General features: G+C 41.4%; 4 protein-coding genes across 6 annotated transcripts in view; 2 read left to right on the top strand and 2 right to left on the bottom strand.

Annotated features, from left to right (window-relative positions):
• The window catches only part of atxn1b (ataxin 1b), a 5,857-nt gene extending 4,976 nt beyond the window's left edge, over positions 1–881 (top strand). The window contains exon 2 of the mRNA XM_085365717.1: positions 1–881. This exon is cut by the window's left edge and continues 260 nt beyond it. Coding sequence (XP_085221843.1) covers positions 1–436 — 436 coding nt within the window. The 3' untranslated portion in view covers positions 437–881.
• Positions 882–6,712: 5,831 nt separating this feature from the next.
• On the bottom strand, positions 6,713–47,707 carry itga8 (integrin, alpha 8). Its single transcript, XM_085365716.1, has 30 exons — positions 47,514–47,707; positions 47,108–47,238; positions 44,274–44,374; positions 43,440–43,563; positions 41,643–41,704; positions 41,143–41,188; positions 39,178–39,303; positions 37,827–37,871; positions 36,451–36,494; positions 35,027–35,083; positions 34,833–34,885; positions 34,542–34,747; positions 31,026–31,223; positions 26,726–26,771; positions 26,530–26,637; positions 21,260–21,315; positions 20,479–20,636; positions 20,227–20,358; positions 19,197–19,264; positions 18,527–18,674; positions 17,771–17,863; positions 13,980–14,059; positions 13,420–13,500; positions 11,143–11,248; positions 9,854–10,012; positions 8,206–8,322; positions 7,981–8,094; positions 7,763–7,864; positions 7,554–7,676; positions 6,713–7,466 (listed from the first exon to the last, which is right to left on the bottom strand). The coding sequence occupies exons 1-30, from the start codon at positions 47,705–47,707 to the stop codon at positions 7,377–7,379; spliced, it is 3,168 nt and encodes a 1,055-aa protein (XP_085221842.1). The 3' UTR covers positions 6,713–7,376.
• Positions 47,708–50,060: 2,353 nt separating this feature from the next.
• mindy3 (MINDY lysine 48 deubiquitinase 3) lies at positions 50,061–81,281 on the bottom strand. The gene is made up of 15 exons (XM_085365715.1): positions 81,079–81,281; positions 80,689–80,768; positions 77,691–77,751; positions 77,384–77,590; positions 77,134–77,185; positions 76,341–76,455; positions 76,120–76,193; positions 75,961–76,040; positions 75,639–75,709; positions 73,296–73,376; positions 58,138–58,210; positions 54,615–54,687; positions 52,671–52,758; positions 51,707–51,778; positions 50,061–50,811 (listed from the first exon to the last, which is right to left on the bottom strand). Exons 1-15 carry the CDS (start codon positions 81,167–81,169, stop codon positions 50,662–50,664), a joined length of 1,368 nt encoding a protein of 455 aa, XP_085221841.1. The 5' UTR covers positions 81,170–81,281; the 3' UTR covers positions 50,061–50,661.
• A 1,098-nt stretch (positions 81,282–82,379) lies between these two features.
• On the top strand, positions 82,380–109,650 carry LOC146623138 (uncharacterized). 3 transcript variants are annotated; one of them, XM_085365711.1, is made up of 11 exons: positions 82,380–82,569; positions 82,714–82,826; positions 82,947–83,093; positions 83,207–83,359; positions 84,431–84,540; positions 84,639–84,762; positions 85,839–85,931; positions 86,607–86,675; positions 92,964–93,017; positions 99,599–99,751; positions 108,577–109,650. In XM_085365711.1, exons 1-11 carry the CDS (start codon positions 82,380–82,382, stop codon positions 108,751–108,753), a joined length of 1,383 nt encoding a protein of 460 aa, XP_085221837.1. In that variant the 3' UTR covers positions 108,754–109,650. The 3 variants fall into 3 exon arrangements, with proteins under 3 accessions (XP_085221837.1, XP_085221838.1, XP_085221839.1); XM_085365712.1 differs by having other exon boundaries at positions 82,446–82,569; positions 82,717–82,826; XM_085365713.1 differs by lacking the exon at positions 108,577–109,650 and having other exon boundaries at positions 82,446–82,569; positions 99,599–99,820.
• The last annotated feature ends 5,456 nt before the right edge of the window (positions 109,651–115,106 follow it).

Raw genomic sequence — 115,106 nt, 5'->3', positions numbered from 1 at the left:
TGCAAACTCTGTGGGCAGTAACAACGGTCTTCTCATGAAGGCTTCCAATGGAGACAGACTGGAGAGGCAGCAGGCCACTGGTCCGGGACCAGGAGTAGAGCTACCAGCAGGATTGGGAATACTTCCAGGACAGGCAGAAGGGATCTACAGAGCTGGACCTGTGCTGGCAATCTCTGGGACTGGAGACATAAGACAGGAATCAGTGAAAACAGACATGTCTACTCTGTCTAAACAACAATGCAGTGAGACAGAGAGACCTGCAGTCCGCAAGAGACGCTGGTCAGCACCGGAGCGAGACCAGACTGAGAGAGCTGAGGACGAGCCTCCCGTGACTCTGCCCAAACCTTCCTTCCTTCCTCACGAGGTCAAAATCAGCATAGAGGGCCATTCACGTACAGGGAGTGAAAGATGCTTGAACAAAAGAGTAGACTGTTGAGAGAATTTTAAACACCTGCAAGATGCGTTGTGTTTAGTCCCCACCCCCAACCTCCTTCTTGTTTCTCTCTATCCAGACTACTGTAATATAAGACTAAGTTTACGCAGTATTTACATGTTTTCTTTTCTTTCATACAAGTCTGATACATATAATTAAGGACAGCGGAGTACCTTCATAAGTGGTATCACACACAAGATCAGTGCAATCAATGCTGAAAGCAAAAATGAATGCAGAGTGAATGTTGAGTACGAATGGCTGGCACACATCTGAGAGTCATTTGGTTTGCGTGTCACATATCATAAGCTGGCTCTCCGTTGGAGATGGACTTTAAACATGGTGGATGCAGGTCAGTTAACCATTTAACAAGAGCAAGCACAAACCCTGACGTCAGTGTTTAGAAAGTTTGGTTGTGATTCACTGTTAATTTGGTGTGTTGTGGTGCAAGGGAGTCGAAGAGAGACCTTCTGATGTTTTGATGAGAACGCTCAGTCATAACAACGATAAACTCTGAGTTTTAGTTGGTTTTTTTTTCATGCCGTTACAAATCCATATGCTACTGCAGGTGGCCTTGTCTGTGTATGTGTGTGTGCGTCACTGACTGTTTGTGCCTGAGCGTTGGTCTCTGTGTGTGTGATTTTTTTTTTTCCATGTCTGTTAAACAGACCACAGGATTAAAGCGTACATGTTGCTGGAAGCTATGAGCTCAGTTGTTAACCTGTAAATCAAGACTGATAAGGCCTGAATGTAAACCACTCAGTCTGTCCTCAGTACTGACTCGCGTTTGCCACGCCACTCACAAGATAAGGTGACGGCAGCTGCACATAGATGCATTCCTCTGGTAAAGTTCCTTTGTTGACTTTGCCTCAATACCTTGACCTTGAGTTTTAGTCTCATACTTTCAGCGATTGCGTGCTTCACTAAATTACATCTGTCGTTAGCTGTGGCTGCTGTGTACAGTGTTTCAGATCCATACAAACAGAGATAATTCAAGTTTCAGCTAATTCCTGTGTGGATTGAGCCCTAATACTGCAATGCAAAACATAGCTGGCTAACTGCATTAACTAATGAGGCACCCGGAAGACACAGAGCAACATTCATTTGGGGTGTTTTTCAGACAGCCAGGAAGACGTTAAGTCCACTTTATCATACTTTTTAGCTTTTTTTTGTAACCACTTCCTGAAGAGTATATCTGGCGCTTGCTAATCTCTGCATCACCAGCTAGTTGCTGAGATGCTTGTCTGCTGTTTGGTGCTGGACGAGTACAAGCTAACTGAAATCAGCTGCCAGTAAGAGTGTAGAGAGTATGTTGCAGGCCACAACTGCACAATATTAAACTGAACAATGCTGAACAGCTCTGTGGCTCTCTTATTATTGCAGTGAGCTTGCTTTCATTACAGAATCTATGGCCTTAGATCTATAGTATGTATGTAGTTCACAGCAGCACATGGTTCTTTGGGTTTTTCTGTTAAAAACCTTAAAGGCGGTGTGCCTTTCTTAAGCCCATACATGTATTTCAGAGCACTGCTGTTCCGATTAAAACAGCAAACTTTACTTTCTGACAGTAGATTAGTGGACATGTTATTTCTTTCCTAAAGAAATATCCTACAATTCATACTCAGGAACAATATATGTCTGTGTGCATGTGAGCAGCCAGTGTATGCTGTGTGTGTGAGTGTGTGTACGGCCTGAAACAATGTTGTTTGTCCACAGTCATGTGTACATGTGTGTTTTGACAGCAGCACTTTGATGAAGCGTCCGAATGGAGTGTGGTGGCGGTGTCCCTCCTACTCAGCTACTATGAGATATTATGAGAATAACTGACTGTTTTTCATCGCATCGCATGTCCTAAAGGTTTATCACTGAGAGAGAGAGAGAAAGCATTATATAGCGGAGCAGGGAATGTAAACACACATTGGGTAAACTTTATTTTTGATGATTTATAGAGCTACTATTCAGAGAAAGAAAGAGAGAAATGCAGAGTTAACTAGCCAGCTAGTGTTGATCATGTACAGTGCATTGTAATCTAGAAAGTGTACAGTGTGTATTTAACCCTTATGTAGCCTATGTACTGTATGTGCCACGGCACCTCCTTCTTCAATCATTCCATTAATGCACCAAAACCAAGTGGTCCTATCGTTTCCGTCACTTCTGGTATTGATCAAATGTCAATGAATGTGCTATACATCTTCATAATTAGGGCCTCCTCAGACGTAGTTTGATTTGCACACTGCAACGTTACAGTATGTGTGAATATGGACTGCAGTTTCTCATAATAGCCATTGAACTCCTAAAAGGTGTTTATTGTAAACCCAAGTAACCAGACTGTTCTGTTTGTGTTTGACTGCTCAGGCTAAACACTGCCCAGTGACTGTTCTCCAAAGCTACGTGGTCTTATATCCTACTCACTGTTACAAAGCAGAGCTCCTGTTTGATCCATTTCCTTTTCCTAGCCTGGCCCATGTTTGTATTTTCCTAAAGCAAATTATTTTTCAACTGTAAGGACTCCATGACACAGGAAAAACATATTTGAAATGTCAAGTTAATGTTTAAAGGAAAAAAGTTTTTTTTTTAAACTTTTTCTTATTGTCAACAAATCTCTTCGCTGCCCCCTGTCTGTGGCATCAAACTATACTCATTTCTACTGAATAGTTGGTGTTAAAGCTAAATCATAGTTTATATTTCATTGGACATAAATTAGGAACTGAACCATATGGACAAAAGTACCAGACCACTGCACATTGGACCTACAGGAGCTGCTCGGCCACGGAAACCCATGCTATGAAGCTCCACTTTTGAATGTTAGTCACGATTTCCTTTGATTACGAATCGTCATGTTTTTTTCACGTGTTTTTGTTGACAATAAGAGAAACATGTTACCAGTCTTAACGTCAAAAGCCCTGCAGAGTCACACAGTTATTGTTGTTAGTCAGTCCTCTACTCAGCTGTGCGTGCTGTGAATTAAATGGTGTGTATTAATAAAGGTAAATAAAGGTGGACATCACCACACTAACGGGGGCGGAGTTTGTACTTGAAAGGTTGGTCTGCACTTGTAACCACACGTGTAAGCGCTTTACTGCAAGTTCAAGACCATTGGTTTCCCCCCACAGCAGCCATTATGACACAAAATGACACGTAAACGCAGAAATCACATGAATTATAACGCCGCACCTAAACAGAACAGATGGTTCATTAATGTCAATAATAACTCCTGCGTTTTCCAGCTAATTCATGCCAGAATGGCTGCTGTGAAGTAGGTCTATATCACACTGTTGGAAAGGTTTAGTAATAATATAGATCCAACCCCTTTAACTCTAATTTATATTCTAAAGATGGGCCCCTTAGAATATGTAATTTTCACAGCTGTTCTGTACAATGTTGAATATGGCATATAGGTGCTGCATTGTGGTGATCTATGGAATTGCACTTTGACATATGGGTGTGTGTGTGCGCGTGTGTGTGTGCGTGGGGAGGGGTGAAAGCGTAACTGATAAACACAAGTAATGTACAGCATGTCTGGGAGGAATTGTACGCTACCTGTACAACATCTCAGCGATTTGTAAATAGCCAAAGTCTTCCATTCTAACGTTGGTATGACCTTGTTGCCAGTGGAGAGGAAAAACACTGATCCCCATGTACAGACCTTTAAAGTGACATTTTATTTCTATAAATACTTCATCATTTATTTGACAAGGATACAAGATACCGCTTCACCTAAGATATTTTCTTTTTGCACCAGCTCAAAAACCCAGGAAATAACGGGAGTCAAAGACTAAAATAAAAAAAATAAAAAAATTTTTTTTTTGTAATTTGGGTCTGTTTGGATAAATCTTAGCTAAGATAGAGTATGTCCTATATGCGTACATTATGTAGTAAGTATCAATAATGTTCCTTTATTTTGATGGTGTTGATATTTGCTAGTCAGAAAACTGTTAAATCTTTACTCCAAATGTTTGATTTTACATTTGATCAAATATATTCAAAGAAATAAAGAGATGATAAAGAATAAATGCAGCACGTGTCTTTTCATGTTTCCTTTCCACAAGATGTCCTTGCTTACCGTATTGTAAGGGTGAAGGTGGGGAGGGGGTGTTTTTGTGTTTGTGAGTGACAGAGGTAGAAGGAAAGGGTCCGTCAGCTGTGTTTTCATGTTCAAATGAGGCTTACCATCTGTGAGAATATGATAAATGTTTCCACTCGAGAGATATCCGATAACGCCTTCGCTTCCACTCTCCTGCTTTGATATTTCTGACAACGATCTTTCGTATTCTGAATAGCAGTCACAGCGCTGCAGAGAAGCTCTTTGAAGATTGTGATTGCCGAAATCTTTGCTTAATAACACAATCCCATTTCGTTTCTTTCTCATAAAACACTAAATAGTGTGGGTTTAGTGTGGTGCCCATTAAGTCTCAGTTCATATTGAGAACATGCACACATTCATATTAAATGAGCAGATTTACCTCTTGCAGGATATTTTATCAGGAACATCTTCGTGTCCTGAAAACCGAGAACTTGTAGTGTGTATTAAATTTGAAATAGCTGCTCCTTAATGGAGAAACTCCAAGGAGCAACGCTACTCTCAACAGATGTTTTCCTCTTCAAGGTAAGGAACTTCAATGAAGAAATCAGCTTTGGAAAAATAAACTGTATACAGAGTGTCTGTACATCAAACTAGTTTTACATTCTTAGCCACACCCACTTAAATCTTTATCTTTCTACGTGATAAAGAAATGCTGCTGTAGTAAATGAAAGAAGTCTCTCAGTACGGCTTTTTGGCCTTAAACTGTAAGAAATAAACATGGAAAATGACAGAAATTTATTTTTTTAAAGCCACTGTAAAAACACACATTTCTATATTAGATAAAGGAACAAAACAGAAACTTTCTATAATTTAATTGTTTATTTATTACTTATTTACTTGGTTCAGTATGAGAGGCCATAGGTGAGGTCTTCAGAAAGGACGATGCAAAATGTATGAAAATACATTTAAATATCCAAAGTTTATGCCTTCCTCCACTTTTACCAAAGCCACCCCGCAGGCCCCTGGACCTTATGTTGGACACCTCTGACACAGAGTGTTGTAAATAACTGTAAATTAACTATAAAGAGGGAGTTGCTTGCATGTTCTCCCCGCACTTTTGTGGGCTGTCTTAAGGTACTCTGGCTTCCTCCCACAGACCAAAGACTTGCATGCATTTGGTTAATTAGCAATTCTAAACTGATAGTAGGTGTTAACGTGAGTGAGAACAAATGTCTATATGCGCCCTGTTGAATTGGATAAACGGAGTATTAAAAAAATGGATGGATGAACTATAAAGCCCTTTACATGCCATCATTATCCTCTATGCAGAAAGTGTATGGCAAATGCACGGCACGAGATGGCACTGTGTTTCCTTAGATAACATAGTTTCTTTGCACAGACACTTCTACACTCCACCACCTGGGGGAGCAAGAGTCCTTCCTCTGATTTGGAGACAGTAGACTTAAACACAGACTGAAATACCCAATTTATTTATTATCCTTGGGTGCAAAACTTCTTTAAAACTTTGTAAAGAACTGCAGAGGCTGTCATATTGGAAAATGAACTCGTTAACCTTGCTCCTCTGACAAGGCACAAAGCTATTGTACACAGTCTATCATGTACAAAAAGTTCTTTACTGGTTTTCTGTGCACTTTGCAGAAAATACATTTACTATTTCTTTAACTTGTAAGCGGACACGGCAATGTGAAGTTCAGCAATCAATCAGTAATCAAGCAACACTTTATTCTAATAAAACTTCCCAGGCGATACAAAAATCGGAAGCAGCTCAAACGTACACGTTAACTTTTAGTTTTTAATTGAGGGAAATGCTGATGTTCTCACTGCTTTGTTCTCCATGTCTGTGCAGGATACAGATAATTAACAAACATTAAATGTACTGTTAAGTAATACACAGTGCACGCAGTAACGTACACCATCTCTGTCTCGGACTGCGTTGCGTTTCTGATACGGACTGTGGCTTTGCAGCAAGTTTTTGAAGTCTTGTCAACCGCTATTTTTTTTTTAAACATCCAACATGACAGACAAAACTTTAATTATCAGGACAGCGCTTCAGCCGTGAATATGCGGCCTGTTCCTCGAAGATAAATTCTATACTCACTATAAGAATATAATAAGTTATTTTGTTCTTACTGGTATCGCTTTGTTCCTCTCTTTTTGATTGTTACGTGTTGGCTTAAATCAGTCTAAAGAAACGCTCCATTCAGCAACAATAATATCACAATTAATCAATTACAGTATGCACACAAACAATGGAAACGTTAAGCTCTAATAAAAATAATGCCAGTGTAAACAAGCTTAAGTATCACACAACTCTCAAATTATTGCACATACATTCATAAATATACAATTCAACTTTGTGCCTTTTCTGTTTATGCATGTGGCTGCATCTCATGTGTGTGTGGGTGTGAACTTGGATAAATTAAATCTGGTGGTGATAGACATCAATAACTGAATGACACAAGTGACACCTATTAGACACGTATGTACAGTACCTGCACACACACCGACTTACACATACACACACTCACAACAGCACTTGTGCATAGATCTAAAGTCTCTTTCTCTGTTACTCAAACAAAAATGTGCAGTAACACATTTAAAGCATTGTTTTGGTAACAAAGTCCAGTCTGTCTTCAGTTCTGGTGCTTCATCGCAATCTATAAACAAAAGACATGTGTGTGTGATGGAGCTTGTTAAGTGTGCTGGTCCAACTTTGCTTTGGTCCCAGTCTGTGTGGAGCTGCAGTTTTCGGTTTGTCCTTTCAGTTCGGTTGATTCACAGAGAGACCTCGAGCCAAGGAATGTCGGTCCCGACTAATACAGATCCCAGATCTGATTTAAGTCATTCAGAAGGTGCGCATCCCTCCTAAACCGCTGTCTTACAACCAGCAGCTGTCACGTCTTATGCATCACCTGTTTGATCAGACGTCAGTTTCTCCTGGTCAGAGATGTCATCATCGGCAGGTGGCCGCGCCCGGTCAAAGAAACCACACTGAGGGAATCACATTAGCCAGTTAGTAGAGTTTTTAATAATTAAACTACCACAAGGAGTTCTGAGGATAGTGGATGATGTATGTACCTTCCACATGGCTAATGTCAGGATGGCCAGGACCAGCAGCCCCAGCAATATGGCCAAGATGATGACCCAGAGTGGAACAGCGAATGATACATCAGGAGTCCCCCATAACACCAGAGTCCCCATCTGCAGGGAAAAAAAACTGTCTATAAATTTTTCCTTATTTCTCGAAGCTTGGCATAAAGACTCATTTTTATTGCTTTTTATCATACCGCGCTTCTGTGCTGAGGCAGCGTGGCGGGTTGGATGCGATAAGGCATCGATGTGACCGCAAAGGACACGGTAGAGTTGAGAATGTAGGGGTCATTACGCCGCTTTAAGATAAAAAAGTTATTATTTTAAAGGTGGCGTGTTACATATCAGACCTTCCTGCTGAGTGAGTTGAGCGATTAAAGTAAAACAAAAAGTTAACACAAAAAAATCAACTGACCTGCAGGAAAGTGTGCGCCCAGAGTCGCGATCGGATCTTTACCACAGCACTCTGCCCGCGATCCAACCGGCCGACCACACACATTATCTTCAGACAGGAGACATTAGTGCAGTTCTGCATAAGGAGAGGGTTGGTGGAGGGAGAAGAAATATATCAAACACCTGTGAATGGCTAATGAACATTTGGCTTAGTTTGTTTTCTTTAGAGACTTTACAGTTGGCTCACCAAGGTTTTATTGCTGTAATCCTGAGCGGTGCTGATAGATCGTTTGTGGCGGTGAGGAGGACTGCTGGTGTTCCTCAGGAAGCCCAGTAATTCTGGTGTGTCCTGGAGAGTGGAGATCTGAAACAAACAGGGAAATGTTATCAATGCTTATTGTTCAAGCAAGTAAAAATGATCATTTTACATTTGAAAGAAAAGAAAATTTGATATATGATTCTCCAACTGGTCCCGGCAGATGGCTGTCCCTTCCTGAGCCTGGTTCTGCTGGAGGTTTCTTCCTGTTAAAAGGGAGTTTTTTCTTCCCACACTCACCAAAGCACTTACTCACGGGGTGCCATATGATTGTTAGGATTTTCTCTGTTTTGTCTGTATTATTGTACGGTCTTTGCCTTACAATATAAAGCGCCTTGAGGCAACTTGGCGCTACATAACTAAAATTGTCTGCCTTTTTGTATGAAAGGTACCTTGTAAATTAACTTGCCCTGTCTGTTTCAGTGCTTACAGTTTATAGTGCCAATTTAATCGTACTCTAACATGTGTTAGTGTATTCTGTCAGTCCAGACACCTTATTAAAACTCGTTGTTTCACTGCGGCCTTTTTTAGGATTTTCTAAGATGTTTTAGAAGACATAATAATATTACGCAAAACCTCCAGCAGAGGAATAAAAAAAGCAAAATGTTAAGAAATCTCATCGCTGATCTTTTGAAGGGTTGAAAACGATTTAATTTCCTGGTCATACCATGAAGCTGAGAACAGCGAAAAGCAGACACGAGCGAACAACCTGAGACTCTTGAAGTCACAACTCTGAGATTACAGATAAAGAGCCAGAATGGTTTCTCCTCGAGGTGTTTGTCTTCACTGTATAATTACATTTAAACATTTTAAAAACTGGACCAGTTGTGCAGGACATGAAACTACTATGACTCTTACATCAGCTAAGAAAGCAAAGGATAGCAACAACAGGTATGCCTTTATCTTCCTGCAGCTCAGTGATTAGCATCTCTGCCCCAGAGATGGCACTCAGAAAACAAGCCACAGATGCACGGATAACTGATTTACCGACTGTAAGTAACACGGATGTTGAGACGCCAATTACATAGAAGGAATTTGGAGAACATTATGTGAATCTCTTTGCTTGTGCGATCTTGGTATAACACTTCGCAGTCAGGTGAAAGAAGTAACTACTGTAATCAGTCTCCTCAGAGGATCTGACACATGCTGCTGTTTTCATAGATGATTACACATTCACATTTTCAAATAACTCCATGTTTTCTTTTCCAATTATCCTACGCGTGATATCATAGATACTGGAAATGATTCCAGCTCTCATTTCTGCTTGTAAACATAACAATCCATCTTACTTGTATGGAGCCTATTGGGGGAAAAAAACACACAAAGAACACAAGAATAACGGCAATAAGAGTGAATGGCATAAATGGTGCCATTAAGGGATAGAAAAAGATATAACTAATGGTATGAATAAAAAAATGTACCTAAGCCGGTTTGTATGAGTAGGTGCTGTAAATGATCAGTTAGAAATGCACAATGTGCAAACAGACTCATTCTTATTAAAAGCAAAACACCCACATGTCATTCTTGAGATTGTTTTTTGGCTGCATACTTGTATTGCGCACTGTATATTTCATGTTACCTCTAAACCATGCGGGTTAAGGCTGGTGTTTGTCCGGCAGCTCACTGGTCCGTCAGTTTTAATCTCCATGGCATACAGCAGGTTCTCATCGCGGAAGCGAGACGGCCAGCCAACGTGAAGCTCAGCCTCCCCGATGCTGCTGGGACCGGAGTTATGGAGCTGCGGGTGAGAGCGAGGCGGCAGAAAAAACAGCGAGACTTGTCAGTATTCTCCGGCCTCGGTCTCAAGCGGCCAAAGCTCTAATCAGGTTATCATAACTGTGGGATGATGAAACGGGCCACCTGTGTTTTCATAATAATGAAGATAATACTAATGCAGCCTCGAGTCTCTCGGGATTGAAATACAAGACAAGTAAAACCTACACCATCACCAGCTTCATCATTCCATATCTAATTTAGGATGACTGAATTATGAGCTTAAATGAACCATCAATTCAATAAACCCTCTTTTGTACTCGCCCCTTTCTTTGTCTATTGCTCTCTCACACACACACACATATATATATATATATGTGTCCTCACATATGCACACGGTCATTAACACTGAAGCAAGTCATCCAAACAGGACATGATCCTGTTGCTGCAGGGCAGGAATTCTGCAAGAGGAAAAGAAAAAAACCCCTCTGTCCTCTCTAACTAGAAGCAGCTGCCCACTGGGAAAAGTACGGCAAATGAAAATCATTATCAGCTGCGGGACAGACCAGACACCGCAGCGCTCCGGTTCAATGAAGCTGCCATCTATTTAAAATAAAAAGAAATCACATGTATAGGAGACAGATGCACGTATGCACATGCCCCTATTGTTAAGTGTCGCCGGCCTGTCTGCCACCCCCCCCCCACTATCCTGTTTGACCTTGTTTTTCCTCTTAATAATTATTATTTATTACACTATGACCCCAGTTAAGAATGTTTGCATCCATGCTCCCTGCTCGCCTTGTTTTCTCGTTGCTCCTGGTTCCCGCTGTCTTGCTTTTTCCTGCCTTTGCAGCAGTAATTGCTCTTCAGCTGGAGACCTTCGATCAGCCAGAGTTTAATTCTTTATAGAGCTACTGGTTTTACTGTGTCCTTCATCTTGCAGAGCCCCTACCCTTTGATGTGGCCTAATACACAAGTTTCCACACCTATTTTCCGCTCTTTTCATCCAAGACGAGACTTTCTGAACAGCACGATAAACACAAAATAGCTCACCTTTCCATTTCTCAATCTCTTCATCTACAAATTCATCCTGTTCATTTCCTCACAGCTGATTAGACTGCCCAGCTGTGTTTCAGTGTAAGGGAGGGAATTTACCTCATAGATGTGTGTGACTTGTGGTCCAACATCATCCTCTTTAATGGGCTTCTCTTTCGGTTCCCAGTTTGGGAATGGCAGCACCACCTGAGAGGGATGAGACACCCTGGAAAGAAGAGGGAAGAGAAACAGTGTGGTGATAATAATGCATGTACACATGGATAGGTTTGGACTTTTTCTAAGTGCATTTGCACATATAAATCCTGATTTAATACTTTTCAGTTTTTATTAGAAATATTGTGTTTAAAGGCAACAGGAACTTTCTAAATTTGTATTTTTCTTATTTCTAAATATGACAAAAACAGACCATTTAAAATATCCCTGACAATGCTGCCTGATTATACAGTGCAGCACCAATACTAACTACCTTAGTTTTAACATATACTCACTGGCCACTTCATTAGGTTCACTTGTTCAACAGCTTGTTAGCACAAATATCTAAACAGGCAACCCCACATGTGCTGCAATTCAGCACATTTAGACATGCAGACATAGCCAAGTCGATTCGGTGAAGCTGATACTAAGGATCAGGAGATTTATGCAACTTTGAATGTGGCATGTTTGTTGGTGCCAGATTTTCCCACACAACCATCTCTAAGGTTACAGAGAAAGGTCCAAAATGAGAAAACATCCAGTAAGCTTTGCTGATGTCAAAGGTCAGAAAACAGCCAGACTCCTTGAAGCTGATAGGAAGGCAACAGTAACTCAAATAACCACTTGTGGCAACCAAGCTTTGCACAAGAGCATCTTTGAATGCACATGAACCTTGAACCACAAGACCACACCAGGTCCCACTCCTGTCTACAATTCGCGTAGACTCACCAAAATTGGATAAAAGAAGACTGGAAAAGTGTTGTCTGGTCTTATGAGTTTCGATTTCTGCTGCAACACTCAGATGGTGGAGTCAGAATTCGTTGTAAACAATTTAAAATTTTAGATCCATCCTGAATTGTTGTGGTTTGGGCTACTAGTGGTGCTGGTGTAATAGTGTGGAGGATATTTTCTTGGCACACTTTTGGCCCTGTAGTACTGAGTAAACACAGTACTACAGCCTGTATTTTATGATCACAATGTACCCATCTTCTGTTGGCTGCTTCCAGCAGGATAACACACCGTCATAAAGCTCAAATCATGTCAGATGGTTTCTTGAAGATGACAATGAGCTCATTGTACTCAAATGGCCGACACAGTCACCAAATCTCAATCCAACAGAGCACCTCTGGGATTTGGTGGAACGGGAGATTCCCATCACGGATGTGCAGCTAACAAATCTGCAGCAACTATGTGATCCTATCGAGTTAATATGGACGAAAACCTCTGAGGGATGTTTCCAGCACTTTGTTGAATCCATGCCATAAAGAATTAGAGCAGCTTTGGAGGCAAAGATGTACCTAATGAAGTGGCATTGTTAGTGCAGTTATATATATATGAAATAGTAAAATGTTTGAAGATTTTTCTGGTGTGGAATTGTCAGTACTGTGGGCTATAATTGCCTCTTGATGATGACATTCTGATAATTTCATGGTAGTCTAAGCTAAGTGGGCAAAAATGTTTACATTCCCCACTGTGGGCATAATGTTTGCAGCTAAGTGGACATAACTGAGCCAGTTTAGCAAACAGCAGCTCTCCATGATGAGCTTAATTAAAATATCTTACTTAATTCCAGGATTAAAGTAGACATCGCATCAGACTGAAGCAAACACCACCCCCACTAATAACAGAGAATTAAAATGTGAATTGCTAAATTTTAAATGTTCATCTGAGCAGGGACATTTTTACAGTGCAAACATAGGAGCATGCCCTCGTCTTGCTTATACCAGGTCCCGCTGTGTTTGTGTGTACGGCTGACCACACCCAAACAACAACAAGTAAGGCTCCAAGCTTTGAAGTGTGTGTGTGTGTGTGTGTGTGTGTGTGTGTGTGTGTGTGTGTGTGTGTGTGTGTGTGTGTGTGTGGTGTGTGCGCTTGTGTGCATCAGCAGGCATACGGGAATCCATGAACATGCCAGCGGCTCCAAGGTTTTCCATGTGCACGTGATTAGCTTAGATTTATGACTAGAGATGTGTTTTTATGCTCTTTGTTTCTATCTGCAGATGAACAGGGAGCACAAATTCAAGCATTTTAATAATATCCTACAATAAAAATAAAGAAGTTTAGCCTGAAACAAGATTGTCATATTAACAAATTATCTTTAGGATAATTAGAATAATGCTTTGTTTCAAGGCAACAAAGCATTCGGCGACCGTGTCTCAGAGACTTAAGCAATGGTTGACTCACCCACGTAAATCAAGCTGAGCTTGGGCGGTGACAGACAGATTCAAACTGACCAGGTTGCTGTCGGAGTTATCTTTGTTGGAGCTGTGGAGACATTCATACGGTTAAAATAAAAGAACTATAAAAAGAACAAACTGATTTTATTATTTCCAGTGAGGCTTTGATACAGTGCAAACAGAACCAAAACTCAAGATGAACTCATAATAAAGCCGGATTTTCAGGTTCAGATGACTCTGACAAGAATTCCCCTAGCAGGGGGATTGCAAAAGTCAAACATCTGCATCTAGCGATGTGAGATATTGAAAATAACGCTATTAAGCACACAGTGGGCATCTTGTGTAGAGCTTGTCTCCTGTCTGGAGCTCCTCGGGGCCATCTGTATTTTTCTGCGTCTGCGGTTAGTTTCATCAAACCACAGACAGCAACATGATCGGGACAGACACGAAACGTATTTACATGGATCAGATGAAACACAAACAGCTCTTTGTGCGTGTATGAAAGAGACAGAAACAGTGACGATGGTTGGGGGGGGGGTTGAGCATGACTGCTGGTGGGTGTGTCACCTGTGGATCTGTAGTTCAAAGCTGATTTTTGGTCCAGCATCTTCTAGCCTTTGGACTGAAAACCTCAAGCCAACAGACAGCTGGTGAGGGCAGGAGCATGTAAAAAAACACACAAAAAACAGGGAGAACTGATCAAAAACATGACAGAAAGAATGGGTGTTGGGGCAGGGGCTGTTAAAGAAAGATGACAGAGAAATAAAATCCATCTGTACATAAAAAGTCACATTAACTAGATCAGTTTCTGGGTTCTCAAAGGCAGATTATCAAAGTTGTGTGTGTTGATAGCGCGCGAGATTCTTAAATCAGAAAAAAGCCAGACTACAGACACACAGACACATAAAAGCCACAGTTAGGTTTCTTGTGTCTCCTCAGTTTAAATTCTCTGGACTAACTCGAAACACATGCAGGAATTAGTTCATCATCGACGGCATGGCAGCGTGCGCATGTGTGTGCACGGGTATGTGAGTTCTGCTGAACAACAGGTCAAGCACATGGATCAGAGAGGAAAATGACAGCATGCAGACGTGCACTTCAAGAGGGAGACCTGGGGGAGGAGAGGGGGAGTGATGGTGGAGTGTGGGACTACAAAGTCAAGTTATCTTTATGGATACACATGTGAGAGATGAGCAAGGCAGAGAAGCTCTACAGAGACAGGCACCAAGTGAGAACAAACCATTTGGAGAGAAGTCATCACTTTTACCTCCCGTTTCAGAGAGGGTGAAGCTTAAAATTTGTCTTTAGGGCACCTGGAACTCTGTGGTTGAAAGCTGGGAGTTAATGTTTGCAGTACTGTCCTTCAGTCGCTGTGGTCAGCTTGAATTTAGGTCGGTTAGAAAATGGGTTGTGCTTTCATGGTGCAGAAAATCTTCAAAACATCCGCCTAAACCTTCTCAAAGCAATGCATCTTTGTTATATTCTCTGCCTTACGTCAGCGCACTGTGTATTCCAAAAACTGCAGCTTGGCTAAAATACTCGGCTCCTGTGTTTGGCAGCCACAACGCTTCGCGCAGTGTGTTTAGCTCATAATTTAACAGAACAATGATTCTTTGGAACGACAGAGTGAGAAGTGGTTTATGCCAATGAAGTGGTTTAAAGGGTTTTCCGCTGACAATGTAATACTTCTTGTCAGCATCACAAGGTGGTTACTATTATTAAAATTTCAACTGACCACAGCGACCGTGTTTAAAGACGGATGAAAGTGCAAACTTTGAGCAACCAGCTGGAGGATTAAAAGTGATTTCAAATCAAGATCATGGATCACGTTGAACTCACACTCCTCTCTTTTTCCCTGCACACCTGACTCTAAACTACACTACCTGAACAAAAGTACACATTACTACTCATCATTGCTACAAGAGCTGCTTGGTTAAATACCATGAAGCTCCCGGCTCACATTTTGTGTGCTGATGTTAACGTCAGAGGTTTGGAGCTGTTACTGAGTCAGCAGAAAGTTGGTGATTTTTACACACTGTGCGCCGCAGCACTAGGAAACCTCAGTTTGTAACTTTACGTGGTCTGCCACTTTGGGGTTGAGTTGCTGTGGTTCCTAAATGGTTCCACTTTGCAATAACAATTCAATTCAATTTCATTTTATTTATATAGCGCCAAATCACAACAACAGTTGCCTCAAGGCGCTTTATATTGCACAGTAGATCGTACAATAATAGATACAGAGAAAAATCCAACAATCATATGACCCCCTATGAGCAAGCACTTTGGCAACAGTGGGAAGGAAAAACTCCCTTTTAACAGGAAGCAACCTCCGGCAGAACCAGGCTCAGGGAGGGGCGGGGCCATCTGCTGCGACCGGTTGGGGTGAGAGAAAGAAGACAGGATAAAGACATGCAGTGGAAGAAAGACAGAGATTAATAACAGATATGATTCAATGCAGAGAGGTCTGTTAACACATAGTGAGTGAGGAAGGTGACTGGAAAGGGAAAAACTCAATGCATCATGGGAATCCCCCGACAGCCTACGTCTATTGCAGCACAACTAAGGGAGGATTCATTCACCACATAAAACCACTTACAGATGATCATGGAATATCTAGGAGGGACGAAATCTCATGTACTGACGCGTTTGAACAGTCACATCCCATTACAGCATCATGCTTGATTTCAGTGTGCTCTTTAGAACGAGCCACTCTTTCAAAATGTTTGCAAACCGACTGCATGGCTAGATGTTTTTGTACAACTGTGGCAATGAGACTGAAAACACCTGAATTAAGAGATTAAGACTTCTGTGTGTTTGTTTGAAAAACAAATGTATTTATTCAAATGTGGAACTGGCGACTTCTTTTCCAAATGGTGGAACAAACCGAGAAGCTGCAGAAACTCTACTTTGGAAAAGAAAAAGAGCCACAGTGTCAGAGTAGTCACAAAAAAAGATGAAGCAAGAGAGCAACAGAAACTAAAAGTAGTGCAAAAGAAGAGGGAACCACTAAAGTGAAATGTAAGATTCAGATTTCTTCCTTTGCCTTATATATGTGAGCAACAAAAGCGGTTAGCTGAATACATCTGGGTGTTTTAAACCTGAAATCAGTCTGGATTCAACGGTGCTAGGGTGGGGAGAGTTTTTTTATTGCCATTATAAATAAAATCTGTATTTCTGATGTGATGTGGCTAGAACTGATACTTATGTTAGATCACTTTGTGGTTTGGAAACTGTGTGCAGCCATTACTCATTCCATTAATGCTCTCCAGTAGCCTCCAGCTACTATAAATATGATATGTGTATAACTGCATTTCTCCTATAACAAAAATTTGCAATCAATTAATTTAGTATTTTTCATTTATATTTTGCTGGAATCAGTAATTTAAGCACTGCAATTTTGTGAAACACTAACAAAAAACACATCTTCAAAGTAGGACTCCACTGATTGATAAATGACTGAAACTAAGATTCTGACCAGTAGAGGAAGAATGATGACAGAGATGCAGGCAGGCAGATGAATGCAAATACCAAAGCCAAAAAAACTGCTTCCCTTCAGGCGTGTACCCTTAACTCATCGCTCTGTTCATGCAGCAGAGGGTTGACCACCAGTGATGAGAACTATTTAGCTGCACAATACAACCAGAATCTGTACGGGGGACATGGAGGTATGTTCTGCATCAGCTCATGGATTCCTGAACGTTCAATGGGGCAAGCGCAGAGTTCAATATGGGAAACATCTGGATAGCTGGAGAGCTGCGCATGCACACACACACACACACACACACACACACACACACACACACACACACACACACACACACACACACACACACACACACACACACACACACGTGTATGCATGCCTTGTCCTTTTACACGCTCTTGTTATGCTCTCCTCCCCCAACAGTGAAACATGACCGCATAATTGATTTATCAGAATGCTATGTGTCACCTCCAAAGAGCAAATGCACCTCTCTGCCAGCCTTGACGCCTTTAAAAAAACAACAAAAGCCCACATTCACACACATGTCATGCTTTGTAGCACATCTCTGTGTATCTGAGTGGTAGAATTTCATGTAACATGGGACCGCTCTTTACTTTACAAAGCCTTGGCTTCCTGCATGTGTCAGCCACGCACGACCTAAATGGATTATTACTACACATGCACGCTTGGACTGAATGCAAAGCCTAGCCCTGTGAATCAGACTGTGTGGAATGGAGGTCAAGGTGAACATCAGCAATCACTGGAAAGCATCAATCAGGGCGAATTAAACCTGAGGCCTAACAGTTGCGCCTTCTTAGCGTGGGTGTTGTTGAAACGTTTGTGTGTGCGTTTGCGCTTACGTGCGAGAACTCACCTCCGTCTCGGCCACCATCGGGTTCCCGAGGTCACACACCACCATCCTGGACTCATTGATCAACTTGTACTCACAGTTTAACTGAGAGAGAGACTAGAGGAGATCCAAGGTACGGAAAGACAGTAAGAGTGGGACAAGAACAGTGAATGAAAGTGACAAATAGAGAGCAGTGAGAGTCAAGTGGTGAGCGAAAAGACAAAGGGAGGCAAGTATAACACCATCAAAGGGGGATGGGAGTGAGAAGGGTGAAAAAGAGAAGGAGAGAGGCAGGGGGGAGGACAGGAGAGGAAGAGTGATGAATGCTCTGACAGTAACAATGTCATCAATCAAACAGCCCCATTACACACTCATTAGCGCACACACGTGCAAACACACACACACACGCAGACGTAAACACACATATGCACACAGAAGTTGACCCTATCTATTTCCGTGGTCACTAATGCAGCTTGTAAATCATAATAGGGGCTTTTGAGCTGTTGCCAGTAGAGCATACCCGGCTGATAGCCTTGCCTTAATCATGTCTAACAAACACAAACCACAAAGACACAACAGGATGCGATGCCAGACTGTAACTGAAGCCTCAAATAGCCCACTTCCCAGTTTTTGAACTTGGCTTCAATGATGATGAAACAACAGTTTTGGTCTTATCTATTTTCAGCATCCACCCTTCTGGCCCTTAACATTAAACTGGGATAATTGATGTCAGACAAATCTGTGTGCAATGTGTGTAAAAGAGTGTGCGTGAGTATTTACCTCCACCCTGCGCTCTACTCCGATGTAGTCAGCTTCAGGCGGTAGCAATGCGTAGAGCTCTGTCTCGTAGGCTCCCTCTCCTCGGTTCACCGCAGTGATGGTCAACATGACCAGGTTGTCATCTGCAATCACCACCTCTGTGCGGTCCCTGTGTTTGTGCGTTTTATTGCAGGAAGAGAAAAAAGCAGAGGCAGGAAATAAAGCACTTTGCTGTAATTAAATATAAAAAAACAAATGTGTTTTTTTCCCCTGTAAATTCTAGTTAATAATTTTCGGGACTGGACATGTGCAATCTCATCAGCTGCAAAGAATGCAGTACCTCCGACCCCAACAATAACCCCACCAGCACACGCGTGTGTGTGTTAATCAGTCAGTAAATGCTGACAGGATGTTTGCATAATGCTGCCATGGAGATATCGAACAGCTGGAAGCACTGTGGAGAATAGGTTAATTCACATATGCAACATGCACACGAGCACACTCACAAACACACGCTCCGTGGTAAACGGGGCCATAATGTGAGCAACTTTAGTGTAAACTTGGCGCATTGTGTGAGGAATAACAGACACAGTTGCTTTGGTTTCGCTGTGTGTGCGTGGGTGCCTGCGTTTGGCTGTCTGAAGTGTTGGGTGTTTAGAAGTTCAGGTCAAAGGGTGCCGCCGCGTCTTACATGCTGGCAGAGAGCTGGAGGTCCGGGATACAAATATTGTCGTCGCCGCAGTCGAGGAGGATGTAAGCCTGAGAGGAAGAGGGGCACAAAGAGAGGAGTGAGATGAGGACACGGAAGGATGCAGGTGCTCTATATATATAACATATACACATTCACACAGGCCTTTGGTTTGTTGTGTTGCTGCCTGATTTGGGCAGAGATCTGACTTCTGTCTCTCTGCGGCTACTATGATAGTCCTCGGTTTGTTGCTGTTTTGTTTTATTACGACACTTAACGTCCAAAAATTTAAGGAAGTGTAACTGAGCGAGCTAATTTTAATGGAAACAATAAAATAAATCCTTCTTATTAAAAACGATAAACAATATGGGCAGTGCTCCTCTTTTCACCATGACCTCATATGATCCATGTTTCCAGTGAACATAGTTCAGTGCTGAAAAGCTTCTTAATGTTTATATTAACTCAATTCACACATGGGAGCGCAACCAAACGAGTGCATATTCTTCCATCATAACAAGTCTGAAAATGGCCTAGAGCTGGATCTTAGCGTACATCAGGGCCTTTCTTAGTTTTTTGCTATTTTTATTAAGTAAATATACTGCTCCAAACTCTAGATTATAACAGTTTCATCTGCAAAGGTAAACTGCGCTGTCCCATCCCGGGAAATGATAGACTCCAAGTTGATTTTAGGTGAATCAGATGGTTTATATTTGGGAGTCAGTCTTTTTGTGTCCAAGACAAGCATTTTAAATCAAGCAATGACTGAATAAAATATGATCTCAGGTCGATTCTGGATCTCTTTTGGGCTTAGCGAAGTTGAGTTAGTTCAATTTTTACAGCCCAGTGTCACAAATCACAAATTTGTTCCATAGGTCTTCAACAACCTAAAGCCTCCTTTCTTCTGATAAAGAAAAGCTCCCCCAAAGAATCCATTAAACAGGGCCAACTAAGGAGAAATCCTTCTTTGATGTGCCGTGTACACTGTACTGTACAGCATTATGTGTTTATATGTACATACAACATGTATGCTTACATGCTCTTGGAGGAAGGTGCTGCTGTAGTGGTTAAGGACAGGTGGAAGACTTTGGTCAAGAGTAGCTGGAGCCAGGCTGTAGTTGAGAGCGAGTGAGATGGGGCTCAGCTTGTCCCTGAACTCATCCTCCTCCTGGAATAAAGTGTGAATGAGAATGAGAGAAACGTGCTGTCAGTCATTCACAACCTCACTTACAAAGCTCATTAACTATTTCTTGTATGTGTGTTCGTGTGCACGGTTTGATTTGCTCACTCTGAGGTAAATTGTGTAGCTCAGGCATGCACGTGGGCGACTGTGACCCAGCCTCAGGAGTCCCATGCGCTGAGGCTGCTCGGTGTCCAAGAAAAGCACTCTCTTCACTCCACCCCTGGAGCCTTTGAGCCAATCGAGCTGCAGCTCCGCTCTCAGGTCTGCACAGAAGATAATAATAAATAAGTAGAGATTAAATTTGAGTTAACAGGTAGACGATTCAGCCAATCCGACACTACTTAACTGTTGAACCTAAAGCGGAGATGTCAAACTCATTTGACATCACGGGCCACATTCAGCCCACTTTGATCTTAAGTAGGGCAAAGCAGTGAAAGACATTTAACTAAATATTTAATTCCTGAAAATTTCTTATTGTAAGTAAAAGAACTGCAACTTCAACAGTGGGTGTTTTCTTTATAATAAATAAATAAAATTACAGGAAAAAATCTGTTAGCAGATTGCCCAGGGTGCCCTGTACAAAGAGAACATACAGTTTTTATTAATTCATATTTTTCCACTGTGGACTGAAGTCTTTGTTGGGCCTTATGTTTCACAGCCATGCTCTAAAGGGTCTGGGTTCGATGTGACTTTCCATTAGATATGGGATAAAGTCCTATTTGCATTTGCGTGTTTGTGTGTCTTCTATCTCATCTATTGCTCCTCACACCCACCTTTGTTCTCCACTCTGATTGGTGTATAAGAGCAGAAGATTCCCAGCAGGAAACTCTAATAATGATACAGTATGTACAGCAGAGCCGATTTCAGCTACTGCACAGCTGCTTACCTACAGAGCTGGGGATGCCCACACCACTCACGGCTGCACAAACATCCACTTTGAGGCTACGAGAAAGGAAAATTGGAAAAAGAGACAAGAGGTAACAAATTTGAGTCTCACATGTGTTCCGATGGTAGTTCTAGTTAATTTGTGTGTAAGAGAACGCAAACTGGTGCACACTACTGGAAATGTCAGGGTTTTTTTTTTAAGGGATTTCCCAAGTGCTGTTAAAGGATTTTTTTAACATGGCTTTTCCAAAGATCCTAGCTAGAAGTTTCATTTTAATTTAATTTTTATTATTTATTCATTTATTTGCTGCATGTGTTCTCCACACATTCTCATGACATTTGTATAAATGTTAAAAAAAAATCAGAATGACTAAAAAAAACCAACAACCCACAAACAAGGCACTTCTTCCTTCCTGCACTCCACGGGGCACGGGGAATTACCACAGTGCCCCCTGCCCATTAGACACACAGATATGGGAGACTGGGAAACACTTCTGCATTTCCTCAATTTATGTGGGTATTACCCTATGTGCAAGTGTTTTTTCTGAGCGTGCATGTGCGTTATCGCCACTTTAATCAAGGACAGGAACTCTCACACAGGAAGGCCTGTGCTGTTAATAACCACTAATCTGGGGAAGCTTGTGGATGCAATGCTCCTCTTACACTGACGACTCAGCAAGTGTGAGCCAGTGTGAGGGAATTACAGTGCTTCATGTGATCATTATTTCTTTGGTTTCAGTTCACCAACACTAACAAGCAGAATGCAGCTGTTGCAGATTCCTGTGTTTGCTAATAATTAGGTTCCCAATTAGATGACACAATGATGATGAGCTGGTTTTTCTTCAAGTGTGATGCAGATGTTAGTTTGCGTGTGTGTGTATGACAAAGTGCAGGTTCTCTTTTGTTAAAAAATGCTCCCCTGAGTCATTATAACCTCTTCAGGTAGTTTCACACGTAGTAAATATGTGTTGCATGTGTGCGGTGTTCGAGGGTATGCTCGAGTGTGATGTTAATAAGCACTGTGTGCCAAACTTAAGTGCACGCAACACAGAAATGACCCCTAGTTTACTGCCGACAGCCCCGGCTCTTTATTTAGCTGTTACTGTATAGAACTTTCCTCCTCTAGCCTTAAATAAGTCACAAAATAGTTGAAATTAACTGATATTCTGCATCAGAGCTGCTTCTGAGGTTGCACAGTGTCGGAAACCCCCCTCCCCCAGACCATTATGACATACAATTGGAGGGGGGGGGGGGGGGGGGGGGGGTAATGGTTTCTGTTGTCGCCGCCCCTCTTTTTTATGAGTGTTTCTCTTGACCCTGGCCTTGAGTGTAGCCATTTGGTTCATATATAAACACTTACATTTCCAAGACGACTGGATAACATGTTGCGCAGTTCTTTTCTAAAATAACAGGCCCTAAAACTTGCTACAGACCAGTCGCCTTTTTCTCTTTCCTCTACTTCTTCATCCTCTTTTCCCAGCGCCAGTTTGTGCCGCATCTTAACCACTACATTGAAATCAGAGAGCTGAGCATGAGATTTTCTGAAAAAATAATTACCAGCTAATCTTTAAAAGGGCTGTTTAAGCTTGGGACAAATTGTTTTTGGCCTCACAAACAAGCTATGAACAGAACATGCCGTTGCCTCTTGGGTTCATAGGGAAAACATGTCAAGGCTCAGTCACACCAGAGTAAAAATAGGATCACATCCTCTTTGTGTCTAGGAAAATCGGTGGCTGTCCGGTGATCGCACCGAATGTTTTTGCTATCACAGGCCGATTGCAAGTAGCTGCAGCCAACACTTTTGATTGCAAGGCAATTACAGACGTCACAAAGTGAGATGTCACTATTTGTGGGAGGATTTCAGAATTTCTGTTTCAAATTTGTGAGGTTCTGTCCATATATGAATTTCTGTTTAATGTGAATTTCTGTGTCTGTAGATGGCAAAGATCTGCGATAAACAGCAACAGATTCATCACATTGACTATTATCAAAAACAGACTACGTGTGATTTCCAACTGGACCCCATTCAGTTGCAGACTGAGAGCAGACTTCACCTTATGGCTGACTGTGAGTGGTCACAGATCTGGTAACCACCATCGAAGCAACCATTGGAAAGGCGATGAATGAGTTTGCACAAAGTCACAATCATTTTGTCATTCTTTTCCCTCGTGTGAGCGTAACATCAACAAAGATTTCCCCACTTACCACCAAAGAAGTGAGTGGGTTTCCTTTTAAACTTTGCCTTTTCGTCTCCTCTAACTGATCTGTCAAGCTAAGAGAACCCACAGTTAAAAAGCTCATTTCCCTCACATTTAAAAACTGGATAAGAAAATACTGGTTGAACGTCTCTAACCTCTTCCAAGTAACAACAACCTAATCAAGGAAGCTGGAAATGACAAATAAAGAACAAGCATCTTATTTAAAAAACATGTAAACATAATCGACGTATGCTTTAATTTCAGTTCCTGTTGTGCAAGAACCTGTTTCATCTAAAGCTACCATGTCTGTTTGTATTTGAGGGGGGAAAAGTACAAATGTTTTATTCTTTTGATCCTGGAGCAGACAGAATATTTTAGAAGACAGTGGAAGCACTTCAGACAAACACTCAGTGTTGTTGTACCACCTTCAGAGTCAAAGACCGCTGGGTAATTATTTTTTAGGAAATCAGATACTTAACTATGTGACTGAAATGTAATGGAGATGTATGAAGCACAGGCTGGAGATTTCACCCTTTATGCTCCTTTCTAGTTCAAATTGCAGGGAAATGTCTCTGAAACACAAGAGACTCAAACAGCCTTTAATTCTATTGCTGCTGTTTGAATCACTGCGTGTTTGCATATGTCCAAAGTCCTATTTGATTCCATACCTTGGACCATAATTTTATAGCGGTTTATTTAAATAGGCTGAGTTTTGTTTTGACAATACTCCACAGTATAAGGCTCTATGTCAATCCAGCCCAAACCCCTTTCTTTTTTCTCTCACTGCCAATATTCACACACCACTACGCAGACACCGCGATGGCATAAAGCCGAGCCCACTTCTCCGTCCAAACAGTCCTACAGCAGTTCCTGTCCCAAAAAGTCAGGACCAACAATAGACTGAAGCGAAGCCGCAGGAGCCTTTAGACTGGCTCCCCTCAACTAAACTCACCCCCAGACCGTTCAAAGCCAGCGTGCTCACCCCCACCAACAATAATATAATCAAAACAGAATTATGCCGTTTCAGATTAATTGCAGAGCCCCGTAAATCTGAGGTTCCGGGTCATATGAGTGGGCTTTTTCAGTGGGCTGCTGTGTTATTGCAGCAGAGACACTGACAAACGGACTTTGGCCGATGGCAGACATCTAGAGCGCAGAGATGAAATATTTGTCACATGCGTCAGTGAGGGTGTAATTTGTAAAATGGGAAACTTTATACTGCACAGCATATTAGGATACAGTACGAGCAGGATTGTTTCTTTTACAGATCTGAGGTTCAGAGCAGCAGTGGGCCTCATTAGTCTTATGTTTGCTTAAGACTTAGATCCCTTTAACTTTCATTCACCTGCACATGCACTCACACATCTGCGCACACACAAACACACGCAAGGTCCGTTTTTCCAAACTGCGATATAATTTACAACTGACCAAAGGCGTTAATGCTGGAAAAGTGTCTAATTTAGGTACTAAGAGCTGTCACTCTTCATTTTTAACTCGACCGTAGGTGCGGATTCGACCGCCTTTTTCTCACCATGCCATGCCAAACGGAAGCGGCAGAGTGACCCAGCTGGAAAAAATTACAACAAACTGTAGACTGTGGTGACGAGCTAGAGAAACATCTCACAAAACAAAAGGAAATCAACGTTTTATTCTGTGGGAAAGGATTCGCCTGTTTAATTGCAAAATGTGCAGCAGAGTCAGAATATAGATTTCTGTAATGATGCACATTCTTTTATTGTACTCTTGTAGATTTCTGTTTTTCTTTGATTTTGTTTATTTAACCTTGAAAAAAAATCTGACTGAGATCAAAATCTCTTTTTCAAGAGGGACCCTGCCAAGAGTGCTGCATGAAAACATTGGTACAACAATAAATATCCAGTTAAGATGTATAAATAGGTCCGTTTCCAAAAGTCAGATTGAAAGTAAACAATGGCAGTGAAATTAGAAGTGGATGAAGGAGGTTTTTGACTAACCTCCTTCAAGCTCAAGGAGTCAGCATCTGGTCAGAGTAGTACTGGTTTCAAAAAATGTGTAACGTTTATGTCTATCGGTAAGGAGAGGGCAGCTGAAGAAGTTAATATACTGGTGCTTTCAATCACAGTTAATACACTGCCTGGCCAAAAAACAAAGGTCACCACCTGGATTTAACTAAACCAACAGGTAAGAGCCTTCTATTGGATAATTACTGCAGTGATTAAAACATTTCGGCTGGCAACTAAACGGCCAACCACCTTCAAATTAGAAATGTAGATGGAAAAAATCTTGACTGTGATCAGGGATCATTTATGCTGGGAAAATCAGACTGTAAAGAAATCAACAGTAGAACGTTCATGTTTAACAGTGAAGGTAAAAACATTTCCACATGCACAATGTAAAGACGGCTCATGGAGTTTGGGACTAAACAGCTGTGTAGCCTTAAGAAAAACACTTATCAGTAATGTTAATTTAAAAAAAGTTTCAATGTGCCAGGAAGCATAAAGATTGGACTCTGGAGCAATGGAAAAAGGAGTCCAGATTTACCCTGTTCCAGAGTGATGGGTGCACCGGGGTAGGAAGAGAGATGGAGTGATACACCCATCACGCCTGAGGCCAGATTTACTAACACTGGATTTTGGCAAAAAATCCAGTGTTAGTAAAAAAAAGAAAGAAAAAAAAACAAACAAATAAAAAAGAAACTGCATAACTTTTGTAACCACACCTATGAGCACTATTCAGGGATTGTGTTCACACACAACTTTGCCCCGTCTAGTGCCTGTCATACAAGCCTGTGGGGCAGTGGAGTCAGTTTAACTATCTGAATATACAGACTCATCGGGTTTTTCCATCAACAGATTCTTCTTCCCTGATGGCAGGGCCACATCTGTATATGATAATGCCGAGATTCATCAGGCTCAGGTTGTGAAAGAGTGGAGAATATTATTGTAACAGTGCAGAAGCTTATCGAGACGATGCCATCGTGAATGCGTGCCGTCATCACCTGAAGGTGGTCCATCAAAATATGAATGTGTGACTTTACTTTGACCAGGCTATGTTATATTAATACATGGTTATGAATCGGAGAGACTGTAATTACCAGGTAACCATGATATTCATCTGAGGCAGGTGACACTGTCGGTCGTCGGGATTAAGGATTTTGGGGGTCAGGATCATTTCAGCTTCCACAGATACCACAGCTTGTGACCTGCACATACACAAACAAACAGATGCATACCTGTAACACGATCCAAAATCCCAAAACTTGGGAGTCTTGCACATTTTTTTGTGTTTACCTGTACACTGACACCTTGCCCACGCCAAAAGCCCCCACGATCAGATCTGCAGAGAGAGAGCAGCAGAGAGCTTCAAAGAATGCCACAGATGGGACTGATTTCAAGGTCTCCAGCAATCTTCATCAGACACAGACTTCTCAAATCAACTACACACAAATCAGCTACACACACACGCAGACTGTCATATAGAATTGATATTCTGATATCGTGTTGCTTTGCCTTTCACACATGACCCTCTTCAGACTAAATTCACAAACAGCGTTTGCACGACTGTGTCATGCGTGTGCTTTCCCTGTGTGTTTGTGCTGTCAGACAGGGACCCCACGCTGCATTCCAGGGCCATTAGAAAGCTCACAATCACATTTCGCTAAACAGCAACATTTCCCAACAGCCCGCGTAGCAACGACTCCTAATTGCAAGCAGCACCAGATTTCATCTATATGTGATTTTTATTTGTTTTCATGGGATTTGTGATGAACACACACTTTTAATTGGCTCTCAAAGTTTAAAATGGAGCCGGTATTTAATGGCTGCGGTCGGGGGACACATACCAATGAAAGCCGCACGCCGACACGGACTCACATATACACACACACACACACACACACACGAGAGCTGATTAAAACAATGTGAAACTGAAGAGAGGCACTTAATGGATGCAAGCCACCGCTGCCAGATGCAGCAGAAACCTAAGCCGTGTGATGTTGAGAGAGACTGCACAGCGAGAGGCCACGGGGGCTACAGCAAATGACTATTTTCATTATTAATTAATCTCTTATTATTCTTATGATTAGTTTATTAATGTTGGACCTTTAAATAATTTAGTCTCCATGGTTGGGTATAAGGGCAAAAGTTCAAATCTCCACGGTGGAAAAATTGCAGCATCTCAGATTCCATCTAGAATTTCTTTGATATATCATAACAAAACTGTAAAGACAAACAGCGAGAGACACTTAATCAGTTTTGTGCTGATAGCATCATTAATCAGCTGACTATTTCAGCACTAATATCAACTACCAGCCCCTTCGTGTTGTGGTAACCTGCTGCATGAGGACAACGGATGGAAGCAAGTGGAAGTGTAGTCTTGTAACCCTCGCTTGTCATTTGCTGTGCCACTCCTCTCCTGTGTATTTAAGAAGAAAGGGACTAATTGAATCTGAGTGAGGCACATCTGTTTCTGCCTTTGGCTGCAGTCGCAGAGTCCCCCTGACACCACAGCATTAAACATTTAGGCCTTGTCTCTTTTCTCCTGGGGTGTGCTATGTCACTATGTAAGTGTGTGTGTGTTATACTAAAAATGCTACAATGAGGACGGATGTGAAGATGTTGGTATTTTGGAGTTTGGGAACGGAGGGGGAAAAGCAGAAGAAGGTGAGGTGTAGACAGAAAAGGATGATGTTTGGCTTTTAAATCACAATCTGTGAAAGCCATCAGAAGAAGGTGTGTTTTTTAGCAGAAACAGAGAAGGAGGTGAGAGGGAGAGCCCATCCAACTGTAGCAGTTATGTAACCTGGAAAATGTAACTCCACTCATGTCATCAGCTGGCTGTTTTATTTTAATGCTTGCATTTGCTAAAAAAGACGCATGACATGAGGCTTATTTGAGGATAGGGTGCCTTCAGGGTTAAGAGTTTAAGTTTGCACATGGCTTCATCCGGAGCTAAATCAACCAACGGCCTACTTTCCTTTTCCATGTCATTTCCATTTCCGTATACACAGGAAAGCTTGCCCACCACTGTTGATTTGAGGTTGGTGTGTGTACAGAGACCCACTGAGCCATAGCCACACACGAGCAGGCTGCATCACTCAACGAGGGCATCTCTAGGTGCAGGTATGATTTCGGTAATTGAGCTGCTAGCTGATGGTGTCCATCCTGGGCTATGAAAACACAACCTCCATCCAGAGTTTAGACAGACTGTCAAGCTGTCAGTGGATGTATGCCCTGAAAGCTGCGGGGGATCGGACACGATGATGAAATGCCAAAGATCAGTGGCTCTCAGTGGAAAAAGAGGTAGTTTTTCAGAGAGAGGTTTTCCTCATTCTTGGATTCATGTGTGGTGTTTTAGGACAATTCAATAAATTGCCAGCCATTACACACATTTGAAACACTATTTTTACACCACAGAGCAGGATAATTGCCTGGATTATTTCTAGATTGCATAGTATGGCAGGTTTTGTTTAAATTGCACCTATTACACACTTAGTGCTTTTATTTATTTTGTCATATATACCCAGTGCTGAGAGGTGGTTTATATTAAACACGTCAGAGATAGTAATCCCGGTGTGCCAAAAGCTCAGATTACTCTAAATGCTCTGTTTCAGGCAGTTTTTGCTACTTTCTAGGCTCCGTGAGGTGTCACTGAGAGGTTAAATCCTTAATACGGTGATCTCAGGCACTGACGCGCCACCCACCTGCTGTTCAAAAAACCCTGAGAGGGGCAGCCAATCAGAGGAAAGTTACTTAGAAGGAAGGTTAACCTGTGCTAGACTGAGTGGCTGTACCAAGGCCCTGTATCATGCATGAAATGAGAATAAAAATGGGCGCCAAATATTAGAGTTGATTTGGAGGCCTTTAATCAATTTTGCACTTTCCAACCAAATAAACACGAATCAAAAAGTCTTTCAGCGAGAGCGACTGTCGGGTAAACATTGTGGGTTTTTGGCCTTTAACCTGTTAAATGAAACCAAAATTGCATTTGAAGGCAATGTGATACACAACTGACCCCGGCCGTTTTGCACAAAATCAGATATGTCTGTGATTTAATGAAGCTTGATTTGAAGCAGTGAGCTGTGTGTGTTATTTTGATCCCTGTACCGCCTGCTTTTTCAGGTTTTGTCCTATCTACCTTTCGTTTAGTTCCACGCTGCTTGATCTGAAATCCAAAGACAAATATCTGAAATGATTCTTAAAGATAAAAATCCATAAAACTGGAGCACAGTCATCATCCATCTTCCTGTGGTCGACTAATGACATTTAATCACAATGAGAGCGCATGGCAGCTGTAGCAGGCCTCCCAGACGCCTTTGCAGTCCTCTCATAATGCTGATCAAACGTCTCAGGCTCCTTTGAACAGTGTGACTTTACTAGCCTGCCAACGACACACCGTGTGCGTGTGTGTGTGCCTCACTTCCGTCAGCAAGCTCTCTAATGACAGACGACACGAGCCCTGCACGTCTGTGTGCGCGCGTGTTTATACGTTTGTGTGTGTGTTGGCAGAAAGCTGTGCCACCCATGAGTTTCTTCTCTGCGTGCTCCTCCCAAAGGGCCTCCGCCAGTTTTAACCTGTAACTCCTGTGTGTGTATTTATTGTACACTGTTTTTAATTCTGATCTCTGATTTGCAGTGGGTCTGCGCAGGTCTAACTATGACCTGGAGCCTGGCCCGTGCTCAACATACACTCTGCTAGCTGCCAGTGAAACTGATCACAAGCCATGCATGTGAACTTGCGCGTTATTATTTCCCTTTGTATCCTGTTTGTGGAATGAAGAAATCTGTTATTGCAGCAGAATGAAAAGGGAAACCGCCAAAGAGGGAGTAGGAGGGGGCAAAGACAAAAGGTGAAACTAAACAAATTCTCATTTTCAGCCCAATCTGTGGAAGCTTTAAGCAAAATTAATGCTGAGAGCCGGATGGCTCCAAATTGGGGAGAAAATTAGGTAGTAAAAGCGTGGTTTTACAGACCTGCTTTGTTTCAAATCTTTTTCGTGGACTAGAAACTTGTGTGTTCTACAAAAACCTCCAAATGGCCCCGTCTCTGTGTGTTCCAGTTTAGTTTTGACATTATTTTCAGAAGACATAAGGTGAAGGTGTGTGGTATAGTAAGAAGGTGCCAAAAAAGGCTAGGGAGTTGCTGCATGTAAGTTGATTGAATGCTGCTTTGTCTGCTCACAGTTTTGAGGTTATACACAGAGGCTTGTAGGTCTGGCAGACTGAACATGAGGAGAATGTGTTATTGTGCTTCTTTTTTTTTCTCCCACTCTCATGTCTTCTCTCCTACTCGAGTACTGTAAATCTCTAAAGAATGGATGCGGCAGAAGTTCATGGCACAAATCCCTATACCCGCTTCTGATGACTTTACCAGAGAAAAGGAGGAAAGCAAAAATGGGGAGAACATGGAGATGGTAGTGGAGGGGTGCATGGGGGAACGGTGAAATGTGGAGGTTAAGAATGAAGAGGAGGAAGGCTGTAATGAGAGGAGCTGGAAGGAAAGTCGAGAAGCGAAAGAATGCGAGCCTGAGAGAGAATCTTGATTATAACGCGGGGAGCTGAGTAGAGACGGGCCGATTTGTTGAGTATTTACCAGGGTACTGATTGTTGTCCACATCTTGGCCTCCTCTCAGAGTGAATCCAAATCCAGGCAAACTGTCACTTGGGGCGTGGGCCGCCCTCAGCTCCTGGCTGAGCGTCATACCTTGTGTGGATATGTCTTTGTTGCCATTAAAGATCAATACTCTCCCTCCACGCTCCTCACCTCCGAACGGACAGCCCACTGCCACGTCTGAAGGATGACAACACACACACACACATATGCATGGTTTAGACATCAACAGGGTTAAAGTCCCTTTGAGACGGGAGCAAAGGAAATTATACAGGTACAAGGAAATGGAAAGAGGAAAGGAAAAGAGCTTGACCGTCATAAACTGAGCGATCATGGCAGCTAGGCCATTTACTTACGTCTTTTTTTGTTTGTTTTTCTACTTTTTTTTTACAAATTTATTTTTAATCTTGGCTCAGCTTTATCTATCCTTATCTCTATAAACACTGTTTATGTTATGCTCAGCATGGGAAATATTTGTTTAAATAGGAAATGGAACAAGGTACCAAGTCATGGAAACAGAGGAAAAGAATATTAACTCGTTTTCTTATCTGCTTAGGGTTATGGCAGGGATGGAGCCTATCTTAGCTGTCACTGGGTGAGAGGCCAGATGAAAACCGGAGCATAGCAGTTAACCTGGCTAAATGTAAACAAACCTGCCTCTCTAAATTGGAGTCATTACCACCGTATGCTTTAAACTTCTAAAACAGTGCATAAACAGCTTGTTGCATTTAGCGGTTAATGTCTTGGATGAAATATTGTACTCTAAGTGTAACGTGTAAAAAGTAGGTAGTTGTATTTTGTTACTCTGGAACATATTTTCTGATTTAACTCTCAAGAGGAAAGCAAATCAGCACATCGTTCACCAAAATATTAACCTTTCCTTTAGAAATATCTTCAGACATGTAGATATATACACTCAGCCAATCGCAATGCATTTAGGTGTAGACATGGTCAAGACAATTTGCTGAAGTTCAGACTGAGAGTGATCAGAATGGAGAATAAAGGTGATTTAAGTGACTCTGAACATAGTATGGATGTTAGCACTGGTTAGGATGGTTGGCTGAGTATTTCAGAAAGTGCTGATATACTGAGATTTTCCCACACTCTGACATAAACATGCCTTGTTTATGTCAGAGGTGAGAGGAGAGTTGCCAGGCTACTTCGCGCTGATAGGAAGGAAACAGCAATTCAAATGCCCACTCGTTACAACCAAGGTATGCACAAGAGCATTTCTGAATGCACAGCATTTTGAACCTTGAAGCATATGGGCTACAGCAGCAGAAGACCACACCAGGTGCCACTTCCATCAGCTAAGAACAGGAAACTAAGGCTACAGTTAGCACGTTCACCAACACCGGACAATAGAAGACTGGAACAACGTCGCCTGGTCTGACGAGTCTCGATTTCCACTACAAAAACTGCTGTAAACAACATGAAAGCATAGACATGAAAGCATCTTGCCAAATCTCAATATAACACCTTTGGGATGTGGTGAAATGGCAGATTTGCACCACGTACTTGACAAATCTGCAGCAACTATGTGATACAATTATGTCAATATGGACCAAAACCTCTGAGGAATGTTTTAAGCAGACTGTCGAATTTATGCCATGAAGATTTAAGGTAGATCTGAAGGCAAAAAGAACCAACTCGGTACTAGCAAGGTGTGACTAATGAAGTAAGTATCTGTAAAGGAAAGGGGGATCTAAATGCAAAGAAAGAGATATAAGCATTCGGATACAGTAAGCTCCTGTGCAGATGAAGTAGAAGCAGATTTGAGTTTATTGTTTTACCTCTAAATTTCTGTGTCACACCATCCTGTATTAAAGTACCCATTAGCACTGTAGCTGTCCAAGCACCTCGAGATATCCTGTTTGTCTCCGGACCCCCCCTCTCTCAGTCTAAACAACTAGTTCCACATGAAGCAGATTGTGGGGTAGAGACGATAAATGCAACCATGTGTGTGTGCAAGTGTATATATGAGCCTGTGTGAGAGTCTGTATGTCTATGTGTGGGTATGTGTACATAACTGAATAGCTGAGTTAAGAAATTTTTTTTAAAAAGTCTTCACATAATGTGAAAGTCACTCATGGGCATTGCTCAACAACATCTCAGAATGTGCAGCAAAAAGAAGAGCATCAAGAACACCCACTGAACACCCACTGTGATCACTGAGACCAAAACTACAGAACTGTTTCTCAGACAAAAACAGCCCGACACTTTGTGAAAAATACTGACAGCGTTGGCCGATAAAAATGAAAAACAAAAGAAACCACATGGAAAATGAAATTAGCTAAATTGCAATGTGTTGACAGTTGACAGCAAGTAAAGCCACGGAGATGAGACAAAATGGGTATGGTTCCACTTTTAAGAAGAATCTTGGAAATGGAGTGATGATCATGATGTGGAAGAGCTCATCGGAGAGAAAGAAACCGGTCTGTTTCTGATTATACACGGACACACGAGGGCACAGGTATGGTCCACGGTTTGGGTTTGACATTAGCAAAGAAAAGCCGCTGAAAGCCTTGATCACAGTCCCTCCTTTGAGATTCTACACTATAATACTGAATAATGAAATCGTGCACAGACGTGGATGTGCACTCAATAGATTAACTCTCAGTAAGTACTTTGTCTCCATGGCACTTCAGGAGGCAGATCTTAGGTCACATCAGTGCCCCTCAGAGACTGTTGCACGCTAACAGAGAGCAGATGTTATTTACATTTCTAGTCTGAAAAACCATCAGTATTGATCCAGTGGTTATTGATCTAATGGTTAATGACTGTAAAGGCGTGGTAGGCTCATTAACACATGCTCTCCATAAATAAATAAAGGACAATTCAGCGGGATTGATGTGATGGGAGGCTTAGATGCGCCTTCATTCATTCAATTTTTTTATAGCTGCAATCAACAAGCCTTAGTTTTGCAGAACATTTGGGCTCCAGGCTACATGGTGTGCATTTGTGTGTGTGTGGCTGTATTTGTACAATCAATATGGGGATAAAACAAAAACATCGAAGAGGAATGAACTCCGGGCTGCAGGACAAAAACTCCCAGATGATTTTTATCTCAGGGCACATCTGGTGAGCTAAAAATAACTCAGACACACATAGACACATGGCCTTTGGCGGATCGTCACAGGAAGACACCACTCACACGGACAACCTTTCATCACTACACTTCCTGATTGGCAGGAGAACTTTAGGTTTTCTCACACAGCAGCATCTGATAGCATTTCCTCAGCCAGTGACATAACCATGCAAACAGCACAGGAACAGAAAAAAAGATTTGTTCTTTTATCACGTTAACCTGAAAATATTGGCCCATAAAAGAAGGTTCATTCAGGTTTAGGAAAAATATAATCAAACAAATTTTCCCTTCTCCATATCTGTCCCCTTCTATAGCTCTACTTGTATCTTTTCATTTTTCTGATTAAGTTAATCCATGTCAATTTATCTTTTTTTCCCCTTTCTCCTTTACTTGGAAAGGCTCAGACCTACCATTGTATCCATCTTGGTTGACATCTCCTAGCGGTGCGATAGCTGTGCCGAAGCGTCCAAAAGTGTAGGTGCCGGTGAGAGCGACAGGTTCAGAAAAAGTGAGTGGAGCCAGCTGGAGGTACAGGTATACCCTGCCCACCTCCTTGGGTTTGCTCTCCGTCTCTCTTTCCATGAAAAGGGGTGCTCCAACCAGCACGTCATCTGTCCTGGGAGGGCAGGGTGAAGAATTAGTGATCATACATAGAATAGAAAGTGTAAGCATCTGGAGAGACCGAGATGTTTTCTACTTACTCATCTCCATTTAAGTCAGTTACAGCCACAGAGTAGCCAAAATAGGAGGCCATCTGATGGACAGACAAGGAAGGAAGGCTACAGCACTTTAACCAAACCCCGACAAAGCTGCATGACTTTCATCTAATACTAATTTCAAATACGCTGCTTCGTATATGTGATAGTCTGAGACTGTGATGTGTTGATGGCCCTACCTGTTCCCCTGTGAAGTTCTGGATGAACGTCATGTTGGTGGAGTTGATCATCGCCACCTAAAGCAAGCAGACATGACTAATAAGGCACCGAGCTTTGTCCCCCTAGTGTACGAGCAGTAAACACGGCGGAGCAGTCTGACAAACAGGCACATAAAGAATGTTGGAAAAAAGTCAGAAACCGCATAAAAAAACTGTTTTATTTAACCGAACACCCCCCCGCCCCCACCACCATCCTCTTTGTGCTTTTACCATTTTCCCCTCATCCCCCCCCCCCTTTTAACCCTGGTTGCAGGGAGAGATGGAGGAAAGGGGGGGAAGGCTGAGAATTCCTTCATAAGAACTGAAATAACAACCACATGGAGGGAGCCGGAGGCAACACATACACACACATGCACAGACACACACACACCCTCACATGTGGAGGATACAAGCTGACCCAATCACACATGTCTCAGAGACGTACTAAAGAGGGATAGACTTATGAACACAGACGGATGAGGACGTGTAAAAAGAAATATTAAATCAACAACTTGAGATTTCATTTTCCTTTGCTGTCAGTTGTCAAATATGTTGCAGAGAGATTCTGATCAGGACTGACAGCTACTCCACTGTCAGGTCTACCTGCATCACTCCATCTACTGCACCAATTACCAGCTACATCCTCCTACTCTGTGGCATCCAGTCTGTACACCAAGGGACAGTCTTGCAGCAACTACAACGTCGGGATGAGGAACACACTGTCACAGGTCGTGTGTTTGTGTATTTGTGTGTCAAAGAGGGCTAGCGGGGTTACGTGGGGCCACTGGCCTTCATATGCAGCAGAAGCTGTGTGTCATTACGGAGGATTGACACAGTGAGCCCCGGGGACAAGTTCCCATACAAGAAAAAGAGGCAAACTAAAGTTTACTGGCATACGCGCAAACATAAGTAGATTTCTGTGTCAGCAGACAAATTTCAAAGACTTCATGTTGCATGTTTGTGTCTGAGTGCAGGTTTTTCACACATCTTCACAATAAAAGTTTACATGCAGATGGAATACAGATGCAAGACAAATTAAAGGAAACATCTGCATGAAATGTCTTATTAGGCTACCGAGCCGCCAATTATATCTAAGATATCTGTCGACAAGTCACTGGCACTCAACTGAATGAACATCACTCTTCTCGAAGATATTTCTTTGAAAAGTGTTTGGTCATGGTGGAGTAAAGCGTCAAAAATCCCACATATGCAATAAGTTGATTCAAGATCTGGTGACTGTGAAGGCTACAGCATATGATATTTCTTCTTATTCAAATATTTAACATACTTTAAATAAGCATCTATATTTGCTGGACTTCCCACTGTTTCATTTTTCTTTTGTCTCTCAGTTGGTTGTTTCTAAATGAAACTGCGATCTTCTAACTGGCTTGTCCGTCCATACTCACATATCCAAAGTTCTGCGCTCCTCTTGGGACTCCAGCTAACAGCTCTGGAAAACATAAAAATAAAGCAAAGAGTCAAATTGGTGCGAGAAAGATGCACAGCGGAAAAGACAGTGGGGGAAAAAGTGACAGAGGTTTGTCTCAAAAGCCTGAAACCCCCACCGACCTCACAGCCAAGTGTCGCAGAGAACAAAGTAAGTGATTGGATGCTCGGGCTCTGCGTGTGTATTGATTGATGAGTGCAGTGTTGTGAACTTAAAGTGACGATCTGAGGGTCCCACCCAGAGCGAGAAGACAGAGTCCCCACTTCCTGCCTTCTGGCTCTACTCAACAGGCTGAACCGCGGGCCTATTAACCAGTAATTCTCAGCTTCATCTTCACTCAGAGCTCCCAGTTACAACCAGTTCTCCAGTCTGAAGAGGGTTTAGGGAACAAGACCACAACAAACTTTGCACCACAACACAGTGCATCAGCAGGCATGTGTAACCTCTTTAGGCTCTCTTTAAGACTCTCTGACATGTGTTGCGCTTTAGGCGGTTCAGGGCCTTTGCAGGGTTGGTATGGGGGTATGTAAACACAAGGTTGTCCCGTAAAAATCCCACTAAATGCTGATTAGCAAAGCGACACTGGGGAGGGGGGGTGTATAAAGCTAACGTGAAACCGTGTGGTGACGCTGTTTAAAGAGGAAGTAAAAAAAATTGGTTTAAAAAGTGATGTGGTGACACTGTGGCTGGAAACATTTTGTTTTCTTTTAGTTTTGGTTGAAATTGTCCCGTTTGAAACACACACAAAGTTATGGCATCAAAAAGAACTTTAGCAGCACCTAAAGAGAAGCCACGATTATATACCAGAGTGTATCTACGCGGTACAATACTTAAAAAATGAAAGGATTTGTACATTTCTAGTACTCATAACTTCTATGAATTTATTCTGGCTCTAAAAAGCACACATTTGAAAAGCTGAAGATAAATTCAAAGGCACTTTTCCCCACCTGCAAATCCTTTATAAAACACAAATATGTGCATGCCTGAGCGCTTTTTCACCTAATATTTCAAATCCAGACGTGATTCTGGACCCACTCTAGACATGAAGAGGTTTGCAGAGTCTGCCAATAATCATTCTAATCACTCCAAATGGAGGACAGGAAAGCCCTTTATCAGTAGTCCTTGAAGTCCTGTCCACTCAGGGTCATGACCCAGACGTACAGAGACAGTTTTAATTACTGCCGCTAAGTTCAGACAAAGGCAAAGTCACACAGCTGTCCACTCTCTATCGCTCAGAGAAAGCGCAAACATGCAACGTTTTAGACGGCGCTGCAGGAGAGACTGCCGATGTTCTCAGGAGGTTCCTCGAATCTAATGAATTCTTGCATTTCTCACCTTGTTCTGAGTCTCCCGTAAACTCTCCCACTGCCACAGAGTAACCTACGGAGAAATCAGTTGCACATGTGGTTATAATTCAATTGCAGTTGTCTAATATTATCAATTGTGTTATGATTTGTTCATAAAGTTGGGTCCATAAGTATTCCGACATTTCCAGAGGCTCAAATGTAACAGGGAAAATGAACTAATTTAAAACATGAAGGTTTTTTAATACTTCAATGAAAATCGTTTGCAGTCAATGACTGCCTGAAGTACAGAATGAACCACACACTCTGTAGGGTTGAGATTATGTGACTGACTTGGCCACTGAAGAATATCCCATTTCTCTGCCATGACAAACTCCTGGGTCACTTTTGCACATTTTAGTATCCTCATCCAATCAGTTTCGCTGGATTTGTCTCAGAGCAGAGAGCACAGCCCCCACACCTCACATTTTATAATGATACTTCTATCAGTGGTTATATCAATGAGCAATAGTGACCCACTTCCACTGGCAGCCATACATGCCCATAACATAGTATTGCCTCCACTATGTTTCACGGGTGATGTGGTAGGATTCTGATCATGAGCTGTTTCTCTCCTTCGTCTTGCTTTGAAAATGTTCAGCGTCTTTTAAATGTCATCTGACAGTCAAATCGGATCTTCTTGTCCTTGAGTGTAAAGAGTGGTTTGCACTATGTTGCAAAGCCTCTTGACTTTCCATCATGAAAGTCTTTTTTATTGCAAAGTATCAGAAATACACAATGTTTTTGCTTTAGTGATGTGTTTGAAGGGCTTTTTCTTAACCAAACAAAGAATCCTGCAGTATGTTTACCTCTGCGGTCATTCAAGCCTCAAGGTGTTGCTGAGCTGACCAGTGCACTCCTTTTTAAGAATGTACCAGACTGTGGATTTGGCCACTCTCTTAGGGCGTTTGCTATCTGTTTGATAGGTTTATTTTCCTTTTTAGACGAATGATGGCCTCCTTTACTTGTATCTCTTTGGACCTCATATTAAGAGTTTCATTGAAAAGATAAAAAAGAAAGCTTAACAATTTGCGTTTAATTTCTGTTTAACTTAAAATGATGTGAGAACAACCTCACCTGCTTGTCAGTCAGCTGTCCAGCTACATTTGAGCCTCTGCAAATGGGGGACTGTGTATAAAAATGGCCGTAACTCTTAAAGAATGAATAGTAAACTTTTGTTAAACCCCTGGAATTAAAGCTGAAACTCTAAACTTTAATTAAATCTTGATTGTTTGATTTAAAAATCCACTTTGGTGGTGTACAGAGGCAACAATTACAAAAACTGTCTAAATAATTATAGACCTGAATGTAAGTTTGGGTGTGTGTTTGTTAATGCATGTTACCAAGGTAGCTGTCGTCGTGTGTGTCTTCAGCAGCTCTTGTGTGTTTCTCTCCTGAAACCTGTCTCAGCACTGCCTTTAACGAATAGCCATTCAGTATCTCGGCTATCCCTGCTGTCATCACCTGACCTGCAAACACACACACACACACACGGATGGAGAAAAACAATCAATCTGAAAGCCACATCTGTTTATAGGCAGCGGTTTAAGCTCAGACTCCGTGTAGGGAGCCCTGATGTCCACTGTTGCAGATAACTGCTGGAGCTGGACGGCTCGCTCCACATGAAAGACACAGACAGCGCACAATCCTCTCAGAGGCAGAAACACTTACACATCTTAGTTCTTGCAGAACAAAAAGCTGATACGTTTGGCCAATACGCCTTTAAAAACTCCCAAGAAGAATGCTGCCCTCTCCATCACAAGGTTTCTGAATTATAGGTGTGCGCACACAAACAACACCCTTCCTCTGCTGTAGAACAAGAGGTCAGACAAACAAATGATTTTATCTCTGGCCGCCTTCAGCCTTCCATAAATCCTCCTTAATGTGTGTGTACTGATGGGGAGGGAAATGTGCCCTCTTAACCCTCCCCTCAGCTCCTCTCACAGCCCTTCATCCTCCCTCTCCTTCACACACTGTGCCGGCTTTATCTCATATCACCGTGTCGACTCATTATTAAACTACAACCTGATTGAGGAGATAAACTGTTAACAGAGATGCATAAATCAGTGCTGCTAATTTCGAGTTATTTTTCACTCAGCGATAACAAGGCTTTATGTGAGTTTGTTGGAGGATGAATCAAGCTGAAGGCTGAAGATAATTGTTGTATATTAGAGGCCATAAAATCCAGGCTGAGTGCTTTTATAAACATTTGGAGGAAGTGTTTTAACTGGAGGCAGGCTGCCGTGCCAGTGCTGAGGGCACGGCGAGAGAGAGAGAGCAGTCCATTAGGGTGTGTATGATGTCTGTCTAGTGCAGTCCTTTATGCCACAGCATTCATTATTTAACAATAAGTAATCATTGTATCTCTGAATAAAAAAATGAATCTATTTCCTTTCTCTCTTTTTTGAAAAACACATTATGTCTTACGTTATTCTTTTTTTTTAAGCTGCTGATGTGCCTCAGAGGTCAAAGATCATTAGGTTACAAAGAAAGCAAAGAGAAATGAGTTTGTTCAAGTGATGAATAATTGTGTCCTTTCTCCTTGCAAGCAGCTGCACAATGTTGGATAACACACACACACACGCGCTGTAACACCTGGAGCAGGGGGAGTACCGCTACACTTCCCCAGCTTAACTATGACACACTCAAGCTGTGTCTACACCTATTAAGACACTTCATCCCTCTGCTTAGACTACCCATGCATATCCAGCAATCTGACTGACCTCAGCTCTGACTTTATCAAGGAGATAAATCGTTCTGCTTCTTTGCTCTGTGTCTGACTCTCATCAACATACTCCATCACTTCTCTCTCTGTCATCTCCATCGCCGGGCTCTATCACTCAGGCCGTCCTGTCTGCTCTCTCTCTCTGCCACCCCTTTCCTTTGTCCTTCTCAACCCTGCTGCCTCGGCTTGAGGTTCTTCCTCTCCCCTCAGAGCTCCCCAAGCTCCTCTGAGGAGCAGAGGGGCAGGTCCTCCACTCCATTACCCCCTGATCAGCTCATTACAGAGCCCAAACACCAACTTCCTGTTACACCGTTTCAGACAGAGCGACGCATTAAGTAAAAAAAAAAAAAGGAGGAAAGGAAAAGCGAATATAAAAGGGTTGCAGAGAAAGGGACGCATTTTTTTTCCACCTTCGCTTAGGTAAGATTTGGAAAGTGTGTCCAGTGTGCATATGTGTGTAGGTGGGCTGTCCCGACTGCTAAACTCATCTCCATTCTTTTCTCTGATTTGAACACTGTCCCACTGATGAAATCACTGCAAGAGAGAGAGCAAACAAAGGTTTACACACTGCTGTTTCAGTTACCTTGCCAGTAAAAGCTTCCAGGTCCTCCTACCACCAGCTTTCCTTCCTGGAATAAATACAATTAAGTAGGCTTAGTCATATTGGAGGAATTGTTATTAAATAAATTGTGCAAGTGTGACTAGAGGTTTATAAAATGTGTATAGCTGTGTGAATGTGCCCATATGATTCCCGCTGCCTTCTGACATCTTGAAGAGAATGACAGCTTCCTGTACGTAAGGAGGGTAAGGCCGGACCATGAGTGAAAGGTCAAGGTTCATACTGACTATACAGTGAAAGAATGCGTGTGTATATGTTAGTGTGTTTATGTGTGCCTGGTCTATTGTGTTACGAGGCGATGGGTCACATCGGGCGTGGAGGCTTCTCTAGGGACAAATGCTCTCTGATCTTCCCATTGCCCATAAATTTTGATGGGAGTCTTCTCTGCGTGAACTCTGAGAAGCGACAAATTGTGTGCAGGAGGTTTTTGGGTAATAAAGGGTAACTGCCGCTCCAGTCTATACCTTGGTGAAATCCACACTGAAACCAGCCTGGCAGAATCCCTGTCCCTCTGGGTCTGGATCATCTGCAAGCAACATGAACACACATGCAAAAACTGAAACAACAGAAGCGCTCAAAGGAATATCTTACTTATTTTAGGGCAGTACTTTTGGCTTGCACATAGAAACTACCTGAGATTGAAGAGAGAGCGAGAGGGCAATTAGGTCTCACCCACACAGGAGGGAAGAACAGTTCATGGTTCTCCACTGACTTTCTTAAGCACAAAGGGGCCTCGTCATCAAGTTTGCAAGAAAAATACTGATAAATGCATGTGGAGTGGGACGCACGCAGACCTACACACAGTGCAGCTCTAGTAGGAGTGTTTTTTGGGTTTTTTGAACAAACCGCATTTTACCGTCTCATTGGGAATAATGCAGGGCACAAGTCTTCACAGGGATTAAGTAGAATTAAAAAAGAGGGAATTTGTGATTCTGCTGTATTAATGTTGAATGGTCTGACAAAATTCCAACAATGCAACAATTAATTGGTACTTTTTTTTGTCTTGAGACAATTTCCTGGTATTCAACTGTGCCAAAATCATAGCTTCTAATAGATGAAACCATGTAACTACAACCTACTGTCAAAATAAATATTTAGATAATTAAGATAATCAAGCACTTACGGCATACATAAAAATGTAAAACCACTGATGTGTGTGTTTCTGTTTAAATTACTTCATCTAACAGCGCATGAACACACAAAACATGTGCCAATCATAAATTGTTCTCCATCTCAGTGGCCCCCTGGAGTGACCTTTAATGATGCGGAACTACACAAGCGCACTTATAAACAATGTGTTACAGCCTAACACATTGTTTATAAGTGCGCTTGAATGGTTGCACATACATGTTAAGATAAAGAAAACTAAAAAGAAAAAGCTTAGAAACACGACGCAGAAATACTTCCCCTGTAAAACAGGGCACAGTCGTTCCCTCCTCAGGAAGAGCTGAGTTTACGGCTTTGAACCAACGACCAGAGGGAGCACAAGTATGAATGTCTGTGTATGTGTGGACAACAAAGGCTAGGTTTTCTCTGCTGTTTATGATGTGCCACCTGATAGCCTTCATTTCTCCTTATCAAATTTTAATGCCGGCTCATATCGCTGCACAGGGGGAGAGAGATCACAGGAAGGAAGTGAGAATGAAAAAAAGAAAATCCCATAAATTCCATTTACAGAACTGATGACAGAAAGAAGAGGGCCACAGAGAGAGTCTGATAAACTGTTAGTGACGGATATATTTTCAGGTTACTGTGGCAACTTGTAAAACATCAGAGAAAGTGATTTATTCTGGAAGCACAATTCCATACCTTCCCTACCCGGACCTCGCCACGCACACGGTTTTTGTTTTGTTCGTCTGGGTTTTCAGATATCTTTGTAATCCTGACTGTGATGGTCACGGGAGAGAAACTGAGGATTATTCTTGCTCTGAGCAGCTCATTTTATATACGTGCTGGAAATCTCAGGCATATATCTCAAAACCAAAACTAAACCAAATGCTATCTGTAGGTGCAACAACATCACAGATGATGAATGCAAGTTTTTATGAAATTTTAGTGAACATCAGCTTTTTCCTGTCCACTAAAATGAAAAATATGCACTTTGTATACGTCATGTGATATCGTGGTGTCTTACTGGTCGACGCGACGTGGTTAATTTTCTGTTTATCCTGATAGCAGAGGCAGAAAACAAAGGGAGGAGAGGATGAAAGGAACAACAGGTTGATGGAAACATTTCCAGACAGGGCTGCAGAGTGACTCACTGGTCCTGCATGGCGAGTACTCTGCGTAGGCGCTGAAGTTCTGGACGGCTACATAACAGGTCCCGACTGGGTCTTTCTCCCCACTCATCTTCACTGTCCGCCAGTGGTACAGAGGAGCGCATGCCTGCCCAATGAAAAAAACCCCACTTTGATTCCGGTTTTAAAAACAAATGACGGCCATAGTTAGTTTTGTTTATTATCCATTTGGAAGTTCCCTTTCTGTCAGTGCAACTGCCAGATAAATACAACCACAACAGAAAGGACATTACAGTTACAGGAAATACATTTAAGAACAAAGTGCTCTGCAGCAGCGTCGCAACAATACACAAAAAACCAAAAACTGTGTGACACTGCGCGAGTGCCAAACTCCTCAAATCACCTGGATTTGTTTAACAGTTATGTTGGAAGGTATGATGGAGAAATTGGCCACAGGAAGTCTGCAAAGGCGGTGTCTTGTACTCCCACCCTGATGGTGACAATTTCTTTTCACCAGACAGAGTGTGATATATTTCTGAGGAATGCTTGCTCTTACGCCATTACATGGAACTTTGTCATTTCCATTTATGAAAAAATCTTGCAGCTTTTGCATGAAATTGTAGTGCCCTTGTACCTGAATCCCCTGACACCAGTTAATCACCCTAGATATTCTTATTAACTTACGACTTATTATAATATGGTCACCATGAAGAGCTACTTGCTGGTGCGCCTTCCCTCTTGATCTGAAATCAGTTAAGATTTCATCAGTTTTCTTTAGAAAAGAGGGGAATGTAGGGGGAAAATCTGTGTGGGATAAGTTAAACGATTCAGATAATATCTGACTTTATTTCCACTCACCACCACTTCGCCTCTGTGTGCTCTGACCGATGCTCCAAACCACTGGTGCGACTTAAACTCCAGAGGCTCTCTGGTACCATTTACCTTAATCATTCTGTTATCTGGAGAGAGAAAAAAAATAAAGACATAAAGGGTATCGTAAGAGTACAGAAAAGATATAATGTATAATGGATGGCAGTAAAAGCGATATTGAGATATTGACCATTGAGGCTGCCTGTAGCTCTGCTTGTGAGCACAGAAAACATTTGCCCTAGATACAATAAAGAACAAACAGCAACATCATAAACAGACCAATAACACACATCAGAACAACATCTGTCCCCCACAAACAGACATTTGTCGAACTACAGAGACTTCGTTTTTAAGTTAAAGCTCATAAAAAATAACAAGACTTAAGAGACTCATTCTGACCCTACACAGATACATAGCGCCCCCACCCCCTCCCCACAAAGCGCACATGGACATGGTTCCCCATTGAGATTACAATTATGTGTCGACTTGGCGTTTAGTGTGTGTACATGTTTGTTTTCGCTCTGTTGTAGGTAGTTTTCAGTGTTAATAAAGTCCAACCATGCAGTGCAGACCTCTCTTCATTAAACACCTTCTTTTAGCAAGCACACACTAAAATTACAGACAACCAGATGTACAGTACAAGTTTGCCAGCTAAAGTCAAGATTGATTTTAGATTATATATAATGTAGATTATATATAATGTAGATTATATATATATATATATATATATGAGAGTGTGTGTGTGTGTGTGTGTGTGTGTGTGTGTGTGTGTGTGTGTGTATTTTTAAAAAGGATTGTAATCATTAACATTGCAGTGTTGGCAATACAGGTTCAATTATGTATCAGTGCCACTTTTATTCCCAAAGCCTGAGTAATAGTGGATGAGGGTATTGAATGATTAACTTCACAGCATAAAACCACGATCGGGTTATGCGAGGTGTTGCTTTCAGATGTGCATGTATTTTGTGCGATTGTGAACATTAGCTACATCTCTTCTTGGAAAAGGAAAATAGAATTTCAAAAATATTCATCATTTTTAAGTGTTTCTAAATGAAAACATCATTTTTCTGGTAAACTGAGTAGCAATGCATCAGCAGAGCAGACGTGAAGCAGTGGAGTATTCAGCTTTACTTTCCAGACTTCTTAACTCACACGGACATCCAATCGATCATTAATCTGTGATAGCATATCATCCCCTCTCCTGTTCACTTCACTTCACTGGCATGACTTGACACATCTGCATAATGTCACTGAAACCATGCACACGCATAATCAGACGCACGTGAAGTTGATATATGGACATTAACCAGTCAAGTGCACACAGATGCTCAGCACTCTGCTCCGGATACTTTGTACAGTGTGCATCAGTGTGTGTATGCATGTGCCTCCTACCTAGTCTGGTTTATACCTGTAAGAATGGGTCTGCTGTAACTCTAGAAATATCCACAGTGGCCACGGTCATCAATCAACTTGTGCATAACCCCCCATTGTAGTGGAAAGATGCACACATGACTTCACACACAAATTTGTTCCACTAAGTTTATGCCTCTGTCCCTCAAACCTGAAATTAACCCCCAAAACACTTCAAATTAAAACTAAACCCCCCTCGGTGAAAAATAACTGTAATTAACTTTAGAGAAAACAAAACATCTCAGTCTTTATCTTCATGGAGCCTTGCTGTAGTTCAGGCAGAACACTGAAGCAGTGCTTTTATCAGCTGATCAGCTATCAGCAGTTGCATTTCCGCATCAGCTGCTTGTTGATAAATTATCCAGTCATAGTCACACTGTGGTATAATAATATGACAGATATACGATCTCTGCAGCAGTATGGCTTCCAACTGCAGCTTCATCTTCAAAGGTTTTTTCTTATGGATTGAAGGTTTTTATGTTAATTCAGTTACAATCTGCTGTTTATATATGTACATCTTTCTCTGGATCCTGTTGGATATGTTAGATCTGCCCATAACACTACAAGAGAGTAGAGTTACTCCTATCACTGCACTGATAAGCCAGTTGCTTCACCACTTCACTTTTTGTGGTCATCACAAAGATGTTAGAAGTCCTTGTAATAGGTGAGAGAGAGAGAGAGAGAGAGAGAGAGAGAGAGAGAGAGAGAGAGAGAGAGAGAAGGACAGACTGATGGAGGGGAGGGAAAGGAGACGGTTACATTTTCAAGATCTAATAAAAAGCAGACCTCGCCCAATCCCCCTTTCTTCCGAAGGGAAACTAAATTCCCATGTGCATTCAGTTTACCCCCTCCTCTCTCTCTCCCTCTTTCTCTCTCTCTCACACACACACATGCCAACTCAGATAGAGAAGCGTGTGTCAGAAACATTAGACCCACCAACAAAAGTTGATTGGACACCACTGTTGATAATATACTGGATACCATAATCAACATGATGAAGAAATCCACCAGCAAACCTGCCATACTTTTTTTTCCTTTTTTTTATTGTTACAGGAAGCTGATGAGACCCACATGTCTCATCTCTCTCTCTTTTCATCCAATAACACTTGCGCCAACTTAAACAGACACACACAGGTCATAAAACAGTGGTTTCAATTCCAGTAACATCTGGGGCCACCTATGATTCTAAAAGGAATTATTACAAGTGAAATAAATGATGGTTCAATTTCATCTCTGGTATTAAATAAAACACTTATATGAGAACTCATGAAACAATGACTGTGACAGGTTCACGGTTTGTCCAGCTCAAACGGGTAATCCTTTCTATTTACTGCAAAGAAACCAGCAGTCTACCTCATGTTTATTCAGGTCAGTGAGAAAGACAGAGAGAAAACAGGCTTCAGGTAACTCACTGGAGTTGTCAAAGGGTATCTGTCTGCAGCTCTCAGGCAGCCCAGGCCAGGGGCAGTAATAAACGGCTCCAGCCTCTACGATGCCGGGCTGGGAGGTGTTGGCTTTGGGAGCCCCAACCAGCACACTGATCCTAATAGGCAAAAGAAAAACCAAGACATATGCAAGACAATGTACTCTTCAAACAATGCATAAACTCTCATACATGGCAGGTCCTTTTACTCTGTTTTCCTTAATCTGTCAGAGGTAAGACAGATAATGACGCTCATGGATTTTCATTATTCCCCCCATCACTCTTTTTCTTTATTATTTTATTAGTATTAGTGTTAGGCAATGTGTTGAATTTGTACAGGTACAGTTTAAGAAGAACTTCTGCAGGACAGCTTCAGCCCTGATGTTGCCACTCACGTGTTGCTGTCGGCGGTAGCTTGGTAGAAGTCCACAGCATAACCGAAGTAACTTCCATCGGGTCCCCTATAAACTGTGGGATGCTCTGCGTAAAAGTTAAACCCCCAAACTCCGTTTAGCGCCGACGAGAGCACGGACAGAACACCCAGAATACACATCCCAGCATATGAAACACCGTCCCATCCACGCTCCATCCCAAGGAACAGCAAGCTTCCCACTATTCCCAAAAAGTGAGACAGGGGGTGAGAGAGATTCCAAGATGCAGGTGAGGTTTGCTCGCACAGTCCAGAGTTTAAGCCCGCCAACTCTCCCTGCTCCCGGTTTCCTTCATGCACTCTGCTGCGCTCGCCCAGAACTGACTCTTGACACCCTGAAACCACCAGTCTGCCCAGAGCCTCCACACTACACAGCCGCGCCCCCGCCTTCCGCACAAAACTTTACCCCCCACACATGACAAGGCAACCCCCCCCCCCCCCCCCCAAAAAAAAAAAACAAAAAACCCACATCTGAGCGCGCAGAAGAGACTGGCGCGTCACCGCTCCCTTTATAGTACAGGAGCTTTTCTAAGACATCCCGAAACAATAACTAATATTAAACACTGGGCCGAGCACGCGCAGATATGGCCAGTGCGCACGCAAACGCAAAGAGACTGGTAAATTAAAGCACATTAGAGCCTACTTTTACGGGCTAACCATGCCGTTAAACAGGGCTGCGTTTCCTTCCGTGGAGAATAATCACTTGTAATTATGTCAGTAATTATTATGTCGACTTGCAGGGGAAAAAGAAAAGAAAAATCGAGGTATGTGCTAGTTTTGTTAGGCTGCATATCTTAGAAAAAACACCCCCCTTCAAAAAAAACTTTTGAAGAGGTGACAGACCACGCAGTAGAATATATTTAGCTCAGCACACATCAGAGCCTTTTTTTTAAAATTGAAAATAAAAGGAAGGAAACAAAAAGACACAAACCCGCAAACTGCCTCTTATTATCATGGGGAGTTTGTTTTAATTAAACCAAGCTTTATGGGACGTTAGTGATAAATTAAGTTCCCCTGGCAGGCTCGCAGGGTTGTAAAAACACAGTGAAGCAGCGCAAAAGTGAAGCGTTTTTTCTCATCCCCCCCGCAAAGGTGAGAAGATGTAACCGTCACCTAACAGATAAAAAGAAAACTTCCACACCTGTACAAACCCTGCCTGTGTACCTGTGTCCTCTGCTTCATTTTACTTTATTATCACAGACTTGTTCGACTTTGTCTGCACATCTCTCATCCCCCTTTTCCCTTTTTGTAGAGGAGTGAAAGGTTTGTGTGTCTGCCCGTTTGTGACAGAGAGAAAATGGGTTTAGGGAATGTCTCTGTTCTTTCTCAGCTGTTTCAAAGTAAATCTAAGACGAACAGAGGAAATAAAGAATTGAAAACATGAGCAGACAGAAGCAGGCGCAGATGTGTTTCTTTTAGTTTCGCTCGCAGGACGACATGGCGAGAAGGATGATGGAGTGAAGAGACACCAGACGTCCTGCGCTTTTTGCAGTCTGTGTAACGCCATCATTCTCCAGGTTTAGAGTTCAGTTTGAGTATCCGGTGTGCACATTTCCATCCGTAATCATTTTGTCCACTGCCTTGCCTCCAATAAAATGATCACAGACGTCCTATTTCCAAACGTGGAACCATTACTTCGCATACAGTTCGTGTTACTTCCTGTCAATCTGCCAGTGTGTCCTGATCAGAGATTTACTGCAGGTCACTGTGGATTGATGACTGCACGAGAACAGCGGTGGTTTATGTTTTAAACACTTTGACTTCATTTCTCTTCTCTCTGTAAAACCTCACCATAAGACTTTTAAAATGAGCGTTATGTCGGATTATAACCACATCCCTTCTCCATTAGAGACACACCCAGGTAATATTACACATCTCCTGTGCATAGACGGAGAGAGGAACAAGCGTTCTGCATCCACATATAAACACACAAATACATGTGTGCTGAGCTACAAATGCTGCTGTCATAACCCCGAATCGAGACTAAGTAGCTAAAATGGTACAAATTTTCACTCTGCAAACATTCACCACTTGTTTTGAATTATGAGGGACCAAAGTGTGAGGACATACAAGACCGAGTACAGACTGTCTCGTTTGTCTTCAACTGGGACAATTTTGAGCAAACAGAAACATGCATTTTTTTCCTCTCCTGTTTATAGGAAGGTACTTAAGTGACCATCAGTGTCTTGTAGATTTAGAGTCTCTGGGGAACACAAAACATTCGTTCGTGCAATTTAGTGGTTAAGGTCCTGACCGAGCTGGGATATCCGACACCTTATGTTGTCCCATGTTTGGTCATGACAGGATACTTAAGAAGGGAATTTCTAGGATTTTAAGTTACCAAACCACACAGCATGTCAACAAAAAAAAAGGTGTTTATTTCACAATTTTTGAGTGTTGGTAATAAATACATGAGCACATGTCCAACATCCAAGTGTAGTGCATGAAGCACTCACACAGAGCACCTAAACCAGCTCCGTCTTGGTTAAAACACGGAAAACCTCCTGTCATATCTCTGCGTCCGGGTTGGTCCCTTTTACGCTGTAAACTCTAAGCAGTCCGTCTCTGTGTTCTCTTATGTGGAAGGCTTTGGTAGGTTTTCCCTTGAACAGTCCTATAGCTGGGTTAACAGTAGTGTTTCACAGTCGACTGGCTCTACATGCGATTCAGCATTTGATTTGATGACATGCTCCAGTCGAATCAAACTAGTATGCTAACGGTTTACTACCAAGCTGTAGCACAGGTGTCGGCACAGAGCAGACCTGTAAAAATAAACAGTCACTCTTTTTGTTTTAAATAATCACATCATAAACATCTTCAGTGTCAGTTACAAGCACTGGTGTACAGACAATAGCATGAAGTGTAGAGGTGAGTTTGTGTGGAATGTGAGAATGACAGAGTGGATCTCTGGCTTTAATGTTTAGTCCATGAACATGTATCGCTTGAGTGCATTTGTGTCTTTTTTTGTTTTCCTTGTTCTCATTCATCTGTGTTGCATGTGTTTCAGTTTTGTAGCCTGCCGACCTTTTTGGGGTCATTGTGCAGAGAGGCGTGCTGTGACACAGTAGTGGTCCATCTGCATACACAGGACCACGCTGCTTGTTGTGTCAGTGCTAGTTTAATGACGGAGAGCGATCGGTAGTCCACAAGAGCTCGATGTATGGCCACTTGGTCTGTAGGCAGCGCTTCACTGGAGTGTCATCCGTCCGCACCATGGGGTCCTCAAAACCAAGCACCAAAGCAGTCCCCTCCACGTACTCGACCTGAGAGTGCACATAAATGCAGGTTAATACACAGCAAATATCCTCCCCCCAACATCTCTTGAATGACCAATTAACCTAACCTCATGCATGTCTTTGGGCTGAGGGAAGAAGCCAAAGTACTTGGAGAGAGCCCATACAGACATGGAAAATATGCAATCTCTACACAGAAAAGGCCCCTGTTGGGATTTGAACCAAAGACGTTCTTGTTGTGAGACGATGGCGCTAACCGCCCTAAATGCAAATCAGTGTACTTCAATTCTGACTGTTCCTCTGAGGGTGTCAGCAGAAGGGATGCAAGTACACAGCAGTCTTACACAGAGACACAGGCACACAGTCAGCAGGCCTGTTATTCCCATTTGGAGCTATAGGAATGGAAATGCCATCACAACCTGCCTCTTATGTGAGTAGGTGTGCACTTTTGTGTGGGCACACATGGTGCTATTCCTACAATTTCAGGTAGCGGTATGGGAAAAAAATTAGCAATTTTACACACCAGGAAACGTGACAGATGAAGAAACTGATATTTTTGACTGCCAGGTTTGTGCAAAGCCACCAATGGCATCTGCTGATAATCATCCATCAAACTAATCCTGCTTAACAAGCCTGTGTTTGACCATTTATCACAGAAAGCCTGCTGACAGTGGCCTTCGTGTTGAAATGGCTCAGAGAAACGCGAGGCTAAGCCAGGGTTTTCTTTGGATGGACGGACAGGCTATTAGGCTCGCAACAGCTACTGTTTATTTTGGAGTGGCCGGCTGCCACCAGCTGTGTGTATGTGTGCGCATGTATGTATGAATGATGACGGGAAAAGGAGCGGAGGTAATTGGGAGAGAGACAGAGAATATGAAAAGGGAACCAGTGCCATTAGTTACCGTGAAAACCCTGAGTGTCTTACCCTCTCTTTGTGGTTTGACTGTTTAAGACCATTGTAGTGGTAGACGGGAAATGAGTCTGGGATTCCTGAATCCTGAAAAACAGGCACAGAGTGAACGGGGTGAAAAACATGCTGTGTTGTTGAAGACTCTCTGAGCAATCTTTTCTCACTGAGATGGAGGCAGAGACCCACAGAGGCAGAACCTTTGCCAGCTGAAAAGCAAAAGTCAAACTGTCACATCTCTGGCTGCAACCGAAGCTTAATGTTAAATCCCAGGCGTTAAACAGAAATGCGTGCGTAACTCCAAATTACCACAAAACACCCTACGCTACAAAAAAAATGATCAAAACAATGAAAGTGAGCCAAAACACTTCCAATGACTTTTCTTGAAGGTGCAGAAAGCTAATTGGGTGTGTTTTTTGAGAGCGTGTCCAGCTTCTCGTGTTTATATGGTATATATGAAACTCTAACCCTCGCCCCAATCCCACGTGTGTCTGCATGTGTGTGTGTGTCCAGTTGGCTAATGGTAGTATAATTTTTTTGCGGCTCGGGGCCATTCTTCTGGCGAGTCCCTAAAGCCCTGATCACTTTAACACAGTTCCCCTCCATCTCCCCCACCTCCCCGTCTTCCTCATTCGCCCGGCCTCATAAAAGCATCTTACTGCTCTTTCTTAAAACTTCTTGGCAAGCAGCATCATATGATGGTGAGCACACACAGGCACACATGCATTTCACATGAGACACCACAGGAATGTTATTGGCATAATGCTAAAGCAGCACTCCACATATTCTTTGAAAACAGACCTAAGTGTCACCCATATGTGTTTGGGCACAAGGCCTCCTCCATATGTTTTAACTGTGATATGGATTGTATAACGGATGGAAGGCATTTATCATGCAGGGGCTGTATTGTAGAAGCTGTAGTTGACCTCCATCTTCATGCACACACACACACACACACACACACACACACACACACACACACCTGATCAGGGAAAAACTCCAACAGGAATGGGCCCAGAAGAATTATGCCCAAGTTCTCTGGATCCAGCTTACTCTTAACCAGAGTCACACTGAGAAGGAGAAGAGATAAAAAAAAAAAAGGGGGAGTAAACATACAGTGAGCAGACGAAAACAGACTTACAGACAAAAACAGACCAAAAACAAAACCCAGCATAAAATGCCCCAACAAAACAGATAAAAACAAGTTTCAGGAGAAAGGAACTATCAGCACAAAGGAAACAAGATTTGTGTATGAAAGTTGATCCAAATTTACAATCACCTCATCACTCAGTGTGGATTCATGATGCATGTTTTGGGAAAGCGCGTGCATATTTTCGTGAATACTGTGGTACAACTAAATATACCTCTGTCCAGACATTCCTATGTGTTAGATCAGTGTTATTATTATTCCACTGTGATAGAAAAAAAATCTGTTCAGATTGCCCTTTTAAGGCAGTGAGGAGAAAAGTGAGGAGTATACGCAGACACAGAAGGAAAAGAACGATTATTTCTTCATCTGCCGATTTGTTACCAACTGTACATGCAGCAGGAGCACGCAGAGTAAGACTCAGTGTCACTGAGCAACCCTCTGAAATACTAACAGCTTCTAGCTGACCTTCTGCACCTTTTGTATGGAGGAAAGAAAAACACGATGAGAGGAATCAATAAAAAGAAATAAAAATCCCACTATGAAAAAGTTGTGTTGATGGGGCTCAGCAGGGTCAGTTGTTTTTGGTGGGTTATATCAGTAAATGCTGCATGACTTACATCACTTAAAAACTGACTGGACTTTGAGATTAATCTGCACACACTGAGTATGCCACATTAATTTCTTCTCAGATCATGTTTGTTTGTTTAGGAATTGCACAAAGACAGTAGATTAGCAAGATTGGTAATATTTGATTAAGATTACACCTAAATATCAAAATGTAGACTACTTGAATTGTTCGTCAGTGAATTTCTTGCACTGGATATGCTGGATTTGCTCAAAACATAGTAAGGGTGCAACAATGCCATCTAAGTGCTTGTAGATCGCAATAAGGAGACTCGTTTATATTCTTCTCACCCTATAATAACATTTCACCTCACTTTTTGGTTCCCATTATGCATCACAGCTGATTACTTAATTTCCAGACATACAGAAAGTGAATCCACATGGAATCCACATGTTCACCAAAACAGTCTATAAGTACATTTCTATTAGTACTTATAGAATCAAAATCAAATTATATAGAAATGTATCCATGTGTTTAAAATCTCAAGAAATAATAATTTGCCAAACATAACAAAAGTCTTAGAGCTGCTGACTGTCAAAGGTCACAGGATAGATGGAAACAAAAAACTTTCACTGCTCTCAATGACGATGTTTACTTCCTAAAGTCTCGATACTGCTATTAAATACTGATGTAATCAAGATGCTATTTTTAACATAGGAATCCCGGTGAGATCTTGTTGTGTGGTAAGGAATGAGACTCCCCTGTTAGCACTGGGAGTCTCCCGTCAGTTTGCTGCGTTTTGTTGTGATGTATCGGCCATTTGGGGGTCTGTAGACCAGATTATTGGTCCGGTTACTTGGCAAGTCCAGTAACTACAGCATTAAGGCTTACTGTTCCTCAGAGGAGAACGTGCTTCTGTTTGAAGCGGCACTTTAAAGTGTTTCCTCGATCTCTCAGTCTTTCTTCCTGCAGTTAACGATCTCCCCGTAAGCCTCAATTTCTGACTCTTTCTTCCCCAGCCTTTATAGCGGGCTCTCTCTGGTCTTGCTTTATAGCAGCCTGGTAGTGAAACATGAGCAAGGAGGTGCTGACCTGGCCTGCCAGTGACTTTGGAGGTAGAATCTAAGAAGCTCTACAGGTGCCACATGGAGACGGACACACACACAAACATGCACACACAAACATAAAGCGTTGAACATGCAAGCACTTACTATTCAGGCTCTGAGACAAGGTCAAGAGCTTTCATCACATCCTCCAGCAGAGACTCTGGGATGAAACCATTATCTACAGAGAGGGAGCGAGAGAAAGAGACATAAAGAAAGGGTGCTGACTTTAGACAAAACATAAGATACAAACTTGAATTAAAAAACAAGGCAAAGCCTTCACCTACACACATGTGGCATAAGAACTATTTACATCACAAGCCTGGGCAATGAACTCATCTGACACACATTTCACACAGACACCTTGTCTTTTCTCTCTGACCTACATTCCTTAAGCGTGATGATCGCTTTACCTGAGAGGAGAAGCTTTAAACACTAACATGTGTTTCTGTCCGCTGCTGTCTGGCCGTGCAGTTTTATGTCATTTAAACATCAGCATGTGAGCCTGTGCGGTCTCGTGTTTAGATATACACATAAACCCCAAATGCGATCGAAAGAACACTAACTGACAAGTGTGCTGCTAGTTCGCTCTCAAAAACTCAATCTCGTTCTACCAAGACGGAGAGATATTTTCTTAGAGTGGCAGCTGATGGTGTGACAGCGAGCAGAGGGCAGACAGCAGGGACAATGGCAAACAAATGTTTTTTTAAAAAAAGTGCAGTGGGTTACTGAGTTTGTAGTTCTTGTGAATCACTGTCGTGCGTGTGAATGTTTCTGGCGCCCTTTTTCCACAACACAAGGGGCTGTGTTGACCGTACATGCGACACAGACAGATTTATGGCCCTGTTACGCAGCACTCATCTGTACAGTGCATTCTTCCTTCATGTGTGTATACGTATCCCTATAAGATTGTGGGTCCAACTACTGGAGCCCACGCATGTGTTTGTTTGAACAAGTGTTTGGGAGAAAAGACCATATGGCATGCAGAATGTCCTGGCAGATGATAGCAGAAGCGGATTTGACAACAAGCAAAGTGGTATTCTGTGCAACAGGAAGAGACAAATGAAGAACAAGGAAAGCGCAGACGATGGTTGTGTTTACATATTTGTTGTAAAAGCTGTTGGAGCCTGCAAGCTTGTTGTCAGCTGGTAGGATTTAATCATGCGGTAACATCACATCACACCACATTAAAGCTGCGCTATATCATATCCTCAACGTAAAAACGTGATATAAGCAAATGTAATTTGGAGATATAATTTCAGCAGCCAGCCACGTGTCAACATCCTATGACAATTGACCTGAAAAGGGAGCTACTTCAACAACCTCCAACAAAAGCACAATGCTTTGAAAAATATGCACGACAAGTGTTCCTGCCAAAAGCTAGAAACAACACTCGCTTCACCATTTGAGGCAAAAAACACTGTTGAGAACAACCAGGCTACAAAAGAGGAGACACTAGCAGCTGGTGATGCGAGACCCAGATGTAAACAAATGACTCCACCGAGCTTTGCTGGAGCACTCATTAGCTGCACGCCATATGACAGGAAGAGCAAACGGTGGATGGAAATTACTGATGCGGTCAGATCGTGGAAAAGCAGCGTTTTAAGCAGCTGGTTAAAATCCCTCAATCCAAGATTCAGGAGTCAGTATCCCAGGTAGAAAATATTTTTATGTGACCACCTTGCACAGCTCTTGAAGTGTTACACAGAAAAGTTTTGTTATTGTTAAGTGTTAATCAGTTATTATGTACTTTCCATTTAGAGTTTCCAGGTAAAATACTACCAAGGCTATTTTTGGGCTTATATATAATTTACGCTGTTATAACACCACTGCACTATAGCGCTGGCACCTTCAAAATCAGAAAGCGTGTCATCAATGACAGTTATTAATTGTTAAAAAAATAAAAATAAATAAATGCTGCTGCCTGCAAGTACGGATAGTACTTTTGTTTTCCTAGATCGTCATAAATATCTGGATATCATTTAGAGATACCCGCCCCTATACAAAATACAGAAAGACCTCGGCACATATCGTGAATAATGCAGCTTACAGCAATGAAGAACAGCACAGTTCCTTTGAAAATAGGAAAACATAAATATGTGTTATAACTGGTTCCCAGCTGCACACTTTAATAATAAAATAGTTCATGCTCACGTCCTGTGTACGACTCCTGACATCTCTTTACTGCTCACTTCACTCTCTTGTATTCAAGCAGGAGGAAAAACACTGCACGGCAGATGTTAACACTAAATGTTTCATTGCATGTTTCTCTTCTCTGAGTGAACATAAATATCTAACAATATAATCCTGAAGCTGCGTGAATGAAAATTACACACAACATTTTCATTTCTACTGACATGACAACCTGCTGCCTCTGCTGTCATTGTCCCACTCTCTCTGTGTCTTTCCTGTGGTCTTTTTACACAGTGACTTGGAAGTGACAAGAAAGGTTTAAGAAAATGAGGAAGAGAGGGGGAAGAAGCAGGATGGTTGACTCAGCTGTTAGCTGAGCTGATCTCACTAACCTAAACAACAACAATGAAGATCAGAGGAGGGACAGGGACCCTTGTTCTCTTTGCAGAAGAAAATAATGGTGATGAGAACAACAAAGAAAAGAGGTTATGACTGCATCTGCAAGCAGGGAGAAGGAAGGAAAAGACAGTTGGGCCAGGATGTCTTTTTCTCAGTTTGTGTGTGTAGCTGTGTTAGTGAAAGTTCGGAATAACTAAAGTACATCCGTGTGCCAGGTTACATATAACTGGTGTATTAATAAGCAAATAAAGTAAAGTGCTCAATCAAAACCTGTGCACAGCTGGTGACAGACAGAAGGTGAATAACATGTGGACTGTATATGAATCAAACTGAGGCAAGCCAATCAATACTTAGTGTATTACTGGATCAATACTGGATAACAGCCTCAGTGCTGGTTCAGGTGTTCAGGGCAGGGAGCCGACCTCTTAAATTCAAGTCTGTGTTATTCTAAGTTTAGTATGTCAGCCATCAGCAGCAGTGCGCCCATAAACTCTTACATTTTGCAAACAGAACTTATATAGCATGGAGAGAGCTAACAACAAAGGGTGAGTGGCCTGGATGCATTTCACTTTTACTGCTAGAACAAATTCTGTTAGTGGTTTTTTTTTTGCACTGTAGTCTTTGATGGTGAAATCCTTTTTGGTTTCTCTCCTCCAGTTATTTTAGTTTTTTTTTTAATTATTTATTTTATTTGGTCAAGTTTAGACTTTTGCTGCAAAGCTTTTTAAACTTCACCCATGCCTGGTCTGCGGATAGTGAAATAGACACATTCACAGACTTGGTGAAGCAGGGAGCAGAGGAAGAAACTATTGCAAACATAGTTGAAAGTCTCTTGTGTTTTATCAAACTGCTCTCAAATGAAATAAGTGCAAGTAAATTAGGCATTGAAAAGTTTAAAAAAAAAATGCCCATTTTACTTTTTTTCCTTGGCCTTGTTCCTTAAGTAAAGCCTGATGCTGCCTTACATATAGAAGAGTCATGCAGAGTCTCTTCTTCTCCTTCTGTAGTGAGGACTACTAATTTAAAACTGGTATCAGTCAAAGCTTAAACAGAGCTATCAGTAGTACATCTTAAATGCAAACACTTGATTTTCCGTTACCTTCAGGATCAAATGACTGGAAAACCCTCCTTGCCTGTTCTGATGGAGACTCTGGACCAACCAGTGACATCTCCTATTTGGAGACAGTAGGGACAAAGAGACAAGACATTAAAGACAAGAGCAAGTAAAAAACACGTGTGCACTAGAACGTGAAGAGGTTTAACCCTAAAGTGACCACACACACATCCAATATTTGTATGCAGAGTGAGGAGAGAGAAGGAGAAGAGTTAGGTCATATTTCTGTCATTTCAGATGATCGTCTATATATCGCTATCTTTTTCTTTATCTATATCTCTACTAAGAGCAGATTTCAATTGGTCCTGCCCAAGTTGAGCAATACTAATGCACCAAACCCACTCTATATTCTAAACATGCAGCCAATACAGAGCACCACTCATAGCAGTAGGTTTGTGATTCACTGTTGGTACATTAAGCATGTATGTGTGGAACCTAAGGGGCCTGTGCAATCACCAGAGTTCATTGGGTTATTAACTGATTTGCTGATAAAGTTAGATGGCTTGTTTTCACTCCAAACACAGTGTCAGGAAATCAAGTCTTAAATATCTAGCTTGTGATTTATGACGAGCTCTGCAATGTTTGTATGTTGGTAAAGTTTGGAGAGAGCAACGCTGACAGGCGCAGCAGATGTGAAGAGTTGTGTTTATCCATCTATAAGTGGTTGATACATCGTACAGCATGCTTATGCAAAGCCTTCATTACTCTTTCTATACTGAGGAAATTGGGAATAAAAAAATAAAACAAAAAAACCCCCCCACAACTTATCAGACTGTTAGACTCTGAAATTCTTCCTCCCACTGCATTCCATTTCCTGACTTTGTAATTGACATTTTGTCTTACTTCCCAAAACTAAAAATATGAAAGCATGAACTAAAATCTTCAGGGGTGATAAAGGTTTAGACCCCTTTTTTTGCACACAACTGAGTTCCAATAGTAAAATCAGGAAAGTATTTTGACCCACAAGGAGGACATGACCGCAAGGTTTTTTACCCATTTGGAGTATAAACAATTTTGCCTCTGGACGCTGTTGGATGATGTGTTTGAAAATCAAGTTTGTTTAAAACATACCAAACCCTTAATACAGCACTTTAACCCCAGAGGCCTGCGATAGATCTTGTTGGACACTCCCCCCCAAAATGAAAAGAAACGTCCTGACTTATCTTTTTTTTTTTTTTTTTTTTTTTGGCCTGTCCCGTTTGGCTCTTTTGCCATCAGAATTGTTGTCTAAAGGCAAAGAAAGATGCCCAACGGATTTACTTTACCAAACTGACCATCCCAGCCTTGCCGTAATGGTCCATTTGATTCACCTTTTATTGTTTATTTTATTTTCACTTACTGAATACGGGACAGACTTGACTGGGGGAAAGAAGGGGAGAAAGAAAGAGGGAAAGAGAAACAGCTGAGAAGAGGGACGGGGGAGAAGGGCAAAAGACAAAAACCAACAGAACGGGCAGAGAAAAAAAAATGCATATATCAATCACCTGGATCACCTGCTGAGAAAGAAAAAAGAAAGCAAGCAGAAGAGAACAAGAGTAATAGAATAAACAACATCACAATGATATATGGGAATATGACAGTAAATACTAAATGTTAAACATTATTGTGCAGCACATAAGATCAACAGAACACAGTGTGCTTTGAGGTAGGAGCCAAAAAGGGTGTAGTTTGTGGGTGTGATCACCCGTGTGTACACCTGTGAGCATGGACGCTCTTGTTTTTTGTTTTTTTAAAAGGTTCCTTCATGTAATAATCTGCTAGAGGGTGTGGGGGGGCCACAGCCCCGTCCTCCAGGGCGTGAAGCAGGTGTGGAGGAGATCAAAACTCCAGACATCCAGAGGCCCCCAGAACACAAGAGACCAAGGAAGACCAACAGAGGGGCAGCTGCGCCACTGTCCCGGAAAGAGCTGAGGAGAGTCCCAGATGAGGGCTCACTCAGCAGCCGCGGAGCAGAAGCCAGGGGGAGTTGCAGTGACGCGCCCGTGAGCTCCGCCGGCAGCCAGCTGCGCCTGAGTGACCGAGCCCCAGGCCGAGAGGCCGGGGGCACCCCACCTCCGAAGTGGCCCGAGCGAGCCCCAGGCTCCAGGCCCCGATAAGCGGCCGCCAAGGAGTGAGCCGGTGTGTACCTGGACGCCCATCCCCGGACACAAAGAACCACCAACGCACCGATGTCTGAGGGGGTCCGCCACTGGCAGGGGAAGTGGTGGTAGGGGGAGATAGGCCTCCAAACCTTGGAGGGCCTGAGATGTCCCCAGAGAGGTGGCGCCTGACACCCAACCTGACATATAGACACAGACATACAGGCACACACAGATACAAACATCCATTCCCACCCTCATGCTCTCATATGCACTTACTCCACACTCAACCAACGTGGAGACAGACATAAAGAGACGTTGTACACACGATCACACTCCCCAAGCGTACTCTACAAACCGGGTCTAGGTGCCCCCGCCCCTGGAGGGGGAAACTGCACCCAGACCCAGGTGGTGTTTCCCTTTTCCCTGCGGTGGGGGGAGGCAGACCGCCCCGACTCCGCAGCAGCAGGAAGGCTCCACACTCCAGACCGCAGTCGGACGGCCAACTCCTCCTCCTAGTCCTAGCCCCCCTGCTCCAGCAGGTCGCAGAGAACGGGGGTGAGAGAAGACTCCGAACCTCCCTCCACCCGCTCATTGTAATGTTGATGCATGTGTGTTCTAAGGTGCATTTAAAACCCAGGAGGGCTTGGAGCTACCTGCCAGAGAGCAGCAGGTAAGCGCATGGTCCCTCCTGCTAGCCCTCAATGTCTACGTGTATTTAAAATTGAGAGGTGGGCAACGATGCCAGGGGTGGGGTGTACACCCTGATGGTACTTTGGACTCCGTGTATCGTGCCCACCCCCAAGATCCTATATGTATGTGTAATGAGAGTGTGAGTAATGTGAATGTCTAAGTTGTGGGATAAAATTGAGGCAGAGGCAGCCAGAAGGGGACGGGGGGGGGGGGGGGGGGGGGTAGCCTCCTCTGCACCCTGGTGACATACCCCTACTCCAAGGCCCTGCATGTGTGGGTGGTTGTGGTGGAGCGGGAAGAGGGAGGCAGCTGGAGATGGGGAGGGAAGGAAGGGAGGGGCAAGTGACCCCTCCCTGGGGCCAGCTCCCCCGCTGACCCCAGTAGGCACCCGCATACTCCGCGACCCGCCAGGGAAAGGGGGCCCAGGCCCATCCAGACCGGGCCCAGTGCAGCAGCGCCGCCCGGCCCCACAGAGCCCGGGACAGTCCACCCAACCCCACCACAGAGAAAACTGCACCCACCCCACCATCCACTCATCTTCCAGACTACATAAGACAATAAACACCCAGGCTGAGATCTTCCTCCACCTCTCCTGTATCTCCCCCTCCTGCAGAGGCAGCTCCTGAGGAGAGGAAAGCTCCTGCAAGATGTGACAATCTCCCCCACCAGTTGAAGAGCCCCCCAGGTGGCTCGACGCACCGGCGGCACCCTGCTCCAGGGCTGGGCCCCCATGCACCCACCCGCCCACAACCCCGGCAACACACCAACCAGGACCCAAGCCCCTGAGGCCCGGTCCGGGTCCCAGCCCAGAGACGGAGCGCCCCCAGAACCTCACGCCCATCCCGGACCCACCCAGGGGCAGCCAGGCTACCAGGTCAGTAACCCACGTCCGTCAGCACAGACCCTCCCCTAGCCCCGCTGCACGCAGCCGCGAGGAAACAGTCACCGGAGAGCCAACAGAGCCCCTAACCGGACATGACCGCTACCCCGGGTTGAGCCCCCCAAGGAAGATGCCTCCGGGGAACCCCCCGACGCCCTAAGCCTGTCCCTACCCCCACACCAATCACAACAGTGAAGGCGGGACCAAACTATGACCCCCCACCCCCACTAGGTGATGGAGCTGATCAAAGGAGCCCAGAGCAATTGATCTGATGTGGTGGCAGAGGCTGTATCAAGACTAATGTAATCTAATAGATAATTTCTATATTGGTTAGAATTAAGATTATTTTTATTTTTCCAGTTCATGAGGACTGTTTTCTTGGCTATGCATAGGGCAGTGAAAACCATATGGGCGATATTCTTTTCTGAAGTGACATTATCTAAGCTGCCCAACAAACACACTAAGGGGGAAGTTTGAATGTTACATTTCAGACACTTCGATAAGTCTTCACATATCTCGCGCCAAAACTTCTGAACTGGTGGACAGAACCAAAGAGCGTGGATATAATTGTCCGGTGAATTGGTTTGGCAGTGTGAGCAGTTGTTGGTAGACGTAAAGCCCATCTTGAACATCCGATGACCTGTATAGTGCACTCTATGTAATATTTTGTATTGAATTAATTGAAGACTGGGATTTCTAATTAGATGAAAGGTTTTTAAGCAAATCTGAGACCAGAAGTTTAGGTCTAAGTTAACTGATAAATCCGCTTCCCATTTTGCAATAGGAAGTGATATTGATTCATCTGTTTTAGAAAGCATTCTGTATATTTTGGATAGTAATTTGGGGGGTTTAAGAGTAAGAAATTGAACCACACTTGGTGGTGTTTGTAGTTCAACTTGACCCGGTTTAAATTTCTTTTTTACTATGGATTTAATTTGTTGATATTCTAAAAATCTTTTCTTGTTGATCCCATATTGTGTAACTAGTCCGTCAAATGAAATAAATTCTGTTCCTTCTAGTATATGTTCTAAATATTTGATTCCTTTATCACTCCAATCTGAAAAGTTTATCATATTATTGTTTTGTAATATGTCAGGGTTGTTCCAGATAGGTGTACGTTTGCATGGGATTAATGAAGACGCCGTCAATTTTAGAAACTCCCACCATGCTGTCAGAGAAGAGCTGATGTTGATGCTTTTAAAGCATTCATGTCGTTGGATATTTGAGCTGATAAATGGTAGGTCTGAGATCTCTAGATTATTGCAGAGTGCTTGTTCTACATCTAGCCAAGGTTCATCTAAGAGGGTGTGTTTTAGCCATCCTGAGATAAACTGAAGCCTGTTGGCTAAGAAGTAGTGCTGAAAGTTAGGCAGTTCTAGTCCTCCTTTATCCTTGGTCTTTTGTAGTGTTTTTAAGCTTATACGTGGGGGTTTATTTTTCCAAAGGAATTTGGACATACATGAATCTAGAGATCTGAACCAATCTTGTGGCGGTTTAGTTGGGATCATTGAGAATAAATAATTTATTTTTGGTAAGACCATCATTTTTATAGCGGCAACCCTTCCCATGAGTGATATGGGTAGACATTTCCATCTAGCCAGATCATCTTCTACCTTCTTTAAAAGTGGGATATGGTTTAATTTAGTTAGATCTGCAAGCTTGGGAGAAACATTAATACCTAAATATTTTATATTTCCCGATTGCAGTGGTGTAGAAGAGGAATTATGGAAGGAGCAATTAATCGGTAGGACTGTAGATTTTGACCAGTTAATTGAGTAATCTGATATTCTTGCAAAAGAGTTTATCAATTCAATCACCCCAGAGATATTGGTTTGTGAATTTTGGAGAAAGAGTAACACATCATCCGCATAAAGGCTGATTTTATGTTCCACGTTCTTGCATTTTATGCCCTTAATTACTGAATTCTGTCTAATTGCTGCTGCTAGTGGTTCAATAAAAATTGCAAATAGTGAAGGGGAGAGTGGGCATCCCTGCCTGGTGCCCCTCAAGAGACAGAAGCTGGAGGATGTCTGGTCATTTGTTCTAACACAAGCTGTTGGGGAATTATATAATATTTTTAACCAGTTTATGAAAGAGGATCCAAAACCAAATTTGTGTAAAGTTGCAAATAGAAATTTCCAGTTAACTCTGTCAAATGCTTTTTCTGCGTCTAAAAGGAATATTGTAGTTTCTAGGTTTTTACTGTATGAGTAGTCTATCAAATTAAGTAATCTACGTGTATTTGTTGATGAGTGCCTACCTTTTATGAAACCAGTTTGGTCAGGATGAATTAAGAGGGGGGTTATTTTCTCCAGTCTCTTTGAGAGAGCTTTGCAGATTATTTTAAGGTCTACATTTATAAGGGATATTGGACGATAGCTTGAGGGATATACAGGGTCTTTGCCTGGTTTTAGCAGGAGATTAATGTTTGCAGAATTCATATTTGATGGAAGTCTGCCCTTTTCTTTAATTTCCAACAACGTTCTGTAGAAAACTGGTGCTAGAATCGACCAGAATTCTTTGTAGAATTCTGCAGGAAAGCCATCTGGACCTGGAGCCTTATTATTGTGCATACTTATCAGGGCTTCCTGGAGTTCACCTGGTGTCAGTGGTGAATCCAGTGCCATTGCTTGAGTGTCCAATAATTTTGGAAGAGTTATGTTGTCCAAAAACTGATCAATTTCTTTTTTAGATGGGTTTATTTGTGGTGAATACAACGTTTTATAGAAATCCCTGAAAATGTTGTTTATTTGTATCCTGTATCCTGACTTATCTTATCTTGCATTTAGGTATTATTTGATATTTTCAAACTTGGTGTCAGATCTTGTCAAGATTATACAGGTTTTAGAGTCGAATAACCAAAGTGTCTGATAAGCAACACTGAAAGCAATCAGTGATAAGGAGAGCGAAGGTAAATGTTAAAGTGCCCTATAAATATTTTTCATGTGTAAACACTAAAAAGAGTTTAAGGAAAAAAAAAAAGCTCACGGGAGATGGAGGGAATATTTTTAAGAGAAGAGAAGGTAAAGATGAAATACTTGTTCAAAACGTGAAGACAAGAGTCGGAGGGTTCTCACTGTTCTTCTTTACAAGACTGTACTTATGACAATGAATCACTGGACAAACACATAATGTTTTGGGAGAGCAAATGAACCCTCCACATCTCCTTTAGCCAGCCTTTATTAAAGCTTGAGCCTCTGATCCACACAAGCTGCTTGGGTTTCATGGTCCACTTATTACTGTATTCGGGGCTTATTTAAGGAGAGAGGAGGCTTTTTTTTTTGGGGGGGGGGGGGGTTAGGGAGACACGTCCAAGAAGAGATGACTCCCAGCTGCAGGCTCTTCAGATGCAAAGAAAAACAGTCACACCAGCAAACGTACGCTCACACACTTTTCTGTGACAGAGTACAGCAGAGGCCTGATGTGTTAACATTACAGGCTCCATAAATCTGACAGAAGATTTTTCATTAGTTAGATGCGTCTATGCTTCACTTCCAAGATTGAACAATTCCCAGAGGAATCAAGTGCTGAAAAAAGTTCAGAAGGAGTTGAACAAACGTCCGTATCATGAAACATGAACTGTTTTGATAAAATGTAATTAAACCTTCTACCCCAACTGAGAAAATAATCCTCATTTGAAAGACACGGGGCTTAATTAATTTAAGGCTACATATAGAGGTCGAATAAGCCTCGTGAACTGAGAGTCCGTTTGCAATGTTCACCTGATAATCTAACATTTACAGATTGCGTTCCAACGAAGACACAAACACTACTAAGTGGTCATCAACACACTAAACAAAACATATCATTATGGCCGACCATTACACACAGACTCACACCAATATGAGCACAAGAAAGGGACTAATAAAGACAATGACTCATGTGAGCGTCAAGACCATGCACAGGCACATAAAATGACAGCAAAGCCTACATGACTGTGTGTGCAATGATAGGTCTGCTTGGCCATCTTTGATCTGTGTTTTATTAGAGGCCTGGGGAAGACGCTGCTGAGTTGGAAAACATGTCATGGAGCTAACAAACTCTGCAGGGAAGTGTGTGCATGTATGTTGTGTGCCTCACAATTTCATTCCACTCAAACTAATTGAGTAACAGTTCATGTCAGTGTGTATGTGCGAGCGTCTATGCAAGAGGTGGTGTCAGTGCAACAAATAAATTGCATCCTGTGATGAAATTCATTTGGTACAATGCTAATGCAGAGAACCAGTGCAATGATACACTGCAGCACCAAAGCCAGGTCTGAGATGCAAACGCTGTTTGTGAAGGAGCACATTCCAATCTCTGCAGTGCAACCTTTTCTGTGCAAACCCGTGACCTCAGCAAGGGAGCGAAAACAAGCTTCTCTAAAGGAACAAAGCAGGAACTACAGTCATGCAATCACAAGGACTTAAATATACAATGTAATGTAGAACATTTGCTCCAAGTAAAACTGGAATACATTTACGGTCCTTGCCAAAAAATTTTAAGAGACCGGAAAGAGGATCCGAGTAAGAATTCAGGAATGTGCGTTTGTCTTTTAATCAACCGTCCTTTTCAGCAAATGTCTTTTTATTAGATCAAGAACATTGTTAGACAAAACAAATTACAGATAGGAAATAAAATTTGTAATTATGCGTATTTTAGGTAATTAACTCATGTTACACAGAGAGGAAGTCTTACTTTAGCCAACAAAATATTTAAGATCACAGACCTACTTGTGCAGTAGCTATTAAGATGATGATAGACGAATACTAATTATTTAGGTTTACTTGCAACCTTCGATTTCATGTAACAGGTGATGATGTTCTTATTCTTTTCAGATGAAAATACTAATTTCTTTTTAAAAAGTCATGAAAGCAAACACATACAGCAAGAAAAACCCTAAGAACAAACATTAAACTGGATGAAGGAGTGTTTTGTGTACTATTGTTATCTGATGAGCACAACCCAATTTTAGGAAGTAATGCCTGTTGGATTTTGCGATTGCCACCTCCGTACCCAATGCCGTAAGAGTACGAGAAATGAGTGAATATCTAATGAGATCAACCATAAACAATCTAATTTTGTATTTTATCAACACAGTTAAAAACAAACAAACATTATTTTTCCTCCCTAGCTTAAGAACAGCAGCTCAAGATTTACTGCAACATGTTAGATAAAGTACAATGCTCGGCTGATCTTTATTATTTGTGTTATGTTCAAGAAATGTTTGCTGACTACTGTCTTCAACGTCACCTCTATCCATCTGCTTTCATGCTGCACTGTGCTCACCAGGCTGAGAGGCTCTCTTAGGTTGACGTCTCATGTCCTTCCTTCTTCCCCTTTCATTCTTTCTCCCTGCCCAGCTCGCCCCCCCTCACTTACCCTTTTCTGTGCTAAATAGGTACTCCAGTTTTGGAGTATTTCCTCCCCTCCCTCCCTTAACTTTTGTTCCATTTTCTTTCCACCTTTCAGCCTTTATCTCCACATGCATGTAGCTACTTCAGGTAAGACAGGTAGACATAGCACTTTACTAGAATTACTCTCTTTCTCACCGGTCCATCCAAAGAGCTATTGTGTTGCTGAGAGGCTTTGAGTGGCCATAGAGTGCGTCTGTAGAGATCAGTTTCAAAACAACAAAGCAGAGGTCTTGGGCAGTGTCTCCCATCTTGTTCCTAGCAGGTAACGACAGACTCACTACATGACAGGCTGAGAAGAGAGTCTGTGAGTGAGGGCTTGTTATGTAGACTGTATGTGCCCCTTTAGTTCATCTTAACTAGCCTGTGTGATCACAAGTACAGAGAAGAACAGAAGCTCCGTGTCTCTCTTGCTACATAATGAGTGAGTGCAGTTTCAGGTGTGACAAAGCAGGATAAGCAGTGATTTATGAAACTGTCTTAGATGGGCAAAAACGTGTCTCACCAGAAAAGAAAGGAGACACCAGAGAATAGTTATACAGTGTAATGATGCGTCTTATAACAAAGAGCAGCACCTGAGGGAAAAGGAAGAATAATGCACACATACAGTGACAAAGATAGACTTTTATCCTACTACAAAGACCTTTGGTCTGACCTGTCACAGATTATTAATGACTGTTAATGTACACCGCTTTGTTAGTTTGTGTTTGCGTGTGGCCCGCGCCCACTGATCATATGGAGACCAGAAATTAATCGTAGATGACCAAACAAATTTCATAAAGGCCCCGCAGATTATTTTCCTGTTGTTGTTTTAAATATTAATTCTTTAAGAACGCAATACATATGTCGTTTTGCAAACATGCACTGATTGAGTAATGATTTGCAATTTACTTTATTACATCAAACTAGAGATGGACCGATCCGATATTACGTATCGGTATCGGTCCGATACTGACCTAAATTACTGGATCGGATATCGGAGAAAAATAAAAAATGTAATCCGATCCATTAAATATCACGAAAGCAGCTCACAAAACTTGCGACACGCCGTAACTCACCTCAGAACGTTAGCACGTTGGAGCAGTATGCATCACGTGATAGAGCGGCTGTGGCATGCAGGACCGGTCGGTGGTCTGGATAGCATTTGGAGCTTCGCTAGCAACCCGGCATTTCATCTCCGACAAAGTTATCCCGAGAGAAGTAAAGCAAGTGTGTAAGTCCATCTCTGAATGTTTGTAAAGCATTCCTGCGTTAAGCTTAACAAACGACTGCCTCTTCTTGCTGCTACTTCAATCATGAAACTGCTTAATGATCAGCTGATCGGCTTTTCTGTCGCGAGTCCGTCTCTCTAGTTTGCTTTTGGCCCACTTTGCACCAGAAAGAGGAAACCAGCGGATAAACAACAGCAGCACGTTTAAGCTTGATAAGCTGTTGTTAGAATTTATTTAATATAACTTTCTACTCGAGGATCTTTTTCTAAGTAGCTGACGCTGGTAACTGTGCAGGGGCGGATCTAGCAAAGTTTAGCCAGGGGGGCCGATAGGGCATTAACAGGGAAAAGGGGGCACAAAGACATACTTTTCTTTCTTATTCTCATTTAAAATGTCTAGCTTTTAATAAATAATTATCTGACACCCAAAGTTTTAATTTGATGCAAAATGAATAGAAGTCCATTACTGTATATAGTAACTATTAAGTCTAATATATATACCCTAGTAAGCTATAGTACTTTTTCCTTTGGGAAGGTACCATCTGTGCTGTCTGCAATTTTGTTGAAGAAAGATGTTGAATCTATTTAATATTTCTTGAAAAATAATTGATTTCTGTGCATTTTTTTTCACACTGCATCAAATTAAGGTTGATTACGTCGATTAAGCATCATGAGGTGGAGCGTGAGGGGTGGTTCCCTATTTTTTATTTATTTATTTTTGTTGTTGTTGGGAGTTGGAACCCTATTAGTTAGGTTGCTTAATATTTATGCTAAGTACTCTTTAAAATACCAGAATAGGGAGGATGGTGTAGGTTTAAGTTTATTAGATTGATCAGTATTGCTGAACTATGAAATATATTTTTTTGCATACAGGTATAACAGAATAGCTTTAGTGTAGTTGTTGTTTTAAACTTGAGTATGAACTTATACAAAATGCAGCAAGATATTTAAAAAACAGCTTTGTTGATTAAAAAACACTATATCGGATTCATATCGGTATCGGCAGATATCCAAATTTATGATATCGGTATCGGACATAAAAAAGTGGTATCGTGCCATCTCTACATCAAACACACGAGTTGAAATAATATGTTACACATTACACTGAAGAATACTGTGAGCTGCAGACAAGATATTTGAAAAGGGATGGCAAATGCACCTTAAGTTTGGAATATTTTATGTTGAAGATTTAAGCCATATTCCAGTAGCAGTAAAACACCAATGAATTAAAGCTAACTGTGTCTGCACACAGCTTCTTCCTCCTTACCAGTCCCTGAAAGACATCCTCTGTCTTTGCAGACAGAAGCTGGAGTCTTATGGGACACAGAGCGCCATAGCGGCTGCTCGCTCTCCTAGTAAATCACTGACCCAGAGCACAACTACTGTACACACATGCACACACATAACTCCCCGGAGAAGCGCAGATACAGCCTGTGAACCTCATCACTCAGTGAGGGCAGAGTAAAGAGCGATGAGAAATGTCACAGGGGGGCTACCCCCACCTCCTTTCCTGAGTGACCACCACACTGCTCTTTAAAGTGCATCCTTCCTTTCTACTTCCTTTCCTCCTCTTTCCTTCCCATGAGGGATCAACAATCTGAAGAGACTGGCTAAGGTGCGCTGGGGAGTCCTTCACTTGGGCAATAGACCAAGCTTCAGCTACTTCAAAGAAAGAAGGAAAAGGAAGGATGGAAGAATCTTTTTTTGTTTTTTAAAAAACATACTATATGATACGTCTCATCTGTCACCCATCTCTCCACTTCTTTGCTTTCTGTCCTTTTTCCGGCGTCTCAAAAAACTCTCGTCCAGAAACAGATCCCATTACATGCCATTATACACACTCAGACTCTCTCTCTTTCACATGCACACACACATTAATACAACTGAGAACAGAGTGCAGGAGGTATTGTGGGTACAGATCAAAATTGGCAGGATGGTCTTTGTGTAGGCAGATTAGATAAAAAAACAAAACAAAACACTAATGGCATTAAGCCGATGGCCTGAAAGCCACAGTCACACTGACAACCACTCAGGGGAATACACACCCGTCCCCAGTGACAGAAAGAAGGAGCCACTGACACATCAGAGGCGGGGATCAGGTTTTCTGTTTTTGTGGCGATGGTTCTATATCGGAGCTAAAAGCTACATAACCAGGCACGTTTATTTTTGTACCATAAAGCCCAGAAAAGTATTCTCGAAACACAGATTCACTTCACAGTAGGACAAGGTCACACTGAATGAGGCCCCACATCTGCCTTCCTGACCTCAAGCTCAAAGTTGTAGAGCTCATTACTGTTGGCATAGTGTACAACTAGCCTATGTTCCTCAGTACATGTGCATACATGAATGAGTGTGTTCAAGTGTGTTTCCAGTGTCTAGAGGTACAAATACATCCAGATGAGAACATGGGAGTCATATTTCCTTCAAGAAGCCATCCACCTAAAGCAACACACACACACACACAACTAATGCTAATCAGGATTAGGTTTCATGTGCTCTGGAATGTGTGTGTATATGCGAATATGTCACTAGTGCTGGGGGAATTGTAGAAATTGGTAAGTCATCTGTTCACGCATGACGACTTTAGGTCATAGCGGAGGCAAAATACAATCCACTCACATAGTGGGCATGAGATTATTCTCGTAACTGAGCTTTTAATCAATGATATATTAGCAGGGTAGCGTTATGATGGAGATGATTACTTGGGAATTTTTCCCCCCTTCTGGTGCAATTTTCACAACAGCAGAGATAATCGATTTGCTACAACTGAAACTTCCAGCTTTAATTCACAAGCTAAAGCAGCATATTAAATTACATGTTCACTAATGGAGAAGGCTTGAGTGTATAACTCAGATGCAAGTTGATACAAGTAAAAATGGGACAATAATTCATTCATACTCCCAAAAACCAAAGATTTCTTTTTCCTCCCCTCAGATTTCCAATAACATGTTTGGCCACAATTAGAGCCCCTCTGGTATATCAGGACTGAATCAGTATAGTGTGTTACAGAACACAAATCTCCAGAGCGCCTCAACTTGTAAAGCAATCTCACACAGTGCTACAGTAATATACTAGTGCATCTCATCTTCCTCTTTACAATGTTCCATAGGTTCTCATTTGGGTTCAGGTCAGCTGATTTGGCTGGCCAATCACAGACAATAATAACATGATCAGCAGCATGGTAGCAGTTTTGGGACTGTGGCCAGGTGCTAAGTCCTGTTGGAAAAGGAAATTGACATCTCTATAAGATTTGTCAGCCAATGGAAGCATGAAGTGCTCTAAAAATCTCCCGGCAGTTGGCTGTGTTGACTTGGATGTGATAAAAAAAAAGAAAAGTAACAACTGTTAACATCAGCAAGTGACATATCCATCCTTGCCACTGTTCCTTCAGACTCCAGGACCTTGATTTTCAAATGAAAAGCAAAATGTACTTTCATCTAAAAAGAGAACTTTGAACCACTGTGGAATTTTTTCCAGTTTTATTTCTTTTTAAACCTGGTAAGATGTTTCTGATACTGTGTCTGAGCGGTTTAATATTAGGAATGTGACAGTTGCTGCTCCTTTCCAGAAGAGATCAACCTCAGTCAGCTCTTTGTGGAGCTCTCACCAGTTCTTGAATGGACTTTTCTCGACAAGGTTAGGGTACACCTTTTCCTACCATACTTTTCCCTTGTAGTCGGCTTGCTTTGAAACGTGACTCTTAAAACAGCCAGCCTTTTCAGCAATGACCTTCTGTGCCTTACTGTCCTTAGAAGGGTGTTGATAATCGCCATCTGAACAGCTGTGAAGTAACCAGGCTTCTCTGAGAGAGAAGACTGGACAAGCTTTTATACTGCTTGATTGGCAATTTTCTCAAACTTAAAATATTCTAATAATCTGGGATACTGGACTTCAGATATCAGAGAGTTTTACATGCAATTAATATAGAATATAAGTCTATATTTTTTAACCAAACTACCAAAAATATATTTTCATAATATCCTAATTATTTGAGATACAAGAGTATGTGGGAGTGCATTGACATCTGGGATTATTAACATTAAAATAACTATTATTTCCCAAGTACTAACAAAACAGACACTGGATTAAATACTTAGACCAACATTCTTTGTGCTGTTTGGGGCAAAGTTTTATCTCACTATCTTGTTTTTAGTGTCATTCAGATTATTTTGGCATCTTGGCTCACAGTAAAAATCTCATACCAAACCACTGCCAATAATCAGTTGTGTTCCATTTGCTTACTTACTTACTGACATTTCCTGAAATGCAATGGAAAAATCGTACATGCACTGGGAGCTACTTCTGATTGTTGTTTCAGAGGCTTTAAAGCTCTCGTGACAACGCTGTATAAAAAAAACTTGTGCCAGAAGAGAAAAATCTGTGATCCATACTGATGGATTTAACCTGACAGTGAAGGTGGTTAGAAGTGCAGACTCTTGCTGGAGCACAAACTCAGCAGTTTGCATGCTTGCAATACTTTAAAATAAACCACATATTGTTTAGTTGATCACAGATGGTTGATAAATTAAAACTTTGTGTGTTTGTGTTTGAGAAGTGAGAAGGAGCGAGAATGCAGACCATGTCTGTGTGCCAGTATTTGTTAAGTTCATCTTTGGGAACTGAGCATTTTTTCCCCCATACTTGTTAGGTGAAAAGCCAAGAAAGAGCACCGGCCATATATGACTATCTTCTGTACTCATTTTTCTCCCCCCCTCCCTCTCTGCCTCTGGTTTTCCCCCCACATTGATATCTGATCTGCACTATTTTAAAGCACCTTCCATATTCTGGTTTTTCTAACCTGCTGAGAACACTGGCTTATGTTACACATTGTATGTCCCTGTGTGTGAATTATATGCTACCTCTCCAATGGATGTGTGTATTGAACTTGCCTTGGTGAAAAATACAGAGAGGTGAGTTTCACTGCCAAGGATCCAAATAGGGAACTTTGGAGACTTGAGGAATGCCCCGACCTGCAACACACACACACACACACACACACACACACACACACACACACACACACACACAGAAAAGGAATGCATAACCTGTGAGTGTCTATTTCAGTAAATTTCATCATGAATCAGTAATTGCTTGAAATGTAACATGCAGATTTTCCATTCAACATTAATATTTAAATAACAGCGGCATGTTATTTCTCTAAAACCCTCGACAATAATATGCATAATGAAATGCTGTAAAATGACAATGATAACTTAAACCGCCATGAATAGCATATAAATGCGCTGCTTTGTAACGTCGATCTTAAGAGCTCTTTAGTTACATTGGCAACCATCTACTTGCCATTAACCTATTACAGCTGCTTACTCACTTTACCTGTTCACAGGCTCCATATCTCAACTTCAGCTATTTTTGGCTTGCTTATATTGATAAATGAGCATTCCTGTTTTTCAAGCCAGCTGAATTATTTTGTGGTACAAGCATTTTTATACGTTTTCGTTGTGATTGGTCAGCCTTTCAGTACACGTTTTCCAAAAATAACTGTTCCTTCCAAACATATTTTCCCCTGGGAGTACAAACTTTGGCCTATGGTTCACAGTTTGAAATGTCAGAATTACAACTAACAACAAGTGTTTGTGTCTTTATTTGTATTTGTAGTCCTCCTTTCAGTTTTCACAATGGGCGTCTTTATTTGCATTCAAGCTTTCTTGAACAAACACAAATCCTCTGAAAGCTCACAAATGACCACCACTGGACAATTTGTTTATACTTTTAAATTATGCTTCGTGAACCTACAGAAAAAAGTTGGCAAGCTGTGTAAAATGTAAATGAAAAAACTGAATGATTTGAATCCATTTCAACTCCATAGCTAATTGAAAACATCTTTAATGCTGGAACTGTAGAAAACTGTAGTGGTTTTTGAAAAACAGAATTGGGACAGCAGCTTTAAGAGACTGGAAAAGTTGGGCAATACTAGACAATCACTTTGTGGAGAATTTTATAACTGATTAGAAACTGGAAACAGTCAGGATGATGGCTGGATATAAAAAGAGCACCCCAGAGATGCTGAATCTTTCAGAAATAAAGATGTGGAAGGCATCATCTTTTGTTGAGAGACCATATGGTCATAATGTTAAATAATTCAAGAGTGTTTCCAAACATAAACTACCAAAGACTCGGGGCATTTCATCATCTACAGTTCGTACTACGGCCAAAAGATTCAGAGAATCTGGAAACATATCTGTACGCAAAGGACAAACCAGAAAACTAACATTTTTCTGATCACTATTATTATAAATGGACATAGACTATTGCTGGTAAACACAATTTGCAGCTGTATCCACAAATGCAAGTTAAAACTCAACTATGCAACCAGAGAAAAACAAACATCCTGACAAATCCACATTTAAAATTCCTTTTTGGAAATCTTGGACATTGTGTCTCTGAGGAACAAATGAAATGGACTGTCTGGCTTGTTATCAGCATGAATTCAAAATTCAGCATCTATGATGGTATGGCATTATGTGTTTGCATTGGTGCATAAAGTAAGGGCATCTCAACTTAATTCAAATGCATTTATAAAGCACAAAAAACTGAATAGATAAGAATGTGCTAAACATAGGAACACAGGAGACACAATGGGCAAATCAGACACTCAAATGCCAATTAGTACAAATAAGCTTTGACTCAATGAAGGAACAGATTTGACTGTGAGGGGAATGCTGTTCCACAGTTTGGGGGAAACACAGTGAATGCATGACCTCTCCCAAGTTTAAATCTAGAGCGCAGGACAGTCAGAAGCATCCGATCGATTGAGCAGAGGGACCTGGAAGCAGCGCATTGATGTAAGAGGTTGGACATGTAATAATGAATCAGACCATGAAGGGCTTTGTAAACAAACAGAGCCTTGCACATCGGGCAAATAATCATTATTTCTTAGCAATATATGCAGGAATCAGTGCTACACTTGCTAACCACATAAAAATGTCAAATGCATTTTCAAGAAAGACCTCGCTTGCTTCACTAAGACAATCCTAAACCACAATTTGGACTCATTACAAAAGCATGGCTCTTTAGCGCCCCTGCAGGCCAATCTGTTGCAGAGCGGATATTTTTCAAAAGCCAATACAATTTCTAGGCTTCAAAATTTGATGTTCACGTAGTCAAATGACATGCAACTACATGTAAGTTTCATTTGATTTGAAAACGATGTTTTGTGACATTTTAGAGAGCTTCCAAGCTTTGTGAAAATGTAAGTGTATCTGTGTCTGTACCTTGCAGTAGCGTAGTGATTCCATCAGTGTGAGAAAACCAACACATGCCTGTTTATGAATTCCCTGTAGTTCTGCAAGACAAGAATGGGGAGAAAAAAAACAACAACAACAACAACAAAATAAGAATTCCAATGATGTCAAACTGGTATTCATTTTTAGTTTTGTGCAGTGCTGTGAGGTTTAAGAGTTATGACAGTCTGGTGACCAGAGTTTAAATCTTAGACCACAAATGACTTCTGCAACTCTCATATGTGTAGATGTTTCTTTTGTGCGGATTTGGTGTCTTTAAGCATCTCCGTGCAATGCTTAATTGAAGTCTTACTCATTCCAGAGCACTCCCTGTCTCCATCCCAGACATTAGAGACAGCATGACCAGTTATAAGAAGGTTCACCAGGCTTTGACTGCAAAAGAGGGGAAAAGACGCATCAAGAGGGTGAAAAAAAAGAAGAAAAAAAAAAGAAAGAAGATTTGCTTCACTACCTCCCATGGCCATGTACAGGATCTATGAGAGGCTCCATTGTGTCCTGGATCTCATTCCTTATATTTTCAATGCCCTGCACAAACAGAACCAAAGGAAATTAATGTATTTAATTTTTGGTTAAACTGATGAATGACGATGATTTAATGTAAAAAATCAAGGTCTTAAAATTCAGTAGCAGTTTCATTCACATCATAATTATTTCAGTATTGCATTTCTTTACCTTAGTGAGGATGACAGAATAAAGGAAAAGCAAGACTCCACAGCACCCCCTCCAGGTGTGGTAGAGAGACAGCACCTCCTCTCTGAGATGGGCCACTGACATGACCGTCCGTTTGCTGCAGGAGGGAAACAAACACAAGAATGATGTATGAAACACATGTGCTGGGCTTCAGGAGGTGTCAATTTGACAAATGCACTAACTGAGTTTGTGATGCCCAGATGCCCTTTCACAACAGGGCAGGCATCAAATAAATGAGAGGTTGAAGAATAATCTGATCTTTTGTTTGGAGCCACTTCCCTCCTTTGTTCAACCTTGGAAAGTTTGGTAGTGAAGCTATTCGTCTTGGTTTGCGTGCACTTCCTCACAGTGAGTCAGCACTGCTTTTTGCTGACTACCGTCTCAACTGCCAGTGCGCTATTTGATGAAATTTCAATATTTGTCTGGCAAACACACCACTGCATTTATTTGGCTTGTGTTTGTGTGGCAGACGGTGTGAGAGAAAGGTAGTTCTTTTTTATTAGGCAATCAGTGAAAATGCTGAATCAGCAAATTGTGAGCAGTGAGTGAGTGAAAAAGGTAACACCGATGTGAAAGCCAATTCTTGCAGGCTTAGATTAATCTAGTTGAAATGTGCTGCTCTCTAGTACAGTAATGCATATTGACATCTGTCCCACATTGACTTACAAAGTCCAAATCCCTCCAGAATACCAACAGTAATTACTTAATATCAGGATTTTATGGGAATTAAAGAAGCTAATTGTTATATATGGACAGAACATTTACTGTCACTTACTGGAGAACACTGTGAAATTGCTCAAAGCCAAGCTCCTCAGGAGCCAAAGCAGCTAGGCACAATAAAACACACAGAAACCATAGTGTTAGAGCATGTCACATTAAAATACTGGATCAAGTGATTAGTCATTAAAAATTTCTATTTAACAATTAAATATTAAGACAAGTCTTCATTTAAACAGTAAAAATACTTCTGCAGTTTCATTTTCAACGTGCATCTTTTATGGAAATGTGACAGACGTAGGACTCACTGGGTTGCTGTTCCTGTGGTGGCTGACTGCTTGCTGGCTCTGGCATGTCCTGTGTTTGCGACTGTGCCTGTGTGATTGTTTGTGTGCTAGTGTGCGGGCTCTGTCCTTTGGCCCAGGTCACCAGGCAGAACCCCGTAGAGGTGCTGGAGCAGACAGACTCCAGGATTTCGCTTAGCGTCGAACAGAGTGCCATTTTCTGCTCCTCCTCTAACATACACAAACATAAAACGTGCTTTAAAAAAAAACAAAAAAAAAAAACCAAAACCAGGCAATTCAGTGAATGAGTTTTTTTTTTTAAAGAAATTACCTGACATTTGTCTCCAGTTGGAACTCTCTCTGCTAAAGAGGACATTTTTTAGGAGGAAAGCCTGCAAAGAAACAAACTCTGTAACCAAATTTGCAAGAAATATTGCATGGTGCAATGTGCTTTATCTCTTAGACATTGTTTGTCCAAAATCAGCAATCACAGACTAACAGAAACTAATATTTACTTCATTTTATACAAGTAACCATTTGTATGGGGCAGTGTTGGGACTAACGCATTATTAAGTAACGCGTTACAGTAACTACGTTATTATTGTGGTAACGAGCACGGTAACTAGTTATTATGCCAAAACCAGGAACGTGTTACTTGTTACTGGGATTTAAATATGCTCGTTATTCGTTACTTCGTGTGGTGGCTATCGCGGAGCTTCCACAGATTCAATAACATTTGCAAGTGGTGAATGCCAGCAGGTGGATGGAGGAAAAGGGAGGCAAGAGGAGAGACCCGAAGCGGCCGCCGGTCCGAGTGTCAGGTGAACTGAACTTCAGGTAAGAAGTTATAACCTGCAGTCCATCTGGGTCAGATATAAACCAAGTTTAGGTGGAGTTTATTTTCGTTATGCTGACTTTTTCGTACTGCGTGCTAGCTAGCATGACAGAGTTTCTATACAGCTGGGTGGGTGCTATGTTACTGATGTTGAACTTTATTTTGTTCATAAGGTTAATTATTAGAGTTGCCAACCGTCCCGTAAAAAACAGAATCGTCTCGTATTCAGAGAAAATATTACGCGTTTCGTATTGAGGTGAAAAGGAACAGTTTGTCCCGTAATTCAGCTACAATGAAAAAGACACAAAGCTGGAGTTATTCTGTGTTTACGCTGCACAGCTGCCCCTTTTTCCTCTCATTCTCTCCTCTCCTGTTTCTACTTCAATCATAAAACTTATCAGTGATCAGCGTATCGGCTTTAGCGCAGGTGGCAGAGCAGGTCAGCCACTAATCAGAAGGTCGGTGGTTCGATCCCAGGCTGCTTCCTGGCTGCATGCCAAATATCCTTGGGCAAGATACTAACCCCATGTTTGCCTACTGGTGGTGAGGGCCCGGTGGCGCCAGTGTCCGGCAGCCTCGCCTCTGACAGTGCGCCCCAGGGCAGCTGTGGCTACAATGTAGCTTGCCATCGCCGTGTGTGAATGTGTGTGTGTGAATGGATGAATGACTGAATGTAGTGTGAAGCGCTTTGGGGTCCTTAAGGACTAGAAAAGCGCTATATAAATGCAGGCCATTTTCTGTCTTGTTTGTTTATCGCCCACTTTGCGCCAGAAAGAGGAAACCAGCGGATGCTGCGCTAAACAACAGCAGCACGTTTAAGCTTGATCAGCTGATGTTAGAATTTATTTAATATTAATTTCTAGTACAGCTGATGTTTGCTGGAGCCACAGCTGTAAAGCTGCTGGTCATGATGTCAGTTTGGTTATGTGGTGAGAGGGAAACATGAAGATGAAACCAGGAGACGTCCTTACTGAATCATCAGAGCTGAACAGGTGATGGAGAAACAGGTTTACCTTTTAGGTGACATGAATGAGTTGAAGGGAAGTTATGAACTGTTTCTGAGAGACAAACAACACCAGGATCCTTTTTTTACTTAGCTGACAGCTGGTAACTGTGCAGGGGCGGGTCTAGCAAAGTGTTGCCATGGGTCCATGTAGGGCATTAACGGGGAAAGGGGGGCACAAGGAAATACTTTTCTTTCTTATTCTCATTTAAAATGTCTAGCTTTTAAAAAAATAATTATCTGAGTTTTACAACAAACGATTGATAGATTGATGCATATATATATACCATCAGAACAGTGTACATCACTGTCACAACAGCGTTTGTTTTCATTCAAAGGCTTTATGATTTTTCCTATAATGGTGGGCTAGTCATATTCCCCGGGACGATTTTTTTTTTGTCCCAGTCCAGCCCTGTATGCAGCTCATCTGCAGTCTGGTGTTACCTACATCTTCCTATTCCGAAGGCAGAATTTCCGAGTTCTGAGTACAATCGAAAGCACCTCGACTGCAGTTTTTGTGTTGGATGTAAAAAGCAGGCTAGAATCATGCGGCGGTCAACGACGGTCCAGGCATGGGATTTCTCTCGTGGAAATGTGCACATTATTTTTTTTCCTTTCTATTGGTAGGTGGCACAGTGCACTTGTGGCAAGTAAGCAAGCTAGAAGACTGGCAAACTTGCTGGGTATCCAGTTACGGAAGCAACACATTAACAAGAGAATTCTGAGTAAAACCAAAGTTACTTTCCCTAGTAACTAGTTACTCTGAAAGTAACGAGTAACTTGAAGTAACTGAGTTACTTTTGATAGAAGTAACTAGTAATGTAACTAAGTTACTAATTTAAAGTAACTTACCCAACACTGGTATGGGGTGGCCAGTTATACAAATTTTATTTTTGATCAAAACAAGATGGTCAAGATTAGATTTTTCACAATATTTGTCTCACTTTGTCTTCTTTTATAAATCCAGTGTACTTTTTTTCCTCATGATGGGATCTATTATACTTTTCCTTAATGGTGGATGTTTACATAAAACAAGGAATATGTTTCAAAATGTGAGGTCAGCATATGTGCATATAACGCCTCTTAGCTAAACGCTCAGGTGCTCTAAAGTGAGCCACACATGTCTGGCTGTGAGTAGCCCTACCTACTGTTAAATAACACTCTGTGTTTTAAAACAGAAAATTGTGTTCAAGGGAGGGTAAAAGTGGCTAAAAATGTTTTATAGAATGTGGATAAACTGAAGAGCTACACTACAGCCCAGTGTAAGATAAAATACAATTATTTTAAACTATAAGTCAAACAAAGCTATTTTTGAGACGAAGACCACATCTCCTTTAAAGCAGAAAACCTTATTGTCATCACATAACAGTTGGGGCACATTTAGTTCAGTTTGCATTTATTATAATCTCAATTTTAACCAAAATAATTGCATACAGATATTTTATCATAAATGAGCAGGACAAATTGTCAGAAGGCTGAATACGATCTTACCTGGACAGGTGCAATTACAGCACAGGGCCCTCCTTCAAACTGCTCCAGTGCTGTGAGCTCACTTTCACTAAAAACAAATCCTGTGATAAACAGCAAAAAGATTTTGTGTCAATAACAACTTACAAAAACAAAACAAACAAATGGATATCCAGCTGAAGATCTGAGGGCCACAGACAAAATCAGGGCGTAAACCTCAACAGGCAGGTAAGTATTTATACTTTCATTTTCAGTATTTTACATTTTAACTTTGTTTCAGCTGGAATTTCAAACAAAATCACTGCTTCCTGTCTTTTGGTCTTAAAGTCTGGATACAGTGGATTATTGCTTCATACCCCTTTTGGGGGAAATTAGTTTAAACTCTTATCAACATACTGAGAAAAAGTATCATACCTTGGGCCCATCTGCGGAAAATGGAGACAGACACTCCACTGGAGGGTCTCCCCCAAACCAAATCCACCACATCTTTATTTAACTCTGACATGTTAGCTTTCAGTGTTGGATGATCCAAAGTCAGTCCCTCTTCAGTCCAACAGCCAGGTGGAGAAAAGATAGGTCTGTTTACGCCAACTTGCTTTTTCCTCTTGCTGCTGACAGTTTACTTTTCCGGGCAGGTCGAAACCTGTGGCATTGGCCACAAGCTGCCTGTACACGACAGCCTGACTACAAGTACTGACAGCACACTGGCGGGTAGGAATGACATCAACGTAACCACAGAAGCCTACCAAGTGATAGAAAAGACACCGTGCAGTTTATGAGAAAAACACATATTCATGTTTCGGTCTGTGGCGGAAAATGTCCATTAGGAATGGCAGATTACTTTCATATCCTCGATGAAGACCAACTAGTTTTTTACTTTGGTAAATGAATACTAATTTATACTTCCCGGGGTTATAAACCAGCTAAACATCTACCAGTTACTTAACGGCAATTTAAGAATCGTTTATTAAAAACTGATAACTAGATAACAATTTTCTTGTTTTTGGCGACGTTGTTACCTTGCAAGACATTTAAGAAAATAATGCACCAAATTTTGATCTTAAGAACCGAGTTAGTTTGGTAATGTCAACAGTTAGCATTAGCATCACTACTAGCAGCTAATTTTTCATTGCTTTGTCACTCATTTACTTTGCACATTAAAACGACGGCTAGAATCGTTACATGAACTCGTAGGTTTTCGTTAGCTTTATATTAGAGGCCTTAATTACCTTAATACACAGTCCGGTAATGGTATCCTGTATTGATGAAATTTTCTGGTAGCAATTTCACCGTCAACCGCGTCTCTGTCATTCGTTTATTTACAACGGAATTGTGTGGGAAAAAGAGAAGAGCGTACAATTGACGTACTTGCCCATTGGTTGAAATCCAGAAAGTTCCAGATGCGTCAAGGGCTGCGGCGTTAGCGCGTCGCCTCAATAGTCTAGAGACTTGTCAATCATATTAAAGAACCCCGCCCATAAATGGAAAGTGGTTTAACCGAACTAAAGCTCTCCTTAGCAACTTGGAGAAAAAAAATATCATTATTAAAGTCTCGGAAATCTTCTCAATTAAATATTTTTTAAATAAACGGGCTCATACCAACAGGCATATAAAATACCCTCGTTCAGCGTTTCATTTTACCAGCTTTAGTCAGGACCTTTGCTTTTTTGGCCGCTACCCCTCTCCGTAGGAGCAATAGAGTCACCATCCGGCGCATGTGCACTGTATACTTTAAGCTAACTTTAATTTACTGTCCACGCGTGTTTAGAGTCTCACTTTGGGAAAAGTGGGGTTTGAGCCCAGGGATTTTAGAAATATACGACGCGTTTTTCTTCAGAATGGGTGGTCAAGCTAAGGGAAAAAAGAAAAATAAACCGAAGAGGAAAGATAACCGTCCAAACAGGGGTGAGTTCACTGGTTTATCATTTTATTTACTGTGTATAACGTCAAATTCGTACACACGTTTATAGAAAGGAAGAACTGTTATGTTTTGTTTTGAGTGCAGCTCTAATAAGAACTATTGTTACACGTGCACTTGTGACATCTCAGCAGATGAAGGATTTGTTGGTTTATCACCTCAAGAAAGGATGAAGGTAAGAATGCAAGAAAAAGCCAAGAAGAAGACAGCGGAGAAGTACTCAGTAGAGCAACTCCTACAGAAGGTAATGTTTACTACATATCCACAACAAAGGCAGGACCCAAATATGTCATTGCCTTAATATCCTTTTATTCTTTAAATTCTAATCAGCTACTGAGCTTTCCTTATGTACTGTGGTGTACAGACTGAAGAATGCATGGACAGTTTTGACTTTGAAATGGCCAGCCTTTTCTGTCGAAGAGCCCTGGATGTGGAGCCCACCAACCTGCAAGTTCTAGACATGCTGGGACACGTTTCCTCTGAATTAGGAGACACACAGAAAGCTAAAGAAATATCCTTTCTCGCTGCTTGTGTCCATAATTTTGTAATTTCACTACACTGCTGTGATAATTTCATTCTACTCTAATGCAGTGATTGTTGTGGCTTTCTTGACTCCCCTCTCACGTATTTCTACGTGCTGTGGAGCTTAGCCCAGATGTTGGCCACAGTAAGTACATGTACCTGGGACAAATCCACACAGGCCGGGAGGCTGTGGACTACTATACCAAAGGCATACAAGTCCTACTGAATACATTGGAGAAACAAGGAACAACAACAGTAAGTGATTACACATAGGACTACCCCTCTCTGTTTCTCTGGTTATGGAAAGTGAACTAAATTAAATTAAAGTAAATGTCATGACTTTGTGTTCAAGGCTCCTGATTTTTTTTCATTTTCACAAGAGGGTGCTATTGGACAATGCATGTCTTAGTGACATGCATTGTTATGACAGATTTATGTCAAACCTATAAGCATCCTGTTGTTTAACTGTTACTGCAGACCTGTATTACTAATTTTAGATATTTACAAAACACTTTATCGACACTACAATGCACTAAAAACTATGAACTGTGAACTCAACTTTGAAACAAAACAAATTTTACACCGAAAATGTGAAAGAGTAAAATGGTAGTTTTGGAAATGGTCAGATGATGGTAGTTTTACAACTTCTGTCTTTTTTCCCCCTCAAATATAGTTATTTATTTAAAAAAGAAAATATTGCTCATTAAGCTTTTTGCAAAAGCAAAGATAAAATGTTTTCTCATTTAGAGGACATAATAATGTGCCATGCATTACAATGTTAACATTAAATTAGAACAAATGGAAGGAAAATAGAATAGAAGAATAAGGTTAAAAAGGTTAGGATACATTGTATTAATTGCACATGTATTAATGGTCAATTTTACATTCACTTATTCAATATTGTTGTTGTTTAACTTTGTGACACCATGTTTATTAATATCATTGTGAGGTCTCTTTATTACTCTCATTCAGATGTCTTAAATATATTAGCTAGAAGTGTCACTTCTAGCTATATAAGTGTGTCAGTACTCAATAACTGTGACAATGAGTCAACATGAACAGAGCAATGACTCTGAAAGTAAATTGGATAAATTTAATTCACGCAGTTTGCAACTCTGATGTTACTGCTTCCTTCCTGCTGTGACATGTTAATATGATTTCAGAGGAAAAGGCTTATTCAGATGGTGTCCCTTTTTATTCTGATCATATCAAAAAGAAAACCTGTCTTAGATTCTGTTTCATATAAGTCTCGTTCAGTCTCTTTTGATTTGTAATGAGTAATATGAACTTTAGAAACTAAAGAAGTCTGCCCTTTGATTCATTCAGGCTCTGGCTGGAGCTGCTGCTCCACCAGATGAGGACCCCGAACTCCCCACAGAGAAGGATGTTAGTGTAGCCTACTGCTCCATCGCTGAGATTTACTTAACAGACCTCTGGTACTGGAGCACACAGAGTTATGCACTTGACACTGATAGGCCTGCCTTTGGTAATATTTTGAGATTTTCTTTTTCTGTGTGTGTGTGTGTGCATGTAGCATGGAGGAGGGGGCTGCCGACAAGTGCAGGGAGTTCATAGAGAAAGCATTACAGTATCGCCATGACAACCCAGAGGCTCTACAGCTTATGGCCAGTTACCTGTTCAGTACAGAGAGAAACCAGGTCAGTCCTCTCTCTTTCTCTCTCTCTCTCTCTCTCTCTCTCTCTCTCTCTCTCTCTCTCTCTCTCTCTCTCTCTCTCTCTCTCTCTCACGCACACACACTTGAGATGAGTTATCACCACATTAAAGCGGGAATCTGCTGAGTTAATTATTCTGAATCGTATGCGATTAATCAGCAGATGGACAGGTCATGCCGATAGGAATGTTAATTACTGGGCGGATCATTAAGGTCATGCAGTCATCTGCTAAAAAGAGAAAAGATGAGGGAAAAGCATATTGGACTAAATTTAGAAAACATTCCACAGGACCTTTTGAGTGTAACATTTGACAGTGAGTTTAGAACAATATCCTAAATAAACTTTCTGTATTTTTACATTACATGTATATTTGTGCATGCGGGAGACATTGCTAAATGAAGAGCATCTTAAACCACTGTTAATAGAAGGCATTCAAGGCAAAGGCTTTTTTGAAAGTATTTAAACATGTTTATTGTTTACTTGAAATGTAATCTAATTGAAATATGGCCTTAAATTACCACGTGGAAGTATTTGTTGGCAGTGCTGTCTGCCTCAATCATCCTCAACATGCACTGATGATACAACGAACAACATTCAGTTCACCTACCACTGTTTTTTGCAAGCTATATGTAATGGGCATTTTCAAACCTCTGTACTGTCTCTCCATACTCTCCATGCACTCATATCACCAAACTGAGCAGCGAAGGATCTGTAATACTACCTGTAAGCTGTAGGGGTCAGGCTGGTTCCAGTCTCACTTCACACCTTTCCACATCCTGTGACAAAGTCTCTTTTTCTTTTTAATTTTTTCTAAGAAACAAGAAAAAATAAATTGTTCCCAAATTAATCCAGGGGTTCTTGGTTTCTGTAGAAAATCCAATAGCTAGTCTGTGGAAGTAAATTATACAGTGGGATTAGTCTGTAGGAACTGATTTGTGTGAAGAGTGCATTCTCCAATTACTAACCCTTACTCCTTACTTACTCCTAACCCTTGCATAAGAAATGAAATGCATATTTTTTATAAAGCTTTTTATATTTATATGCTCTTTTTCTGTGTTCAGGAAGGCAAAGATTACCTGTTGAAGAGTGTTGGAATGTGGCTACCTGCGCTTAAACAGAGAGCAGCTTCGTCCAGCGCAGGGGAAGACATTCAGGTAGGCTGTAGCTGTGGGCTGGTATTTGTCTCACTTCCACCAGCCCCAGTAAGATCCTGGTTTATTTATAAAGCCCCTTTAACTAACAAGATTTTCACAGCATGCTATGCTTTATGCGCAAATATAAGGACAGCTGTACAGATTAAAAACAAAAAAGTAAGAGATAAAGAGGGAATGATAGAAGATGAAAGGTGGAGCACAGACTTCACAAACCTGTATGTATTTGTGTTAGAGTGCACAGAGAGAAAGCAAATAATAAATTCAACACCAGGAAGGGTTTTAAAGTATAAACAAGCAAAGTACAACGTGGAAATTGATAAAGGAAAAATGGCTATAATGTCAAAGCTGGATGGGCTTTGAATAGCTCAAAATAAATTGCAGATTCAAATAATAAAAAAAAGTGATGTAAGAGGGTTTGGTGTGATGATTTGATACAATAATCCCAGTGACACCACTCTTATGACTCTTATCTTCGGGAGCAGGTTGATGTGAACACAGCCTGCTGACACTTTGGCTGTGATTAACAGCCACATAGCTGAAAAACGTTTTGTACCTTGAAATTGGATTGTGTTATTATCAGACAAAAGAAGATGCCTGTGGATGCCTGTGAAAGCACTTACTGCAGAGGTGGTTGTATTGTCCTTGTTTTTTGTCTTCTTTCTTTCTCTCCTTCAGAATGAGATCCCTCCGTATGAGTCTCGCATCACCACAGCCAAACTGCTCATTGAGTCAGAGGAGTACGAGGTAAAATGTTTGCTGTGTCGTGCTCGTACACTCCCTTGTTGTTGTTGGTCTGTGTTTGTTTCGTGGTGGGAGGGCAGCCTGGCATTTTTTGCGTGTGCGCACATCTGTGTGTTTGTATGCTTTCCTTTCTGGTGAATAGCACTGAAGGTGGGAAGGCCATGCCTGGTCTTTATCCCCTCTGGAGTTTAGTGTCAATAATTGAAGAGTGGTATTTACAAAAAGGGATAGGGCTAAGGGGGGCACACAAGGGTGGAGGGATTGGGAGGAAGAGTAAAATAAAAAAAAAATAAAAAAATTGAAGCTGTGGTCTGATGAATTGCGGCCATATCTCGAAACAGCATACTTCTCTACTAAATCACTCAGGAATTTCTGGTATTAATGGCCTTGATTTCAGTGGCTCACTGCCTTCAGTTCAGTGCTAAAACTCCTAACGCTGTCATTAACGCTTGAAGTCATTTTCGGTGATTACCGCCACACCAACAGCAGTTTAGCTACTTTCTATTGTGATCCAATGATTAATTTTCAGTCACTCTTGTTGGGTGGTTTATGGTTATTACTTACGGGAAATGAGAACAGTGTCCTTTTTCCCCCCCTTTTTTTTCTCCTCTTCCCCCTCCTCACACCCAAATAGCTCAGCTGCAGTTATATCTTTGGGTGCATGTGTGCGGGAGATGGGCTGTCAGGTGTATCAGTAAAATGACAACGTCTCGGTCCACAGTTTCTGACATGTCGTTTGTCTTCATCCTGCTGTTGGTGTCATGAAACCCGAACCACAAACCGCACCCATTCCTACTGCTTTATAACGTCAAATATTTTGCCATGTGCTCAAGTATGTGTACACACACACACACACACACACACACACACACACACACACACACACACACGCACGTGAAGGGCTATTTGGAGTTTCTGGCAATTGCATTTAAGGGTGAAAGTAGAGTGAAGGCAAACAATTTTCTGTCTGTCTCTCCCAGCCTGGGATTTGGGACTTGGATTTGATAGGATCCTCTCAGCTCTTTGCTTCCGGTACTTCTCTGTCACACATACTCACACACACATTCTCTCACTTTCACATTTAGCATCTCTCACTTAGAAGGATCTATGCACAGTTTTATGCTCTTTGTAAACTTTGCGTAAAGTTGTTTACTTCCAGTAGAGTTATTAGTTGGAAGGCTGTCTTTCGAAAATGGTGCCAGAATATAACCAATTGTCTCTTTCTCCCCATTGAATAATTTGTTTGGTCCCCAAAGCTGGGCCAAGGCTTTGAAATTTGCATTAATATATTTGCCAAAAAATAACCCCAAACATATTAAATAATTTTTTTTCTTTGTTTGTTTTCTGTAACTGCATACAGCAACGTCTAGTAAATAAATGTTCATTTTAGAATGGCACAAGGTGTAGCGGTACTACCATGTTCTTTGGCAGAAACTTCATCTCATGGTCTTTGTCTGTACTTTTGTGTTATGTGGATTGAATTCAAATTAACTAGGCCACAATAAGGCAGTGTTAGTGTGGTTATTATAGTGCATAGTGGTGGGAAATAGAAGTTTACTCAAAGTCTCCACTCTTCCCCAGAAGTCTCCACTGTCTGGTCTTATTTTCCACCCCACAAATTCAGATCAGCACCAAAATTGAGCGGGTTCTTTCTTTGCCTTATGCTCTATCTCCCTCCACCAATTCTCATCAAAATGAGAAAGATTTTGCTGAAAAACACTGGGAAGATGTTTTCAAGACAAACTGTCTTTAGTGGGTAGACACTGTCACATCTCTTGGGCACTTTACTAGGTCATAGACCCGTCTCCCCACCGTCTTAAAACTCAAGGTTTCTTATGAGGGTAAGTGGTTGTCATTAAAAAGCGTCAGCAATAATAATGTCAAACTCAGAGCATGTGCAAATATTACAGTTTATTTATTTTTAAAATACATAGTTATCTTTTATAATAAAAATTTTGTCAAGACTGTGGCTTTCAGTTCTTTTTTGGAGGAAATCTTTAAAAATAAAAAACCTTTGCCACATGAAAAGCTGAATGTGATAGTAAATTTGACTGAGAAAGGGATAAGAGCATGAAAACCATGACATAGGCTGGTTGTACTTGTGCTCCATTGTGCGATTGTCTTGTTTACTTTAAAAAATGTGATAGAAAACATACCAAACACACCGTGTTAATAAATTCATGAAAACATCAGTTTCACAATTGCTGCTCTTCTCTTCAGTCAACTGTTTCTGCAAAACATGGATCTGTGCCACTTAAATTAGAAGAGGAGAAAAAAGTCACCAAAAAGGCTTTTGCGAGTCTTTTTTTCCTCCCTCTTTTGATTAGTTGAATAACTGCCAAGTTTGTTTGTGATTTCCAGAATGGAAATAGATTAAGAGCGCACAAGGGTGCTTGAAAGCAAAAGAAGTGAGAAGTGAGACAAACGTGTTGGTTTTATTGTCAAATATCCCCATATTTGTGAGAGCGCTTGCAGTGCTTAAACAGGTTTGTTATTGGTTTGATTGATGGAAAATTAATTAGGTTTTCATTTGGTTTTTGTCATTTGTCTTCATTAATGTTTGGTTCCAGCGTTTAATATGGGATACTTTGCTGCTGTTAAAAATCTTTAATCTGAATATATCTGATATTTTCAAGCAGTTTGAAGACCATGTTTTCTGAGGTTTCCTGATGTTTTATAGAATAAACTCTAAACAGTTTAATGCAATCAGTGTGGAGATGATTGGTTGCTTACTTGTTTGTTTATCAAGCAAAAATACCAACTATCATATGGTGCCCATCTTTTCCAATATGAGGGTCTCTGTAGTATATGGTAGGAAATATCATTAAAATAGTCACATCAGTCTTCAAGTTTGTTGACCTTTGAATGGGAGTGGGGGCATCAGTGATTTATAGGAATTATGTTAATATATATATTATTTACATACATAATTTATTTTGCTTTATTCTTCTATGGCATAGTTTGCACAAGGTGCTGCAAACATTTTAGACCAGACATCTCTGAATCTGCTGTTCCATCCCACAGGTGCTCTGTTGGATTGAGAGCTGTTGACTGTGGAGGCCATTTGAATGTATTGCCATGTTCAACAAACCACTGGGGTACACCGTGTTGTTCACATAAAGGAATTTACATGGTCACTAACAATACTTGGGTAGGCTATGATATTTAAATGAGGCTCAGGGGCCCAAGGCATATCAAGAAAATATCTCCCACACAATACACCACCACTTATCTTAGCATATCTTATCTTCTCATCAGACCAGGCTGTGTTTTTTCCAATCCTGGGTTGTTCAGTTTTGATGAGACTATGCACATTTTCCGTTTCCTGTTCTTAACTGACAGGAGAGACACCAGGCCTGGCCTTCTGTTTCTCTTCTGCATACTTTGGGTGTCATAAGTGGTTGTTTGAGTTACTGTTGTCTTTTTATTAGCTTGAGGCAGTTTGACTATTCTCTTCTGATGTCTGATATCTCATCAACAAGGCATTTTCTCCCAAAGAACTGCCACTCACTGGATATTTTCCTTTATCGGAGCATTGTCTGTAGCCTAGACACATTTGTGTAGGAAAATCCTAGTAGTTCAGCAGTTTGTAAAAATACTTCTGGCACCAACAACCAAACATTACAAGTCACTTAAATCACCTTTCTTTTCCATTCTGATGCACAGTCTGTAGCCTCAATGTATATCATTGGCTCATTAGATATTTGCATTAACTAGCAGTTTGAACAGGTGTGCCTAATAAAGTGGCTAGTCAATGATGTATTTTATAGTCTTGATTTAAAAAATCAAAAAACAGCGTGGTGACAGCGTTTTCCCTACTGTAACACGCGCACAAACATTACCGTGATCACCCATCACAACCACTGATTCACTTGCCACACAGCAGACAGACAGACAGACAGGTACCCTCCCCTGACAGCCATTCAAGTGTCTCTTAGCTGAGGCGTCACAGAAGCTGATGGGTAGTTACGCACCTTGTCATTGTCACTCTTCTTTGGCTGTATTTTATTTATTGAATGTTTCTGTTCTTATATTTATTTCACAATGTACAGCTTGTACTTTCCTATATTGCTTGCAAGTACAGTTAGCAGTGACATCCCCAGGATTTATTTACTTAAGTCTCGATGCCCCTGTTTACGTGCGTGTGCGTGCATGTGTGTGAGATATAGCTTGCCCTTGCTTGTAAAGTGATTTGTCTTTCTCCTGTCTCTGCTGTGCGCTCCAGTAAAATGATTCTGTTAAACAAAATTGCCTGATACATGGATACATGAGTGCGCACACACACACACACACACACACACACACACACACACACACACACACACACACACACACACACACACACACTGTGCACATGCCCACGATGGACATTATAAATGAGTTCCTCCACAGAATGCAGGGTTTTTTTTCTTTTGGTTCCTTCAACAGTCCTTAAAATAAGGAGGACAACATGTATGTATCGTCTTGCATGTGTTATTGGTTGTGTGTCTCTGTAGCGCACTGTTGTTTTTCTTGAACCACTTTTGCAATGTTTATTAAGATTTTTTTTTTTTAACCTCTCGTCCAATTTTCTGCCTCCCCCCCATCCTCCTTCGTAGTACAGCCTCTTTTTCTCCTTATCTTCATGGGAATATTAATCTTGTTGTTGTTTAGAGCATGAAGCGGCCTAAGAATCTCTGAATCTTTAATTACTCGCCCCTGGGCTGACCGGTGTAGTTAGGAAGATGTGCAGTTGGAGACGATATAATGGTTATCATTGCTCACTTATCCTGGCTCCCAGATATCTCTTGTTCTATTTTTGTAGCTCCAAAACTGCCTGTTCTATCACTTGTTTAATACCCAAGCAGATCTTTTCTCCTATCTTTTATATCTAGTGCTTGGCTCGATTTACTGTGTGTGTGTGTGTGTGTGTGTGTGCGTGCGTGCGTGCGTGCGTGCGTGCAGCTTGTGTGTGTGTGTGTGCAGCTTGTGTGTCTGTCACTTTGTAGTGATACAGTGAAAGTAGATAGTAGATCATTCTGAAGCTGGACATGAATCCATTCATCATCGGCTGGGATTAGATGTTTTTGTTTGTGTATTTTTAATCAGTCATTAATTAATTAAGGACAATGGTATTTCAGCTGATAATTGGTCTGGCAATCAATCAACTGACTCCCTGACATGCATATTTGCACAATCTTAATGAGATACTCTCAATTAACCTGACACCCCTTACTCTATGCAGCCAACAGACCTCTTTATTGCCACCGGAACCGCATAGACTTAATGAAAAGAGCAGAGAACTCCAACGAGCAGGAGGGGGGGGGGGGGGAATTAGGAAGCTCTCCAGCTAATAAGACTCCCTTAACAAGAAACAAGTGCTGCTTGTTGTGCTCATTGTTGTGTGCAGGCTTTTTTGTAGTGTGTGACTGTAAAGTGGTGTGTGTGTGAATGCACAGGTCTGTGCGTGTCTTTTATTCTTGCCCTTCACCACGGGTGATTGGCTAACAGTCGCCTCCAACCTGAAGTAGACAAAAATCAATATATCATCACCTGGGGCCTCACACACAAACACATGCACACACATATACCACAACCACAGGTTCCACAAGGAGGGAGACAGAGCAAAACAAACACCCAGCCTACTTTAGTCAGGGTCTGATTTCTGTAATGGAAACTTCCCACAGAAACTGACCCAGACAGTGCTGTGACAAAGGTCACCTAACATTAAACCCCTTTGAGACCTCACATCGCCTCCACAGGACACTACAGGGAGGAAATCAGACAAATGCTTTAGAGGAAGGGGAATACGGGCTCTGGGTTTGGTTGGTCTTTAGGTTTATCGTGTATCCTAAGGAGTGGAGGGGACTACTATGAATATATGGTATTGACTGCTCTGGTCTTTCCCTGCTGCTCGTCTCCAATAAAGACAAAATGCTGGGAAAAAAGGCAATGGTAGACGGTGGCTAAAGTGACTATCGACTGTGTGATAAGTACTTGTAAGTGTATCTATTGACGATCATGTCTGTTGTCTTGTTGGTATTGACGGTGCTGTGTATGGGTTGCTGACCTGTTCGATGCTTATCAGACCCTCTGATCCATTTGATTGATTGGGCTGACTGGAAGATGTGCTAGATTGTGTGCAACAATATTGTCTTTACCTTTATGCATGTTGGTTTGTCAGTCAAACCTGAGAATAGAGGGAGTACTGATGAATTTCTACAGACAAAAATGAGTGTAGTATGATTGTTGTTTGTAATTTTAATACATTTTTAAAAATGGTAACTATCTGTTTGTCTCTCTTTAAATTAGATGGCAGTAGATGTGTTGGAGAGTCTGCTAGAAGAGGATGACGAAGTTGTCCAGGTAAGCGATGAAGTCCTGTTCCGGCTGTTGTAATTTAAGGTCTTTTTTTTATTTTATTCTACTTTTCATCGTAATTATTTCTCTCTCTGAACTTGAAAATGTAGCGTTTTGCTTAAATGCATGTTTTCTCTTTTGTTATGGGGTCTTTCAAACCGGTCGTGGCAGATATCTGCCCCTCCCTTAACCTGGTTCTGCAGGATGTTTTTTCCTGATAAAAGGGAGTTTTTCCTTCCTACTGTCGCCAAAGCGCTTTTGGCATTATATAAATACAACTGATTTGAATAGGAAGTTGTTGTGAGCACATTTTTCTTGTTTCCAGGTTGCTTACCAGCTTTGGTTGTAGAAAGGATAACATTACCACAGATTTTTAGGCAGGATTAACTTCATAAGCTACCAACCTGTTGGAGGTGTGATCAAAAAGTAGCACAAAAACTTGCCTGATTTAAAATGTGCCTTAAATGTAAGACTAGCCAATCTTCATGGTTATGTCAAGACAGCTTCTAGAATGGTTATTAATTTTAGATCAAGTCCTGTTCTGAGGTGTTACTCTGTGATTTCAGCTTCTGCAAACAGCAAAATTCAGTTGCAAACAGCTTCAGATTTTTTTTGTTATACCTTTTGTGTACCTATGTACAAACTTGCAAACAGCAGAAACAGTGTTGTATGGATCAAAGTGTGGATGTGATTGATACATCTGTAAGTAATCCTGCAGAGACAACTGAACTCACGTATTCGCTCGAATGTCTTTTAAAATTGGCAGATGTGAAAAACTTGATTTCAGTTTGACCAGGGAATACAACCAAAAATACCTACCATTCTACTATTTACCTGTCATAATACTGGTGCCAGGCAAAGTGGGGAAAGAAAGCAGCTGAGTCTGAATTTCAGGGTAGTCTGTCCAGACTAACTTTGGCGATTCTTAATCTTAATCCTGAGTTGCCCATTTTAAAACTTTTTTTTTTTAAAAATATTTTGTTTCCAATGAGCCAAACTCTTGGTAAATTTTTTTTAACATGGTCTAGAGCAATAGTTCTCCAGGCTTTCTTGTGCTCTCTCAAAATTGTTCTTTGGAGATTGGCTACTTTTTCACTCATTTTCATTTGTTACACCACTTATGAATCATCAAGCATAAAAAAGCCCCTTTACTCAGGGAAAGATCCAGTGTTGTGTATACATATAACAGACAACTTGGCAAACAACCAATTTTAAATTGTTTCCGTAGGCACTTTATTACTAACAGTCTGTCACAAAAACACATAATTTGTTCCCCTTTCTTTTGTCGAATCGATGAAAAATAACAAAGATAACGCAGTTTGACAGGCATAACATACCATTTTTACAACAGCAAGGTGATTCACAAGAGATATTAGCTGAAAAACATTCTCGATATGGTGCGTAGTGTGTCCTTAGAAAAATTAAGGAAGCTGGACAAGTAGAATGCAAAGAAAGACAACAAAAGGACTAAAACAAAAAGTACCTGCAGGAAATGAACAGCGTCTGAAAGTCAAATGATTTAGAAATAAAAAATAAGCAAACATCAAGGACCTGACAAACAAATATTAAAGGTTGCTAAAGGAGGTCATACCAAATATTGACTTTCAAGCTTGTTAGAATTGCGCAAACTCTGTTTTTGCCTTGTATACAGGATTCCCATGTGTGTTTGCATATGTGTCAATAAGTCACTGCACTTGTTACCCATTTTCCTAGCAAATATCTAAAAAATGATTAGAGTGCTTGTGAGTTTTGCTCTCTACTGTATGTGTGCGATAAGATTTGATGTCATTTTTGAGTCCAGTTGATAAGATGTTTATATACAGTCATTGGTCCTCTTGCATACAGTCTTTTTATAATACAGTAGAAACTGCTGGGTAGGTATAAAGCAAAAGCAACTCTTTTTCATTTCAGTGGGAAGGATCATCTCAGTTTATATGCTTAGACAGTATATTAAAAAAATGAATGTAGACTCCAGGTTCGCAAAATTATTGAATTTTGTAAATTTTGGACTTTATGATAAAGCAGTTTGGGCGAGCGTATCTTGTGTTGGCTATAGTAAGAACTTGTCACATTCAGTTTCAAAATGCGAAGAGTGCAATGACCAAAATGCTCACCTCAAGGCTTCAAGACAGAAATACAGTAATCTTTGGATGACGTCATAGCGGTTCACACATCTAGAGCTTAGTTCCTTCTGCTGAGCTCTGTGTACTCCCTGCATTTGCATTGCTTCATCTCAGCACTTATGTGCTCACACATAGAGTCTGGCGCTGAACTTATTAGAGTGAATTGCAGTATTTTTCTGTGCTTTAGTATGAGCTCTGTGCTGTCAGTGTGCTCAAAATCCCCACTGTCGCTGCAATAGAAAGCGAAGGTGTGCCACTAAGTGTCAGACAGAAAAGCACGGTCGTGTCTCTCTCTCTCTCTTTCCCCCACTCCCCCTCAGGCTCAGCCTCCCACACACCCCTCAGCTGACAGATTGAGAGCAGTCATCAGGGGGCTGAACTTTTAAACTCACTTCAGAGACGCACTGCTGTGACACTCAATTTGAGCATGCCCACAGCCAATCAAATATTGGTACTGTCACCAGTTCTGGTGGTCAGAAAGTGTATCGTCTGATCACAACATGGGTACATTGTTAGAGTCATATCTGTGATGTCAGAAATGTATGACAGACACATTTAAAAGCATTATATTCTCTCTCTCTCCCTTTCTTTCACCTCTTTGTCTTACTTTTTCTCTTATTTCTCTCTTAAGTGCAGCAGATAAGAGGTTAGCGCTCTACTCCTTCTTCTTTCTCTTGCATATCTCAAAGTTGGAACCTTACTTATATAACGTTAAGTCTGCAAAAACAAGTGAGCTACTTTCTTGCAAATCTTGTTTCAAAGGTATTCTGTTGATTCATGATGCTTTTGTTCTTCCTTCAGTAGCACCATATGGAAACTGAGATGTGCCTTCACTTTGAAATTTCAATAGTCCCAGCGATTTGATTGACACACACAAAATGTATTTTATTACGTGTGCCTCGGTCTGGGGTTGGAGTAGGACACAGTGGATTCTCTGAAGTTCTTAATTAGCAAACTTTCACATGTTTTAATTCTGAGTGCAGATGCTCAGGCAGACTATACTACAGATGCAAATATTTCACAGTGGACCATCTGCACAGAATTTCCTAGCATTGTTCTGAGTGTTTAAAGACAGGCTTCTTATTTCTGAAGTTAAAATTTTGAATTTAAGTGACCCAATTACACTGTCTCACTTGAATTTACACATTTTATTCTAACTTCTGCATTCAGGGAAATGTTTTAGTGATAAAAATGTCGTACCGCTGAGCCTGCAACAACACTACATTTCTCCAATGCTGCTGTTGTTCTGATAAGTATGGCTGCGGGGGTAGCCTCCCACTCAGCATGCTGAGTGGCAATTCTGAATTCAGTGTGCCATGCCTTGATGTGTTTGTTAGCTAAATGGTTGATTTGGCAGGGGCGCTGGTCCCTACTGCCTCTGCTCTCAGTGAATAATGAATAAAGCTAATATTTGTGTCTTGATGCTTGAAGAACAGTGGGTGGGTGATCTTTGGCCTGTGATGAGAGGCGATCTAACACCTTCAAGTTCACTGAGAGTTGAACGTGAGAGTGTTTAGAGGTAGAGGATGAAGCACAAGTTAGTGTTTGAGATTATGCAGAGGCAAAAATGTGTTATTGTGAAAAAGAAAGAAAATTAGGTACTTTGGTGTCTTACAGCAAAGTAACTTACAGTTAAAAATATCATTCCCTTTTTGAACTCTGCGGAGCAAATGATCTATTTTAAAAATATTGCTCTAGGTTTTTTGATATATATATTCAGCTGAGACGAATCTTAGTGAACTGATTCTAATACTGTGAGTTTGCTAGGTACACCTTTTCAACTGCTCATTAACAGAAATATCTTATCAGCCAGTCATGTGGCCACAGCTTAATGGACATGTAGACACGGTCAAGACATGACCTGCAGTTCTCTGGATGAAAATACCTCGTTCATGCCAGAACTCAGAGGAGAATTGCCACACTGCTTCGAGCTGACTGGAAGGGAATAATAACTCAATACCCAGTTATTAATCCAGAGGTATGGAAGAGAACATCCCTGAATGCTCTTCATTGAAGCAGATGGGCTACAGTAGCAGAAGACCACACCAGCTGCTCAGCTAAGAACAGAAACCCGAGGCTACAATTTGCAGCAGCAAAATTGGACAACTGAAGGTTGGAAAAATGTTGCCCGGTCTGATGAGTCTCAATTTGTGCTGTGACCTTTAGATCGTAGGTCAGAATTTGGTGTAAACAACATGAAACCACTGATCCATCCTGCCTGGTATCAACAGTTCAGGCTGCTGGTGAGGGTTTAATGATTTTGGGGTATATTTTCTAGGCACACTTCAGCCCCTTAGTACCAAATGAGTATCTTTTAAATGTCACAGTTTGCTTCCACCAGGATATTGTGGTGTGACGTGAACAGTGACGTACAGTTCGCTGTGCTCCAATTGCCTCCTAAGTCTCCATATCTCAATCCAGTAAACCAGCTTTGGGATGTGGTGGAAAATTAGATTTTCATCATGGACGTGCAGCTGACAAATCTGGAGCAACTGTGTTATCCTATCATGTCGATATGGACCAAAAATCTCTGGAAGAATGTTTCCAGCACGTTTGTTGAATCTGTGAAGTGGAGTAACATAGTAATAGCAAGGTGTACCTAATAAACTGTCTGGTGTATATGGTACAAAACTCTGATTCATACATGATAAATAATTGTTTTAGCATATTAAGTAATACTTCAAAATGCAGTTTATTTAATCTGGTGTCAAAAGATAAAAACATATTTTAAAGCACATATTTGAATATTCTCACATTGATAGTGAGCTAGTAATTCTCTGGTGGGCAAATCAAAAATCCACAATCATATTTATTGGTTTAAAACTGTATGGTATTTAAAAGCTTGACTCAGTAAATGAGTATTGCACAACTGAACAGATGTTTTTCTTCTAAAGCAGACGCAAGTAGTAAGTGGTAGAAAATCCCTCTTTGCAGTTTATGAGCAAGAAAAATACCATGCTGTGAAAACATTTAGACACTTAAAGAAATGAAATGGCATTTATGTTGCATTGTTCTACTCCTATTCACGCCCTTATAAAGGTCTTTATTGAATTTGTACAGTGCTTTGTTTATTATACACTTATGGATGGATGCATTTGGAAGTGTGTGTGTGGGTGTGTGGGTGTGGGTGTGTTCTAAGGTGTCGAACCATCAACAGTCTAATTTTTGATAACCTGCTCAACTTCCCAGGTAGGGAGGGGTTTTAATAAGCCTCATGACTGTGACTTATTCACGACTAAAAATGTTTTTTGTTTATCAGTTCACTTCATTTAGTGGCTCTTCATGTATTCCCAATGTGTAGGTGATGCATCTCAGTTTGTTTGACTAGTGTGATGATCGTATACTGAGCCAAGTGAAAGAGATGGGGCCATTCAGTTGGCAGCTAGATTACCTGGTTAATTCTAAGAAGGTATTTGGATGTGGTAGCCTAATAACAGCCTGTGCTAAAGAACAGCTTATCTATGATTTAGATGCATTAGAGCTGTTGTTTATCTGTGACATCAGGATTTATTCTGTCTCAGAATAAACCTTTAGGATGTGATTGCATGCTTAGGCTCAAAAAGCCTCGACACAGTAAAGGCAGGGAGTCGGTGTTACTTTATTTGAGGGAAATCTGTGTATATTCTTGCTTTTCTGAGCATTTGATAAACAGAAACATCTATGATGTTTGTGTAAATGATACCCTAATCATCACAACTTCTAAACTAGCAATTATAGTTATTCCTAGGGATTTCTTTTCTTCCTTTCAGTATTGTCGCTTACAAAAATCAACAGATTGTAGAATGTCCTGCTTTGTGAAATATCATGCAGTCACAGATAGAGTCTAAAGTGTTGAGACTCCTTGTTCTTATTTTAGTGTGATAGTTCTTGGAGTCTTTTGCTATATGTTTGGGATCACAAAAACATACTTGTGAGGAATAATAAGGTACAACACTCGAATTATTTGTGGAATCAAACCATATTAAAACCATCATTTAATGTAATGGCTAGTGCAAAACTGCCAACAGTCTAAATTGTGAACATGATATGAATTTAAAGGCCCAGATGTTATTTTCCTGAGGCAATTCATTTTTTCATTATGTTATATTATGTTACAGTTGAGTATTTATTTTACTAATTGCATCTTTTGCTACAGAGAGGGGGAAAACAAACTGAAAATTGTGAAAACAAGAATTTTGAAGTTAATGGGAAGCTACACTTATGGGCTATCATTTGTAAATGAGTACATTATGTCATGATTTTGTCAGGGTGAATTATTATGTGAGTGACTGATTGCCTGTGCGTGTCTGAGACTGTGTATTTCTGGTTCCATGTAAAATGTGCGAAACCCGTTTGTCAAAGACGGATGTTGGATTTCATTCTCTCTGAGGGTCAGAAAATGTTTTCCCCTTGTCGTAACTGACTGTCACTCTAAATCTTTGCACCTCACAACACACAAACTGTCTGTGTCGCTTTGCCTCGCAGGTGTGGTATCTCTCTGGCTGGGTGTGCTACCTCCAGTTGGAAAAGGCAAAGGAGCAGCAGGAGAGGGAAGGAAGAGAAGCAACAGAAGAGGAAAAGGAGGAGGGGACGGCATTGAAGGAAGCTGCCAGATCATACTTGACTAATGCTAAGAAGGTAGTCCAGTCATAATGACCTCATATATATGTTTCTAAGCTAAAAAGCTGGGGTGTAGTGGAAAGAGTGAATAAAAACTGAAAGCTGTCATTTGAAATTATCCAAACCCTTTTATTAAACTTGGTACACAAAGTTAATAAAAGGTTAAGATGACTGCTTTAATGATGCACTGATGACATGTGTTCACTGGCAGTGGTTTTTGGAAGTGTCCCTGAGTCTATGCAGTGTTTTTCATTACACGGTCGCATCTGTTTTTAATGTAGTACTGACTAAAGGTCTGAAGAGCAAGGCAACTCGGCACTGATTTTTAGCCTTGTCCCTTGCTTAGAAAGATTCCTTCAGATTCTCTGCATAATTTAATGTTATGTTGCGTAGATGATGAAATCCACCATTTTTTTTTTTCAAGCACTGTTCCTAAACTTTTGAATCATTTATTCAACCAGAGTTGTAAAGAACTCCAAACCCACCTTAGAATCTGCTTGGAATACCACATAACTTAAATTAAGACGTGTTCCAGCAGGTTTAAACATTTGTTGAAAGTCTGTGTGCTACAATTATTCAGCTATTTGATGATGCAAGTCATTTTTTTAAATGTGCATTTTACATAAAAGCAAACAGGGTTGTAATATGAGCCATTAAATCTAAAGCTCAGTATAGCTGTCAATTATCTGTGATCTCAAAATAAATGATTCTTTGACACTGCACTGCCATTGTAACACATGTGTGTGTACTTCACTAAAGCATGTCCTTTCAGGACTTTTTTTTTAAACTTCTAGTACATCACATTTATCCATCTTAGTTATCAGAATCCCATGGCCAGTGCCTCATTGTCTTTTGGCCGTATACATGCAAAAATGGAACAAAATATGTTATGGTCCCGACTTCTCAATGGTGATTATTTGTCTTACATTACAGTTAACGAAATGTTTTTCTGGTTCGGCAAAAACAAAGAACATGAAGATGCCACTCTGAGGTCTGACTAATTGTGATGAACATTTCTTCCTATTTTTTCTGTAATTAAAAATAAAATTCTTCCAAATAGATCAAGAACACAATCTTTAGATCAATCTATAATTAACGCATGATTAGCTGCAGACCAATATACAGTTTGTATTTTTATATTCTAGTTATGTGTTTCCTTTCGTAGTTTCTGAGTAGTAATTGTGGGTACAGATGGTTATATCCAGCACACTGTCACAATAGTTAATTCTTCTGAGAGCTGGTTGTCATAGAAAGGGTACATGCAGTACTGCGAATGTGAGACGATCCTAGCTAAGCTTCATTGTTGCTGCGGAAATGTCTTTGTATAATCTCAAAGAAGTGTAAATATACCCCCTACTCTCTTTCCTATTCCCCCTCACACACACGAGCACACTGTCTAATTCATTCTGTCGTTCTGTCAGGGAGTAATGCCTCTATGGAGCAGTGATTCATGTTAGTCTAAAATCCAATAGGCTTGTAAATCAGACAGCACGGAGTGACGGATGGCAGGCCCCACCTCTGATTTTTCTTTTTTCTTTTTTTCTTCCACTCTTTGCTTTCCTCTCCATTTCACCTCCTCACCCAACTACACACCCCTTTTCCTTCTCTCCTACCCCGCCGTGTTCTTCTAGAGATGAGTAGGGACAGCTTAGTGACAATATATTGACGTCTGTCTCTGTGGCCAGCGGTGTATTGATGGGCCTATCTAACAGGCTTCCACTGGTGATGTCCACAACTGAGATGGGAGCGAGGTGGACTTGGAGCTGCCAAGCAGGAGAATGGAAGAATCTATCAGGATAAAAATAAGTGTGTGCAGTGTGTGAGATTTAATAACTGGGGAGAAAAAATAAAACAATCAGAAAAAAAAATGGAACTGAGAAATAGGGTCATTTAAGTACTAAGCCATTCTTTGCATGGACAAAAAAAAGAATGCAAAGGAATAAAAAGGTGAAAAACTGGCAAAGAATTGGGTGAGGCATCGGAGCATGACAAGTAAACAGCAAAGCAGTTTCTTTGTAGAGTGAGCGAAGCAACAGGCGCAGAATAATGTGAAAGGTAAATGCACAAAGACCTTGAAAAGGTGAGATGGAATGTGGAGGGAAAACAGCCCCCTCGTGGTACATTTAATTCCACAGCTTGGTACACAATGTACAGATGTGTGCATCTGTGCATTGTGTAGCCGCGATGTGCAAACAAAGCTTGGATATAAAAACATTTTTTTAATATATCCGAGCTTTGTTTCTGAGCATTACTGTGAGTTTTAATAATTAACGATGAGTCAGTCTGCTAGTTAAAATGGTCTCCAACATGGAAATGAGGCCTCAAAGCCCAATGGCTTGTTTTGGCGCCGGTCCACTTCTGTGCATACTTTATGGCTTTGTCTGTGTGTGTGCGCGCGCATGATATACTGAGCATTCAGGCATTCATAGGTGCTCTTATGTTGATGCATACATTTAATTTAGTTGTGTGTGCCAGCTTGCATGCATATTATTTGTTAAGAAATTGTTTGTCATTCATCTTTTTTCCTGATCGATACTTGTTCACTCTCATGCACTATATTCAGCTGTGAGGCTCTACAAAGGAATGATGGGCAAGAATGGATGGGTCAAGAGGACAAATAGGAAGTGTAGGAGGGAGAGCAGGAGTAGAAAAATAAAAAATGGGGGGGTGAGGAGGGAACAGATTGGATGTTGGGTGTGTGTAGGTGCGGGGCGTGTAGCTGGTGAATAGTGGCGAGGGTAAAATCAATAGTAAACCGGACGTGAAATGGAATTTGAGTCTCAGCCAGATAGGGTGCGATTGAAGAGGGATCTGCAGTGTATGCACAGAGGACAATGTTATATGTGTGTGTGTGTGTGTGTGTGTGTGTGTGTGTGTGTGTGTGTGTGTGTGTGTGTGTGTGTGCAAAGAAGCTGCAAGGCAGCTAGGGCAAACAGAGGTCAAAAGCTTTACTATTTGAAGTGTCTGAGACGGTATCCCATGAGCACAGATTGTGGGTAGGATTGGTCTAAGGTGTGCTTGTCATGTAATTTTAATGCCTTTCCCTGCAAGGCTGTGACTGGGGGACTGAGGTGTTAAGTTGTAAGCGTGTGCGTGTGCATATGTGTGTGTGTGAGTTTTTGGCCATCACTTCACATTCAAAGGAGCTCTAATTAGGGGCCAGCCTCAAAACTATATCACAATATTACAAGAAAACGTATTTATTTATGGTTATTTATCTAAAGATGTAGCAAAAAATACTGATCAAAGTTTTATCGATGCTTGCAGACACCAGCATTTGTGTATGTAAGAAATGAAGGGCAATTTTCATCTTCCTTTTCACATGAGCTACTGTCATTGATGGCACGCTTCCTAATTCAAAGTGTGAATCTGTTCAGTCAAGGTACCAGCAGCAGCAGCATTAGTGGTGACTAGGGATGGGTACCGGTGTCCGGTGCCATGATGGCACCGGTTCTGACATAAACGGTAGTAACCAGACCGAAAAGCAGCGCACATTTCGGTGCTTTATTTCGGTGCTTTTTTTTCCTGAGCTGTGATACACTTTAGATTCTAGCCAATCATTTTACGTTTCCGAGGATAGTAGGCGGGGCCAGGTACGTACGTACGTTCTGTTAAAGCAGAGCTACAGATTAAAAATGTCCAAGGCGAAGCGGTTAAAAGTCTGGCTGTACTTCATAGCAAAATATGCAAACTCAGCAGCCTGCAACAAGTGCTTTAAGCTGATACTGTGATACTGTCAAAGGAGGTAACACCTCAAATCCGATGAAACACCTGGCGACGCATAGCGTTTTTTTTAAAAGCCCAGAAATGCGCCGTATTTGATAGCTTGCTGCGAGACCTCACACCGAGCACATCTACTGCGGGTGGGTTGCCTGTTATGCAACATCCCCCAAAAACACGAAGAGGAGAGTCCTGGCCCCTAGCCCTGCCAGTGTAGCAGGGATGATGACGGCAGCAGCAGCCGTTCTTCTCTGCGTGAGTAGGCTAACCACGTTATTACATTAATGCATGTAAGGTGAACTAGCAAACATCATCATAGCTACATGCTGCTGTCTTCTTGTTTGATGGCAGATACTCCCTTCACCCTGGCTAAAAAGGCTAAAATGACCAAAGAAAAAGTGGAAAACAGTTAAACATGAGAGGTTTAGGACAAAGTTTGTGTTTTTTCCATTGTTTAAGCACTACTTCCAGCCAAGAGTGATACCATATATGCCCCATAGCTGCAGAAAAGGCTAACATTGTTATATTTTTACAAAAAACAGCTGAACATGAGAGGTTTTTGGACCAATTTTGTGTTCTCCATTCTTTAAGCACCGGTTTGAGCACCGTTTGGGCACCGTTTCAAAAGTACCGATTTGGCACCGGTATCGGATAAAACCTAAACGATACCCATCCCTAGTGGTGACACACCATTATATCCAAGTTAAATGTAAGCATAAAAGTAGCTGAATTTATGGGTTTTTCTGGAAATTGTAGCACTTTTAGAAAAACAATGACTAAAGTAACTTAACCTTGTGAGTGTTCAGGAGCTATGCAATACAACTGAGAAACATTTTATACCTGGGAATGTTTTATCTTTTTAACCAGCTGCTTGAAGCCCTCCTTTACTACCATGTAGCTTCATCAGTAGCTAGCAATGCTTGGTTGTTTATCTTTGGGTCGCGCATCTGCAGCTGCTAGTAGCTCCTCGTCCTTCATAGTGTGGTTCTAATCCACAGTGATTTTTGCCTTGAAGCATGTTTGCTTCATGGGAACTGTTTTCTGGGTTCCCGCGAAAGATGTTGGGGGTTGTTGAAGCAGCTTCTTTTTTAAGTAGCAAATTGTCATCTGAGGCTGACATGTGGTTGTTCTGCACACTTTTCCATCATGTCTGAAATTATTAGGGGTTGTTATCGTGGATGATATGATGAGCTCTAAGCACCATTGCTGGTGACGGAGTGTGTTGATGTTTTTGCTGACAGTGATACAGAGAAGTTAAAAGGTAGAAAATGTTTTGAAACAATTACTTTAATTATAGCTCTCATGTTTTTGGGAGTGCTGTGTTTTGGCAAAGAAAAAGATGGTGATAACTTGATTGTAGTCACGGAGAAACTTAAAAGAAGAGTAAGATTTTACCATCATTCTTCAAAATAGTATATGTGTGTGTGTGTGCGCTCGCATCAGTACAAGTGCTTGATGAGCGTAAGAAGACCTGTCTGCCTCCTTGACAGGAAGGTCATTTGGCAAGAATGTAAGTGAAAGAAGGCAAAAGGAAAGTGCACTGAGGGAAAATAGTCAGGACACAAGCTGGGAGAATGAAGGTATTACCAAATGAAATAAAGGCTGAGATGAAAGTGGAAGTTAAGCACAGGTGTGGAGCAAAAGTTGAACAATGATGGAATGATTAGGCTTTTACTGCGTAATCAGCCTGTCCTTTTGTGCGAGTTCTAAAAAAAAAAAGGTTTCTACCAAAAAATGAGAGGAAAATATATTTTCTGCGAAGGGTACGTTTGTGCTTAATAGACTTTCGTCCACTTCGTGCTGGACAATCCTGTTAATCTATGCTGACTCCTACCATAGGAACAACACATCAGACATCTTTGTCTTTGCTTAATTGGAGTGTTGAGTTAATGCATTTTTGACTTTTTCTTCTTTACTGTTCGATATTTCAAAACAAGCAGAAGGCCCCTGCAGGTTTTATTTAATGACCATAAACAGAATGAGGCTTCATTCAGCTCCCAAAGCACCGTTGCTTACTTGAAATAAACATAATTCTGTTTTGAATTAAATTTCATGGGCCCGTTCAATTCTATTACCGGTGATCGGAGCTGATGCTGTCGTTATCATGAGCTCAAACTTGCCAACTCTTCTCAGCAGAAATTTCTTCACTGAGTGCTGCCATGTTGATTTATAGTGGATCGCGTTACTAAATGTCGGAGAACCTGGAGCTCAGTGATGAATTATAACTTTCAATTTATTTTTCTCCAGTTCCCAGGTGAACATGCACTGGCAACAGGCACAGCAGAAACATTCTTGAACCTTAAGAAATAACATACAATACTAATACATTTTATGTGCACTCGATATTTTTTTTAAGTTAATTCTAAAGATATTCGATCAAATTTACAACTCACCATCTTTTAATTAAAATTGTCATTTCAGGAATGTCCCATGATGAAATAACAAAATATGTGGCCACACTTTGAACTCTTTGAGGCTCTATTTAGTCATAACACTGGTTTAAGCTTAAAGATGCCAAGATTTTAGTTTGGAGTGACCAGAAGGGACAGGATTAGAGATGAGTACATCATAGGGACAGCTCAGGCGGAGCAGTTTGAAGACAAAGTAAGCGAGGCAAGATGGTTTGGACATGTGCAGGGGAGGGGTAGTGGATATATTGGACAAAGGATGTTAAATATGGAGCTTCCAGGCAGGAGGGAAAGAGAAAGACCTCAGAGAAAGTTTATGGATGAAGTGAGAGGGGACATGTAGAGAGTTGGTTTGACAGAAGAGGATGCTAGGGATGGGGTGAGGCAGATGAACCGCTGTGACGACCAGTTGATGGAAAACAACCAGTTTAAAATAAATACTTAAGGCACTTGTCAGTGTTGGTAAAGATGCTAACAGGCTGAAGAGTATCATTACTTTTGCAGGTATGCTGCTATAAACCAATATATGTTGGCAGAAGTTACATTTTGTTTTGATGATCACCCTGGTAGAACAAAATTTGGTACGTATCCTTTATATAGATACTGAGATATATCTTTGAATATGGGGCACAGCCAAGTCTTTGGTCATTACCCTCTTGAATGCATGCACTAAATGTAATGGCAAATAATCTAATAATTGCTGAGATATTTGGACCCACAAACATCAGATGGAGCTGTATTCACATCTGACAGACAGATCAACATTACCAACCTCTGAACAACAGCTTAAAAAAGGAATAGCAAGCGCGCATCGCTGTCGGTACACCTCTGTATGTGCAGGTGTATAATATGCTGCATGTATGTGAGTGTGTCTGAGTCGTTATGTCCCTATTCAAGCGTGCTTTGGGCAGTGACTTAGGGCTTGAAAGTAGAGCAAAGTGGACCATGAAAAAGTTATACGATCAGCCGCATTCTCCCTCCCTCTTCAGGCAGCTCTCTGAGCCGTGAAAGGGAGAAGAAAAAACATAGGCTGTTGTAAATGAGAAATGCTTGTTTTTTTGCGACGGCAGTGCTGATCTCAGCAGCACTCATTGCAGAATGTGTAAAGAATAGCTCTGGTTTGTTTAGCTAGCTGAAAGTATCACGTTGAATAATCGCACCCTGTCCAGCAGACACAATGTGCTATTGATTTGTAGTACGTATATCTACATATAAATACAATTTCCAAGTAACGCTCAGTATGGTAGAACATAGAGCACCTTTGCAGATGTTCACTGTATCTGCTAGATTATTTCCTTTTTGGAAGACATCCACTGCCCGCTACTTATTACCCAAGGCTGCAGTGTGCAATTATTCTGGGTATTGAGGCAAATCTAGTATAAACCCAACCCAACTTTGTTTGGTGTAGAAAAACATCTCTAGGCATTTCAGAGTGACACTGGCAGAATGTGTGTGTGTGTGTGTGTGTGTGTGTGTGTGTGTGTGTGTGTGTGTGTGTGTGTGTGTGTGTGTGTGTGTGTGTGTGGTGCTCTAAAGAGTCTGAGAGGGTCAAATCCCCTCTGCATCAGACCCTGTGCCTGGACCTAGGTCACACTCCACCTCCTTGGAGCTCCAACCTGCAGAGACAGCATCCACTTAAGTACACACACACACACACACAAACACACACACACACACTCTGCACATTCTAACGCTCCAAATGAGTTCCCATGGGACTGCATGTCTCCTGTCAGGACCTGCTGTTGCTTAGAGACTGGTCCTGGGGCAAAGCAGTCACACACACTCTTCTTCACTCTCCTGGCCTTGTTACACTTTTAGTAAGAATGATGGCACTCAGCTGCTGATTGTCCGTGAGCATAAAACACTGTGTGCTTGGTTTTAACTGCATTTGGTAGACGAAATAGAGTTATATTCTTAGATTATATAAATCCACCAACTGCCTTTTCCCCCTCTCTAGTTTTGTTTCTGGAAAGAGCAGCAAAAATATGAATCGCTGCATCCTCTCTCCCGTGTTTATGTAATGTATTTGCACACAGAAGCGTAGTCTTGTGCTCGCTGTCCTTATTGGTAGCCCGAGTAGTTTTATCACCCAGCTCCATTTTAAGTTCAGCAATTACACACAAGCAGAGTATTTTACCAGAGATAAATCTACTAGCTGCTTAGAGAACGGGAGTTTTCTATCTTGCTTTCTCACAGCGTGTTTCACTGGGGTAACTCTGATTATAACACAACCATATGCGCTTCGATTCAGGATACATTTCTCCGTGTCTGTGTGTGCATGCATGTTGAAAGAGGAAGATAAATGGTCTTTCTGCCTCCTCGGCTGGATTGTGCATCAAATGTGCTGATTTGCCAAAATAAAGACAAAAACTGTTTACCAGCGTTTTGTGGGCTGCTGTGCTGACAGAATGCAGATGATTTTGGATATTTCAAATGTCCTAACCGGCACTTAAAGACTTAAAACCTGAGGGCTGCTTACTTCCCTCAACTCAAATCTCCTGCTTATGAATGTGGTAGTGACCAAGCTTCTGCTGAGAGCCTTTCACTCACCATATCATTACTTCAGTTGCCTCTACAGTATAATTTTGCACTTTCTGTTTGGATCTCTGCTTTATAACCTACGTTCTAGTCAACATTTTCATGTTTTCCAGTGTACCCACGACTCTATTATACGCTTGCATCATTCTTTGTTTTTTGTCTTTTTCGCTCTGCCAGCTGTACAATAAGCTTCGATGTGACGACCAGCCGATGTTGGAGCACGTGGAGCAGCTTCTGGGCGAGCTGGGGGGAGAGGTGGAGGGAGAGGATGCAGATCCAGCCTTGGATGAAGATTTTGAACCCTGTAGTGATGATGATGAAGAGGAGGATGCAGAAGCACCCATGGAACACTGACCGCACCTCCCTGCTTGTATTTTGTGATTTCACTTTTCTCCCATCATGTCTCTCTGTAGTTCATGAGATCTCAAAGGTGCCTTTTTTTAAATGGTTTTCCTCTTCCACCTGCTTATCAACGATTAAATCTGAAATCCACTGATATGCACAAAAGAGCGGCATTAAAAGCAGCAGTCTCCTCAATCTCTTTCAGCCAGTTGTTTAATGCTTTCACTGAAATAAGTCCGTACTTGAGTAATGCTTCCCTTAATCTCCTTGACAGAAGTTTATTAAGAAATGAGTTTTAAAGCTTTACATCTCAGCAGCAGCAGAAGCTGAGCACCTTTGAAGGCTTTTTTACCTCTTATGCGCACCCACGCTCGGTTTGTACAAGCAAACATACACGACACATGCAAACAACAACACAAAGGGAGCATGTTAATTACTTCAGCTCTTCCTCAGTACGACAGCAGGAGCGTTCCCCTCTGAGAGTGAGCCATCTCATGTAAGAGTTACTCGAAATGCCAACTTTACATGCAGCTCTGTTATGTTAAGTTTATGTGCATTTCATTTCATTCTCCTGCTTTAGAGCTCATTTAATTCAACAAGACATAAAAGAGAATTTGACTACCTGATGCAGAAAGCGATTCTCTGAGCTTGACTGTTGAAAGTGACTTGAGCCCTTTCAGAAAGGAGAAACTAGCTTTTAAATGCTCAGGCAGGGTTATGTTTTGTCGTACCTCAATAACGGACAGAAGCTTTTCACTTTATTTAGAGCCGAGTGCAGCAAGGTGAAGAGAGTGCTTTGAAATCTGAGTGGGTGACTGTGTGCGTGCGTGCATGTGTGTGGCAAGATAATTATGTCGCTCGAACAGTTTTATCAACAGCAGAAAAACCCAAAGTGTGAAACATTCACAACATGGCAGTTAACTAGATGATGACATGTTTGAAAGCTAATGTATGAAAAATTTGGATAGAGTTTTTCCACACTGCAACATCGTATTATCCTTTTGTTGCCTTTCAAACATGCAGGCAGTCAGTCGGCGTCTCTTAGCTGCCTCAGTTTTAAGCATCTGTTTGATTAGATTTTTTTAGCATAGAGAATGCGTGTCTCTATGTAGGTGTATGAGCTGTGACTTTTGCGCTTTGATATATTTTTGGTGCGTGTCGAGTTTTTCTCCCTAGATGCCTTTAGCAGGAGGGACTGCTCCATGCGACAGACATTCACCAACGCACAACCTCCACGGAGTATTTCTCCATGCACCATGCCTGTTAACAAACATGACACACCACAGGCTTTCGCTGCTGCACGGCCCCTTTGAAGAATTTCATAACCGGTAAATGGGAACGTTATCTGAGATCCCGATCCCGATAGTGACCCGACTGCAAGCTGAGAGGTCTGTTTGGGAATGCGGGGGTTCAGATAGTGTGAGTTGATAGTGCGCGTTAGTGTTTAAGGAGCATAAAATACAGCTCAGGAGAAAAGTTACAGATATAATGCTGTGTGTGTATTTGTATATGCAGCAGATTATCGTAGCTTAATGTGATCTGATGTGTTGTTATTTGTGGACTGGGCTTTGCTCAGAAATATTCAATGTCTGTGATGTTTGGTACATGGTAATGTACCAGTGCAGGCCTTGAGGAATGACTACCTGGAGCGATGCTGTCATCTAGCATTTGCCTTTTATAATTAAAACAAGCTCCACTGTGTGTGTGTTTTTTTTCTGTGCGTGTGTGTGTGTCCGTCCATGCGGCTCATTTGTGGTGTGGTGTGATTAATGACTCCAGGGGCGAGTGAGCACTGGCGGTCAGCCCTTTCTGGTTATTCTGAGCTGACCTAGTGTGAGTGGGCCATAGTCGGCACAAAGCCTTAGGTGATCTCAAAATCCTTGGCCATTCTCTCACCTGTGCATCAGCTTCAGCACCGCAGGAATACTTTCTCTCGCTGAGAGAGGGGTGTGCAGATACTACACAAGGACACAAATTCAATCACCGGTAAAGGACACTCACTGTTTGCTTGCTTTCTTTCCAGCTCTGGCTGGAAATTCCTCTCTGAAAGGCCAGAATTGGTCTCTGAGTGTACCAAAAATACAGTAATAATCATACTTCTATTAATATATGGCCATGCCTTTTTATCTATGAAGTGTGATCGCTTCATTGTGTATATAGGTAATGTCTGAGATGCAGTAAGTTGTTTTTACCTGTGTGCAAAAATGTCTTTGAACACACAGTGCAAAGGTCTCCAATCTCCAGAGAAACCAGTCCATAATTAGGGTGTGTGTCTGTGTGCATTTGTATGTGGGGTTTTTTCTTTCTTTCTTTCTTTTTTTTTTAATTTATTTAATAATCGACGGTAATGAGATGAGCGGAGGGGAGAATAATCCTGGATTAACAGCTTAAAAATGCATGTGTTGTCATAACAACCTCCTGATTGGGACTTAATCATTGAAATACAGTCACACAAACACTCATTCTCTCTCTCTCACACACACACAAACTCCCCAATCCAGGAACCACCAGTTGTCCGTGCATCAGATCGCTAGATACTCCTAGCTGTGTGCGTGTGCTGTTTATCTTGTGCTGGTGAATGTGTCGTTGACTTAATTAGAGAGTTAAGCAGGGTGCTCCTCTGAAGGGATTAAGGGGGAAATTATCAGAATCTGGAGACTTAATGCTGAAACCAGTTAAACGGAAGCAGGAGGAGGGGGATCAAAGCTCAGAGGAGAAAAGAGTTTGAGAGGTAGTTTGACTGTTTATACGCACATTCACATGTTCATTTAAGTAAACTGTCCCCTTGAAGTCACGCTTAAGCACTCATATTTGGTTTAGGGTATACAAGCAATTTGTTCACCCTTTCAAAGCTGCTGTTTTTTTGCTCTTTTTGAGTCTTGGGCACTCGGGATGCTGGAGAGGCTCATGGATATTCTGGGATGCTAAGCAAGAGCCTAGGAGGCGACAGAAAATCAGATAAGCAGGACAAAGACGATCGGACAAAATCGTCTCGACTGACTTTAGGATTGACAGGAACTGTGCGTCCTTCATCCCCATCATGTTCTTAACGCTGTGGCTGTGCATCCAAATTGTGAATTAACAACGTAATGCAAGTGATGTTATCTAACCAAAGGGTTTTCCTGACATCCATGAATACATTGACCTTTATCCTCTGCTGTGAAACCATTTCGCCTATAGAACAGTTTCCTAATAGATGAACTGTGTGCACGGCCTGGAAAACCCCGCTGATGAATTGACACACAAACCCCACAGCTTTGTGGGACTTGTGTGATCATTAAAATATTCAGTGAGGCGCAAGGTTATGTCCGTTATGATTTATTTGACTCTTAAATGTAAGATTTGTTGAGGGAAAACTTTGAGGGGTTTTTTTCCTCATTAGTTTTCTGGAGAAACTCTCGTAAATAACTCTCAGAAAAGTCATCTTCATCATTGATCTGTGTTTTTGGTCAATATGGCTATTTTAGACTCTTCCCACTGCTGCTATTGTCTGAGGATTGAATGGGTTTGTGCATCTCTGCACGCTCGCAGTTTGTGTGTGTGTGCATAGTAATCTTTGGTGGGAACATCTGTCTCTCAGAGATAACATAACCGAGGAATTAGGCATGCTGTCTTACCACCAAGCATCACATCTCACTATTACAGCCCCCTAAATTATACCCTATTATACCTCTCTGTGTATATGTGTGTGTGTATGTGTGCAGATGAGTGTAAGCAATGTGCTGACAGTGTCATGTCCTTGGGGGACTGTGCCACATGTTAGAGTATCGCTTAGCCCACCACCTTCCCTAATCCTTAAATCCATTGTAGACCAAAATTCACATAGTCATTTCCACATAATACAAGTCTTACGCAAACAAGTTTTGACTCAACGAGAAAGCCAAGCAAAAAGTAAATAATTGAAATAACACAAAAAAATAGACTAGCAATCTCTATGATAAATTGGCTTTACGTGGTTCAGAATTATACACAGTAATGCAACGTTTTTGATGTAAAAGCTCTAAACAGCCTGGATCCGCTTAGCTTTCCATATATTACACCTGTCTGAGCAGTATCTCTTATGCATCAGTGGTGACAGATTACTCTTTGAAGTGTACTCTTTTATGGAAGTTCAAAAGCTCACAAAAGCTAACAAGGTGATGCATCAAAATCACAGAAAATTCAGAGTCCTATATGATAAAATATGTGATTAATGGATCATCTCGCTATTCAACTCACGAAAAAGAGAATTTCTACCCTCTTCTTCTTCTTTTTTACATTATTTTCCTTTTTGCTTCAGTGTCATTTGGTGGTTGAATAAAACAGTTAGAATAATACCCTTGCTGTTAGTATAACACCTACACCTAGGAGTGTACAGAGATCCAGTAAAAAGAGGGAAAATTGGAGAGAAACTGTATTACAGTCTCTTTTACAGCACAAGGAAAACTTTTAATGAATGTCACTGTGGGGGGAAGAGGAATAGGAAGGGCGCTGTAATAATAACACCACAAAAGCACATTGCGCTGCAAAGGTCTGTGCAGTACAACAGCATTCAAACATGTAAAAGATATGGTCTGAATGAAGGGAATTGAGATGACAAAGTGTAATGGTGCCTTTCCTTCTGCACAGTCAGAGAACAGCCGGGGGAGCTGAAGGCAGCCCCACTGACCTGGTTGAATCAAAGAGAAGGGTAGGAGGCGAGATCGCAAAAAAGGGAAAGAAAGGAAGCGAGCAAGAGACGGGGAAGTGTCTCATTTATACAACACTGCAATTTAGGTCGATGGAGCATTTCAGTAGCCGTAAGGGGCTCTTTTTGCGCAGTGCAATCTATAGCCTACCCGCAATCTAACAATCAAATGCGGTGCCAATAGAGGCGACCCTGCCCCAGCAGTGAGCTCTCTGTGACTGCTGGTGTATTTTGACCGAGTGCCAGCTTTAGTTTTTATTCCTCATTAATTCTCAGAAGCGATTGACTGAAGAAACCGCTTCCTCTCCATCATAAATCAACTCACACTCCTGAGTGTGTGTGTGTGTGTGTGTGTGCTCACACAGCAGCAAAACATGTACACACCAGGGGGCGAATCTTGGGGCTTAGGTAATGGTTTAATCAGTCACTGACAGAAAGTACAGTGATATTGCGATTGCTCATTTTCATGTGACCCCAGTTTGGATAAGTGTGTGCGTGGGAGCCTAAAAATCTAGTGATATAATAATGTGAAGATTCCGCTATTGCCTCGCTATTCATGGATAAATAGGCTTTTGAAATGACACGCTGTGTTTAGCGTTCAATCTCCACCTCTTAGGTTCTTTTGTGTGCGACTGTTTTCATGGATTTCCCCATTAGAGAGTCGGAGTTATGAACTGGAGCAGTTTGCTTTTATATGATCTCTGTGATCATCAGCATTTGAGGACGCAGAAGTTGCAGCACATTTGAGTGTCTCCAAATTAAACTCTGGGAAAGAATGGGGTAATAGTGAGTGTGCGTGTCAGAGAGGGAGAGGTAGCGATAGAAAGGTTTGATGCTGTAACAGCTGCTAATTATTGCTGCTCTATATTTCACACAGTCTGTTTGATCTCCGGTCCTGTGGAGAGAGATAGGGATTCTCGGTTTCTGTTTCTCCCAAATTCGCGCGCTTTACACACAGGCTCAAGGGTCACAGGGAGGAGAAAGCAGACCCATGCTCTAATTACCGAATCTCTGCAAGAGATGACTTATTTGTAGCCAACGCTTCAGGACAGAAAGTGTACATTTTGTGTATTGCTTTTGAGCCTGTATTTATGTCACCCCTTGCTGAAGCCCCCCTCATGTGTTGGGCTGTGTTCACTGATATCACGGAGGGCAAATCAATCCAATCTCTCAAAGCGCTCTGGGTAGTCTAAGCCCATAGACCATCTGGATACCGCTCTGTTCTCTTCTGTGTTCTGCTCCCCGAGTGCCGGCCGCTGCAGTGATCAACTATTTGGCAAGCAGCTTTGACACATCACCAATCACCAGGCTTGAATACATAGCAACAGTTACCAGCATCCATAACCCTTGGCAAGATATGTAAGAAAGTCATCTGTGTGTGTGTGTTTATTCTTGTTTTAGTGATTAAATAAGTTTTTTCTTCTATATACACTTTTAAAAAGTGTTGTTTTGAAGCAGCTAGATGGTGAAATTTGGTTAAAGAATAAACAGATCTTTAAAAAATTGTAAAGGATAATAAGATGTGCAGAATGTTTCGAGTCTTCTTCTACGGCTGACAAAAGAGTCACAATTAGTTTTTCTTTCGTGCCTCTGGGATGGTCAGGACACACAGTAACTGCTTTCCAAATCAACAAATTGCTGCATTTCTAAAAAACATTATGATAGAATAAAAATTAATAATTTTGTACCATTTTAAAAT

This window comes from Diplotaxodon limnothrissa, linkage group LG11 (assembly GCF_057381915.1).
Source record: "Diplotaxodon limnothrissa isolate DT_005_m linkage group LG11, D_limnothrissa_male_GT1.1, whole genome shotgun sequence".
Lineage (NCBI taxonomy): Eukaryota > Metazoa > Chordata > Actinopteri > Cichliformes > Cichlidae > Diplotaxodon > Diplotaxodon limnothrissa.
Note: the sequence above shows the minus strand (reverse complement) of the source record. Positions and strands in the feature narration are given on the sequence as shown.

Coding starts and splice junctions, on each gene's coding strand:
- itga8 (XM_085365716.1), bottom strand. CDS start 47,707: ATGGAGCGTGGATGGGACGGTGTTTCATATGCTGGGATGTGTATTCTG. Junction 20,359..20,478: donor GCTACACAATTTACCTCAGA/GTGAGCAAATCA, acceptor ACTTTATTCCAG/GAGGAGGATGAGTTCAGGGA. Junction 10,013..11,142: donor AAGTCACACACATCTATGAG/GTAAATTCCCTC, acceptor TCTCACCCGCAG/CTCCATAACTCCGGTCCCAG.
- mindy3 (XM_085365715.1), bottom strand. CDS start 81,169: ATGTCAGAGTTAAATAAAGATGTGGTGGATTTGGTTTGGGGGAGACCC. Junction 77,591..77,690: donor CAACTGGAGACAAATGTCAG/GTAATTTCTTTA, acceptor TGTGTATGTTAG/AGGAGGAGCAGAAAATGGCA. Junction 58,211..73,295: donor TCTCTGTATTTTTCACCAAG/GCAAGTTCAATA, acceptor GTCTCCAAATAG/GAGATGTCACTGGTTGGTCC.
- LOC146623138 (XM_085365711.1), top strand. CDS start 82,380: ATGTGCACTGTATACTTTAAGCTAACTTTAATTTACTGTCCACGCGTG. Junction 83,360..84,430: donor AGAAACAAGGAACAACAACA/GTAAGTGATTAC, acceptor TGATTCATTCAG/GCTCTGGCTGGAGCTGCTGC. Junction 84,763..85,838: donor TCAGTACAGAGAGAAACCAG/GTCAGTCCTCTC, acceptor TTCTGTGTTCAG/GAAGGCAAAGATTACCTGTT.